The following is a 103,619-nucleotide window of genomic DNA, read 5'->3' as shown; positions in this document are numbered from 1 at the left end:
ACAGGTGGGCATATTGTAAGAGGCGAATAACGGGATCAGGTGGTCAGGCTCGCTGACTTGGTTGATGCATGTCATCGATACCAATTGCGTGGATCGATGCTCTTGATATCAATCACTGGATTGTCTGGTCCAGACTCGATTATTTACAGCCGTCATATAGCTGGAATATTGCTGAGTGTGGCGTAAAACACAAAACCAACAAACCAAGCAACTTGTATCCAGCAGGCATGCCACCATCAAGACATCAGAGGAGAGGAGCTGACGGCGCAGTGTATGTTTGTGTATTAGCTGTGTTACATGAGGACAACACCCGTGAAGATTCCGTGTTCGAATAGGTCTTCAGCAACCCATGCTTACCGTGAAAGGTGACTATGTTTGTCGTAAAAGGCGACTAACGGGATCGGGTGGTCAGGCTCGCTGACTTGGTTGATGCGTGTCATCGATCCCAATTGCGTGGATCGATGCTCATGATATTAATCACTGGATTGTCTGGTCCAGACTCGATTATTTCCAGACCGCCGTCATATAGCTGGAATATTGCTGACTGCGGCGTTAAACTACAAACCAAACCAAAACCAAACATGAGGACAAAAATACAAACACATTTTACAATCTGAAAATGTGGGACTCCCACACCTCCACATTTAATCTAAATAAAGGAATGACTCTATTGTTATATGTTTATCACAGTAGTGCTTGAAACAATACAAAATATTACATCATCCCCTGTCAACTTGTTGGGGCTAGTCTTGACTCAAATAGTTTTTTCACAAACTGAAAGAGTTCACTTTCTTCATCCTTTGATGCATCCTGGGATTCCACGGCAACAGTAATATGCCCTGACCTCATCTCAGCCAATAAGGCGGACTTCACTTCTATTAGTTTTGTAGACAAACTTCTTAAATTTGCTTTTGACAACTGCGCCTCTGTAACAGAAAAACACATGAAAATTTAGTTTGATTTTGAAATATACTTCATGACTTAATGGGGTCGCATCAATCCACTCTTGTGAGTTCCACTGAGATATCATGCCGAAGTTTAACATGGATACCCTTCTCAGACTCCGAGCTGACCAGTCCTTGTTTCATCCCCTCAACGTCGTGTTCAAGAATATTGCACTCATAAAGCATGTGTGCGTGTGTGTGGTGGTGTGTGTGTGTGTGTGTGTGTGTGTGTGTGAGCCAGTGAATATGGTTTTACTCTGCTTTAGCAATATACCAGCAACATACGAATGGGAACACCAAATATGGGCTTCACACTTTGTACCCATGTGGGGAATTGAATGCGGATCCTTGTTGTGATGAGCAAATGCTTTAACCAACAGACTACCCCACTGCCCATGGGCCCAAGAAATTCAAGAACTTTTTAAGGACTTTTCAAGGCAACATTTTCTTTTTCAAGTACTCAAAAAATGCAACAATCCTATTTCTATTCAAACATGTTGACATGACTTGACAGTTTTCTTCAGGGTAGGCAAGAAGCCTCCACCAATTATTTCTCCAAAATGTCCAATTCTGAAGATAATTAAATGTTTGACAAACCCCAAAAGAGAAATGCCAATTTCAAAGCCAAAATTTGACATTTCATGCCTAAATCAAATATACTCATTTTTCACGACCACTGTATTCAAGGCCTGTGGCCTGCAGATGTGGATGACTGAAATACTGGAAAGGCTGGGTTTGGAGCTAGACAAAGATACTGATGTAAAAGTATGACTTTCTATTTGAAGAATTTATTTTGCCAAAATCATGTAATGATATTCAAATAGTCACCGAACTGCCTCAGCAAACTGTAACTGTTAAGGCAAAATGATTACAAATTAGGCTATTGTTGTACGAGATTCCTTTCCCTTACCTTTAGCTGACTTCATACGAATTGCCAGCAGTTTGCGGAGTATTTGATCAGTTTGGTGTATGACGTTTTCCGAGCAACGGCGGCGACTCTCCTCCTTTCCTGCCACATCCTCCACAACAGCCTGGACAGGATCCAACATGGCTGCCTTCATCAGACTCCGCATCCTACAACTGGTTGGAAGGACAGACTTGAGCAATATACAGGACTCAGTTATTGGGAGGGGCCTGCCATTATGTTCAGGAGTAAAATACACGAAAGAGAAAGCATGATTGTATTGTTACATCTTCATACAGTTTATGAACCTCGGAGAGAAAGTGCACAGTTGGATAAAATATGTTTAAACAAAAAAAATACAGTTTAGGTAATGCAGGCAGCCTTCACTACAACACCCCATGATGCAATAAGGTTATTAAATTGCGTATTTTCAAAACTCTGCCAAATATGCAGGTTTTTGGTGTCTGGTGAACACTGGATACATATTCAAGTCATCCCACACTACTGGTGGACACATGATGTGTTGAAGAAGCGCAGAGATGTATTTGTGAAAAGAATGCACCATGCATGTTAGGGACGATCCTAACATCGCTGAGTGTTAGTTTGACTTGGCACACAGGGCACAAACACAATGTACAAACAGCCACATGCACGATAGTGTTATGTTGTCTCATGCTTCATATTCAGAATACTGGTAACCTTATATTTGTTTGTGTTTGAAATCAAGCACGACAGACATGGGGTCCTTGTCATAGCCCAAATGTCAACAGTTCAAATACTATAGGAGGACACCTCAAGGGCCCCTGGAACCACTTTAATTCTAACACTGTTCTACACATCCAGTCTGACTCATACTACATACTAGGATTTCGGACTAGAGTGAGTGAGTGAGTATGGTTTTACGCCGCTTTTAGCAATATTTCAGCAATATCAAGGCTGGGGGGACACCAGAAATGGGCTTCACACATTGTACCCATGTCGGGAATCGAACCCGGGTCTTCGGCGTGACGAGCGAGCGCTTTAACCACTAGGCTACCCGACCGCCCCTTTCGGACTAGAGAATGGATATTTTCCTATTCAGCTGTAACATCTTTGCAGATGAGCATGGTCCATAAAATGGGGGCGTTTTTATGGGGGAAGCCATCAAATTTTAACAAATTTGTGGTCACTAAAATTTGCGGAAATTCATGGAAGATTCTCATCCCTGGGTAATGTGACAAGGATGTCCTGTATGTGCACTTTTGGAGAAAAGTCATCCATTGACAAATCTTTGCATCTGCTACACTTCTTAGTGTCAGGACAACGATGGTTGTCATGGAGACAGCTGGGATGTGTTTGGGTGTGTTGTGTTTTGGAGCTGGAATCTAGTTCTAGGGACCGTTTCCACAGAATTAGTTTTAATCATTAAGTTTCAGACCATTGGCCCATTTGAAGAAAGAGTTCATACATATGGTTGACTGCACCTTTGGAAATCATATATCATATTATGATAAATAAGAATAGGTTTCCACACAAGGATTGAGGAAGAAACAAACAGTGTGAGATAGGATAAGTTTCAAAAACAAAAATTGTTTAGCTGATGATCGCAAGAAAAGTTTTACTGTTGGTTGATGAAACTTGGCACTCTCAAACATCAAAGTCACACAGAGCATGGGTGGCCCACAGAAAAATATGGAAGTTGCTAGAGACTGGCAAATCACTCAATATTTCCTGCCCACTTACCAACCATTCCTTGTGTCGTGTGTGATCGATAAAGAATACTTTTCCCAGTGGAAGGCTGCACTATCAGGAACTTCCATTTTTGTTGCCATGGTTACAATGACATTGTCCTCCACCCTTCCCAGGGTTCTCTGCTTGTTCCTGGCCACAGCCATGTCAGATGGACAATCAACATGCACTTCACAGAATCCAAGACCGTCTGCCATGAAAAATACAAAAGTGTTCCATGAACTTAGAGAAAGGATCAGTCTTTATCAATACTTCATTAGCTTTTGTATCCACTGTCATACATTCAAAGCAGATTAGAATGGTTGGTCTGTCAGCACCAAACCTGTGAATGTGGGTTTAAAAAAAGTGATTAACGTTTACGACCTACTTATCCTGCAAGAAGTTGACATGCTATGACATGACTCATACACTCTCCCAAGCATCTTCCCAAGGCAAGAGAGTTAACGGACTATAAAAGTCCAGTTTCCACCCTTGCCGAACTAGGCAGGTATAATGGAGTCACATTTTGGCTGGACTAACGAGTCAATTCATAGTCCAATCAAAATCGCGCACCGAAATTGAAATCCGGTTCGTAAACGGTCGTGCAGATTTCGGTTGACTGCAGGATTTGCAAAGCATGTGCATCGCCAATTCGTTGTCAGCAGATATTTTCCAAATCCTTTCATGTTTTTAATCAAGGTGCTCACGTGATTTGATGCATTTCGCGATGTAAGACCCGTTTTATCACAATATAGATCTTGATATCGATCAGATCATCCTGACCGGGTGCAACCATTTTGTGTGAAGCTAACGCAAGTGATACGAGAGTTGGAATCTGATTGGTCCATAGGAGAGGCTTAGAAGGGTACATAACTGGTAATAGCCACCGGTGGCGCTACGATCGAGCCCAGTATCCAGTCTAGTTTGGCAAGGGTGGAAACTGGACTTTTAAAGTCAGTTAACTCTCTTGCCTCGGGAAGATGTCTCCCAAGCCGCAGAAAACAACTCTCTTTTTATTGGACATCAGTGATATACAGTTTTGTAACATGAAGAGACTACCGTATTTGACATAATAAGCGGAAATAGTGGGCTCTTTTTAGAATATTATTTTGTTGAAAGATCGTAAATTTCGTGGTTTATGCTGACAGCCTGAGATGTTTATATATGACAAATTTACGTTTGACCACTGAAACAAAAACTCACATTTTCTGGCCAGTTGATAATAGTCATATCTCATACTTCTGTAGTACATATTGTCATCAATAACAACCACCATTCCAGTGTAGAGACCACTTTTGGTGTCTAGTTCTAGTCCAAGACTGGTTATAAACTGGCGCCACAATGTCCCACTTGCTCCTGGCCGATTGGAATCCTGGCTTGTTGGCTCTGTTGAATCATCTAACAGTGTTGATGCCTCAACATGTGACTGAGGAATTACGACATGTTGTGTGTCTGTGTGATGTGTGTCTGTGCCTGTGTGATATGTGTCTGTGCCTGTGTGATGTGCATCTGCTTGATGTGTTTCTGTGCCTGTGTGATATGTGTCTGTGCCTGTGTGATATGTGTCTGTGCCTGTGTGGTGTGTGTCTCTGTGATGTGTGTCTGCCTGCTTGTCCTGTTCACTATCGGGGTGGGGAGCCTTCATTGTGTCCAACAGTCTGTCCACACAACAAATAATTCCTTCTCGGTACTTCTTCCACAGGGAAACATCTTGAACCTGAGCGCTGTGGTCTATCAGCTGTTTCTCTGTGTGTGGCGGCATGAGTTTGTCATAGTCCACCACATGACAGCGGAACTCTTCTGACACGGAGGTTGCAAACTGAGACACCAGAGTTGTCTTCCCACTGGCAGGCAGGCCACACATCACCATGACACACCCGGGCATCCTCGACGCATGGAGACACTGAAACATGAATGAGACCGTAAACACAAATAAAATATTTCAAGAACAGGTCAAGACTGAAAAATATACACCAAAGTCATAAAACTGTGTTATCTTATAATTGAACGGCTGTCCTCATCCTATATCAGCTGTTTAAAATCATTTTGACTTCCCTGTTACCGTTATGTGAATCAGAACACGTATAAAGAAAGACAGTTTTTAGCCATATTTTCACTCATCTGAAATATAGGAGTATTTCAGGTCATATGTGTGGTTAATTTGGCGTATCGAGATACGTCTCTTATCATGATCAGTGTATCAAGATACATATTGTATCGTGATTAGCTTTTTGAGTTATATATCTTAGCAAAATCAGTGTATCTAATGATCAGTGTATCAAGATAGTATCATATCATGTTCAGTGTATCAAGCTACGTATCATATCATGACCAGCATATCAAGATATGTATCATATCATGACCAGCGTATCCAGATATGTATGATTTAATGACCGGTGTATCAAGATATGTATCATATCATGACCAGTGTATCAAGATACGTATCATATCATGACCAGTGTATCAAGATACATATGTCATGACCGGTGTATCAAGATACGTATCATATCATGATCAGTGTTTCAAGCTACGTATCATATCATGACCAGCATATCAAGATACGTATCATATCATGACCAGCATATCAAGATACTTATGATTTAATGACCAGTGTATCAAGATATGTATCATATCATGACTGGTGTATCAAGCTACGTATCATATCATGACTGGTGTATCAAGATATGTATGATTTAATGACCAGTGTATCAAGATACGTATCATATCATGACCAGTGTATCAAGATATGTATCATATTATGATCAGTGTATCAAGATATGCATTGTATCATGACCAGTGTATCAAGATACTTATTCTATCATGACCAGTGTATCAAGATTCTTATAATACCATGGCCAATGTATCAAGATACGTATCATATCATGACTGGTGTATCAATACACTTATTGTATCATGAACAGTGTATCAAGATGCTTATAATACCATGGCCAATGTATCAAGATACGTATCATATCATGACTGGTGTATCAATACACTTATTGTATCATGACCAGTGTATCAAGATGCTTATAATACCATGGCCAATGTATCAAGATACGTATCATATCATGACTGGTGTATCAAGATACGTATCATATCATGACCAGTGTATCAAGATATGTATCATATCATGACCAGTGTATCAAGATATGTATCATATTATGATCAGTGTATCAAGATATGCATTGTATCATGACTGGTGTATCAATATACTTATTGTATCATGACCAGTGTATCAAGATGCTTATAATACCATGGCCAATGTATCAAGATACGTATCATATCATGACTGGTGTATCAAGATACTTATTGTATCATGACCAGTGTATCAAGATGCTTATAATACCATGGCCAATGTATCAAGATACATATCATACCATGGCCAATGTATCAAGATACGTATCATATCATTACCGGTGTATCAAAATCAAGGCCGTAGTTAACTTTTTTTACAGGGGGAGCAAATATTTGTACAAGTATCACTTGTCCCCAACTTGATTCAAATAAAACTGTTTTCTATAAAAAAAAATCCAGGGGGGGCAACTGCCCCCCCTGCCCACCCGGCTGGCTACCGCACTGAAGATACATATCATATCATGATCAGTTCATCAAGATAAGTATCATATCATGGCCTTCCATATCTTTCATCCTGAGTGATTATACACCACTTGGGGACAAAGGTTCATTTTGTGACAGATTCAGATTCGAGATATCAATGACATCAGAATACGTATCTATCTCAAATAGAAATCTTCTTTGAAATAGACAAATACATAGCTTGAGAGTTGGACCAAAGGAAAGGTGCATTTGTGATAAGGAGATAAGGATTTTTATTTGTTGTTTAATGCCACATGCAGCAATATTCCAGCTATATGATGGTGTAAATAATCAAAGGCCAAAGTTGTCTGGAGCCCTGTTGTAGTGATGACAATCTGTTGAGTTTTCATCATCAATCATAACTGTCAAAAAATTATTTATTCAACCAATAAATAAATGATCATAAAGAATTTTTCATATTCCTGACATCACACGTCTAAGTACCTGCTCTTATCATGTATTGAATTTTTCTAAATTTGTTTTGCAAGCAACATATTTTAACCACAATCAATAGTTAATTAATATCTTGGGAATCCTTTGATATAATACTTAATGACAAACATGCCCATTTCTGTGTGTGTGTGTGTGTGTGTGTGTGTGTGTGTGTGTGTGTGTGTTATCATGAACTGAAACTTCCAAATTTGTTTGCAACAACATATTTCAACACAGCAATAGTTATTCAACGTATTGGTTGTCCTGTGACAGACATACACACAGACACGAAAAAAAACATTGTAAAATGCATTTGTCAAAGGACTGGTGCTCATATTGACTACCTGAACAGATATAGTAATTTACACATTGATGTTATTCAACATACAGTGTATCTGTATTATCTATCATGTCGTCTAAGCAGATATAGATCCTAGGAAACACATCCAATATTATCTATTTGCAATTCCACCAGATGTCCCAAAACAAGTATTCAGTCTTACTGGCAGTGAGCCAAGAAAGGTTTCCGACTCTCATTCCACATTAGACATCGTCAGAGCACCGTGACTTTCCACACGTGTCGACTGGGGGTTGAATACTAACTATAAGTATCCAAAATAGATCATACCTGTCTTGATATGTACAATCTGACACAAGTTCTGAAACAATCCACGACAACAGAGAATCATGTTGTCATTGCACAACGGCAAGAAATGCGAAACCAGGTGACCAAGACACATCCATTGATTACTGGCAAGGTTGCACCACACGGTCGCAATCACCTGCTACATGCGACAGACAGAAGTATTATCCCGTTGCCATGGTGACAATATATAATATAGAGGCAACTGATGTTGTGAATTGCAGATACAACTGGACATTATATTCAAAAAAATTAAGAAATAATATATCACCGTCCTGTATCAGGAGAAAGTCAAGTCTGCGAGCCCGAATAGTAATGACAATAAATGTTCACTTCAAAGTGTGTAGTCTACTTGCAATATGATTGCCCAAGAATTCCGAGCATACACGTACAATGATTGTGAGAATACCTATAGTGCAGTTAAACTAAACTAGTGGCACAGTTTAATACATGTCTCACACAGCAGGACATATATGTACAAGGATTGTGTGGTAATGAGAATACCTATAGTGCAGTTAAACTAAACTAGTGGCACAGTTTAATACAGGATTCACACAGCAGTGCATACATGTACAAGGATTGTGTGGTAATGAGAATACCTATAGTGTAGTTAAACTAAACTAGTGGCACAGTCTAATACATGACTCACACAGCAGGACATACATGTACAAGGATTGTGTGGTAATGAGAATATCTTTAGTGTAGTTAAACTAAACTAGTGGCACAGTTTAATACATGATTCACACAGCAGTACATACATGTACAAGGATTGTGTGGTAATGAGAATACCTATAGTGTAGTTAAACTAAACTAGTGGCACAGTTTAATACATGATTCACACAGCAGTACATACATGTACAAGGATTGTGTGGTAATGAGAATACCTATAGTGTAGTTAAACTAAACTAGTGGCACAGTCTAATACATGATTCACACAGCAGTACATACATTTACAAGGATTGTGTGTTAATGAGAATACCTATAGTGCAGTTAAACTAAACTAGTGGCACAGTTTAATACATGACTCACACAGCAGGACATACATGTGTATCACAGTGTCTGATTCACAGTTTAATACATGACTCACACAGCAGTACATTCATGTGTATCACAGTGTCTGATTCACAGTTTAATACATGACTCACACAGCAGTACATTCATGTGTATCACAGTGTCTGATTCACAGTTTAATACATGTCTCACACAGCAGGACATATATGTACAAGGATTGTGTGCTAGTGAGAATACCTATAGTGTAGTTAAACTAAACTAGTGGCACAGTTTAATACATGTATCACACAGCAGGACATATATGTACAAGGATTGTGTGCTAGTGAGAATACCTCTAGTGTAGTTAAACTAAACTAGTGGCACAGTTTAATACATGTCTCACACAGCAGTACATTCATGTACAAGGATTGTGTGTTAATGAGAATACCTATAGTGCAGTTAAACTAAACTAGTGGCACAGTTTAATACATGTCTCACACAGCAGGACATACACGTACAAGGATTGTGTGTTAATGAGAATACCTATAGTGCAGTTAAACTAAACTAGTGGCACAGTTTAGTACATGTCTCACACAGCAGGACATACATGTACAATGATTGTGTGGTAATGAGAATACCTATAGTGTAGTTAAACTAAACTAGTGGCACAGTTTAATACATGTCTCACACAGCAGGACATACACGTACAAGGATTGTGTGTTAATGAGAATACCTATAGTGTAGTTAAACTAAACTAGTGGCACAGTTTAATACATGACTCACACAGCAGGACATACATGTACAATGATTGTGTGGTAATGAGAATACCTATAGTGTAGTTAAACTAAACTAGTGGCACAGTTTAATACATGTCTCACACAGCAGGACATACATGTACAAGGATTGTGTGGTAATGAGAATACCTATAGTGTAGTTAAACTAAACTAGTGGCACAGTTTAATACATGACTCACACAGCAGGACATACATGTACAAGGATTGTGTGGTAATGAGAATACCTATAGTGTAGTTAAACTAAACTAGTGGCACAGTTTAATACATGACTCACACAGCAGGACATACATGTACAATGATTGTGTGGTAATGAGAATACCTATAGTGTAGTTATTCTAAACTAGTGGCACAGTTTAATACATGACTCACACAGCAGGACATATATACGTACAATGATTGTGTGGTAATGAGAATACCTATAGTGTAGTTATTCTAAACTAGTGGCACAGTTTAATACATGACTCACACAGCAGGACATACATGTACAAGGATTGTGTGGTAATGAGAATACCTATAGTGTAGTTAAACTAAACTAGTGGCACAGTTTAATACATGACTCACACAGCAGGACATACATGTACAAGGATTGTGTGCTAGTGAGAATACCTATATTGTAGTTAAACTAAACTAGTGGCACAGTTTAATACATGTCTCACACAGCAGGACATATATGTACAAGGATTGTGTGCTAGTGAGAATACCTATAGTGTAGTTAAACTAAACTAGTGGCACAGTTTAATACATGACTCACACAGCAGGACATACATGTACAATGATTGTGTGCTAGTGAGAATACCTATAGTGAAGTTAAACTAAACTAGTGGCACAGTTTAATACATGTCTCACACAGCAGGACATATATGTACAAGGATTGTGTGCTAGTGAGAATACCTATAGAGCAGTTAAACTAAACTAGTGGCACAGTTTAATACATGTCTCACACAGCAGGACATACATGTACAAGGATTGTGTGATAGTGAGAATACCTTTAGTGCAGTTAAACTAAACTAGAGGAACAGTTTAATACAGTGTCTGATTCACAGTTTAATACATGACTCACACAGCAGTACATTCATGTGTATCACTGTGTCTGATTCACAGTTTAATACATGACTCACACAGCAGTACATTCATGTGTATCACAGTGTCTGATTCACAGTTTAATACATGACTCACACAGCAGTACATTCATCTGTATCACAGTGTCTGATTCACAGTTTAATAAATGACTCACACAGCAGTACATTCATGTGTATCACTGTCTGATTCACAGTTTAATACATGACTCACACAGCAGTACATTCATGTGTATCACAGTGTCTGATTCACAGTTTAATACATGACTCACACAGCAGTACATTCATGTGTATCACAGTGTCTGATTCACATTTCATCTGATTTGTAACCTATCAAACTCGGGAAAAATTGCAATTTTGTTCAAAATTGGGATATTACAAAAGTCCCATTTGCCTAATTTCAGAGGTATTTTGACATATTATTTTGACAGGGCATTTAATGTTAAACTAAGCATTAAAGCCTCTTCCCCTTCATAGGCCATGCTCATGTTATCAGAGAAGACATGTCGACTATAGTCCGTTTGCTGCAATATCGTACCGATGAAATGCAAAACTGATATTAATCCAAAAGCAACAATTCGTCTTACATGGCATGAAAGTTGTTTATTTGTCCATACCAAGTCGTCACTATAATTTCAGATATTTTCATGAATTAGGGAAAAGGTCCTTTAACAAACTCTCACGTAATTGTCGGTGTTTTAATGCATGTTATTTCAAGGGGGTCTGCACTGTAAATTGAACAGCCCTACATTCGCACATGAAATTCTTGTGCGTTAGCCCCTTAGGCCAACCCACTACTGTCTTTTCTGTATTAAAATCCACTCAAATGAAAAGTCTTAATCAGAAGCGTATCTGTCTGTAGTAATTAAACAGAATATAAAATGAGAATCTGTAAAATAGTATCAAAGCAATGTTAGTGGTGTTCTTGGTATTGCTATTCGGCTTATTTCAAATGCAAATAATAAAATAAATAGAACGAGCTCAATGTATCATTACAATTTGGTGCATGATGAAATTCACAGCTGATTTGAAAGAAAACCTTGGTATTTCACGTTCATGATTATTGCTAGTCGGAGAGGGTGCACTGACAAAGTTGGGACCGGAGTTAAAGCTTTATATTGTAAAAGAGATGGTTTAGATCATGCAACTGTCAGTCAAATCATTATTTCAGTTGACAGTAACGGTGACAGTGACAATGAAAATATTTCAGAATAGACGTTTTGAGACTACCCCTATGTTCCGAAGTGGCCTATAGCTCTTATGTTTATTGCGAAGACCCCATTGTAACAACATGCATTGAAACACCACAATTACATGATAGTTTGTTGAACAACTTTTTCTCAACTTCATGACAATGTCTGAGATTATGGTGACAAGTTGGTATGGAAAAACAAATAACTTTCATGTCATTTAAGACCAATTATTGTTTTGGGATTTATATCTATTTTGCATTTCATCGGTACAATTTTGAAGTAAAAGGACTATAAGCCATCACCACAGTTACATATAACAATATTAATATAACAATATGAGGTTGGACTTTTTACTGACATTTTCTGCAGAATTGGGGCTGAATCCCTACCTAGTCAGTTGGGAGTGTTTTCCATATTCTGCAGAAGCATGTGATTGTAGGTCCTAGTCGTCAGTAGTTGGCGAGTGTAATATTTTTGTTCTGGTCAGCAGTAGTTAGTGAGCAAAGGTTTGTGTTCTAGTCAGCTAGTATATATTGTTATGTTCTGGTTAGTTCAGATTTTCATGTCCTAGTCAGCTGTAGTTAGTTAATATAGTTTTTACGTCCAAACCGCCCAATAGTTAAGGTATCGTAAGGACTAGTAAAAATGTGCCCTTTGAATGGGTTTTGCTATATGTTATCATTATAATAGGGACAAATGGACTAAAAGTGTTAGTTTCTATTGCTGGAGTATTGGTTTTGCTATGTCTTAGTCATCAGTAGTGAATGTAAGGTTTTATGTCAAAGTCAGCATTAGTTAGTGAGTATAGATTGTTTATGTCCCTAGTTAGCAGTATTTAGTAAGTGCAGTGTAAAATAATCCCCAAGTCAGCAGTAGTAATTAAGTGAACTGTTTAATAGTCTTCTGTTCAGCAGTAGTTATTAAGTGCAGTGTTAAATAGTCTTCTATTCAGCAGTAGTTAGTAAGTGCAGTGTTAAATAGTCTTCTTTTCAGCAGTAGTTAGTAAGTGCAGTGTGATATTATCTCCTTGTCAGAAATAGCTGGTGTGTCTAGCTTTTCATCTAGTCAACAGTAGTAAGTGATTCTTTCTCTTTGAACAGCAAATTTCACACACAGCAAACATAGTTGACACAAAACACAAATAGGCCTACGTGTATGTATTTAAGGACAAACACCTTAATTGAAAAAAGCAAAGGCAGGTTTTTATCAAATTGTGCTTATTTCTAAACTTTAAGCAAATTGCTAATAAAAATATAGGTGATAAAAGATGTATACATGAGAGTCGTATACAATGAATCTACTGCAGAAAGTGAGAGTGAATGTCATGTGTCATCACTAATCCCAAGGGGAAAAGACAATTAAATACAATACAAATCAAAATATGCAAACTACATTCGGGCAAGGAAATTGTCCTTAATTGGTAAGCAGACATTCAGAATAATGCTAGACTGTACTGGATATCTTGGCTACCATATAACATTCACAAACTTTAAAAAACACTTCGATCTAGCAGATTCTGAGTTGTTTTATAAGCCGTACTCCAACTTGAAGGGATCACGTTTATAGAGTTTTGAATCTCTGAAAATTCATGACAAACATAATCCCTGGTTCGGCAAATCGAAATTAAATTTTTCTGGTGTTGATCTTTTTTATTTAGAGATCACTTATTGCGTACGGTCTCTGCTTCAATTTAATCTAAGAAAATATTTTAAACTTTTATTCATTTGAGTTACATTGAGTACATTTACATAACACCACGATTGTCTGTTTACTAATCGGGCAAACGAAGGGTTCTACAGTACAGACAACCAATCAATGAAGTGTCCATTTGTTTACATAAATATGACAGGTCTCCACTGACAGATCTACGCCAATCAGCACACGTGTGAACACCTGGAAGCCGCCATGTTAGGATCAACTCCGTACTCGCATGTTTTGCGCATTTTAAGTACGAGCGATCTTATTGGTAGAAATTACATTTTATTTAGTCCAACAACTATGTCGATGAATTATATCTTATATGATAGCTAAAATTGTGTCTTATAGAAACAGATAAATATATTTTTAAGTTTAAGTCGGGTATGCACAATTTCGTGTGTTTTCTATGGCGTTTATTTTTAGATCATTGCCAAATGACCAATGAGATGTGTCGTCTTGTCCTGTTTCGGCGTTGTGCCATAACGTGACGTCAAACTTCATTCACATGGCTTGGCGAACTTCATCATTGCACAATTCCATGTAAAAGTTCTTTATTTAAGCCAGTGACATTATTTACAAATTTCTCATGTGAGTATTTTGAAAACAGAGGTCGTAAAGTAGGAATTAAGGAGCCATCTTGGCTTAAAACGCCTTTTCTGGGGCGAAATTAGACTGTAAACCCTTCACCATACGGGAAGGGGACGACACGCGTGACGAAGGTATTTCCGTCGTGTCTACCTGTTGGATTCAGCAATAAAACATGGCCACAAATGGTGTAGATGGAGGCGAATCAAGCGCCGATAGAAATGTAGAAATCTGGAAAATAAAGAAGCTGATCAAGAGTCTTGAAGCGGCGAGAGGGTAAGAAACAAATTTATTTTTTTTATCCCACGTGAATTGTCAGAATTTTCCCATCGGACGGTTCCCAGTTAAAACTTGATTTTTACAAACTTCTTTTTGTTTGGATCGTTCTTCACAGTTCAACAATTGCAGTGATAAAAGAAATCTTACTGGATCTTTATACCATTGTGTCATAAAATTCCTCCATGTTCGTGCCATATTGTTCATAGTTTGTACTTGTTGAACTTTATGTCATGGGATTATTAATTTGTAATTTATATATATATACCAATACATTTCTTTCAGCACCACAATTCTCATGAATAAGGTTTGTTTGTGGCTTTGGCTGTGATCATTAAAATGTGAAGTAAACACTACCACGAGAAAACATGACCTTTCATGAGTGATTGTTTGTATCAGAATTTACATAGAGAATGTAGATAACCTTTCAACGTTTTTTTTCTTCAGAAATGGAACAAGCATGATTTCATTAATCATCCCACCGAAAGATCAGATATCTCGAGTCAACAAGATGTTGGCTGATGAATTTGGGACAGCATCCAACATTAAGAGTCGAGTTAACAGGCTGTCTGTGTTAGGGGCAATTACATCTGTACAGCAGAGACTCAAACTATACAACAAAGGTAAAATATTATTTTAAACAGAGATAGAACTTGTCCCCTGGCCTATAGTCCTTGTCAAACTTCCCAATAGTTAAGGTATCCTATGGACTAGAAGAAATTTGCCATTTTAAAAGAATTTGCTATATGCTATTGGGCGGTCAGACTCAGTGTCTTGGTTGATTAATGTGTCATCGTTTTATGCAATTTTTATCTGTTCTTGATAAGCGAAATAATCAAGTACTTTTTCACTGAAATTGGAACATAGTTTAATTGAAATATTGATGAAGTGACTGCCTGATGACCATCACGTTGAACACATTGGGAACATTCGGGACACTTTATGTATGTTAATAATTGTTATTGTGTTTTCTCTTCAGTTCCTCCCAATGGTCTTGTAATATACTGTGGCACAATCATTACGGAGGAGGGGAAAGAAAAGAAAGTCAACATTGACTTTGAGCCGTTCCGGCCGATCAACACATCCTTGTATTTATGTGACAATAAATTCCACACAGAGGTAATTCCTATTTGTGTTAGTGAGCAATGCAGTATCAGTGTTGGACGCATTTTAGTTACAATGCAAGCTTTGTCTCCATAGGCTTTTGTGACACAATTTACCATTAAGAACTTTATTATACTCTCCCAATTAATTAACTCTGTAGGTCAGGAGACGTGGGGGGTTGGGAACGGTGGGGTATCCTAGTGGTTAAAGCGTTCGCTCGTCATGCTGAAGGCCCAGGTTCGATTCCTCGCATAGGTACAATGTGTAAAGCCCATTTCTGGTGTCCCCAGCTGTGATCATGGTGATATTACTGGAATATTGGTAAAAGCGGCTTATAGCAATACTCACTCACTCACTCCAATACACTGGCAAACGGATCTGTTGGATTAAGGTTTCACTCTGTACTTGTGAAAGAGATTACAGCGTATATTGGCCTCATCTCACCTTTGAAGATCCGGGTCAGAAAAGGCGTAATAGACGACTACGCTAGTCGTAAAAGACGACTACGCTTGTTGTAAGAGACGACTAACGGTATTGGGTGGTTTGGTTGGTGCATGTCATCATATCCCAATTGTGTGGATTGATGCTCATGATATTAATCACTGGATTGTCAGGTTCAGACTTGACTATTTACAGACTGCCATCATATAGCTGGAATATTGCTGAGTGCGTCTGAGTCATCTAAGACTCCTAAATTTGATATACAGATTTGTGTCCCTTGGGTACGCCAGGAAACTGTGATTGTGGGTTTGTATCCCAGTTTCCCCCAATAATGTTTCTAGGTTTGTTAGCATCATACCTGTGCTCTTGGGTTTCACCAATGTGGTAAATGTCTGAGATGTGGGAAGAAAGCCAGAAGTGATGCACATTAAGCTTGGACGCCATGATATGAATGGAATACTGTCCTAAGTGGCATTAAACACAACTCGCTCACTCACTCTTTTTGTTTAAACAGACACATGAGATTGTGGATATGAACTTGATTCAGAAATTATTTCAGAAATTAATTAGATGCATCTCCCTTAAGTGTGTAAGACTTCTCCATCAATTCATTGAATTTACCCAACATTTTTTGACATTATGCAAGGAATGTGAAGGTACTTGTGATTTTATAACAATAGTGGTACAACCCCAACTATTGTCTCCGTTTCAGGCCTTGACAGCACTATTAGCTGATGACAACAAATTCGGGTTTATAGTGATGGATGGTAATGGGGCATTGTTCGGCACACTATCAGGAAACACAAGGGAAGTCCTTCACAAGTTCACAGTCGATCTACCAAAGAAGCATGGTAAGTTGTTAGTAGCAGTGACATGGAATTTCATAACTGATATACATGCATGAAGATTGTAGGCACAGCCTTGTGGTTAAAGCATTTGCTTGTCTCCCCATGACCAGTTTCAATTTCCCATTTGCGAAGCTCTTTGTGACAGCTCTCCACAGGAAAATTGATGAAATATTGCATAAAGCGTGTACAATTCTCACTCGTTCATGTTGGTTCTACATTTGAATGAGATTTGACCTTTTTCTTGTGATGTCAACGTGGGGAAGAGAGAGAGGAATAAGACATGGATTTTGCTTGTCCATGCTTGTCTCACCATGTACTATGGGGAGTGGGAGTCAAATAGGTCCTTGTCGGGGATTTTTTTCAAGGCATTTTAGAGGCCGATAATCAGCCCTATGTCAGCAGCACAATTCGGTAAAACTTCCTAAATTGGAATTAAAGATATCCCAAGTAAAATTAGTATCTGATTATTTAATCAGCTTAATATGATACAGATTTGCATATTGACTAAGGTTGATATTGCATTTAATGTAATTTAGACAACCTGTAGATTGGCATGTATCATAACTGAAACTTTTGGTTTTGAGATTTCCTATTCTGCACTTGATTATTTACAAGCTGCTGCGATATAGCTAGAATATTGCTGACAGTAGCTTTTACAACTTTCATTCAATTTTATGGTATGATTTCACTGAGTCAACATTTCCTTGTTTACTTCACAGGTAGAGGAGGTCAGTCAGCGTTGCGTTTTGCCCGTCTCAGAATGGAAAAACGACACAACTACGTCAGAAAAGTTGCCGAAGTCGCAGTACAACTCTTCATCTCAAATGACAAGCCAAACATTGCAGGTTTGGTCCTTGCCGGTTCAGCTGACTTCAAAACAGAACTTAGCCAGTCCGATATGTTTGACCCTGTAAGTGAATTCATTACAGTGGTTATTTGTCAAATGTTATTTGCATCCATATGTTGCAGTGCACAGTCTCGTGCAGATCCCGGGTAGAATAGGTCTTCAGCAACCCATGCTTACCATAAAAGGCGACTATGCTTGTTACAAGAGGCGACTAACGGGATCGGGTGGTCAGGCTTGTTGACTTGGTTGATGCATGTCGTCGTAGTCCTATTGCGGGGATCAATGTCAATCACTTGATTGTCTGGTCCATATAGCTAGAGTGTGGCGTTAAACAACAAAAAAACAGTGTAGGAAAGAGCAATATGTTTTCAGAATCATGATTTACAGATTAGTCAACTTTATTAAACCTACTGTGGTGATTCTGGGCAGATTTTTAACCATTGCCTTTGGGAAGAGGTGACAAATGGTTCGTTGTCAGACTTTGTTCATTGGTTGTCATTGTACTCCAAAGATATGGGATGTTGCTAATAATGTCAACCACTAGTTTGTCTTATGCATACTTGATTTCCCAGTGGGGTTTTGGGGTTAGGTCTCTAACAACTTATGCTGACCTCCCTGTTGAGATTCTGGGTTAGGATAGACCCAAGTCACAAGAGTGGACCAAATGGATCGGGTGACTTGGTTGATAGCATGTCCTAGTACCCTGACGAGGAGGATCGCTGTACATAATAGGAATCACAGGCTTGTGTGGTCCACACTCAGTTATTTACATCCCGATGTCATACAGCTGGAATATGCTGACAGTGCGATTTCGCACTGACAAGACTGCGCTGGTGCAGGTGTTTATGTAAACTACAGATTGCCAATCTTCCCTGTACGTGTTTAATTTTCCAGTAAAGTTTGAGGTGCAGCCGTTTATCTGTTGTGCTATCAGTTGTGAACATGCAGACTGCACATGGTGAAGTGAAGAAAAAAGAACAACATTGCACCATGGTTGAATGCTGCGTTGAACAACAAAAAACTTGATTAAGAGATTAGAGAGTAGCCAACAGTCATGACCGTACGTCTATAAAAGGAGCATTTACCTCTGCAGGACCCGTGAACATCTGTGTAGAATAGGTCTTCAGCAACCCATACTTGCCGTATAAGGCGACTATGCTTGTCGTAAAAGGCGACGAACGGGATCGGGTGGTCAGGCTCACTGACTTGGTTGATACATGTCATCGATCCCAATTGCGTGGATCGATGCTCATGATGTCAATCGCTGGATTGTCTGGTCCAGGCTCGATTATTTTACAGACTGCGGTCATATAGCTGGAATATTGCTGAGTGCGGTGCTGCATCAGTTAGAATCAGCATTGTGTTCAGTTTGTTTCTCGTATAGTTTCCTCAATCTGACCCAGCTTGCTTTCATTTCAGAGGTTACAAGCAAAAATTATCAAAATAGTTGATGTCTCCTATGGAGGTGAAAATGGCTTCAACCAAGCAATAGAACTGGCATCGGATGCCTTAGCCAACGTCAAGTTTATACAGGAAAAGAAACTCATAGGTAAGCAGCCTGTGTCATTCAGTCCATGCTGTATTCCTCCTTCACAGAATATTTTGCGGAAATGTCCTCTTGATAATCACTTTTTGTGCTAGACTCGTGCAGAAATTTGCATTTATCTGCTACAGAATAAGGCAAATATGCTGCAGAAATGTCATGCAAATCTAACATTAGGGAGGTCAGGCTTATTTTGTACATAAATTATTTTATACAGGTTTATGCATCTACATTTAGTTTATGTGAAAATGAATAAAAAACACTTTTCCTTTTTAATTTATGTCAACAACTTTTTGAGATATGGCTGTTTTAAAGGGGAAGTGTACACGCAAAAATCACTTTCTTTCTTTTTCTGAACAAAACGCAATTTTAGAATTAGTTAGTATCTGTGTTTGAAAATATACGCTCATTTTTTTTCACAGTGAAAGTAGGAAGCTCACAATAGTGTTAAAATGATATGTCGTTATGAGGCCTTCGTTTTACGAGCGAAATAGGCCTGAGTTATCCCCCTTAGATTATGACGTAATTGGTGCCAATTCAACTGGGTCCCTGTCTATTCTCAACGCAAAAGATATCAAGGACCAGTTTGCGGTAAAACAACATGGTCTACGACACACTCCGGCGCAGTGGTGACTCAGCATAACACAATTCTGGCTGGCATCTGAGAGGCTAGAATCACAAAACTGTACCTACACCACGTGAAGCGGCTCTAACAAAGCATCATGACGTCATAATGTTTATCAATTGGCACCAATGACGTCATATTGCAAGGGGAATTCCTTCAATGACATGCACACAATTGAACATAATTATTTTTTTAATGAAGATATCTCAGTGAATTTTGGAAGGCATGCACATCTTTCAATGCTCCATTTGGGGTGCATCATCATGTTACTCTTACTGCAAGTAACAAGGTTTTATCTCCTCTATAATACAAAGAACGACAACCTTGATATGCAGTTTTGATCAATTTTATTTGCATTTGTATCGCTCGGACTGACCGGACCGAGTACACACTTACAAGTCTGGTGAAGATATTACAATACACATTTTAAATTTGTATTAAATGTGACGTGTTCACTGCTGTCTTTCACCTGACGAACCAGCCTTCAGAATTCCAAGGAGCAGAAGACTGGTGGGCTAATCTCATCCAGTGACCAGTCATCTGTAACAAATATTTGGAATCACTTGAACTCATATCCAGTTCAGTATCAAGGGAGATATAAGAAGAAAAGATTCAAGCAATTGTAATGTGTAATTATATTCATGAAAAATTATTTTTACCTGACTTAATCTCATTAATATATAATAGGTCTTTTACAAGCTTGGGTATTTATACCCCACTGTCAAACGGCTGAATAGATGCAAAGTGTGATATGGGATAGGTTATAAATAAAACACAAAGTCATATCACTCACTATCACACACTAGGGCCATTCAATTATTGTTCAGTTTGCTAAATGTAATTTTAAATCTGTATAGATCTATTTTAAAGTGATGATAATCATATAATAAATACACGGATAACAATATTTAAATTGATAAATATTTGGTGAATAAGGATGCAGTCTACATAATGAAATCATGTTAAGTTGATTGGAATTCCAGTGTTAATTTCTATAACATAATTTATTTTTGTTTGGAAATATAGCACTGTAACTATTTTCATGATTCACTCCCCCTGCAGTTGTATTATATTTTGACCATCACCACCCCCTTTCGCAGTCATTTTTTCATTGGTAGATATAAAAACAAAATTTTGGAATGTTCAAATACATTGTCAACATTTCCTTCTAATTGTATAGCGTATACAATTAACTTCATGACTTTTTAGCAACATTTCACTTACGTTGTCAGGATAAAGTACCGGGGTATATTTCAAGTGCCATCAATTTCATTTTGATAAGTCAACGGCATCTTTACGCGAAGCAAACCGGAAGTAAAATTGACAATTGTTTTCATGTTTGTATGACGGCAATTCAGTGGCAGCTAGTTGAATCTTGCTGACATAATCTTTTTTCTAAGTGCTGGGCTTTCGAGTATGTGTGTAGATGGTAACCAGATGTGAAATCGCACAAAATGCCTTCTTTAAAAAATAATGAAGTTGTAAACAGTCGCGCTACGAAACGTGGACTAGTCCATTTTCATACGGGGAAATGGGCTGCCATGAAAATCTCAATGTACATAAAAATAAAGTTTTACATTGTGTAACCCCAACAATAAATGTTTGTTGCCTATCAATACAAATTACAACGTCTACAAAAGACTAAGTCCCCCCAACTAAGACAGGGCGTGTCAGCAATTCCTGTACTTTCTCCCTTGTCACCCCTACTATGGACCAAGCCCACTCGGAGTGCGACTGAGCTGTCGTCACGGCTGTGATGGAAATTGGGCCTAATTAGGATGAAATGTAAACAGAATGTGTTCCAAATATAATATTTCAATGGAAGTGTATTTTGAGGGACATTTCAGGATTGTGAATATACACACGAAGTCTTGAATGTGTTTATTGTCAAGACTTCTACTGAAAGCGACAGCTAGGAAAAACCTTGGACGAGTTTAATTTTATTGATAGGGGAGAGGAAGTAACTCTGTAATCTTTTTCCTATTGTTTCTTTTTCTTTTTCAACAAATAACATCAATTGATATCTGATATAGGAAACATGTTTTTTGATTAACCAACATTCTACTTATGTAATTTTTTTTAACGGGTTTTACCTGTCACATTGTCCGTGGGACACTTCCATCTTTGGCATTGTCCCCTTCCACAATAAGCTCGTCTGATCAGCGGTAATGTCGGCTGCTAGATGAAAACGATGGAACTTTGTTGAGAAAAAAGTAGGTGTGCCTATAATTTTACAGTTTTTCGATTACAATATTTAGAAACTAGATAGTCTTGAAATACATAGTAGCTATTCGTTTTGCCGCCATTTTAAAATTTTCACTGAAAATTTTAGTAAACTTACCTTTGAATGATTGGTGTTTTCAAATTTCGCGCCGCTAGCTCCAGAACGATATCAAAGTCGTAAAATAGAGTCTTCCATCTGTCATGTGATATAAGTATTGTTGTAATGTGAATCCAGGCACACCTCCTAGTTTTTCCCTCAATGTCAAAGGTACCAAGATTTTATGGTGCCATTTTGGCAAATAAGTGCATACCCTTGTAATCTAAAGAAGCTGCATTCTTAAATAAACATTCTATTCATGGTGAAATAAGCAAAGAGAACAAACAAGAATAGACATAATGTTTTATTTAGACATTCTTCATAAGCATGAATCTTCTTGTTCTTTCTGTTAATGAAGCTGAAATGTGATGAATTTTGTTAATCTTCATTTAATAAACAAGATGGCCGCCGGGCTTGACCTCCCTACTAACATTATTCCTCACTGTACGAAAGTTGCATGTATGTTTACACATTGTTACAGAAACGAACAGTCAACATGAATTGTTTTTGTCATTTTATGTTAAAATAATTTCAAACGGGCTGTGAAAAAGCGGATATGATGCCAACTGAGATGTAAAACAAGATTCAGTCTGAGTTGAACCCATGCTTGCAGAGAGATGGAAAGTTGTGTGATGTGACACTTTCACTTATGGTTTATTCTTGTCTTTAAGGCCGGTATTTCGATGAGATTTCCCAGGACACAGGCAAGTTCTGTTTTGGTGTTGAGGACACACTGAGGGCGATGGAGATGGGAGCAGTGGACATCCTCATTGTGTGGGAGAACCTTGACATCCAGAGGTTCACGCTCAAAAACCATCAAACTGATGGTAAGCTTCGTTACGAGGACAGGTTGGGGATAATCTTAAATTATGGCAATCTCTTGGGCGTTCTGGAAACCTATGATTGTGGGTTTGAATCCTATATTCACCTAGGTAACAACGTCAACCTTGTCAGCACTTGCTTAGGGTAAAAGTCTTGTGGTAGAACTTACGTGGATAGTCAAGGTTAGATTAAATAAATCCTCAGCAATGTATGCTTGTCGTCAGAGAAGGATAGTCAAGGTTAGATTAAATAAATCCTCAGCAATGTATGCTTGTCGTCAGAGAAGACTTAGTCATGTTAGTGGAGCTTAGAGATTTGCAGGCCGTCGTCGTATGGTTGGGATATTGCTGAGTGCTTTGTCACACAACAGACACTGTGACAGTATTCACTTAACATGCTTAAGGCCACAACATATTGATATGATTTATGGATCTTACTGTCAATTTAAGGATCAGTAATTTGGCTGTTGAAAGTGATCTTAATTTTTCAAATGTCTATTTAGAAGAAAATGCAACCAAAGAATTGTATTTGTCATGTTGATAATAACACCATGATGTTGATCATCCTTTGTTAGCAGCAGCGTTTCAATTGATCTTGTAACTTGAAAAAAACATACCCCACCCCCAAAATAGACATTGTTTCGTCATAACTTGGCATCAACCTTACTTTAATGGGGATCAAGGTACATCTACAATGACATCTGAGGGGAGATTAGTTCTTAGGTAAGCCTAGTTTGGGAAACTAGTACGAGTGTTTATTGAACAAAATATGCATTTAGTAAAACATTTTTATTTTCAGAGGAGAAAATTATTTTCTTGAAGCCAGAACAGGAGAAGGACAAAACATACTTCACAGATAAGGATGTGAGTATTGTCTTGGGAGGCTTGGGACTTGCGCCATTCATTCACGCCTGGCAGATAATCCATAATTCATTGTAGCTTGATGGTTATTCTCTTCATTGTGTCTAGGGAGTAGGGGATGATGGTCTGTGTGTTGTCATGGTTATGGACAGTTAGCTGGAGGACTGCACGGTATTACTGGTACACTGCAACACCCTTTTCACACATGTTATAATATTTTTGTGTGTTATACCACATTGGATAAAAAATATGTAAGAAGTTTCGTTATTGTTTGTATCGTTCTGTGTAAAATGTACGCAGAAATTCATTCACAAATGATGTTTCCTTTGAAAATTGACTTACAAAATGGCGGAAATGCCGAAGTGATATTTCTCTGGTAGTGACAGACAAGGCTAAGAAATATTTACTTTAGTACACTCAAGTCTCGTTAATCCGACAATCGGCTTTATCTGACACTAATGATGGGAACCAATTAAATCAGTGCTATTTAGACCCATTAATCCGACAGTCTCACACTCCGACTCCGGCACACCTAATTTGCAACGAATTACCGAAATCACTCATAAGTCAGTCTCGTTAACCCGACACAGTGATCAGTGTACTCCGTGGTCATCCACCCGCACGTACACATCCCGTGTTTTGATGCAAGACAAGTCGGCTGGTAGTTGCAAACGGCTGCAGAGATAAACTTGCTTAACAATAAACAATTAATGAACAATTAGTGTGTGTATCGTTATCTATCGTGTAGTTGTCCGATTTTCGATTCAAACGTTGATACTACTGAATTTTGTTTATCCGACATACTCGTTAATCTGACATAATCATATGCAACCGACCATGTCGGATTAACGGGACTTGGCTGTATGTGGAAAATAGGATCTGCATGTACAAGAAGTTGTACCAAGAGTTTGCCATTTTCTATCAGTTTAACTCACTTCCATTTCATAGCGAAAGAGGGGAGGTGTGGTAGCCTCGTGATTAAAGCGCTCGCTTGTCATGCTGAGGGCCCGGGTTTGATTTCCCACATGGGTACAATGTGTGAAGCTCATTTCTCGACGTAAAACCATGCTTACTTGTAGCAAAAGTGAAACATTGAAACTGGTTCAGAATGACAGCTCTCAAATGCTTTGATTTCTACTTGTACTCAGCACATTTTAGTAGTCTTGGACTCGCGATCTAGCGTCAAGTTTGAAGGAAAAGGATGAATAACGTACCACAGTTATCTGAAGAACTCTGGGTCTGAATTGTACATCACCATGGTACAAGAAGCACATGTTATAGTTGGGAGTACGCTTTCTTAGGATAGTGCATATTCTAGCACCTTTTTGTAAAACCTTTTTGGGGATTCGTTCCCACACTGTGATGAGACTAGAACTTGCACTTTACTGAAAAAGTGTAACCCAAAATATAACCTGTCACATTTACCACTTTCTAAAAGAGGGGGCACGGGTGGCCCAGTCATCTAAGGCGTCGCGATTCGCTGTGCAGAGTTGCGTCCCTTGGGCAAGCCAGAAACCTATGATCGTGGGTTCGAATCCCGGTTCGCCCCGATTATGTTTCTAGGTTTGTCAGCACCATACCCGTGCTCGTGGGTTTAACCGAAGTGGTAAACGTCTGAGGCCTGCATCACTTCGGGCTTTCCTCCCACATTAAGCTGACACGCCGCGACTTATAACTGGAATACTGTTAAAAGCGGCGTTAAACCCAACTCACTCACTCACTTTCTAAAAGGCATCATCAATTACGTGTTTGTACAGCTGCAATATTGCTGATTGGGGCATTCATCAACATACCTTCAGTGCCTATGATGACGCTGATTACCCGCACTTATAAAGTATTGATTTATGATCAATGATTGCTTCCAGACGGGAGTGGAGCTCGAGCTAGTGGACCAGATGCCCTTACTAGAGTGGTTTGCCAACAACTACAAAAACTATGGTGAGTTATCTCCCTGCCTGCGCAGCACCTCCATCCTCAATCATGTTTCAGGAGAATGGTTCCGAACTATAAACAAGGAATCTTCATTTGTGCATATTATGATGGCAAATTGGCTTGTTTACGTCCTCTCCCTTTGATTTTGAAAATCTTAGACGCTTTGATGAATCTCACAATAAAGACCTTTGCACTTTCATGAGATGAATGATCCAGGGGAGAATGTCTTCAGCAACCCATGCTTGCTGTAAAAAGCGACTTTGCTTGTTTACGGCGTAAGAGGCAACGACTGGGATCGGGTGGTCAGATTCACTAAGGGTTGATGCATGTCATTGTATCCCAATTGCATGGATCGATACTCATGATGTCAATCACTGGAGTGTCTGGTCCAGACTCGATTATTTAAAGACCGCCGTCATATAGCTGAAATATTGCTGAGTGCGGTGTTAAACCACAAACAAACAAAACAATATCATATGATGAATGTTTGAAATTTGATTCTCGGTTTGATAATGTGTCCGTGTTGTTGCAGGTGCCACCCTTGAAATCATTACAGACAAGTCCCAAGAAGGAGCCCAGTTTGTGAAAGGATTTGGAGGCATTGGAGGTAGGAAATGTGGAATGAGAGGCAGGATCGAAAGTTTAAAATCAAACCACTTTTCAAACAATCGATTTTTAAATCATATTTGTTGAATTAAGAATTTGCTTGCAACCTGGTTGTTACGTGTAATGAAATATATACTACTCAAAAGAAGTTGAACACCTGATACTTTCAGAATACTATAGTTAATATCTCATGCCATGACGGATTCACTATAGTAATGTGAAAGTATCGGATGATACAAACTCCTTGTGACTAATGTGGTGTCCTTTGCATTTGGATACAGTTGGGGGTACCCATGAAGAACTGGGTTAGAAAAGGTCTTTGGCAACCAATGCTTGTCGTAAGAGGCAACTAACTCGATTTAGTGGTCAGGCTTGCTGACTTGGTTGATACATGTCATCGTATCTCAATTGCATGGATTGATGCTAGTGATATCAATCACTGTATTATCTGGTCCAGACTCGAATATTGACAGACTGCTGTCATATAGCTGGAATATTGCTGAGTGCGGCGTTGAACAACAAACCAAACAAACACAGTGGGGATTGGGGTGGTTGTGTAAATATTCGGTACGTAGGAATATTTTTCTGTCATTTTCACTGTTTATGCCCCCTGTCACTCATGTAAGCTTGTTGTTTGCACCATCTTACTAATTTGCCTTCAGACTGCCTCCGTGGTCTAATGGTAGAGCGTCCGCCAAGAGAGCGGAAGGTCCGGGGTTTCGATCCCCGGCCCCCATACCAAAAGACGTTAAAAGATTGTACTTGTTGTTACTCTGTCTGGCGCTCGGCATTAAGGGGCTAAAACAAGGACTGGTCAGCTCGGACAAGATAGACACAATTTTATGGATAACAAGCTCGGAGTCAGTATACTGTGTCTGAGTGGGGTATCCATGTTAAACTGCGGCATGGTATCTCAGTGAGCTAGCACTATAAATCGGCATCAGTCCGGACTAGTACAAGCAGCCACACAAACACACACACGTACATGCACGTCGCTATATGAGTGCAATAATCTTAAACCCCTCACCTCACCTAATTTGCCTTCAGAATGTTTGTGTTGTGATATACGAGCTGAGTTGCTTCTCGCGGACCCAGTGTACATTTGTGTCTTGTTACAGGAATTCTTCGATATCAAGTGGATTTCCAGAGTTTGTCTGCCCAGTTTGAGGACTACGATGACTATGACCTTGATGACTATTAAAGAACTTGTCCCGAAACTGACTGGTGAAGGAAGTTGGCCGCGGGTTCTCAAGAACAGTTGTCTGGAACGTTGTTGAAGAGAAACATCTTCTTTAGAATTGTATCTCAGGATCTGCCACGACATTCTAGTGTTACAAACAAGCCATGGCACACCTATACCCTTAATGGGATGTGCAGGAAACAATTAATGGCCAAGCCCATTTATTATCAGAAGGGAGATCAGGTCACTTTTGACCCTTTTCTTCTGATCTGTTTAATGTTCATATGTTAAACATTTGAACGGGAACTGAGAAATTCTGTGATGACTTTGTGAATTCAGTTCCACATTTGCTAAAGTAATTAATTTAATATGAAGACTTGTTTGCATGTGAGAAACCTAGCTATGTCAATGTAGGATATGAATTTGTAAACGACCATGAAGCTTAAGGCTATAATGAATAAATTACTAGACATATTAATCTTTGACAAGCAATTTGTGTGTGTAAATTGATGTCAGATTCAATGTATTGAAGAATCTGCTTCGTTACGATCGATAACTTATAAACATGAAATAAAAAATGACCTCATTTTGAAGATTTGTCATTGAATTTGTTCTCTAAATTCAGTATGTCATTAAAAGAACCTGATTCAACTTAAGCCAAAAGACATGTAGTTATGTGACCCTACTGTTGTATGTTGCTATGGTGCAGTGCCTGCATCAAAACAAAACTGTCGCCTTCAAACTGGGTTCACAATCCAAACTGTAGATTATGTACATTTTGGTTGTAGCTTGCTGGCCATCGGCTCTTTGTCAATCTGTACGCCAAATAATTTGGAAGGACATAATAAAATGGCAGGCTTTTTCATTTGCATTCCTTATCGGACTGGAAACTATTTAGCTATGTGGGGAAACACAGAAGAAACTAACGTTTTATTCAATTTCAAATTTTCTGGTTATGAATCATTTATTAACAGTGAACATTCTTCTGCAATATTAATGACATTCTCTTACTTTTTCTGGATCGGTTTGAGAAATTATTGGTTGAGGCTGCTGGACTGAAACATTCTGATGGATATATCGGCCCTTTGGAGATGGTTCCAAATATATTAATCTTTTGGTCAAAGTGGCTGTTTTTAGAAGACAGAATATGCTTTGAGATTAAGCACAAAACAATATGCAGATATAAATTATTATATATTGATTTTGCATGAGTTATGCACAGTCTAGTAATTTATTCATGGTCTTGTTGGTAGCTGTTTGTATTGAGATTCTTGCTTTTGACAAAAACTTTGTACATCCTTATTTCTTTTGTCAAAAGTTGTGGAAATTCTTGCGTGTTATGGGAACGGGATAAGTCATGTTGAAATGCACTGAAAATGAATACATGAAAATTAATCAACACATTTCATCACAACTCTAATCATCAAAAAGCATGGGTTCAATTTTGGGTTGATGTCTTATATCCAGTGTTATAGGTTGTCCTGAAGTATTTTAAATCAAGTCAATTTTACACACATTGCCTATACCATGGCATCCATGGCCAATTTAGATTCACATTTCATTCTGAGTGGTAAGTTGGAGTCACTGGTTATACTAGTGAAAGGGGAGGTAATTGGAAAGGGGGAGGTAATCAGAATATGGCCACATACCCAGTAGGTTGATTTCATACAGTTTTCACTTGAATGAAATCAAATTCTGATTGATTTTCAGCTACTGTTCAGCTGCTTTTCATTTGTTGGTTTTAGTTCATGGGAAATGGTCATTTTTGCCAGACTTCTTTAAAGTTGGGGTAAAGAATTCTTGATATTGTTTAATAAGCGCCTTTGGTACTATGTTAGTGTTTTGTTTCTTTTGATAGTATGTCGTGTAATTTTCACAGACGTAGTTTTCCAGCCATTTTTATGAAATACCTCATCTTCAATGCTTTAATAACGATCATTTCTATTAGACAAACTATAACTCAGGAGATTTGTTAATTTGTAGAAATTCCTTGAGAAACACAGAAATGCAACCATTTATCCTTTGTTACTTTTTTTTCTGACGAGGAAAAGTTTATTTGGTCAAGTTACTAAATCCCAGAATACACGTGATGCAAATCTCATGTTGAGAATTGTTTCATTTCTGAATTTGAAGAATAAATCTGAATAATTCATTACCCCTTGTGTATTTATTATTTCCCAATGTTTAGATGAATAGTGCGGATAAATATTTTATGATGGGAAGAAATCGAAGCTCTAGTATATCCAGTCCCATCATTGTGTTTTTTTCTATTGTACTTTCTTAGGTTTGACATGACTCTCGGAAACTTGTTGTGAAAGTCGATTCCTGACGATCATTCCACTGGCGACACATGAATGCTGGCAGGCTTTCATTTGGGACACGAACTTGTATAGACTTGAAAATAAACGGCAATAAATCTTATAGACTTCTTTTTTAATTGAACCTTTTAGGTCCCAAAGTGATAGTTTGCAAATGTAGTCAGTCACACTTGGTACTCTGTCCAGGATTTGGTTGCGTTCTCAGAACGTGACAGATGCTGTAAGGACCACGTTTTGTTGATCACCAGTAATCGGATTGATATTTTCACTTTATTGATAAACAGCTGACGTGTTATCTTCGGTTATGTTATTTATTACGGATGTAGATCACATGTAATGTTGAGGAAAACAGTTATCTCCCTTTACGGTATGCTATGCAATCGGCCAAGATCCATGTTCTATAGTGACAGTATTTGTTCTGTGAATATTTCTTGATATGTAAAGGAATGGCTTGTGGATAATCCATATTTGACCTGTCAAAAATTGACTAGAATGAAATAATGGCATATTTTACTGGATCACGGCTATCCAGTTATCTCATACTTGCTTGTGTTACTGTTGACGGAGCCTGATCTGATGTAGTCTCTGGTTAGACCTGAAATAACGTGTAAGACGATCGTATCTGCGAGATAGGTATCCACTTTGACATCACGTCTAAGGCCGGACTTGGTTCATTCATTGGCTGACAAATGACAAAGGGAAAATAAACAGCATTATTAATTTGTATTGATCAGCAGTATGGGAATGGTTGAACATTCGATATAATGAATGACTTTCTTAAATACAGTGAAACCTTGTTTGTCCGTACCCCTTTAATGTGGACACCCTATATTCCGAACAATTGTTGGGGTGTCTATTGTAAAGGGACATAACTCATAACAATGAGTTATACAGAAATTCGTTAATCTTGACAAAATAACTGGGGACAGTACCCCCGGATTTACAAGGTTTCTCAGTAGAGAAAAATTCCAAACAACTTCTCTAAACAATTGATTTAAGAAATCTAAGCTATGTCTGGAAGCAAAAAACTTGATTTTAGACTGATTCTAAATTGCAGTTCTATGACAATGTTATTGTCGTTCCATAATTTGGTTGTACTTCCAAGTTATATGTTACGTTTATATCGGCAGTTTGAAAGTTGAAATGTAAATAAAACTATTGGAGCAGTGTGATATGGCATAACCAGTTTGAAACTTGGTTTCAGAGTTTGTTTTCACAACCAATATTCTTAGTCCTTTCCAGGCTGAAATTATTGATTAAAAAAATGGAAACTCAAATCAACTGATCATAGATTTGCTTTGAGTTTCTTTAAATTATTTTGAGCTTGTGAAATATGGTTGGTTTTTGTCTGAGCTTTCATGCTTCGGAATGCATGGTGGCCGAAACTGGTGACACCTCACTGGACATATGTGGTTTAGTTTTTAGAATGGGCTTCGAGTTTTGAGGGTGCATGATCAGATTTTCATGTTACTGTTTATTTCATCTGACCTATCTGATATGGGGAAAATTAAAATCTGGCCTGTGTTTGGCATGTCTTGTGTGCATAAGGTCACACATTTTTAATATTATGTTTCACAGACTTCGGTCGAAATAAAAATAAAAATAAATAGCTATGTCAATCATGTATTTATTTATATTAAAGTCATTCAGCGTGGAGTTAAAACTGCAGCTGGCTATTATTTTATATTGTGTAAGAGGGTCAATGTTACTTGCGGGAGACAATGAAAATGAGTATTTGAATGATAAATTTATTCCTTTTCAAGATGCTTTTTAGTAAGGGTGGAGGGCCTGTGAAACGATAATTAATTAAAAATGTGTGGTCACCCCCCCCCCCCCCCCCCCCCCTGAGTCTGAGTGAAAGTATCCATTGCATTTGGTGAAAACAGATGTTAAGTTCTCACTGGGAATACCGGTAAGATATCACTATGCCGAGTTTTGGGGATTAACCTATGTATGCACAAAACAGATATGCCACAATCAGAAGTTAATGTCTATAAATGAGGGTGAAATTATGTTAATTGATGACAAAACAAATCTTTAGATAATTGAGCATGGATGAACTATTTGTATTTAGAATATGACCAAAATTCACATGTTAAAACTGATGTTGCACCTCTCATATTCATATTTACTTTTGTAAAGAACTTCATTTCTTTGTGAATCAATGTGTATTTAAAGGTTGCTCTTGTTGCACTCTTTTTTAAGAGTTGTCTCCCTTTCACTTGGCAGAAAGGGTTGATTTGATTGGTGGAAGGGTGATTGGCATTTCTAAATTGTTTAATATTAACCTTTTGGGATTATTCATGCCATATATTATGGCAGAAACAAAATATTGCACTTTAAAAGAGCTGGATATATATAGCTTTTGGACCGATGTATTGGTAGTCATGCAAGTTATTGTATATATATAGGGTATTATTAAGTCAGATTGGTTTGGGTATAGAACTGTAATTGCTGAAATAATTCCCCCAAAATTGTTCAATTTCACCTGACAAAATTCTATAAATAAAATTAAGTTTTTGTACGCTTTTGTTCTGTTGCCTTTTTTACTTTGTTCACAACACAAGAGGCATTATCAGACTAATCAATGGATGACAATGCAACAAGATCAAAGAGTATCAACTTCAAACATGCAGTGATATAACGAGTACTTTTCGGTGTTAAAACCCAACTCGCTCACTTACTCTGGACCATCTGATGTGCAGGTACTTAAACAGTTTGGGAAACAATGACTGAAGAAATTGGGTTTAACGTCGCATCCAAGATTATTGCACTTATATAGCGACGTGCATGCACATTGTGTGTGTGTGTGTGTGGCTGCTTGTACTAGACCAGACTGATGCCAATCTTATAGTGCTAGCCCACTGAGAAACCATGCCACAGTTTAACATGAATACCCAACTCAGACACAGTATACTGACTCCGAGCCGACCAGTCCTTGCTTTAACCCTTAATACCGAGCGCCAGACAGGGTAACAACAAGTACCATCTTTTAACGTGTTTTGGTATGACGTGGCCGGGGATCGAACCCCGGACCTTCAGCTCTCTGGGCGGACGCTCTACCATTAGACCACGGAGGCGGTCGAAGACAGAATGAAGAGTTCTGAAGCTGTAAAATTTGCTGTCCAGAGTTGCAGCCCATTGGTGTACCAGGATTAGCTGATTATGTGCCTTGGTTTGTCAGTGCTGTACCCATGCTCATGGGTTTCATCAAGGATGGAAACTTATGATATGCGTTACTTTTGGGCTTTCTTCCACATTAAGCAGACGCACCATGACATCACAAATATACTGAACAAAAGAAGTCAGGGGTCATGAAATATTTTTATATAGCATTCACATTTAAATAAACTCTTCACAACAAAAAAATCCCTGAAAATATCCATGATCCCTCACTTTTTTTTTGTTCAGTGAGATTCGGGGTAAATTTGGTCCAACCTATCATACACTGCAAGGTGTTCTGACTTGGCCAGTAGCTTGTCATCTTGGCCTGATGATGTATACGGTAGTTGTTAATGTTTTCAGTTACTGAGATGGTTATTTACAGGCCACAGTAATAAAGATTGAATAATGCATTATGCAGCATTCTCTCACTCTCTCACTCTCACTCCACTACCCATAAAAATCAACTTAGGTAGTTTTAAAAATAAAATAAAAAATACTCTTTAATTATTAATCTTATTGCATATTTTATGAATTATTAATCTTAGAGACCGTTCATTTATTTTAGGGGCGGGTGGGTCAGAAGAAATCAGGAGGCTCATGAAAAATATATGACAGTCTTAGTCTAAGGGAGGGTCATGAAAAGATAATAATTAATATGAACCAGGTGCAGGGCCCCTTTGCACAAAGCTATCTTGCAGTAGAGATTATTTTGCATGTGTGTTATGATTGACAAGGTGCCAAAATAATTATTTAAACAAATACCTGTCTACATATTGAGTGAGTGAAAGGGTATTATGTCACTTTTAGAATGTTCCAGCTGTGTCAGGGCAGGGGTACACTACATCGTACCCTGGGGGCAGCTGTACACTACATTGTACCCTGGGGGCAGCTGTGTTAGGGCAGCTATACACTGCATTGTACCTCTGGGGGCAGCTGTGTTAGGACAGGGGTACACTACATTGTACCCTGGGGGCAGCTGTGTTAGGGCAGCTATACACCACATTGTACCTCTGGGGGCAGCTGTGTTAGGGCAGGGGTACACTACATTGTACCCTGGGGGCAGCTATGTTAGGGCAGGTGTACATTACATTGTACCCCAGGGGGCAGCTATGTTAGGGCAGGGGTACACCACATTGGATCCCTGGGGGCAGCTGTGTTAGGGCAGGGGTACACTACATTGTACCTCTGGGGGCAGCTATGTTAGGGCAGGGGTACACCACATTTGACCCCTGGGGGCAGCTATACACTACATTGTACCCCTGGGGGCAGCTATACACTACATTGTACCCCTGGGGGCAGCTATACACTACATTGTACCCCTGGGGGCAGCTGTACACTACATTGTACCCCTGGGGGCAGCTGTGTTAGGGCAGGGGTACACTACATTGTACCCCTGGGAGCAGCTGTGTTAGGGCAGGGGTACACTACATTGTACCCCTGGGGACAGCTATGTTAGGGCAGGGGTACACTACATTGGACCCCTGGGGGCAGCTGTGTTAGGGCAGGGGTACACTACATTGTGCCCCTGGGGACAGCTATGTTAGGGCAGGGGTACACTACATTGTGCCCCTGGGGACAGCTATGTTAGGGCAGGGGTACACTACATTGGACCCCTGGGGGCAGCTGTGTTAGGGCAGGGGTACTCTACATTGTGCCCCTGGGGACAGCTATGTTAGGGCAGGGGTACACTACATTGGACCCCTGGGGGCAGCTGTGTTAGGGCAGGGGTACACTACATTGTGCCCCTGGGGACAGCTATGTTAGGGCAGGGGTACACTACATTGGACCCCTGGGGGGAGCTGTGTTAGGGCAGGGGTACACTACATTGTACCCCTAGGGGCAGCTGTGTTAGGGCAGGGGTACACTACATTGTACCCCTGGGGACAGCTGTGTTAGGGCAGGGGTACACTACATTGGACCCCTGGGGACAGCTGTGTTAGGGCAGGGGTACACTACATTGTACCTCTGGGGGCAGCTGTGTTAGGGCAGGGGTACACTACATTGGACCCCTGGGGGGAGCTGTGTTAGGGCAGGGGTACACTACATTGGATCCCTGGGGGCAGCTGTGTTAGGGCAGGGGTACACTACATTGTACCCTAGGGGCAGTTGAACTCTGGTCTTAGGCATGAGGTGCCAAAGCTTTAGCCAGGAGGCTATCTCCCCACTGTTGTCTACATACTGAGGGTTTACAGCAGCCTGTGATGGCAGCCTGAACCCCAGATTACCAATGTGTGACTTGGCTGATTGTTTGCATGTCACTACACAATCTCATTGAAATCAGATCTTTGTTCTTTGAGTCTTGAGAGAGAGTATGTTTTCACGCCGCTTTTAGCAGTATTCCAGCAATATCACGGCGGGGGACACCAGAAATGGGCTTCACACATTGTACCCATGTCGGGACTCGAACCCAGGTCTTCGGCGTGACGAGCGAACACTTTAACCACTAGGCTACCCGACCGCCCACTGAGTCTTGAGGACATCCCAATGTAGGCCACGTCAGACCGACCTTTCGCAGGCTTTGACCGACCAATGACATGACTGACAAGAAGTCGACATTAGCCAACCAGAAGACAGCTTTCTCGTGCTTTACAGCACTAGTTTCAAACTGGCGACCACACTTCGAGACAAATTTTCGATTAAAAATTTGAAAACAAAACAAAAGAAAGTTCTGGAGTGATTGAGTATGGTTTTATGCCGCTTTTAGCAATATTCCAGCAATATCACAGCAGGGGACACCAGAAATGGGCTTCACACATTGTACTCATGTCAGGAATCAAACCCCGGTCTTCGGAGCGATGAGCCAACGCTTTAACCACCAGCCTACCCGACCGCCCCAGAACGTTCTGGAATGGGTAATAGATGGCTTAACTTGTATAGATTCAGGTGTAAACCCAATAACTGTCATTCAGAAAACCCAATGTTAAAGTTGTCAAGGTTCCAAGATCAGAGTGAGTGAGTGAGTTTGGTTTTACACCGCTTTTAGTAATATTCCAGCAATATCACGGCGGGGTACACCAGAAATGGGCTTCACACATTGTACCAATGTCGGGAATCGAACCCAGGCCTTCGGCGTGACGAGCGAACGCTTTAACCACTAGGCTACCTGACCGCCCCTCCAAATAAAAAAACACATTCTAACTGTCACTTTCCTGATCCGGAAAGCAAAGCTCTGATTGGTTGGATGAAAGGCCGTTCTGACATGACCTGTAATGGGATGTCCTCAGATCTTTGTTCAGCGGTAGCAAGAACCAAGATCTGATTTTAATGAGAATGGTCATCACGCTCAGACAACATGGATTGTTGCAAATGCTTTTAACCCCTGGTTTGCCTGGTCCAGATTCGAACATTTACAGGCCGCTGTGATGTAGCAGGGATATTGCTAACTGATGATCATCTCACTCAAATGAACAACAGAACAAAGACTTGAGAAATTAAATCCTTTAAATGTTACCATTTGGTTGCAAACAAGTCAAATTATGTACAACGTTAAAGTATAGTCAATTTGTTACATTAGAACATGTATACCAACAATCCACTGTACATATTACTATGTACAAAACCCTAATGCTTCATCAACTGGTGGGAAAAAGGTGCCGTTACACTATGGCAAGAGTGAGTGAGAGAGTGAGTGAGCATCTTCATGAGGCAAGGGCGTTAATAAAAGTCTAGTTTCCACCCTTGCCAAACTAGGCTGGAATTTCTGCGCTCGGTCGTAGCACCACCAGTGGCTTTTACGAGTTATGTCCCTTCTGTGTCTCTCCTATTGACCAATCAGGTTCCATCTCTCATATCACTTGCATTTGCTTAAAACAAAATGGCAGCGCCCAGTCATGATGATCTGATTCATAATCAAGATGTATTTTGTAATAAAGCGGCTCTTACCCTCAGAAGTGCATCAAATCACTTGAGCACCTTGATAAAAAACATGTAAAAATTTGGAAAATAGCTGTCAACGCCCAGGTGGCTGTACACATGCTTTGCAAATGTTTACAAACCGGATTTCTAGTTCATTACGCGATTTTGATTGGACTATGTATAGACTCGATAGTGTAGCCAAAATGAAACACCAGAATTCCAGTCTAGTTTGGCAAGGGTGGAAACTGGACTTTTATGTTGGGAAGATGGTGAGTGAGTGAGTGAGTTGGGTTCAACACCGCCAGAACATTACATCATTGCATGTCAGCTTCGGAGGAAAGCCCGTGTGACACCAGTCATAAATGTTTACCCAATATAGGGATGAGGCTTTGATTTCAACCTCTGGATCAAAGGACCCTATGGGGCACAACTCAGCATGCAAATGTGGTACCTTAGACCATTGAGACATGTGAATACCATGGAGCAATACAACACCAAGTCACAATCTAGGGTGTAATCTCATGCATAAGAACCCCTTGCATCATAACCAAACACTTGTTCAATCAGATCGGGCTCAATGACTTGGTTGATGCATGTCATTGATCCAAATTGCGTAGATCGATGCTAATGATATCAATCACTGGATTGTCTGGTCCAGACTCGATTATTTACAGACTGCCGTCATATAGCTGGAATATTGCTGAGTGCGGCGTTAAACAACAAACCAACCAACCAATCTTTCAGGATCTGCTGGTATTAAGTCATAATCAAATTTACCCATTTTGAATTTTTCCTTCTGACCTGTAAGTAGGGTTGGCTAAAAAGATTGATAATTGGAATAATCGTTGATGGGAAGAATTATTAACAATTATCGATATGAAACTGTTGCCATCAATAATAACTCACATTAACTGTTGTGATTAAATATAGATTAGATTTACTGAAACGGACAATAACATCACTTGTCAAAGATGGAAGGCAACTGTTTTTGTTTTATCTCAAATGTCCACAAAGTAATTTGCAGACTTCTCTCATAAAGCTGGAATATTGCCGAATGCGGCATTAAACAACTGTCAAACAGGTGTACTGACTGGAAAGATTGACTGGAGAATGTATTAATGAGACTGAAGATTATTAACTCAAATCCATATGGTTATGTGGCAGCACAGATGGTTGTAAGTACATTTGTGGTGATTGTTAGTGGCAGTACATGATTGAAGCGCTCATAAAATGCTTAATGCTGCCGTGGCCACATTTTAACAGAAAGTGTGATTAGGGTTAGAGTTGGAGTGTGGTTGTTGTATTGCCTGTTTTGATTGTCAACCTAAAACTGTTGGTTCAATATAATTTATTGATTATCCATTATCTTGCGGTCATTTACTGACTGCACAATCAGTTCTGTATGTCAGGTAGGTGAGTGAGTGAGTGAGTGAGTGAGTGAGTGAGTGAGTGAGTGAGTGTGAGTGAGTGAGTGAGTGAGTGAGTGAGTGAGTGAGTGAGTGAGTGAGTGAGTTGGATTTAACGCCGCTTTTAACATTATTCCTGTTATATCACGGCGTGTCAGCTTAATGTGGGAGGAAAGCCCGAAGTGATGCAGGTCTAAGACTTTTACCACTTCGGTGAAACCCATGAGGACGGGTATGGTGCTGACAAACCTAGAAACATAATCAGGGCGAACCGGGATTCGAACCCACAATCATAGGTTTCTGGTGTGCCCAAGGGATGCAACTCTGCACAGCGAATCGCGGCGCCTTAGAGGACTCTGCCACCCGTGCCCCTGTATGTCAGGTGAGGTGAAATGCATTCAAGATTATTGCACTAATATAGTGACGTGCATGCAAGTGTGTGCGTGTGTGTGTGTGTGTGTGTGTGTGTGTGTGGCTGCTTGTACTATAGTCCAGACTAATGCCGATTTATAGTGATAGCACACTGAGATACCATGCTGCAGTTTAACATGAGACACAGTATACTGACTCTAACCGACCACTCCTTGTTTTAGCCCCTTATTGCCGAGCCCCAGACAGGGTAACAACAAGTATCATCTTTTAACATCTTTTGGTATGATGTGACCGGGGATCAAACCCCGGACCTTTCACTCTCCGGGCAGACGCTCTACCTCTAGACAACAGAGGCAGTCCGAGTTCTGTACGTAGATTTCAGGTTAACCTTTGCATTTCAATTGGAAATCACCTCGTAACAATATATCTTTATTTCCAGAGGTTATGAGAAAATTAGCCCCTTAATACAATTTCCATACATCTCAAGGGGACTAAAATGCTATTTTCTAGGCTCTCAGGCCAACTGCATAAGCAAAACATGTTCACAGGAAAATAGTTAAATTAAATAAAATTCTCATCCTCAGGTACCACATTTTCCCCCAAATAAAAACAGGTTTTCACAAGTTATTGCCCTATCACCATCCAACCTAGGGAATGAAATAAGGGTGTCCTAAGGAGTGTGTGAGTGAGTTGGGTTTAACGCCGCTTTAAACAGTATTCTAGTTATATCACAGCGTGTCACTTAATCACTTAATGTGGGAGGAAAGAAAGCCTGAAGTGATGCAGGTCTCAAACATTTACCACTTGAAACCCACGAGCACGGGTATGGTGCTTACAAACCTAGAAACATAATTGGGGCAAAGCGGGATTCAAACCCACAATCATAGGTTTCTGGCATGCCCAAGGGACGCAACTCTGCACAACAAATCATGGTTCCTTAGACGACTTGGACACCCGTACCCCCAGTGCGTCTTAAGGAGAAATATCCTGAATATTATCATGATAATGTGTGTGTTTGTTGTTTAACGCGACATTCAGCAATATTCCAGCCATACAACAGCAGTCTGTAAATATCGTCTGGACTGTTATACTCTAAAAACTGAAAAGTTATATCACACTATGAAATGCTGAATGAAATATTGGTTACTTGAGTGTTCACCAAATTTCTGAATCATCTGTAGGGATGCATGTGATACGTCAGTCACGTGTACCCACTGATGGTTGATCCGCAACTTGTTTCCATGAAAATATAAAGTCAGGTGGTTACGATTCACTGAGTATCATATTGGCAGCTTGTTATATTATAAGTACAAAATGAAACAAGCATAAACCTACAGTCAAGTCTCGTTAATCCGAAACTTATTAATCCGACAATCGGCTTTAGCTGACACTTATGATGGGAACCTATTAAATCAGTGCTATTTAGACCCATTAAACCGACAGTCTCGCACTCCGACCCTGACACACCTAATTCGCAACAGTCTCGTTTATCCGACACAGTGATCAGCGTACTCTGTGGTCATCTGCCCGCGAGTACACAGCCCAGTGATGCGAGACGAGTTGACGTGTAGCAGCATATTTCAACGGCTGCAGAGATAAACTTGCTTAACAATAAACAATTACTGCTTTAAATAAGTGAGTGAGCGAGTGAATATGGTTTTACGCCGCTTTTAGCAATATTCCAGCAATATCACGGCGGGGGACACCAGAAATGGGCTTCACACATTGTACCCATGTCTGGAATCGAACCCGGGTCTTCGGCGTGACGAGCGAACGCTTTAACCACTAGGCTACCCGACCGCCCCTGCTTTAAATAAACAAAACAGGATTAATCACAAGCCTAGATTACCTCAATCTCATTAAAATCATATATATGGTGTATGAGGGTGACATGTAACACAGTTTGCACATACAGTCGAACCACTCCTCAAGGTCCTCACGTTTGACACAAGTGCAACTGAATATTGGAACATACTGTTTTCTGCTTGTATGTACACTAGTTCATTATTTGACTCAAACCTACTACCGTATTCGACATAATAAGCGCCCCGCTCTAATAAGCGCCCATGGCGATATTTTCTAATATATTTGCTAGTGAACAATCCCAATTAGCACCCCTTCCGATTGATCAATGTACACAAGACTTATTGATTCGTGTATAATACGCACTCGTGTGTTATATGCACCCATAATTGTGGGCAATTAAATTCTAGAAAATATATCTTTCGTGTATGATACGTACATACTTTTCTTTTGAATCATTTCAGGCAGTCAGCATAAACTACTGTACTAAATTTACAATTTATCAACTCTGTTTTTGTTCTCACCAAAATTATATTCTAATAAGAGCACACTATTTCCAATTTTGAGAGCGCCCCGGGCGCTTAATACGTCGAATACGGTAAATATGTTTCAGGTGGTCTTGCTTTAAGTTTCTTTGATGACGAAAAGTGCAATATTTTATGTACTGTATCGTGTATCGTATCGCAACTTGCTATTGAAATATGTCTCGTATTACAACAAAGTGTATCAATGAAGCCAACAGGGACCAACCATTTGATGTTCGGATAATATTTGATTAATGGTCTGAAGCAGTGATCAAAATGATATCCTGTACAAAATTGTGGCATTTTTGTATGTAATTAAATATGAAATATAATAATATTCAAAACAAAAATATTAAATGGTTGGTCCACCACAGATAAGGGTTATGGCTTCACAGGTGGCAGCCATTGTAACTGGCAAATAACCAAAAGTCATTTTCTTAATCATAATTATGCACAGTAATTGTAACATGTGTTGTGATCATACAATGAATTATGTTTAATTACAGAGTTCAGCTATGTGCAGCAAATTAAACATTGTATTATACATCCACACGACCCTGATGCCCATATTACAAACTGAATCAGAAACTATCCTCCTCCTCCTCCTCCTAACAACCATCCAACACCACACACACACATACCTGCCCATTATCAATAAAATATGAGTTTCCCCAAAGATTTCCAGAGTAATCAACTAAGTGAGTGAGTATGATTTTACGCCACTTTTAGCAATATTCCAGCAATACCACGGTGGGGGACACCAGAAATGGGCTTCACACAATGTACCCATGTCGGGAATCGAACCTGGGTCTCCGGCGTGACGAGCGAACGCTTTAACCAGTAGGCTACCCGACCGCCCCTAATCAACTAAGTGCTGAGGACAAAACTATATGCTCACAACCCAGACGTACAATTTCTGCTATTACAGGGGCCTGGTTCCGAAACAAACTATCATCACCTCAGCTCAAGAATAATTCCCTCATCTACATTTTAAGTATTCTTGCATTTTGACTGAGTGAGTTCGGGTTCACACAATCATCCATGACCGGCGGATCCTACCACGTCTAAGGGAGATAACTATACAGTGAATGTAAGTGTTAAAACCCACATGATCTCATGTCCCTCTTGCATGTTGTGGGCTCCGGTGGAGTGACATTTATGTAGAAGCATGATGCAAGTATGGTCCAGCTCTTGACACTCTAAGTTTACAAATCTGACAACCCAAAACTGCTTGTTCAAATTTGTCAAATGCAAAATTTCTTAAATGAACACAACTACATAATAAAATGAATAACGTAAAACCAAAGCAAAAAACTAAAAACTTTAAAGTGATGCATGGTGCTGGTGCAGGATCCCAGCATGACTATGTCTGTGATTCTTTTGTTAAATAAGATCATGGTTCTCTGGCACTATGTCTGCGCTAAAATCATCTATATTTGCTAAGGCAAGAACAGTTATTTTTTTCATTTTACTGACAATGCCAAAGGGGGGCCAAAAACATAATTAAAAAAACAATAAAAACATTATTGCAAGAGAAGATTCAAGATCTAATAGTGTGAATGTTTAGGTAATATTCTTACTAATCTAAGGATTCAGGATGTTTTCTCATCGGTAACATTCAATCCAAAAAAATATTTAAAAGAAATTGTTCAAAATTTGTAGTTTAAAGAAATAAAAATAATGTTAAGGGCAGTATGATCGATAAAACAAGCAAAGAAATTAATCTGGCATGAAACATTGAATCTGACACCCAAGAAGCTCTTTTTTCACACCAAAATAAAAGAGTCTATACCTCTGTACAAATTTTCAACAGTTATTACCTGAGAACATCAATATATTGTTATTTAGAAGACCGACACTCAATGTTCCTAAAAATATAGGTTAGTTTTACAACATGCTCAATGCACTAACAATATCTTCTCAAGAAAGTATTGCATTTGATTGTCTAGGTGAAAACATCATCAAACAACACACCAACTGTTTGGTATCCAAATGTCATGGCATGCCAGAATATGAGAAGTCTGACGGCTCTTCACATTATATGAAGATGATCCACAGTTCAGCATGTTGTGCCAGGCCCTCCCTTTCTGTTGAATGCCAGATGTTGTGCAACTCTCTCCCTCTCAGTTGAATGCCCGATGTTGTGCAACGCTCTCCCTCTCAGTTGAATGCCAGATGTTGTGCAACGCTCTCCCTCTCTGTTGAATGCGAGATGTTGTGCAACGCTCTCCCTCTCTGTTGAATGCCAGATGTTGTGTAACGCTCTCCCTCTCTGTTGAATGCCAGATGTTGTGCAACGCTCTCCCTCTCTGTTGAATGCCAGATGTTGTGCAATGCTCTCCCTCTTTGTTGAATGCCAGATGTTGTGCCACGCCCTCCCTCTGTTAAATGCCACGCCCTCCCTCTCTGTTGAATGCTGCATGTTGTGCCACACCCTCCCTCTGTTAAAAGCCACACCCTCTCTGCTGAATGCCACATATAGTGTCATGCCCTCTGTGTCTGCTGAATGTCACAAGATGTTGTGTACCACCCTCAGTGTCTGCTGAATGTCACAAGATGTTGTATCATGCCCTCTGTGCCTGTTGAATGTCACAAGATTTTCTGTACCACCCTCAGTGTCTGCCGAATGTCACAAGATGTTGTATCACGCCCTCAGTGTCTGCTGAATGTCACAAGATGTTGTGTCACGACCTCAGTGTCTGCTGAATGTCACAAGATGTTGTGTCACGCCCTCAGTGTCTGCTGAATGTCACAAGATGTTGTGTCACGCCCTCAGTGTCTGCCGAATGTCACAAGATGTTGTGTCACGCCCTCAGTGTCTGCTGAATGTCACAAGATGTTGTGTCACGCCCTCAGTGTCTGCTGAATGTCACAAGATGTTGTGTCACGACCTCAGTGTCTGCTGAATGTCACAAGATGTTGTGTCATGCCCTCAGTGTCTGCCGAATGTCACAAGATGTTGTGTCACGCCCTCAGTGTCTGCTGAATGTCACAAGATGTTGTGTCATGCCCTCAGTGTCTGCCGAATGTCACAAGATGTTGTGTCATGCCCTCAGTGTCTGCCGAATGTCACAAGATGTTGTGTCACGACCTCAGTGTCTGCCGAATGTCACAAGATGTTGTGTCACGACCTCAGTGTCTGCCGAATGTCACAAGATGTTGTGTCACGCCCTCAGTGTCTGCCGAATGTCACAAGATGTTGTGTCACGTCCTCAGTGTCTGCTGAATGTCACAAGATGTTGTGTCATGCCCTCAGTGTCTGCCGAATGTCACAAGATGTTGTGTCATGCCCTCAGTGTCTGCCGAATGTCACAAGATGTTGTGTCACGCCCTCAGTGTCTGTTAAATGTCACAAGATGTTGTGTCACGCCCTCAGTGTCTGCCGAATGTCACAAGATGTTGTGTCACGCCCTCAGTGTCTGCCGAATGTCACAAGATGTTGTGTCACGTCCTCAGTGTCTGCTGAATGTCACAAGATGTTGTGTCATGCCCTCAGTGTCTGCCGAATGTCACAAGATGTTGTGTCACGCCCTCAGTGTCTGCCGAATGTCACAAGATGTTGTATCACGCCCTCAGTGTCTGCCGAATGTCACAAGATGTTGTGTCACGCCCTCAGTGTCTGTTAAATGTCACAAGATGTTGTGTTTTTCCTTGTACCTCTTCCGGGCTGCCTCATACATGGCTTTCTTTCTGTCTTCTAAAGATAAATGGCGGTTTCCTGCATTTCGTCCAAAACTGTCCGACTTGAACGTCAACTGTGATGGCTGGAATGAAGAGTGAAGCAATTGTCAATACTGAAAAATTGCTGAGTGTGGTTTAACTTATTGCTGAGTGTGGTGTTAATCACGAAACAAACAACCAAAAACTTTCTCTGGCTTTCAACGGATATGAATGAACAATTACTTAGGGTTGTGTGAGCCCAAACACCAATATATTACAGTTATATAAACCTTCAGATCTATTAACCCACCTCATATGACTAACATGGGTTGTGGGCGATTTATCAACTTTGGTTAGACCCACACACACAGGTGTGGCACAAATGTTAACTTTCGTTAACCCATGAGGTGAGGTGATGTGAAATGGGTTTAACGTCGCATCCAAGATTATTGCACTTATATAGCGACGTGCATGCACGTGTTTGCGTGGCTGCTTGTAATTGTCTGGACTGATACCGATTTATAGTGCTAGCTCACTGAGATACCATGCCGCAGTTTAACATGAACGCTCTACCACAAGACCACGGAGGCGGCCCGTTAACCCCTGAGCACAGGTATGGTGCCATATTAACTTTGGTTTTAACACAGGTAGGGCACTATATCAACTTGAACATGTGCTTACACAAACTGTCTGTTGAGTTGGGGGTGATACTGAGTTACCATCGGGGGCCTGTACTTCCTCGGGGGTGAACTCAACATTCCCCTCCAGGATGTTGGTGATGACAACGTCCACATCTTCACACCTGTCTGAAACACACATCACACCTGTCTGAAACATACATCACACCTGTCTGAAACACTCATCACACCTGTCTGAAACATACATTACACCTGTCTGAAACACACATCACACCTGTCTGAAACATACATCACACCTGTCTGAAACACTCATCACACCTGTCTGAAACATACATTACACCTGTCTGAAACACACAACAAACCTGTCTGAAACATACATCACACCTGTCTGAAACACACAACAAACCTGTCTGAAACACATATCACACCTGTCTGAAACACACAACAAACCTGTCTGAAACATACATCACACCTGTCTGAAACATACATCACACCTGTCTGAAACACACATCACACCTGTCTGAAACATACATTACACCTGTCTGAAACACACATCAAAACTGTCTGAAACACACACCACACCTGTCTGAAACACACATCAAAACTGTCTAAAACACACATCACACCTGTCTGAAACACACAACAAAACTGTCTGAAACACACATCAAAACTGTCTAAAACACACATCACACCTGTCTGAAACACACAACAAACCTGTCTGAAACATACATCAAACCTGTCTGAAACACACATCAAACCTGTCTGAAACACACATCACACCTGTCTGAAACACACATCACACCTGTCTGAAACACACATAACACCTGTCTGAAACACACATAACACCTGTCTGAAACACACATCAAACCTGTCTGAAACATACATCACACCTGTCTGAAACACACATCACACCTGTCTGAAACATACATTACACCTGTCTGAAACATACATCACACCTGTCTGAAACATACATCACACCTGCCTGAAACACACATCAAAACTGTCTGAAACATACATTACACCTGTCTGAAACATACATCACACCTGTCTGAAACACACATCAAAACTGTCTGAAACATACATTACACCTGTCTGAAACATACATCACACCTGTCTGAAACACACATCAAAACTGTCTGAAACATACATTACACCTGTCTGAAACATACATCACACCTGTCTGAAACATACATCAAACCTGTCTGAAACATACATCACACCTGTCTGAAACACACAACAAAACTGTCTGAAACACACACCACACCTGTCTGAAACACACATCAAAACTGTCTAAAACACACATCACACCTGTCTGAAACACACAACAAAACTGTCTGAAACACACATCAAAACTGTCTAAAACACACATCACACCTGTCTGAAACACACAACAAACCTGTCTGAAACATACATCAAACCTGTCTGAAACACACATCAAACCTGTCTGAAACACACATCACACCTGTCTGAAACACACATCACACCTGTCTGAAACACACATAACACCTGTCTGAAACACACATAACACCTGTCTGAAACACACATCAAACCTGTCTGAAACATACATTACACCTGTCTGAAACACACAACAAACCTGTCTGAAACATACATCACACCTGTCTGAAACACACATCACACCTGTCTGAAACATACATTACACCTGTCTGAAACATACATCACACCTGTCTGAAACATACATCACACCTGCCTGAAACACACATCAAAACTGTCTGAAACATACATTACACCTGTCTGAAACACACATCACACCTGTCTGAAACACACATCAAAACTGTCTGAAACATACATTACACCTGTCTGAAACATACATCACACCTGTCTGAAACACACATCAAAACTGTCTGAAACATACATTACACCTGTCTGAAACATACGTCACACCTGTCTGAAACATACATCACACCTGTCTGAAACATACATTACACCTGTCTGAAACACACATCAAACCTGTCTGAAACATACATCACACCTGTCTGAAACACACAACAAACCTGTCTGAAACATACATTACACCTGTCTGAAACATACATTACACCTGTCTGAAACACACATTACACCTGTCTGAAACATACATCACACCTGTCTGAAACATACATTACACCTGTCTGAAACATACATTACACCTGTCTGAAACATACATTACACCTGTCTGAAACATACATCACACCTGTCTGAAACACACATTACACCTGTCTGAAACATACATCACACCTGTCTGAAACACACAACAAACCTGTCTGAAACATACATCACACCTGTCTGAAACACACATTACACCTGTCTGAAACACACATTACACCTGTCTGAAACACACATCAAAACTGTCTGAAACACACATCAAACCTGTCTGAAACATACATTACACCTGTCTGAAACACACAACAAACCTGTCTGAAACATACATCACACCTGTCTGAAACACACATTACACCTGTCTGAAACATACATTACACCTGTCTGAAACACACATCAAACTTGTCTGAAACACACATTACACCTGTCTGAAACACACATTACACCTGTCTGAAACACACATCAAAACTGTCTGAAACACACATCAAACCTGTCTGAAACATACATTACACCTGTCTGAAACATACATTACACCTGTCTGAAACACACATAACACCTGTCTGAACACACATCACACCTGTCTGAAACATACATCAAACCTGTCTGAAACATACATTACACCTGTCTGAAACACACATCACAACTTGTCTGAAACACACAACAAACCTGTCTGAAACATACATTACAACTGTCTGAAACATACATTACACCTGTCTGAAACATACATCACACTTGTCTGAAACACACATTACACCTGTCTGAAACACACATCAAACTTGTCTGAAACACACATTACACCTGTCTGAAACACACAACAAACCTGTCTGAAACACACATCAAACCTGTCTGAAACGTACATTACACCTGTCTGAAACATACATTACACCTGTCTGAAACACACATAACACCTGTCTGAGCACACATCACGCCTGTCTGAAACATACATCAAACCTGTCTGAAACATACATTACACCTGTCTGAAACACACATCAAACCTGTCTGAAACACACTTCTTCACACCTGTCTGAAACACACATCACACCTGTCTGAAACATACATTACACCTGTCTGAAACATACATCACACCTGTCTGAAACATACATCACACCTGTCTGAAACACACATCAAAACTGTCTGAAACATACATTACACCTGTCTGAAACATACATCACACCTGTCTGAAACATACATCACACCTGTCTGAAACACACATCAAAACTGTCTGAAACATACATTACACCTGTCTGAAACATACATCACACCTGTCTGAAACATACATTACACCTGTCTGAAACACACATAACACCTGTCTGAACACACATCACACCTGTCTGAAACATACATCAAACCTGTCTGAAACATACATTACACCTGTCTGAAACACACATCACACCTGTCTGAAACACACATTACACCTGTCTGAAACATACATTACAACTGTCTGAAACATACATTACACCTGTCTGAAACACACATTACACCTGTCTGAAACACACATTACACCTGTCTGAAACACACATCACACCTGTCTGAAACACACATTACACCTGTCTGAAACACACATCAAACTTGTCTGAAACACACATTACACCTGTCTGAAACACACATTACACCTGTCTGAAACACACATCAAACCTGTCTGAAACATACATTACACCTGTCTGAAACATACATTACACCTGTCTGAAACACACATAACACCTGTCTGAACACACATCACGCCTGTCTGAAACATACATCAAACCTGTCTGAAACATACATTACACCTGTCTGAAACACACATCAAACCTGTCTGAAACATACATTACACCTGTCTGAAACACACATCAAACCTGTCTGAAACATACATTACACCTGTCTGAAACCCACATCACACTTGTCTGAAACACACATCACACCTGTCTGAAACACATATCACACCTGTCTTAAACACATATCACACCTGTCTAAAACACACTTCTTCACACCTGTCTGAAACACACATCAAACCTGTCTAAAACACACTTCTTCACACCTGTCTGAAACACACATCAAACCTGTCTAAAACACACTTCTTCACACCTGTCTGAAACACACATCAAACCTGTCTAGAACACACATCAATTCTATCCAATATACACATCATAAATTTCAATTTTCACTACAGTCTGTGAATGTTGTATCCACATCATAAAGTTAACTGTCAGTGATGATAAATTATCAGAGGGAGTGATTTGAGATTAATACGAAAACAGCTTGTCACACCAAGGTGGGAGAAAATTCCAAAGTGATGCATGTTTTTTCTATGTTGATGAAACCATAAACACAGGTAGAGTGCTGATAAACGATCCTCATCAGGGCAAATCTGGGATTCAAACCCATGATCATAGGATCCTTGCAGCCCTAAGGGACACAACTCACAGCAAATTGCAGCTGCTTAGATGGCTAGGTCACCTATGTCCTAATGAAATGTGAGACATGTTGCTTTCATTACCCAGCTCAGCTATGATTGTAGCAATAGGGACATGAGGCAGGACAGTCTTCACTTGATCTACCATGACCTTGACCTCCGGAGCTACTGAGATCTGACTGGTTGTGACTGGTGGTGACGGGACTCCTTGAGATTGTTGCTTAGCTGCCGGAGCTTGTGTTATTTCAGCAGCTGAAGAAAATTGACTCTGTTGTCAATACAATCATGAATTCTTGAATCATTGCATTTGTGTTTCCACCATCCTGTCATCGACCATCGGATGAGTGGGTTCTTTTGAGTGTACAAGGTGAATGTATACACTGTGGACTTTCATCTGTTGGGGTCCATAAATGCATAACCATATTGAAATCAATTCTAATCAGTAAATATGTCAGAAATAAAAACTTCACAAAAATCTGATTTAATCATCAACACGCCAAAAACTGGACACAATAATATAAAATCAGTGTCATCGTTCAGCTCAATAATGCAACACAAGCCCCTCCCATTCTATTGTCACCCAATAAGTAATCAGTAGTGCGTTAGTGGGCGTGACCTGACATTTATTAAATATTTTTTTTAAAACAAGGAAAACAATTGCAAGGTTAGCCAATCAAATGCCAATCACAGGCAATTTACATATTGTGATTTAAAAATTCTTTTTGACCAATCAGAATTGAGTATTTGTTTGGGTTCACAAGATCTACTTATGTTTGACCAGTGGTCGATAGTGTGAACAACAATCCATGCTGAGACTTGTTGCAAATGTCATAGATGGTGGTGCAAAGTCAAATCCTAACAAGCTTGAAATACTCATATCCCCCACCAATATGACATGTGCAAGGCATTAGCCCTCCGGAAACGAGCACTACTGCCATTCTCAGTCGAAGTCTAAGTCGTTGCCATGGAAACTAAAACCTTTTTCAAAAATCCCAAACTATCACTAGGCACCGGTTTACCACTAGGCCTATCTATGTGTAAAGTTTGGTTAAGATATCTCTCATGTTTTTTTAGTTCTGCTCCGGAAACGAAATGGGACAGCTGGAAGGACAGACAGCCCCCATATTCCTATATCCGCCTTCCACTTCGGATGATTATGATAACCATGCTGCCACACTTACTATTATTAGGCACTGGTGTAGCTGGCAAGGGGTAAGACTGCCTCTTGAGGTAGTCGGTTTTATCTGAGTGGGTGTACGAGGTAGCTGCGACACCCAGACTTCGACACATGTTTTGTCGGACTCTTTCCGAAAACTCTTCACATAACTCAGCTTCCTTCTTCTCAGTCACTGGCAAATATCTGGAACACATGGCAAAGCGTTTTTTCATGTTATCAAGGGAGTGAGTATGGTTTTACAGTTTTAGTAATATTCCAGCAATATCAGGGCGGAGGGACACCAGAAATGGGCTTCACACATTGTCCCCATGTGGGGAATAAAACCCGGGCCTTCGATGTGACGAGCGAATGTTTTAACTAGAGGCTTCTCCACCGCCCATCATGTTATCAAGAGATGAGTTTACAGAATAAATACAATACTGTTTCAAATGCTAACCATGGAACATTTAGTGATAGGTTTCTCTAGATACACATAATGACGCTCATCTGAAGTGGCATCCATTCTTCAACCAGAACATGAATTGAAAACATTAAATAACGATGACCTTGAATTCTTGTACATGCAGTAAAAATGTCTCATTTTACATTTTATTTTCTAATACCGGCATATACAATATATAGAAGTGTATTGTTTCATATAATAATACAACCTTACTTAGCTATGATATATTGTGGCAGAAGAAGTTGTTTACCCTTAAGTTTCCACCTCTGTCAAATGTATAGAGGACCTGTGAAGATCAGGGGTAGAAAAGGTCTTCAGCAACCCATGGTTGCCGTAAAAGGTGACTATGCTTGCCGTAAAAGGTGACTAACGGGATCGAGTGGTCAGACTCGCTGACTTGGCTGATGCATGTCATCGATCCAAATTGCGAGTGCCGCATTTAACAACCAACCAACCACCCAAGCAAATGCGTAGAGCACAGAACACTGTCACAGCTTGCACTTTATAAGTCCACTTGCTAGGTATTATGATAATTATAATCATTATTATTATTGCGGTGCACCAATATTTCAGTGAATCTTGCCTTATCCAATGCAAGCTACAGCCTATGCCATAGGGTTAGAACATGTGATGTATAATGCCTGCTGTAATTAAGATGTGTGACCTGACTAACATGTTCGTTTCGTTCAATTGTTGTTTAAAGCCGCACTCAGCAATATTCCAGCTATTCGAAGGCGGTCTGTAAATAACAAGACCATCCAGTGATTGACATTTTGAGCATCAATCTACGCAGTTGGGATATGATGACATGTATCAACCACGTCAGCAAGCCTGACCAGCCAATCCTGTTAATGACCTCTTACAACAAGCATGCGTTGCTGAAGACCAATTCTAACCCAGATCTTCTGGGAGGTATTGTTACTTAATACAGTGTTTCTAAACTGTGTTGTGTTATTGCAACCCATATCTCTACTGGGGGACGAACAGGTTCCCTGACAGCATGATTTGTTGAAATTCAATAAACCAGCATTTGTCCAGATTCTAGTATTGGCAGCCTATAGTGACATTACCACATAACAATAACTCACAAACATACACCAACTGTCAGCCATGTGACACAACATTGTCTGAAGGCCACCAGTTATACTGACCATATTCCAGCTATCCATGAAGCCACGCCATGTTCAATATTGACATGAGGACCTAGCTACTCGTAAACACCACAGAAACAACTCACCGTAATTTAAATATTGTGTATGGAACAAAAAGGCACCAGAAAAGGTCACTCCACCAAGCACTTTTCACTGTGGACTGAAACATAAAGAGTGAGTGAGTGAGTGAGTTGGGTTTAACGCCGCTTTTAACAGTATTCCAGTTATATCGCGGCGTGTCAGCTTAATGTGGGAGGAAAGCCCAAAGTGATGAAGGTTTCAGACCTTTACCACCTCTGTGAAACCCACGAGCACGGGGATGGTGCTGACAAACCTAGAAACATAATCGGGGCGAACCGGGATTCGAACCCATAATCATAGGTTCCTGGCGTGCCCAAGGGACGCAACTCTGCACAGCGAATCGCGGTGCCTTAGACGACTGGGCCACCCAAGCCCCCCGAAACATAAAGAAAACAGGGTACTGATAATACAGCCATCTTGGGAACTCCACTTTATACTAACATCAATTAACATCATGATGTTTTGTTGGTTGTTTAACGCAGCACTCAGCAATATTCCAGCTATATGACGGCGGTCTGTAAATAATCAAGTCTGGACCAGACAATCCTGTGATAGATATCATGAGCATCAATTCACGCAATTGGATCAATGACATGCATCAACCAAGTCAGTGAGCCTGACCACCCATTCCCATTAGTCGCCTCTTCCAACAAGCATAGTCACCTTTTACGGCAAGCATGGGTTGCTGAAGACCTATTCTACCCTGGATCTTCACGGGTCACATCATGATGTACAATTTGTGTGACTGTTGTAGACACTTACAGGTAGGGCTAGCTATCGATATAGATCATGAAGATTGATAATTGCTAACTAAATATCGATCAATTATCGATAAATATTGGAGAAGGAACTTTAAGCAAAAATGCAAGAAAGTCACGAAAAAAATCAACAGATTTCACGCTACTGGTGAGCAGTGACACATGGATTACTTTGTGGACATTTGAGATAAAACAAAAACAGTTGCCTTCCGTCTTTGACTATTGACGTTATTGTTCAGTAAATCTAAACTATATTTAATCACTACAGTTAATGTGAGTTATTATTGATGGCAACAGTTTCATATCGATAATTGTTAATAATTCTTCCCATCAACGATTATTCCAATTATAAATCTTTTTAGCCAGCCAAACTTACAGGTCACCAGAAGGAAAAATTCAAAATGGGTAAATTTGATTATGACTTAATACCAGCAGATCCTGAAAGATTGGTTGGTTGGTTTGTTGTTTAACGCCGCACTCAGCAATATTCCAGCTATATGACGGCGGTCTGTAAATAATCAAGTCTTGACCAGACAATCCAGTGATTGACATCATGAGCATCGATCCACGCAATTGGGATCATTCACATGTATCAACAAAGTCAGGGAGTCTGACCACACGATCCCGCTAGTCGCCTTTTACAACAAGCATAGTCGTCTTTTACGGCAAACATGGGTTGCTGAAAACCTATTCTACCCCGGAATCTTCAAGGGTCAGATCCTGGAAGATAAGGGTGGCAACTCTGTACACCAGATTCCCTGACCTCAGACTACAAGGCTGGACTTCTGCCTATACCTTGTTTGCTGTTTAATGCCACATTCAGCTATATTCCAGCTATATGATTGAGGCTCCTGTTGAAACAAACGCAACAAATGTTAAGATGACATCAGATACTTACAACATTTACTTTGAAAATATCTATTCTGTTTGCTTGAATTGTTATCTGAAACAAAGAGACATAATAACACAAGTAAACATTTTGTACAGTAAGGTTGAAAATAGTGAGTGAGTTGGGTTTAAGGCGCTTTGAACAGTATTCAAGTTATATCACAGTGTGTCAGCTTGATTTTGGAGGAAAGCCTGAGGTGATGCAGGTTTTAGACTTTTAAAACTTTGGTGAAACCCACGAGCACGGGTATGGTGCTGACAAACCTAGAAACATAATCAGGGCTACCCAGGGTTCGAACCCACGATCAGAGGTTTCTGGCATGTCTAAGGGACACAACTCTGCCAAACGAATTGCAGCGCCTTTGATGAATAGATTTTCACCCATTTAATGGTTGGTTGGTTAGATTGTTTGTTGTTTAACACAACACTCAGCAATATTACAGCTATATGACGGCGGTCTGTAAATAATCGAGTCTGGACCAGACAATCCAGTGATTGATATCATGAACATCGATCTATGCAATTGAGAACGATGACATGCATCAACCAAGTCACTAACATTGCTTAACTTCACCTGATTTGTGACTTGTGCACTGTAAACAGGACCATGTGCCACCATTTGAGGAGGAATCAAACCCCGGGTGTTGTGACAAATCGTGCTATGATCGATGCTCATGATGTCAATCACTTGATTGTCTGGTCCAGACTGGATTATTTATAGACTGCCATCATATAGCTTGAAAACTGCTGAGTGTTAAACAACTATGATCACTCAGCAAAACATGGCCCACTTTATGATTTTAATTAAATTGTAATTATTTTCTACATGTTTATCCTTTTCACAGCTTTCTGAACTAGTTCCCCCAGCTGGCTTCCAACCTACTTCAGAGTGGTAATTTCGGATAGTTGTTACCATGGTTACTTGCACATTGTTGCACAAAGTAGGGTTTCATTTCATCATCAGTAGACATACAAGCAAAAACCCCCGGAAAGTTCAACAGGAAGCACTCACAGGTTGTATTAAGTGTCCTAATTCAAATGGCAGTGACCTGCAAAAAACATAATTGCCATGAGATGATATACAGCTCGTTTGTTTGTGGTTTAATGCCGCACTCAGCAATATTCCAGCTGGGTGATGGCGGTCTGTAAATAATCAAGTCTGGACCAGACAATCCAGTGATTGACATCATGAACATCGATCCACGCAATTGGGATACAATGACATGCATCAACCAAGTCAGCAAGCCTGACCACCCGATCCCGTTAGTCGCCACTTACGACAAGCATAGTCGCCTTTTACGGCAAGCATAGGTTGCTGAAGACCTATTCTACCACAGGTTGATAGACAGAGAATTGAGTATCAACATTTATATGTGTGCAACATTTATTTAAGAATGGGAGTGAGTGAGTTAAAGTTTAACGTCACATCGGCAATATTTAAGAATGGACTTTCACATTATGTGAGCTCATTGGAGTTTGAATCTTCATAGAGTGAAGGCCAAACTATTTGGCTCGCACTCCATGAAGGTTCCAACTCCAATGAACTCACATAAATTGAAAGTAAATTCTTCATTACCTTTTAAGAAGAGTTTAACGCAACGGGGAGATTTCTGAAGCTGTCAAAAAACCTGTAGCTATTACAAGCGTCAGACATTATTGATCAATTGGCCGATCATTCAACAGAGTTGAAGTCATAGTGAGTGAGTGAATGAGTATGGTTTTATGCCGCTTTTAGCAATATTCCAGCAATATTCCAGCAGGGGACACCAGAAATGGGCTTCACACAATGTACCCATGTCGGGAATCGAACCCGGGTCTTCGGCGTGACGAGCGAACACTTTAACCACTAGGCTACCTGACCGACCCTTTTGAAGTCATAGATTGCTGTAGAACATTGTCGGGTGTCAGGGTCAGTCTAGGCACAGATTGCGTTGATAGTTTGCATGTGCATGTCTTCAATCCAAGACTTAAGTACCTAAATGATCAGAAGCAATGATCTGTATCAATTCGTGCTTGGGAATTCCCAGGGTTTTCTGGAGGAATGTGGACATAATCCATCAGTGCTGATGTCATTTCAATAATTCAGTCACATGAAAAGCACATGAATGTCAAAACGTGGCGCTAATACACTCAGGGTTCAATTTCTGATCGTAAATGTGTGTCCAGTTTTATGATATTTTCCCACACATTTCAGCAAAATGGAACAGGTTGGCATTTCCAGGTTGCATAGCAACACATTACCGTTACAGCATATATGTATTGTTATCTTGAGTACTAAACTTACCAAAATTTTAAAAGACCTATTTTCCCACTTGTTGTGGTCTTTTCAGGAAAAAATAATAAGGGCAACGTTGTACCTGAAAAAAAGACGATACAGATTCACAATGATTGGATAGAATTATACGACATCACACTCAGAGATCAGAGACCAAACAAATTCACAATGATGGGATATAATCATAGAATGTCATACCCACCAGTGCTACAAATCACCGATCGAACTGCCGATCTGACTTAGGGGATCCCTCATAGTTTGCAGATTTTACAATTCTTCTTGAAACTTTTCTTGCTATCAGAGTTAGTGAATTATCATTATTATTATTATTTTTTCTTAGATATATCATTTGTGGACCCTTAGACTCATAAACACATAATTGAGTGAGTTGGGTTTAACGCGGCTTTTAACAGTATTCCAGTCAAATCGTGGCGTGTCAGCTTAATGTGGGAGGAAAGCCCCAAGTGATGCAGGTCTCAGACGTTTACCACTTCGGTGAAACCCACGAGCACGGGTATGGTGCCGACAAACCTAGAAACATAATCGGGGCGAACCAGGATTCGAACCCACAATCATAGGTTTCTGGCGTGCCAAGGGACGCAACTCTGCACAGCGAATTGCGGCGCCTTAGACGACTGGGCCACCCGTGCCCCCTCATAAACACATAAAACATATTGTATCAGCATATATACTACTCAAAAGAAGCTAAAAAACACCTGATTCTTTCATAGCATGACAGATAAACTATAGTAGCATGGTACACTATATTATCATGGCAGTTAATTTGTAGTGGATCATAATGGTGAATGCTTACTAACATATTAAATATGTCATACGCACAATGTTTCTTGTTCTTTATTCACCTTTTATGACATATCAATTCAGATTGATCGATGCTGATTTTCTTTATCGAGTTCGGTAAACAAAGTACCTAGCATTAGCGATTCAAGGGCGGGCAACTCTATGTTATCGCGGTTTTAATATCTTGTGGTGTGATATGTGTGGATTATGAGGTTTATATCACTTTTGGATTATGCATAATCAGTGTACATAAGACCTATGTTGGGTCAAGGGACATTGTCCAAACAAGTGGATTCTTTTCTAACCAATTTTGAATGTAATAAGGGGTAATTCTACTTCAAAAACATTCCAGAAACTATCATAAAAAAGTTAACATGTATACTTACAAGTAATCGTGACATACCGCAATGAGTCCTGTATTCGTTCATGCGATGAAATATCATGCTTAGATTTTCATAAATAAACAGTCGACAGAGGGTGTGGATTATGGGATTTATCGTTACTGCGATAATATAGAGCCAGCGATAATATAGAGTCATACTATAATATGAAAGAATTGGTGTTCTTTAACTTCTTTTGAATAGTTTATATCAGTTGTGGCTGACCGTGATTTAAATATTTTCATCATGTGTTTAATCCATTCTAACTCATCATGGTAGGCAGTATTCCTTACCACTATATATTGATTTTACATATTTGACCACTTCTTCTTTATTTTTATCAGGGCTGATTTCTTGGCACCCTGTGACCCACTGCAGCAGTGATGAAAAGTGCCAGTCCAGCAGCTGCAACAGAAAGACCAATTGTGGATGATGCTCCACATGCTTGAGGAAGAATGGCAACAAGAACTATTTGTTACAAGGTCATTTTAGTCACATCATGGCCTCTTCGCTCAATGTGGGAGAAAGCCCCAAAGTGATGAAGGTACTAAAGTACTCATCGAAATGAAAAAAAACTGTTTTGCTGGATTGAGTAATCGACACAAAGCATTACATAGATGTAAATACGAAATAACAAAACAACTGGAAAAGTACTTGTCTGGATTTGCTAGTTTTATCTCAGTGCTCAATACAAAATGTACTTTACAGGAGGTAATTTCTAGGCACTTCCAACATTCAAAAATAAAACTAAGTCCAAATTGACATGGCAGAAACAGGCTATAGGCATTATGTAAATTAGCCTGGAAAAAAGATATCAAAACAACAATAAAAATAACAGCTATGTTTATGTACATAATAATAATGACATGTAAGTTGTTGTTTGAGAAGGGAATATGTTACTTTTATGTTCTGATATTTTGACGATGATTCACTATCCCACAATGCCACTCACAAATCACTAACCACTGACAAATCACATGCACGTGGGTTTCAAGCACCTGTTTTCACTTGTCGTCAAGGTGTCATAGGTCATGGATATTCACCTTGATCTACTAACACCTGGTTATGCTCAGTTTCACAATAGTCTGTTTTGTTCATATTTTTACACACTTTTACATGTAAAAAGACATAAAAACCTTTGATACGCTGTATTTGTGCCAAGGCCCAATTAATACTAATTGAGTTGTTTAAATATTTATATATTTTGTATATTAACTACATTTATTTAAACTCTGAGATCGAAAAAACACTTTTTTTTTCATTTCCGTGAGTACTTTAGAAATTTACCCCTTCAGTGAACCCCTGAGTACGAGTGAGTGAGTGAGTTGGGTTTAACGCCGCTTTTAACAGTATTCCAGTTATATCACGGCGTGTCAGCTTAATGTGGGAGGAAAGCCCAAAGTGATGCAGGTCTCAGACCACTTCGGTGAAACCCACGAGCACGGGTATGGTGCTGACAAACCTAGAAATATAAACTGGGCGAACAATGGACGCAACACTGCACAGCAAATGGCGGCGCCTTAGGCAACTGGGCCACCCGTGCGTCCACCCCCCCTGAGTATGAACCAAGGGACATAATCAAAGTGACAACAACAACAACAAGCCATTTATATTGTGCATATTTCCACACCTCACAGGGACATGCTCAAAGCGCTATTATTACCCCAGTTACTTGATCAGTGTGCACTCAACAATCATTCTCAGCTCGCGTGGCATGAAAGGGACATAACTCTGCATTTGGAAGGGTTAAAATGACTGGGACATACATCTCCCTTATTTCTGACAGCATAATATCAATTTGTTGTGGCTTAATGTGAAAATTCAAGGAAGGGAGTGGTCATTTATTATACTTATTATAGGGCAGGGATGGGGTGGGCATTGGTCTTTGGACTGGATTTGTTTACCCCATCCCCGATTTATGAAACATTCTTTCATGACTCTAATAATCAATGTCCCTTGAACATGTTGAAGTCAAAATAGAGACTGTCATTTTTTTTTCAGGTACACCCCCCCCCCCCCCCCCCCCCCAACACACACACACACACTCCAGTCCCTAATGTTATGGTGACTTGCACAGATATAAGCATGATTTGGTATGACTAAGTTTATGACAATTGTAAACTGTATGAAGCCTGAACTTACACAGACATGAGGTACGACTAAGCTTGTGACCAGATGGTCTAGAGGTGAAATGTGGTCACAGACCAGGATTCTGGCCCGTTTGTCCCGATTCTCATCTCCGTCTGTTGATATTATAATGCCAGCGACACCAAACATAAACCTCAGGACAACACTGGAATAAACGAAAACATCAAAACTCAATCTCATTAAAATCAGATCTTACTTCTCGCTATCGCTAAACAAAGATCTGAGGACTTCCGATTACGGGTGACGTCAGAACAACCTTTCATCTGACCAATCAAAGCGTCGCTTACCAGATCGTGAAAGTGACAGTCGGAATGTGTTTTCTAATCATGCAACCAGGCGTTGCACAGTACCTGGGAAGCACTGCCATGCAATCTCAACCATATATTAGACATTCCGGAATGTTCGTTTTATTCAGTTTTCAGAATTTTAATCGAGAATTTTGTCAACATATTTTTCAAGCGTAGTCTGAAAGGGAAGTCGCCAGTTTGAAACGAGTGCCGTAAAGCTCGAGAAAGCTGCTTTCTAATTGGCTGATGTCAACTTCTTGTTTGTCGTTTCAGTGGTGGGTCAAAGTTTGCGAAAGGTCGTTCTGACCCGTAATGGGATGTCCTCAGATCTTTGTTTAGCGGCAGCGAGAACTCAGATCTGATTTTAGTGAGATTGCATCAAAACTTGAAGTAAATACAGATGGTGTCTCATTCTCAGTGTTTGAAAATAAACATGTCAAGAGGGTCCTGGGGCCCTTATCTCTGTTTCAATAGTATCTGGATCTAGGGACCCCTGAACCTACCACTTTTAACAAGTAGTGAGACGATACACCGATGTATCACTATTTTTTACTTCTTGATACAAGTATTGATCACAAGTGCACACGAAGTAAAAAGGATCGATTATTACCTTAAATGCATTCTTTAACAAATGCTACACCAAACACTAATCATGCTAATTACTAGTGAAAATGAGTAGTGAAAACGTAAATAATTTCATCCATTGCGCAATACTTGACACTGCCAACTGTAAAATGTTAGTGTACCAGGTATTTGATCATCCTGTCTATGAAAAAGATGGCTTACGCACCACAGATAAAAGCACATACAAGTATCGTGATACGTATCACATCGTGAGCAAGGTACCGTGAAATGTACCGGATCGCACAGTTGGTGTATCGTCCCAGCCCTACTTTTAACACTAGGAATATGACAAGAAAATCCCTCCAATTCTACCAGGTTGTCAGTTGTTATGAATCAGGAGGATTCCCAGTCGTGGATTACTTGTAATCTGATTGGCCAGTTGCCGTCTTGTAAAAATCAATACATGTCGATCGACCAGCCATTGCGGTTGGTTGGTTGGTTGGTTTGTTGGCATGGTTGGATAACGCCGCACTCAGCAATATTCCAGCTATATAACGGCGGTCTGTAAATAATCAAGTCTGGACCAGACAATCCAGTAATTAATATCATGAGCGTCAATCCACGCAAATGGGATTGCTGACATGCATCAACCAAGTCGGCGAGCCTGACCACCCGATCCTGTTAGTCGCCTTTTACGACAAGCATAGTCACCTTTTACGGTAAGCATGGGTTGCTGAAGACCTATTCTACCCCAGAATCTTCACAGGTCCAGCCAGTACAGACATAGAAGAGTTTCATCATGTTCGTATGACAACATCTCCTTGTCCCTTTATAACTGACCCTGTAGGCTGAACACAATATAATTACATACAAACCCACGGGCGGTTCATGGCAGATGTGAGAATGTCGCAGCAACATTTCACTGAAAACATGTACCTGGACTCGAGAATACATAATGTGAATTTGTCATATGTGTCACTAACTGAACGTTTGTGTACACCTCGGGACCAAAGACCAAAGAAAAATAAATCGTCACTAATATTGAACTTCTTTCTGCTTACCTTCTTATGAACCATGTTTTGGGGAGAAGGAAGGACACGAGGAGAGCATGCAGTGAGATGAAGAACCGCAGGACTGCCAGAACTAGCCCTAGTGGGAAGTATAGTATGATTGGCACCATAGATATCCCATCTGGTAACCTGGAAACAAGAAGACAACGTGTTCAGTTACAATATGTACAAACATGTAGGGATTCTGGGTTAAATGGGAGACAAGACGGATGAATGTCGCTTTCAACATTATTGCACTTACACAGCAATGTGTGTGTGCACGTGTGTGCTTATACTAGTCCGGACTATTGCCGGTCTTACAGTGCCAGCCCACTGAGATAGTGTTGAAGATTGATGACTGATTGATTGAGAACAGCAACATTGTACATTGAAACCATTTCAACCAAATATCAATTTGGGCATGTTATATGGCAGTTCAAGATTTGTTTCAAGTCTGCCTGTCTGTAAGAAGTTGATCAAGGCTATTGGAGTACTGCACTTTACCAGGTGCACTTTTTTTTTTATCCCACTTAATGCGACAGAGGTAGAATCAGGTTCAACTTGCATTGAACTTAAAGCTTGGCTTGACAAAAGGAGTTGATCGTTATTTAGCCAACATTTTACAACAGAACCACAATTGGTATCTCATAAACATGATGTATATAGTCAATGTTTACCTTGTGAATAACACCCGATAAACACGATGTAGTCCCTTTGTTATGTGAAATTTCAAACTTGAAAAAGAAAAAATGGTACGTACTTATCTTTCAAAACATGTGTTAAAAGAGGCAAGATTGACAACTCTAACTTTAAACACATGCTAAGTATAGCATAGTGGGAGGGTGTGTGTGTTGGCATATCCCTAAATAGGGCTGACTATCGATATAGATTATCATGATCTGATTATAGAGATCGATAATTGCTAACTAAATATTGATCAATTATCGATAAATCTTGGAGAAGGAACTTTAAGCAAATATGCAAGAAAGTCCTGAGAGAAATCAACATATTCCACGCCACTGGTGAGCAGTGACACATTTATACATAGATTATTTTGTTGACATTTGAGATATAACAAACACAGTTGCTTTCTGTCTTTGACAATTGACATTATTAACAATAACAATTCTGTTTCGGTAAATCTAAACTTTATTTCATCAAAATAGTTTCTGTAAGTTATTGTCGATAACTACAATTTCATATTGATCGTTAATTCATCAAAATAGTTTCTGTAAGTTATTATTGATCACAATTTCATAATCGTTAATATTTTTTCCCACTGGTGATAATTTGGATTATCCATCTTTTTAGCCAGCCCTTTCCCTAACATAACCACAACCCTATGGAGGCACACAAGGTCTGTGAAGAGACAGCCGCAGACAATTTGTGCAACATGGCTACGCCCGCTAAACTGCATATGTCTTGCCAAGTCTAGTCTATCCTTAGTGACAAGTCACAATCCTTCCAATTATGTCTTTCTCATGCATGTCAAATAACCACGGCGACATACCTTGAATACAGTCACATTCATCCTAGACACTGTAACTTAGTTAAGCTATGTACTGGTAAAATGAATATGTATGTTTTAAGTTTATCAGCTGTTTATCTCTTGTTACTTCATAGGAAATGCACTGAGCTCAAAAGGTAACATGTATGTGCATATAATGATATAGGACAAATGACACATTTCCTAGGTTTAAAGAGTACTTACAGATTGTCAGACTATATACCACGTAAACCGGTACTCTACAACATTACAACCTTGCTTTCTGGTCATGTGGTACATAGGGCCACATGGTTACAGAACTAACTTTCTGAATGATAAAAAAAAATGAATTCATGAATGTTGATGCATATGTGTATTTTTTTCGATCATGGATAGTAATGAAACATGTAATGTAATCACTGCGCTGGAGCGTGCCAGTCATACTAAAGGCTCCACAAATCCTATGACATAATTTGTTAAAAATTGGCTGCATGCACACCTGCAAACAAAAGCTGTGTGATGTCAATCTAGCAACAAGGTTGCTGGGGACATGGAGTGTGTGTAAACTCTTCACACTGATACATCATCTCTATAACCTTAGTGATTGGACTGTAAGAGTGATGTTTAGATTTTTCAATAAATAATTATGACAGATTGCCAAGCGCTACACACTATTTCACCATGTTCACAAGTTCAATACATTAATTTTGTCACACTGATTTTAACTATCTGGATTTTATTTTTGTAGGCTCTTGTTGGCACCATCTGATATGCTCTCACTGCTGATGTTGTTTGAATATGAAAATCATGACTATTGAAAAGGTCCACTGGCCACCACAATTACAGTGGCTTCTATTACCATTATTATGCAAAAACAATTATCATGATTATGTGTCTAGTTTTCTGCACACTGCAACTGCATCTGTTCTCCTCTTTATGAAACTCTAGTAACAGAGAGTGAACAATTGGAAATATCATCACCAGCAATAAAAATGTTTCCACAATTTTGTATGTCTTATTTATTTGTTCCAAAACAGCAAGAATCTGAAAATAGCATAAATAAAAGAAATGAGAATAACTACAAGTTCACCAGATATAATCATCCTTTTCATATCTTGTCCGATCTTCCACATTACCATAAGGGGCGGTCGGGTAGCCTAGTGGTTAAAGCGTTCGCTCGTCACGCCGAAGACCCGGGTTCGATTCCCGACATGGGTACAATGTGTGAAGCCCATTTCTGGTGAAAAGCCATATTTCTGGAATATTGCTAAAAGCGGCGTAAAACCAAACTCACTCACTGACTCCATTACCATTCTGACATTTTTTCTCCAGTTCTTCCACCTATATTCATTTTTGACTTTGCACTTAGATCCCATTATCACTGATTATCATGTTTATTATCATAAAGTTATTTTTTCTGATGCAAATACTCATATTGACAATACAAAAAGAGGCTGAATGAAAACAAACTAGTGATAAAATGCAAATCCCTACATTTAATTATATTTTGATGACCATGGTGTTTAGTGATACTGTGTTGTTTTCTGACATGGTCACTGAATTCCTTTTCTTTCTAGGCTTGGCTGAAACATATCTTGAAACTTAACCTCATATTTGCAAATATTTTGCATTGTCATAAATTGATGGTTGCCCAGTCCTACATAACCTACTCGTGTAGCATTCTCCATTTCCTGTTGCGTTCGCCCTTAGGTTTTTCACCTATGTTACGTACATTAGTGAGAGACCCTGGACTGAGATTGTCCCAAATATCAACACAATATTCTCACCTGTTGAGTTCCAACAAGCTGCGAATTTCCATCTTCCGGGTTACAATAAACACCCACAGGTGTCAATTATTATATTTCTTTCAAACTTCTCTACACGAATGAATTTATAACGTGTTGTAAATGATTTCTTTCTCATGCAACCCAAAACACCATGGGCGCCGCCATGATGGGCGTCGAACTATGGGTAATGTACGAACTTCCGGTGTTAGACGCACATGTCAGTGTTTTGACGTAGCGTCCTAAACATACGTTTGGAAAAGTAAGTTCAGGGATATTTATTGAAGCATTATGTTCTGAGATAGGTGTCCTCTAGTCGTTTTAGAAAATATTTGTTGCTGTGGTGAAATCCTTGTTACTACCAGCGTCCTAACTGGGAGCTGAGGCACCATGTAACTCGCCTAACTACTACAAGGATTCATTCATCATCTCGTTATCCGTCTTTCAACACCATATCATGACGTCATCAGTCAATCAACACCGCTACAATAATAACTTGTCAACTTGACGAACGAACGAAAAAATATCACCGGTACAATAACAACTTGTCAACATTATGAACGAATGAAAAAATATGTAGATCTACAGTACTTTATTTATTATTACACAGTATTTTCATTGAAAACCAGGATGTCGCAAACAATTTTTAAGGTACCAGATTGCCTGGTTTTGACTTGGACGGTCTTGTCACGCCTGGTTTTGACTTGGACGGTCTTGTCACGCCTGGTTTTGACTTGGACGGTCTTGTCACGCCAGGTTTTGACTTGGACGGCCCTGTCACACAAGTCTGTCTTGTTGTGTGCCCCTGTATTAGAAATATCAAACAAATGTAGTCAACTTGTGTCAGGTATAATGCAAGTGTACCAACCTAATAAAGAATATGACAATAATAAAATGAGCACTAGGTTGGAATAGGTCTCCAACAGTCTTGCTATTGCTTGTTAAAGAGGTGATTGGTCATCCTTGATGACTTGGTTAATCACTCAACACTTGTAAACCGACTGCGTGGGACCGTACTCATTATATCAATGACCCGTGAAGATCTGGGTAGAATAGGTCTTCAGCAACCCATGCTTGCCGTAAAAGGCGACTATGCTTGTCGTAAGAGGCGACACACAGGATTGGAGGTCAGGCTCGCTGAATTGGTTGATGCATGTCATAGTATTCCAATTATGTGGATTGATGACTATGATGTCCATCCAGAGCTACTGATAAGCTGTGTATTTGCGTAAAATCCCCAAAATATTCAAAACCCAATTACTTTCAATTATATTGCGTACAAAAATGTATGCAATAAAGGAAAAACTCAATGTATAAAAACAGCACATGTAAATACCCAATAAAGCTTTTTCAGGATGCGTACAATGGAGCTAATTTCCGAAACACAATTATGAGCTAATTAACTTTCTGAGTCAAGCCTATATATTCACAACAGTTATATACATCTAAAACATTATTTCATTTTTTTAATATCTTAAAATGTTAACTAATTTTGGGAAAAACCCAATAGAATGATGAATGGATGAGTGAAATAATATTGGTTACCCAGTGAAAAATGTTATAACCCAATTAAAATAGAAACCCTAGAATAAAAACTCAATTGCTCAAAAAGTTATCTGGAGCTCTGTCCATCACTGGATCGTTTGGCCCAGGCTAGAATATTAACAGACCGCCATCATATAGCTGGAATATATATTTGCTGAGTGCAGTGTTAAACAACAAGCAGACAAACAAATCTGATTGGTCTGAAGTTTGCTGCTCAATGTCTGTAATTCACTTCAGTCTTGCATGTTTCAACATTTATGAACTAGATGATACAATTCACAAGGAGTAGTTCATGTATTTACGATGTTTCCATTCAAAATTACTTAAGATGCTTGGATTTTTTCTTCTATGGGAATTAATCCATGATAGTCATTTATGTAATGATTTCAAAGTTGATAAGATAAAGGCCAAAAAACCCTTGTTTTTCAGGAAACATGGTGAACCTAACTTGAGTGTGGTCCCAATGTACAATGCCTCAGTGTGTGGTGTGTGGGTTGGAGGACTTTGAGGAGAGAGACGGGCTGTTCTACTGCACCACCTGCCAAACTCAGACTCAGGTACATTATTATGGCTGTTACTTAAAGATGAAAGGAAGCTTTATCATTATTTGGTCTCTTATGAATAAAAGTTCTGAAAATCGTAATATTTAAGTTCCATTCCTGAAATTTGAAAAATGTTATAATACTTGAATTTTGTTTTCATGTAATCATGATAATGGAGGCATTTGTGTGCTCAAAATCTAAAGCAAGACACACGAAAAAGGAAAAGATTTGATGACAGTTATTTTATGTGACACCCGTGGGTGAAGAATAAAAATGATACTGACCATGTAGAACACATTGGTATGGTATACATACTATTACTGGCATAGCATTTAGTATTGTATCACTTTTATCAAAGTATTGATATTCAAGAGGCACTTTGATCTTTCATTAGTTTTGATTGAATGTTGTCAACAAATTGAAAAAATGTCATGAACTAATTTTGTTAAATGTGTATTTGACTTGCCACAAAAATTCATCGACTGTTGACTCCCATCAAGCAGGGGTGCCCTTGTGTCTATGGCGCCACACTTTGCTGTGCAGAGTTGGGTCCCTTGGGCATGCCAGAAACCTATGATTGTGGGTTCAAATCCCGATTTGTTTCCCAGTCACTCCATAAAGCATGAACATATCTATTCCCCCACTGTAACTCTGTATTACTGCTGCAGGACTTGATAGTCGAAGAAGATGAGTTTGAAGAGAACGTTGACACGGGACAGCCTATTGTAGACCACAGACGGCGGATCAAGCAGGCCAAGGTGAAGGTCGACAAACCTGAAGGTACAGACAAGGGAATACAAGGATATCACATGAGTACCCATGATATGTTTACAACATGATACCTGGGACAAAACAGGATGGACTAGCTCTAGCACCCGTGAAGATTTAGGTTAAAATTGGTCTTCAGTAACCAATGCTGTCATAAGAAACAAACAAACAAACAAACAAATTCAGGTTACAATTGGTCTTCAGTGACCCATGCTGTTGTACCAAACAAACAAACAAACAAACAAACGAACAACACCATAGTGTCAATACCATGCTGTAATAAGGGCATGATTGAGCAATTCTGTTGATCTCCTTGTATTATATAGTGAAACCCCAGGGATCTCGATAAAATGTTATTATGTACTGAATTCTCCCCATTACTATCTCTGCAATTAAACGTTTGGGGTAAATATATTAATTGGGCATTTAACTGAGGAAATATGGTACATACAGCCATCACAACATTTTTACCATCCTCCTACAACAAGCATGGGGCACTAGGGACCTATTCTGCCCCCGAGCCCCACAGGGTTTATTTACATACAGGGTACTGTAGGAAGATATTTGACATGTCCCGGTTAGAAAAGGTCCCCTCCTGGGATTCCTGCTTAGAAAAGGTCCCTTTCCAGGATTCCGTGTTAGAATAGGTACCCATCTGGGATTCTGCATTAGAATAGGTCCCCATCTGGGATTCCAGGCTAGAAAAAGTCCCCTTCTGGGATTCGGGGTTAGAATAGGTCCCCTTTTGGGATTCTGGTTTAGAATAGGTCCCCTTCAGAGATTCGGGGTTAGAATAGGTCCCCTTCAGAGATACGGGGTTAGAATAGGTCCCCTTCAGAGATTTGGGGTTAGAATAGGTCCCCTTCACAGATTCGGGGTTAGAATCGGTCCCCATCTGGAATAAGGTTTAGAATAGGTCCTTTTTTCAGGAGTTACAGGTTAAAATAGGCCCCCAACAGGTATTCTTGGTTAGATTTTGTTCCTTGCAACCTGTGCTGATTGAATGATGTGATTTAATGGATTGGTCAAGCTCTATGACTTGGTGTGGATTGTTGCCCAGAACATGCCATTATGTCAATCACTGGTTTGTCAGATCCAGACTTGATTATTTACAGGCCACCATTATTATAGAGGAAATATTGCCGCATGACGAGTTGAACAACAGAGAATCATAATTTTGTGTAAGATTAATGTTTATCTTGTCAGAATACAAGGGCAGACCATGGACTATCTACGAAGCCTATCAGATAATCCTCAAACACCAGGTTCAGGCCTTCATCAGAAAAGGGGCACATCCAAAACTGGAGGTATGAGTATATCATTGTATATGCATTGATGGGTTGTTATGGTGCAATTCACTGTGCAGAGTTGCTTCCCTTGGGCACACCAGAAACCTGTGATCATGGGTTTAAATCCCAACCCTATCTTATATATCGTGATGTTTCCCAAGATACCAAATGTAACTTGTACAGCAGTCCACTAGCACCCAACCCGTCAATAACATTTTATTCATGAAGACAACATTATGTACAGACTTACTGTGAAGTTCTGCCATATTGACAACTGCAAAGCATGAATAAATAAATAATTCTGGATAACAGGGTTGGTGTGCGGGTGTAAAGAATGGCAGAGAAGTGACAATATCAAAATGCATGTTGCATCAATGAAAGCTGGAGAGCGAGTGCTGTGCGAGCTGATCATGCTGATGTTAGTAAATACGTCATACCCAGACCGGACATGACAAAAACAGATTTAGGCTGGAGATGATGGAATAATGTTACATTTCAGGAGTTTGTGTTCCGGTTATGGGCTGTTTACCTCTCCAAACTCAAGGTGGCCTTTTCCGAGGATGAACACATCTACCCAGAAGCCCTCAGGAAACATGTCAGACATAGGTGAGTGTGAGTGTGAGTGTGAGTGTGAGTGTGAGTGTGAGTGTGAGTGAAAGTGATCGAGTGAGTGAGTCACTGTTACTGTTGTATTCTTGCCAAATTGACATGCAGCTAGCTTTTGAAGATGTTTGTGTTGTTATAAGGGATTAACCCCTAACAGAATTGTATGCACCTTGTTTTTATCCAGACCCGACAAACCTGTCACTGATCCTGTAGTCAGTCTTTCTTATAATTGGTTCGGACATGCACTGTGGCCATACATTCTGCAGATGTCAGCTCTTGCTACACACATGGGGTGCTGTGGAAGGAATCTCTGAAAAGATAAAGAGTTAAGGAAGATGAAAAAGAAAATCATAAACATTTAATCAGTTTCTGAGCTGTATTCATGCAGTCTGTGACTTCTGTTTAGTGGGAGCCCTTGTTTAGCTTCTTCCAGTCTAGTGAGCTTGTAGCCTGTGTTTAAGGAGAAACACTTCTGGAAACACCCAAAATGATAAGTTTGTGCTAGTCGCTATATAAGTGCACCCACCTCACCTGTTGAGTAAGTGCAGGATTTGTTTTGTCGTAGGGAGAAGTACTATGGTACCCTGGAGAACCCCATTGTTCCAGCTGTGAGGAATATCAGGATGCACAAGAAGAGGAACCCCAACAGGGTAGATACTATGGTCATATGATGTGTACTTCGATTTGATGAAACCGTGAAACCTTGACTGCTTATATGTGTAAAATGTAATACTGACTGAGAGGTGGAAAAGTAGTTTTATGATGAGTTTACAAACTTAAACACATACAGTGTTTGAAATTCAGCATGGAAGTCAAGGTGTCCTTATGATAAATTTAATGTCAAAAGTTAAATATTTATACGGTCCCTAGATTCAAATACAATAGAAGAAGACCCCCATGTCCCCTATTTATTTCAAACACTGAAATATTATGATAACGTGTCTGTCACCTGACTTATTTGATGGGTGTTTTATTGGCATTCTAGAAGTTGGTGAGTAAGTAAGAAACGTACATCCCTATGGATAACAACTTCTGGTTTATTGCATATAGCGACGTGTTGATGTACATTCTTACACCGTTAACAAGCTGAAGTGACAACAACCAAGTGATGAGAGGTATATGTGCATGACATGTTGTGATGATCAATTGGTTGTTGGTGGTGTAAGAATCAATCTAAATGCAATTAACCAGAAGTTGTTAGCCATGAGGTTGTACATTTTCTTACTCTTTGATGGGGATGATGTAGAGACGACTTCAGAACCACATTGCTGACATGTCACAGGTAGTGGATGCCATCAACCCAGCCTCAGTAGAAGGTGAGGAATTCTACGAGGGGGACGACCCCACCCAGGTTCCTGATGAGGTGGACAGGTACCCCAGCTCGGAGTCGGAAGAGGATGTGGAGGAAATGTATCCTAAATCAGCTGACAAAGTCCGAGAGAAGGACCCGGATGACCTGTCTGATGTGTCTATGTTTGATGATAGCTTCATCTTGAAGGTACTCATCCTTTATCATTAGGCCTTATAAGAAGTGGTTGAGTTTCTGGTAACCGACCAATCCATCATTTCATTTGGGATCTTAAATGTTCAGCTAGTTTTCACAAGAAAATTTCTCAGAACAGTTTTTAAATGTAGTTGTAATCACTTTGCCTACGTACATATCTGTTAAGTATTTATTTTCTAAAACTTCATAGCCTTTAAATTCTAGATGGCCTCCTCTCTGTTGAGGCTGGAGTATGCTGTGATATATCTGTAATATTGCTGACTGATATATCTGTAATATTACTGACTGATATATCTGTAATATTGCTGTATTATTGCTGACTGATAAATCTGTTATATTTCTGACTGTGTTATATCTGTTGCTGACTGTGATGTATCTGTAATATTACTAACTGTGATATATCTGTAATATAACTTACTGATATACCTGTAATATAACTGACTGATATATCTGTAATATTGCTGACTGTTATATATCTGTAATATTACAGACTATGATATATCTGTAATATAACTGACTGTTATATAGATCTGTAATATTACTTACTGTGATATATCTGTAATATTACTGTGATGTATCTAATATTGCTGACTGATATATCTGTAATATTGCTGAATGTGATATATCTGTAATATTACAGACTATGATATATCTGTAATATAACTGACTGTTATATAGATCTGTAATATTACTTACTGTGATATATCTGTAATATTACTGTGATGTATCTAATATTGCTGACTGATATATCTGTAATATTGCTGAATGTGATATATCTGTAATAATGCCGACTGATATATATCTGTACTATTGCTGACTGTGATAAATCTGTAATATTACTGACTGATATATCTGTAATATTGCTGACTGTAATATATCTGTAATATTACGGACTGTTATATATCTGTAATATTACTGACTGTGATATATATCTGTAATATTACTGTGATATATCAGTAATGTCACTGACCATGTTATATATGTTGCTGACTGTGATATATGTGTATTATTGCTGATTGTGAGTAATATTGCCGACTGATAACTCCACCAGACCAAGTCGTCGCTGAACCGAATGATGGCCCTACAAATGGAGTGGTTGAATCTCCCCAAGCTGCTGTCGCTGTGTCAGCTAGGCCTTCTTTATACCAACAGCATAACAACAGCAGCCGATATTGTCAGGTGGGAGACTAGGTTACCAAATTGTGTTTGCAGTTTTAGGATGCTTTATTCTGATCTGACAAACTATGACTGTATCTGAACAATTACTTGCATAACTGTTATAAATCTTTAGAATCTCGGATGGGTATCCTCTTTTCTTTGATAGTAGATGCATTTGCTTCCTTTTTAAAGTTGGTTAAGTTAAGATTTTGTTTGATTTAAGTCTGGTATACTGGAGGTGTAACGATATAGTGGGGCACGATATGATACATTTCCCAATACTATGAGTGCAGGGAGATTTGTTTCCCAATACAGCGCTTTTGTTGTTGATATTCTTTCTTTTTGCAGGTGAATAACGACCCTGATTCTTTAGTTTTTAAATTCAGAGATTGAAGATGGGATATTGTAGGGCAGAAACATATGTTATGCTGTTCATGACCAATCAGGAAATACTAGACAGCGTTAGAAATTGGCACTAGTCCTGTATTCCTTGCCAAAATGCCCAATAGTTAAGGTATCATAAGGACTAGTAGAAATTTACCATTTTTAAGGGTTTGCTATGTGTTATCATTATAAGGACTAGTGAGCTAAAATTTTTAGTTTCTACTGCTGCTAGATAATATGCATAAGCTGGTTGTTGGAACAGATTGTGTTATTATGCACTTTGTTTTTGACCCAATGTTACTTGTAATGTGTCATTTGTATGGTAAAACTTAAACGTCTAGTATTGCAATATACCCTTGGAAAACATGATGAATGAGAGTATCCTTGACTGGGCCCACTACTAACATCTACATATATATTTATAATTATGTGGATTTAATATATGCTCAAAATTACGATTCTGTATTATGTAATAAGCGGTAAATCTTTCATCGTAATACGGTACATTTCCATTCAGTGTAACAATGCGGATGTTGCACATGTTAATTAAATGCTCACGGATAGGTATTCTGTAATTACACATGATCGTATAATTAGCAAAACTATGCCTAGCCCTTTTAGCATCAATACTGTTTCGTACCAGGGTCAGAAATTAAGTTTTGTTTGCACTAGCCCCCAAAATGATCTGCTTTAAAGTTGCCATCTGTTTAATAGTTAAAGTGGTAGTCCACAAAGAAATGTCACTAGTCCTTCCTGAAGTTTACTAGTCTCTGACCAGTTTAGAATCACAACTTTGTTCAGCGTCCCCACAATGTGTGCCCCATGGTTTATGTGGCAGGTTGGTGGAGGCAGGGGAGATCCCGTACACTGAGGTGACCACACTCCTTCCTGAAGAGTTCCAGTATGGCAGTTACGACCCGCAGCTCTTTCTTGCTGTAAGTAGTTAGAACTTGCTGAACTCGCATATACTTACTTGATGAAAAAATGAATAGGATAAAGCAGTGAAATATCTTTTCCCAGACAGATAAGCTGAAGTCAGTGGGCTTTTTGCCTTTATTTCTCAAGGTGGGATGAACAAAATGCAGTAATCAGGCGATAAACACACTGTGTTTTCAGTGTTGAGCTATGTTACCTTTAGAATTAACAGCGCTCTCTGCGTTTGGTTTCAAATGTTAAATTTTGCTTGGTTAAATAAATCTACAGATAACCTAGCTCTTCATTGAAAACACAGTATGTTTATCTCCTTTCTACCATGACAAAATCAAATGTTTGCTCTTGGTATTACCTAACATACCGTGTGAACTAGCATGGACCGAGTCCAATGATTTTAGTGGTTGTCTATCGGATTTATGACTGTACATGAATTATTTATAAATGCCTTCCGACAATGACTGAGAAGGAAATACTTTTCTATAAATATCAGCTTTCGCTGTGAAGCCGACGTCAAATCTGATGTTTCTATCAGGTAGTTATTGTGATTTGAAACTTCTGAATGAGCAGTCAGATACCTGTTGAATATGTAGTCGCTGACTAATGTATAGGCATACATCACTGTACGAGTGAACTGTTACATTTTCCATCACCCTTCCCACTTTGGCAGTGAGGTAGCTTGGAGATGTTTGAGTGCTGGTCAAATACTTTCACACTTTGTTGTTAATGCAGTCAACCACTCGTGTGCCTATCCCTGGTTATTTACAGGCTGCCATGGTGTGGTTTGAAAATTGCTGGCTGCAGCTGAAGCTACATTCACTCTGAGGCTACAGGGTGTGTGCCCCTCTTTTTGTAGCATACAATACCGCCTCCGTGTCTAGTGGTAGAGCGTCCGCCTGGAGAGCGGAAGGTCCGGGTTCGATCCCCGGCCGCGTCATACCAAAAGCCGTTAAAAGATGGTACTTGGTGTTACCCTGTCTGGCGTTCGGTATTAAGGGGTTAAAGCAAGGACTGGTCGGCTCAGAGTCAGTATACTGTGTCTGAGTGAGGTATTCATGTTAAACTACAGCATGGTATCTCAGTGGGCTAGCACTATAAATCGGCATCAGTCCGGTCTAGTACAAGCAGCCACACACACGTGCATGCACGTCGCTATATAAGTGCAATAATCTTGGATGCGACGTTAAACCCAATTTCACCTCACCTTTTAGCATACAAACATAAGAAATACGTATACTACTCAAAACAGGTTACAGAACACCCACAACAGGAAGGCTGTGTGTTGCAGTACCCACCAGCCTTGAAAGACTAACTATAGTCATATGAAAAATTTGTGTTCTTTAACTTTTTTGGAGTAGTACTATGTAAATATATCATTTGGTGAGTGTTTGCAACAAATATGACATGAGTACCAAATGCAAATTGTTTCGTGAATTATATGCAGACATCTAGCATGTTGTTTCACACACTCATGTCATTGTGGCTTTCAGGAAATACCTAAGCCTCATGCCTTGAGGTACCTGACAGGTAACATGGCTCACTTCCTTGGTATCGGCAACCTGCCGGAGGTACCAGTCAGTCAGCTGATCAGCAAATACATCCTGATGCTGGATCTCCCCGGTGAGTGTTACCCGGTAACAGTTCCCACATCACCATAGGCAAGGGCGGATCCAGCATTTTTAAAGGGGGGTTACAAAATATGAAAATCCTCTCTCAGATCATTTTACTGCCTACAACATACTGCATTTGGTTTTCGAAAGGGGGATAGGGGGTGTCTGGACTCCCTGGAATCCCCCTCTAGATCGGCCTATGAGCACAGGTCCAGTCATGGTCTTAGAATCTGTCGTACCTGGTAAGCAGGTCATAGCACCAAGCCTGTCGTTGTACCTGTTAAGCAGGTCATAGCACCAAGCCTGTCGTAACAGTAGTACTTACACTTATAAGTAAACAATGATAAAAAAATTGTCTGTAATTCCCATACAGAAGCATCATGACTCCTCTTGGCATGAGTCTGTTCTTATCTTCAACATGCTTGTCATTAGGGGCGACTAACGGGATCAGGTGGTCGGGTCGCTGACTTGGTTGATGCATGTCATCGTATCCCAACTGCGTAGATCGATTCTCATGGTGTCAATCACTTGATTGTCTGGTCCAGACTTGATTATTTACAGACTGCCATTGTATAGCTGGAATATTGCTGAATGCAGCGTTAAACAACAAACAAAAAAGTCTTATGTTCAAATATGATCTAATCGTTGTCTGATCATACCTTACGTATTGCATTCCCTTCTGTGTCACGTCGGAAACATGACTGAGAACGTCATACCTTTAGTGACGGTCTAAACTATTTGCCGAGAAGGAATGCAATACGTAATGCAGGATAACCATTTCATATAAAATATGTTAGATATTAATAATTGGAGAATCAAAACTGTCACCCAAATGATTATTACATATTAGACAACATTCTAAAGGAACTCCTTGCAATAGAACAAAATAAGATTTGCTGCTGTTCTCAATACAATTGTTTCATTTCAACAAACTTAGTCACTGAGTGGAATAAATGTGTAAATGACCACACACTCTGTTAGTGTCAGACAATCTCTTTGGATTAAATAAAAAATATCCTGCTTCCCTCAATGACTGTTCCCTTATTTCTTTCCATCAGTATAGGGGCGGTCGGGTAGCCTAGTGGTTAAAGCGTTCGCTCATCACACTGAAGACCCGGGTTCGATTCCCGACATTGGTACAATGTGTGAAGCCCATTTCTGGTGTCTCCCGCCGTGATATTGGTGGAATATTGCTAACAGCGGCGTAAAACCTTACTCACCATCCGTATAGCAAATTATCAACATTAATCAACAAAACATTTTGCTTTAAAAAACAACAACAACAAACCTTTGAGATGGTTCAGATTAGTTCAGGCTACTAAGTGCAATATCAGGAAAATTGGAAGTGCCCTGTTGGAGATTTTACTCCAACACAGGATGAAGAAGAAGCGTTTTGTGAGCGTACACACTGGTGACCTGACCATCTCTCTGTTTCAGGAGGGGCAGTCGGGGTAGCCTAATGGTTAAAGCGTTCGCTCGTCACGCCAAAGACCCGGGTTCGATTCCTGACATGGGTACAATGTGTGAAGCCCATTTCTGGTGTCCCCCACCGTGATATTGCTGGAATATTGCTAAAAGCGGTGTAAAACCATACTCACTCACTCACTCACTCACTGTTTCAGGAGAGTTCCATGGGCTAGTGATGTCTGTTGTTTCCCAGCACCCCCCACAGTGCCATTTCTCCCCCAAAGCTAAAGGAGCAACTGCAGGTCTCCCCTTCTTCGATGGCCTTGCTATGGCGTACATCATCCTGACTCTCAAACTCTATTTTGGCATTGATGACATCACAGAAGTGTGAGTACTATTGTGTCAGGAGGGTCCTCAGTACCTTATGCATGTTGTAAAAGAGACTTCATTGGATATCCATTAATCATGTGACTGTATTGTGTGTCAAAATCGAATATGCACGTCTGACTTCACCAGTCTCAAACTGAGAATTTCAAGGCTTCGATGCTGATTGGCTGATTAAAAAGTCCACCTTCCAATGGAAGTGTCCTAAGATCTTCATTCAGAGAGTTGAATCCATTAATCATGTGACTGGAGAAAAGAACCACAATCTCTCGGTATGATGACACACAATACAGTCAAATGATACATATCCCTACCTTAATCCAGCCTTACATTAATCAAATCGAACAGCAAATAGCACCGCTTATTAGGGCTCATTAGAGCTCATTGGAGCTCATTAGAGAACTTCCTTTAAAACTATTTACAGTGTTTTCCTAAAAACAACACACAGTTTACATGTTTATTCTGTTGACTGGCATTAAGGCTGTTCAAATGCAATAAAATAAATTGAACCAACAACAGTTCACTGATTGGTATGCGGAGAAGGTGTCAACAAACTTGAAGGCTGATAGCAAGACAAAGGCTGTAGATCTGAAGGGGCGGTCGGGTAGCCTCATGGTTAAAGCGTTCGCTCGTCACGCCGAAGACCCGGGTTCGATTTCCGACATGGGTACAATGTGTGAAGCCCATTTCTGGTGTCCCCCGTCGTGATATTGCTGGAATATCGCTAAAAGCGGCGTAAAGCCATACTCACTCACTCACTCACTCACTGTAGATCTGAGGAGTGTGATGAAGCCTATCAGAACGTGTTGGGTTGTGTGGGCCTTTGACAAAGTGTTGCTTGGGTGGCGTCTGTCTGGACTGCTGGAGTGGTCAATGATGCCTAGTTTTACACAAATGGGTAGAACTCTTGACCCCAGCAGTGATAACTCACTGCTCGCATTAATTTCAAGATTTACAGAATGCTTGTCTGACTGATTCACCACTCGTACTGAGAATTTGGAGGCCTTGATTCTGGTTGGCTGATAAAAAAGTTCACCTGATAAGATTTCCTAAGGCGGTGTCCTCAGATCTTCATTCAAAGGGTTATCGTGTCGGAGTAAAAGATCTGATGATCTTAATGAGAGTGTAATAACATTCACTCAGCAGCATTAGTTTATCCTTGGAAGTGGATGTTAACAATTTATCTGTTCATCGTCTGTGATCATAGACATGTGACCATGGAATGGTTTGATGAGTGAGTTGTTGACTGATTGATTCTCATTATGTCAACCATTGGTTTGCCTAATCAAGACAATCCACGATGCCTAAGCTGGGACCTTGCTGACTGGCTCATAATTTCATGGTGTTTGTTCATTTCAGGAAACTCTCAGACTATTCAAGAGAAGTCAAGCAGCTAATTCAAGACAGTAAGTGACATAGCACTACAGATCAGGACCCTGTTCCACAAAGTGATCGTAGCGCTAAGGTGATCGTAACTCCCATAACATAGGCTTACGACAGTCATGGCGCTGAGCTTTGTGGAATGGGGCCCTGGCAAATTTGTAGTTAAATGCTTCTTTTCTTGTACCCTGAAATTTGGTGTCTGTTCACAATCTTTTGCAGCTTTGTTTCATCAACATGGTTAAAACCACAATCTATATTAAGTTCAGATTAACTCTACTTGAGTGGAGAATGTAGTTGTACCACATTAATTCTTTGGGGAAAGATATTCCATTTTTCTGAGTGTTGATCAAGTTGTCTTTTTTTTCTCAAGATGAATCTCGGTTTGCCCGATTATGTTTCTAAGTTTGTCAGCATCATACCCATGCCCGTGGGTTTCACTGAAGTGGTAAATGTCTGAGACCTGCAGCACTTCAGGCTTTCCTCAAGCTGACATGCCGTGATATAACTGGAATACTGGTAAAAGCTACGTTATACACAACACACTCACTCACTCATCCATTCATTTCCTTGACCTTTGTTGACATACATCAACATGGTCTTATGTAATATTAACTTTGAAATATTACCCATAACAGCGTTTTCTCAAGGCAAGAGTGTCCAATAGCCTATGTCAAAGCCTACTTTCTACCCTTCCCATTTCAAGCCAGTACGAGGATGGGACAGGGAGGAAACCTGGTGGTTTCAGGCGTTCACTCGTCACGCCAAAGGCCTGGGTTTGATAACCAACATGGGTACAATGTGTGAAACCCCATGATAGCGTAGGAATATTGCTACAAGCAGCATAAAACCATTACTCTACCATGAATTTGGAAATTACTCGATTCTGATTGATCAGTCAGAGGTGATTGAATAACAATAAACCCCCTTTGATTGAAACAGCCGATTTAACGGCCACATAAACCCGTAAGATAATATTCATAGAATTGTACTTATTTTAGTATTGTCGGTAGGTGTGTTCAAATAATTATATCTACAATTGTAGTATCATACATCATGTACTTGTATAGAGAAGTTATTGTTATTTCAGAACATGAGCTGTTTGTGTTTGAAGACTGGAAGAACCACCTGACAGAGAAGCGGGCTGAATGTAGGGAACATGTCTCTCTCTTCAGTCATGTGTAAGTGTTACAATTATTTCAATGGAATTTTCAAGAAACATTTGCCTGGATAATAGATTTAACAGATCCGAAACCTTGTTTTCTCTAAAAGCAGGTATTGTGTTTGTCTAAAACTCCTTGTAAGATGCAGATACAGACATGATATTTCCATCTAAAGTTTGAATTTCGTCATTTAGATCTTTTTGATTGTGACGTTCCTGTTTTGCCTTTTTCAGGAAGGAAGACAAATCTTAATGGTATTTCTTCAATCACATGCCTATAGATAAAGCATGAAGCTCAGTTCTACCATGAATTAAATAAATCCTTGATTTTGATATGTTAATCAGTGGTTTCAAATCGACTAACCACATATGAATGGAACAGCTGCATGGATGGCGTTCGATTCCAAATTCAAGTCACTCACTCAGCAGTGAACAAGTAACAACCTGCATGGAGAGTTCCATGTGACCCCACAACTATATCATGATCAGTGGTGCATGCCTGGTACTGGTTTAGTGCAGTTGCACCATAAAATCAACTTAAGAGTTTAAAGTTTTGATACACAAGAAGTCAGGACATGTAAATAAACATTCGCTGTGGAGAAAACTGCTTGTTACTGTGCAACAACAATATTGTACACGCAGTAGTTAATTAAGTTTTTAGCTCACCTGACTGAAAGTCTACAATGGTCTAATGAGCTTATGTTGTGGCCTGGTAGTAGTTTTCTGTTGTCTATTGTGCATCGTTCATCGCGAACAACCTGTGCTGAGAAACTGCTGTACCAATGAGGGCAAACTTTCACATACAAGCCAATTTGTTCGAGAGGTTCGGGGGGGCAAGGGTGGCTCAGTCGTTTAAGGCGCCGCGATTCGCTGTGCAGAGTTGCGTCCCTTGGGCATGCCAGAAACCTATGATTGTGGGTTCGAATCACAGTTCGCCCCGATTATGTTTCTAGGTTTGTCAGCACCATACCCGTGCTCGTGGGTTTCTCTGTAGTGGTAAACGTCTGAGACTTGCATCACTTCGGGCTTTCCTCCCACATTAAGCTGACACGCTGTGATATAACTGGAATAATGTTAAAAGCAGCGTTAAACCCAACTCACTCACTCGAGAGGTTCACATCTGATTTCAATATGGCATGTTGAAAAACCTATTTGTGGCATTGACCAGCCACTGTTTTCAAATTGGAAACGATATTTGGTAGAATATGTGTAGAAAGTAGTTAGGCTCTACACGTATGTTCTGTTTGTCACAGTGTTTAAAATTTTGACCAGGATTTGACCTTTACCTTTTGACCCAATTATATGACCACCTTACCAGCCATATTAAAATAGCTAATTATGGCTGTTACTATCATCAATGGAATGACATTTTGTACACGTGTAGTTAGTAGTGTGGCTCAACATGTATATTATGTTTTTAGAGACATCTTAATTTTTTATCTTGTTTTGACCTTGTTCTTTTTCTCAAGTGTATTGGCTCTGTAAACTTCTCTGAAATTGACATACTGAGGAAGCTGAACTTCACCATATGATGACGTCATAATTTGTTCAAATCATGAGATTTTAGTGTTACTTTTTATTCCTAAGTAAATAATCAGAAAATATTTGAGGTGAGGTGAGGTGAATTGGGGTTAAACGCTGTGTCCAAGATTAATGCCCTTATATAGCTACCTGCATGCACGTGTATGTATGTGTGTGGCTGCTTGTTCTTGTCCGGACTGATGCCGATTTATAGTGCTAGCTCACTGAGATACCATGCTGCAGTTTTACATGAATACCCCACTCAGACACAGTATACTGACTCTGAGCCGACCAGTCCTTGCTTTAGCCCCTTAATGCTGAGTGCCAGACAGGGTCAAAACAAGTACCATCTTTTAACGTCTTTTGGTATGATGCGGCCTGTGATCAAACCCCTGACCTTCCGCTCTCCGGGCGGACGCTCTACCATTAAACCACGGAGTCAGAAAATATTTGAATATCAATGCTGACAGCAATTTATGATAAGCGGGGGCGGTCGGGTAGCCTAGTGGTTAAAGCGTTCGCTCGTCATGCCGAAGACCTGGTTTGATTCTCGACATGGGTACAATGTGTGAAGCCCATTTCTGGTGTCCCCCCACTATGATATTGCTGGAATATTGCTAAAAGCAGCGTAAAACCATACTCACTCACTTATGATCAGCATCTTTCTTTGTTGACATTGTATACTGTTAATTACCTATTCTGGTGAGCTACAGTGCCTGCAGCACTATTCTTCGTGTAGAGTCTATGCTTGTCATAAGAGGCGAATAGGTTATCTCCCAAAACCCCTACATCCCATTTCCCCTACAACCCAGTTCCCCTACAATTAGTTAAAACAACATGTGGCATTTACCTGTCTGGCATTATGAACTGACCTAAAGGAGAGATTAAGGTCTGGAGTAGAGGTAGTAGAAATGAAAGGGGTAGAGCTTTAGGGGATTAGGGGACTTAAAGGAAAGTTTAAAAAAAAAAAGAATTAATGTAAGTGTAATGAAAGATGCCTGTATGATGAGAAGACAATTTTTAGAAATTACAATGGCTAGGTTTAGTATATAGATACTTGAAACTGACTAACATGTGAATAACAAACTACCTAAATGAACACCAAATTAAAAATCTTAAACAAAACTGCAAACAATCAAATATCTTCACCCCTAAACTTAAAATACCCAAAATAGACACCACACTAGTTAGACCAATAAATTAACAAACCGACCCAAACATAGCTAAAACCACCACACTAGCATACATACACGAAAATTGGCCAAATTGGTGTCACATTTACACGGATGGATCTTCAGATCCGACCTCCAAACACACAGGTTTCGGAGTCCATACCACACAACCAACTAAAACCACACAATCCTTCCGACTCCCAAACAACCAATAAATATTCACGGCAGAACTAATGGGCATGGCCTCAGCCCTCCATAATCAAGAATCCAAAAACCACAAAAAAAATCCTAATACTTACCGACTCCCTAAGTGGACTGCAAGCCCTCCATAACAAACATACCAAAAACCGACCTAAATTAATAAATCAAATACTTAAAAGCTCCAACGACCTAACTAACACAGGCAAACAAATAACCTTCTTGTGGATACCCGCCCACGTAGGAATATACGGTAATGAAAACGCCGATAAGGCAGCCAAACTATCCATCAAAATCCCAGGAATAAGCTTAAACTTACCCATCTCAAAATTAGAAATTAAAAGCGTAAACAAGCAAAAAATCACCAAAAATGGCATAACCTATATCTAAACTCAAATAGCCAAATCAAAAAAGTACTCAGCAAACCACTAACCAAACCAAAAATTCTCCATCCATCCCAAAAAATCGACAGAGTAATCACTAAACTCCAAACAGGACACACCAACCTAAATAACCACCTAAAAAAACAAAACAAACACACTACAGGTAACTGCCCACACTGCAAACAACTAGAAACCCCAGAACGCGCACTCATCCACTGCACACACTACCTAACACATCGAACCGCATTACAAACCACCCTCAAACTAAACAAGGCTCTCTCACGCAATACTAAACCCACAAAATAAACTAGAAAACTTCAAGGCCTTAGGCGTATTCTTAATCAAAACGGAACTAATAAAACGCATCTAAAAACACTATAATCTACCAAATCAAAATCACATAAACAAACAAACATCCACCATACCCAGCTCCCTTTGTTCTACTCCCCAACCCCATCGGTATCTATTCCAAATCTCAAAATTCCCAAATTCTATATAAGCAACCCCTAAAGCCCCCTCTTGGGTTGCACACACCACTATCGCCCCTTTCGGAAACACATTAAATGGCCTGGTCGGGCCCGTGTGCGAAATACGCATCAGTCGGAAAGGGCACGTTAAATCTCCAAAGTAAGTAAGTAAGTAAGTAAGTAAGTAACTAACATGTGCGAAATACGCTACAGTCGGAAAGCGCACGTTAAATCTTTTATATCAGTCAGACTAACATGATCCGTGTGCGAAATACGCATCAGTCGGAAAGCGGACGTTAAATCTCCAAAGTAAGTAAGTAAGTAAGTAAGTAAGTAAGTAAGTAAGTAACTAACTAACATGACATCAACATGGCTGGTCTTCGCAATGTTGAGTTTGTTATGTCACAGAGAGGAAAGCCCTAAGTCCTATTTGATGGTTATCTTCACACTAAGAACATCGAGAGACTGACTCCTTTTTCGTCTTTCTTTGATTGTTCCATTGTATGAAATAGGTAACAGACTAGGGATTAGCAGTGCCATGGACCGTGAACTTTGTTGTCTTAAGCTGTAGGGGAAATGGGATGTAGGGGTTTTGGGAGGTTACCGGCGAATAATGGGATAAGGTGGTCAGGCTCGCTAACTTGGTTGATGACATAACGTTTTTGAAGATGAAAAGAATAACCACTTGTAATTTCCTGCAGTGATCTGACAGATGTGAACAATATCGACGTCCTGCTAGAGAGCTACTACAAGTCCAATCAGCATCGTCGACGCACTCCACGCTACTACATGGGCAAAGGCAATTCAAAGGGAGGTAAGTACTTTAAATTGTTTTTATTATGCTACATTTTGAACTAGGGGTGTGCAATATAACTAGTATACCTGTATAATGCAATACGGCCATCAACAACAACACATATCGCAATACAACCTGTGTGTATCACTATTTTCCAATACAGTCACAAAAGAATTGATATATAATCATAATGATTTTTATCTACTATATTGAGATATTTGGATCGACTGGGTTCTTATCTAAAACAGCACACACTTTGTTCTGTTTACATTAACACTCCATATTGATGACGTCATAGGTATCTCATCCATACTGTCAAAACCAAATTCACAATCTGATGTCTGGATTATTAAGTGAAGAAATACCATTTGAACAGTACAAATATAGTCAAACACCATTATGTTCAACTTTGATGTGTCAAACTGATGGTTGTCTCGATGTGAAAGCTTGGTCCATATGTATTCCTTCTTTATTCATCATTTTCGATTGTGTCAAACCTTAGATAACTATTTACGTCGGTCCCTTCAACTGCGACTTCAACTGTTTGACTGTATATGATTTGAGCCCCAAACATATTGCAATGTGATTTATGTGCCAATGCAACAGCCCTTTTTTGAACACATTTATCATGTTTATGAAGGCAAGGTTTAATGGCTGCGTAAATTTTAAGATATGTTTTGATCGAGATTGATTACAATGGAATTGTTGTAACAAATAATGTATCAACATGTCCCATTGAAATTCCATGTCAGAGTAGATAGGTACTCGGTTTCCCATGCTTTCTAACAGCTCACTAAATGGATTAGGTTGTTACGATGTGTGACACGATTGCCATCTTACGCAAGCGTAGGGAAAGTTATTGTAAAAAAAGGTTGTTAGTCTGATCCTCGTTTGATTACTCAGATTCACTAGTGCGATGGGGTAGCCTAGTGGTTGAAGAGTTGGCTTGTCAAGTGAAAAAAAGCAGAGTTTGATTCCCTATGTAGGTTCTATGTATGAAGCCCAAGGTTGTGTCATGCCGTGCCGTGCCGTGCCGTGCCGTGCCGTGCCGTGACATGCCTGGAAGATGACTAAAGTCAACACTACACATTTATTGCCTCAGTGCACCTACCATAACTTTTGTATGAAAACATGAATCTTTTGTGGATACTAACGTTTTTATTGTTTGTAACAACCTTACACATACAATAAAGAACTTGTTATCCTTAAAAGACTTTATGTTCATTTGACTTCTAAATGCCTATCAAAGACTTAAGTAGCTATCGTAGTTACAAGGAAAACCTATTGATTATGCAGTGTGCTTGTGAGGCATTCGTTTCTAAAGATGAGTGATCACAGTTTCAAGTTTGCTGTTATTTGAAATTTTATTAAAGGGGGAATTATGAAAGTTATATGCCACCCTACATACAACAAAAGGATATGACATTTAGTTTCCTGTACTGTGGGAGAATATAAAGTGTTAAACAAAAGGACACTCCCAGGACAGGTATTATCTAAAAATATGTTCATCTGTTTAGATGTTGACTACTTGTTGTAAGACTGGTTGTGTCCCAGGTAGCACTATCCAGTTATATCACAGTGGCCTGTAAATGTGTCTTGGACAGACCAACCAGTGGCTTCAATGAGATGTCATCAGCCATTTCTCATGACAATTTCAATCAGGTCAGCAAGAATGTGCTGGGGACCTATTCTTACCCCTATCATCATGCGATGAACTCTCATGTAAAACACATTACATAAAGCCATTTCCAATTACTAAATTAGTGATTTGTTTTGTAGATGACTACAATCGATACCAGCAGAGAACGAAGGAAGACTTAGCTCATCCTTTCAAATTAGTAGCTGAGAAGATGCAGAAGTCTTCTGATATTCCACAAGCTGAAGTTTGTGATGGAGGGGAAGGTCATGAAGACAAGGAAAGATCTATATCAAGGGAAGGTCGTAAATTCATATGTAGCAGCTTGAAACATATCACAACGCCAGCAACATTTCTCGATGACCTTGACCGTCATGGATTGTCGGACGACACTATCTACAGCTCATGCATGGAATCTGAGGATGAAGAGGATTATGAAGGCGGTGGTGGTGATAGCGATGATAGTTCTTTATACAGTGGCACTGAGCCCATGTCAGTCGACTCATTTGATAACTGTCCGACCCAAAGACCTAAAAAAAAGAAATCGGCTGTGAAACAAGCTGTGAGACATGTCATCACCAAGATGGAGTTACACGAGAAGCTTCACATTCCACATGTCAAGATGGCTGAATGCATGAAAAAACATATCAGTGCTAGTGAGAACTTTGTGATTTTCAAAAAGATTCTTTTAGATGACAGGAAGAAACCTTTGGAGTTGTACCGCCCCAAGTCCTTCTGTTGGCTCCTGAACATTTGTGGTGAGATTGTCCGATGCTCGCCTTATGAAATGGATGTGTTTGTCATTCAGCTGTCCTACGTCTATTTCAGCTTCAAGGCACTGAGACACAACCTCCCAGGGAGGGACATCAAGAGATTCAGAGAGAAATATTTTGCCCATGAGGAGGAAGAAGACAATGATTTTGTTATTTAGGTATTGATGTCTTGAAGAAGATGGGGCGGTCGGGTAGCCTAGTGGTTAAAGCGTTCGCTCGTCACGCTGAAGACCCGGGTTCGATTCCCGACATGGGTACAATGTGTGAAGCCCATTTCTGGTGTCCCCAGCCGTGATATTGCTGGAATATTGCTAAAAGCGGCGTAAAACCATACTCACTCACTCACTCACTTGAAGAAGATGATAATCTTGTTCTGTAACAATATCTGAAAGGAGGACGGGGCACGAGCTTGGTCTAAAGAAAGTTGAATTTGGAAAGAGGATGAAAGCTGATAAATTTTTGTACGTTTCCATTTGCTGAAGAATTTCTACTGTTTTTTCTGTAAGAGAATGGTTCTCTGTGAACTTGGGGAAGTGATAGGCACTGTACACACTTCATGCAATTACAATTTATTCAGTTCTTTGTTATTATTCAAGGAGAATAACATTAAGAAATGTTATCAGTTGTCCTATTTCAGGAAATTGACACAGTTCCAAAGTTATTAACATGATGAACATTTCCACAGTATCTTATTACAAGTTGTGGGAACATTTAACTCTGTTGTTGAAGTGGTGATTTAAAATGCCTTTGTGTTACTGTTCATGTTAAATACTTCATCTGACCTCAGCTGTGACAATAAATTAAAAGTGAATAAGTAAATGTTCAATGGTTTTCTTGATTTTGTGCTTTTCCCCCCACTTCTGATCTCTCATGGTTATTGCCAGGATATGCTTTGTTGTAGCTGTAGGTGTATTGGCTGATGCACTTCTCCTTTTCCTTCATAGTTGAATGTTAAATGTTTGTGTAAATACCAGATATATGTATGATAAAGTTGAAGTGAAGAGAGTGATTAAACTGTCATACCTCTTTTTGAACTCTGGGGGCACGGGTGGCCCAGTCATCTAAGGTGCCACGATTCGCTGTGCAGAGTTGCGTCCCTTGGGCACGCCAGAAACCTATGATTGTGGGTTCGAATCCCGGTTCACCCCAATTATGTTTCTAGGTTTGTCAGCACCATACCCGTGCTTGTGGGTTTCACACATTAAGCTGACACACCGTGATATAACTGGAATACTGTTAAAAGCGGCGTTAAACCCAACTCACTCACTCATTTTTCGAACTCTGAACTCGTCTAAGGTGCTACAAATGTTGTGCAAAGTTGCTTCCTTGGGCACACCAGAAACCTATGACTTTGGATTCAAATCTGCGTTCACTCCAATTATGTTTCTAGGTTTGTCAGCACCATACTGGTGATTGGTGGTTTCACCAAAGTGGCAAACGTCTGAGACTTGCGTCACTTTGGGCTTTCCTCCCACTTTAAGCTGACACAGGATATACTACAGACAACAGATAAGCCTAACTAATGAAAGGATAGTGAAGGTCTGTAAAATTAATTTCGGGTGTGTAGATCAATATCTTGGGCGATACATGCACAACACCTCCATGACATCCTGATGATTACATTGTGTATGGTAGACTGAGTATTGGCTGCCAAAGTATTGACCCGAAAAACTACACCAAGCTCCGCCAAGTTGGCAGGTGCTTGGTCTCTGCCATACACTCTCCGTCAAAGAACATTCCACAGATGTTCTATTGGGGACATGTCAGGGGACTTAGCGGGTCAGTCCAAAGTCTGCATGCCTTCTCATGACCAGGGCACAGTGTGGTCTGGCGTTGTCATCTTGCTGTTCAAAATATCTGCCAAAAGTTCAAGCAAATGGAACAATGTCAGGACAACTTGCCATTCACAATATCCAAATCAGTTCGCCTGCCAAAGATAAGTTTATTTTAGTTACATCAATACTTTCCTCAGTCTGTTCAATATACCATCAGTTTCATTTGTGAAACTTTGATCAAACTGTAGTTGTAATGGCTGATAATACTGGCAATGTATAGTATACTTCCTAGTCTTTCAATGGATGTTTTACTTATACAAATGGACCAGTTTACACTTGTTGCCACAAGGTGCATGCTTGGCCAGAATATCAGTACTTAAGAACTGATGAACAAGGGCAATATGACGTTAAGATGGACAGTGAGATTATTTCACTAAGATATACACTTAGTTCCCAGGCAGAACATTGATGTGGAAGAGGTGCCTTTGTTTGCTAAGTTAATGGATATGGATGTCAGGCTGTGTGACTTGGTTGACAGTGTCATTGTACCCCAACGGTATGAATCATTTGTCACCATATGAATCACTTGCTTGTCTGCTCCGATGTCTTGAATCTGGACTATTGGTCAGTGCAACATACAGCAACAGACATGTCATTAACTGTGAACCTGGACACAATTTTAGCCTGTGTATGGAAATACAAATTAGGAGGTATACACTGGTCTGCAGGATCTTGTTACTATGGCAACCATTACACCACTACACCTCGAGGTAACAGTTATATATATACTCAGCAACAAGGGTTCCTCCGACACCCCTTTCCAATCGGTTGCATACAAGAAAAACCTTTCTGTTTTTCAGATCGGATATAAATGTAGCACAAACGCAAGCTCAGCAGAAATGCATGATCTGGTTGCAAAAAGTGTCTTAAACGCAGCAATCATGCAATTGATGATGTAAGCCAGGGTATAAAAGCACGTGTGTTGTAGGGATTCGGTATGCATTGCCGAATGTCGAATATCGCCACAGACTGAACGTCGCCGTCGTTGACGATTTTATTGCGAGGAGACCAATTCTGACAAACAATCACCGCCAATTGCGTCTGCAGTGGTGTAGACAGCAAGTGCGTTGGACGGCAATTCAGTGGAGACCTCTCCCATGGCGATGGCCGAATACGAGTATACCGACGTCGCGGTGAACATTACGCTCAGAACTGTGTTGTGGGGGAAGACTGTTTTGGAGGAGGCAGTGTTATGGTGTGGGGAGTAATCAACGACAGACAGAGAACTGAGAGAGACTGGTCGAGATATGGGATGCCATTCCAAAATATTATGTTGGACGTTTGTTCTTTTCAATGCGAAGGATGCATTGCATACATCCAAGCGAGAGGGAGACACACGCTACTGACGTGTGAATTGACAAATCTTTCTTGCATCTTTCTCTTGTCATAACGTCTTTTCTGTGGTAGACGTGTCATTAAAGGTGTAAACTTGATTTACTGGTCCATTTTTAAAAATTATGAATTCTTTCAGATGTGTGCGTCTACTTTGATCAGGTTCTTGTTTTATGTGGTATCACACATACTGTTTTTGCTGAGTATGTAATAAGCTGGTAGGAGAAATATGCTAATATATATGAATGAAGACTGAAAAAAGATGATTCAGCACAAAATTCCAGGATAGCAGCAATTAAGGAAGCACTTCAAAACTTTCCTATCAGATAGAAAACTTAAGATTTGAGACGTGCCCCGAAACCCTCAGTAAAACTTTAGTGTATAATGATGACTTTGTCAAAGAGATGTTTATCTGACATTCAACATTTGAACTGCCTCCTTATTCCATATATATCGCAGGTTCCTAAAAGAATAGCATGGCTGTGAAAATTACCAAAATGTAGGTCACGTATCTGCAGGAGGTTTCAAAAGCCGTTGCTCACAAACTAGTTGCTTTAATTTGTTTCAGCTTAAGAAGGTTCCCAGTCTAAGCTTTAATTACAAGTACGGAGTATTACTGATATCGAAAGATAAAAAAACATCCATGAAAATATGTGTACAACACAGGAGTCAAAAGAAAAAAATATGTTTTGATTAATTTTCCATTTTTTTATGAATTTTTCAAACCCTAACGTTTGTCCGAAAACTTTGTCCGCGTGATTTCCCTTAAACTATTCAGTGGATTCATCTCAAACTTAGTACATATAATCTGTGTCATATCGAGGGGTGCAGTCAAGAGAACACAAAATGTTTTTATTATTTTTCCATTTTTTAAATGAATTTTTCAAACCCTAAACCTATCCTAGCTATTTAATTTGAAACTACTTACACACTAGGCGGGTCGGGGGTATTAGTGAGCCACGCTCACTTTTGCTCTTGTTTGGACATATCCCCATGACAGCATGGAATGTCCATGCCAAAAAATTAACTATTGTACAATTCCTTCTATGTAGGCGATTACTTACAGACCTCCGTCATATAGCTGGAATATTGCTGAGTGCGGTATTAAACAACAAACAAGCAATTTACAGACGGCCGCCATATAGCTGGAATATTGCTGAGTGCAGCATTAAACAACAAAAAGCAAATTACAGACCGCCACCATATAGCTGGAATATTGCTGAGTACGGCGTTAAACAACAAACAAGCAAATTAGGGCCTATCAATCAATCTTCGCACGTATTTGGATTTACAGTTTACCGAAGTGGTAAACGTCTGAGACATGCATCACTTCGGGCTTTCCTCCCACATTAAGCTGACACGCCGTGATATAACTGTAATACTGTTAAAAGCGGCGTTAAACCCAACTCACTCACTCAAAGCAATGTTACCAAGATAACAGCCTATAAGCACGACCTGCTACAGATTTTGTTCTGTCCCAAATGAATTAATTTGGCAAGTCGGGAGTCTTGGTGATATGACATGCTGGTATGATATGACAGCAATTAGTCATGCAAAAGATAGGAAGTTGGTCACTTGTTAGTCACCTTATATAGCTGGAAAACACATCATTCCCATTTTGAAAACACGTTCTCTTTCTAGCTCCTGATGTATTGGTTGTTTTGTTATATTTGTATTGGTAACCTCAAGAGGGTGGTAATTTGGGATTGCTCTCCCCTTAATCAACGCGAAACGAAAGTTGACCAAGGGTTAGGCATTTATTAATGGATAAAAAACTGTACAAATTGAAACTGCTTTTGGCAAAGATTTCTTATGAATTGGGCAAGCGTTTAGTCGCTTTTATTCATTTGAAAAATGGAACTTCGCAGATTGAGATGAGAGGTCTCTCCAATAGGAATTTTGGATTGTTCAAAGCTGCAGGGAAGTGAGTGAGTGAGTTGGGTTTAACGCCGCTTTTAGCAGTATTCCAGTTATATCACAGCGTGTCAGCTTAATGTTGGAGGGAAGTCCGAAGTGATGCAGATCTCAGACGTTTACCACTTCGTTGAAATCCACGAACACGGGCATGGTGCTGACAAACCTAGAAACATAGTTGGGGCGAACCGGGATTCGAACCCATAATCATAGGTTTCTGGCGTGCCCAAGGAACGCAAAACTGAACAGCGAATCGCGGCGCCTAAGACGACTGGACCTGCCGTGCCCCCTGCAGGGAAGTAGCATATGGGTTGATGTAAAGATTATGCAAAAAGGAGCCCAGTGTCAAATATTAACATGGATAGCTCTGTCTGTTATTGGCCAAAACGGGAAGTGGGGTAGTTTAGTTGTACGAACATTAGCTCCCGGGTTTTGATATACATGGGGACAATCTGTGAAGCCCGTTTCTGATGGCCTCTGTTGTAATACGAGTAGATAGCACTTGAAATGAAATGCACATTCATAGTTTGTCCCCTGACACATCCTTGTCAAGGTCCTCACGAAGGTGAAAGGTCACAGGGAGATTATCTGAAGGCTTTGTAACTGGAAAGTAGGAAATCTTAGGGTTTTTGTTCTTCAGTTCCCATGTGCATGTCTTGATCAGTTCCACAATGAAGATTTTCAAAAACATCCTGGCAAACTTTTCACCAGGACATGCTCGGGCTCCTGCACCAAAAGGAATGTAGTGGAACCGTTGGCCACTCAGACGGGTCTCCTTGTCCATTTCATTCCAGCGATCCGGTTGGAATTTCTCCTTGTCTTCAAAGAGTTTGGTGGTTTGATGCGTGTCCCGGATACTGTAGATCGCAGACCATCCCTCTGGAATCTGGTAGCCCTGAGGATGGAAATCAAGAGTGTATGAGTGAGTTTGCCTTTGCAACCAACATGAAGAACTGGACAATTCTGACAAGTATTCACAGTTAAGGTTAAGTAAAGCTAACTATTTCAAAGGTGGTCGTTGTATTAATAACGCCTCGTATGAGGCTTGGCCATTGTCTTTACATGTTTAGGCTTAGTTTGTTCTAGATGTTCCAATCCAGGAAGCGTTGGCTAGTAGATCAGTTAATTGTGCTTCAGTGAATTATTCAAAGCCCATCACGATCTCTGGAAGTAGCGACCAATACCCTTTTGACGTGAAAACGGAATTTTGACCTGATGGAATTCATTGGACTAAAATTTCGACCAGGTGTATGCACACAGTAAACTTCAATTTGAACCACAGCTCTCTTCGGATTAGTTTGTGTGTGTAGCAGAACTGGAGTTTACCGAAAACAAATACAAGTATTTTGTTTTTACGAAACTAAGGAACAAGTCATCTCGTTTACAGCTCTTTTTGAATTAGTTTTTGTGTGTAGTGGATCTAGACTTTATCAAAAACAAGTACAAGTATTTCGTTCTCGACACTTTTGCTGGAAAGGGACAAGTGAACGTTTCTTAATATTTTCAATTTACCTCAATCTCCATTGTTTTCTTGACCCTCCTGAAACCACCACCAACAGGTGGATACACTCTGAGCACCTCCTTCACCACGTGATCTACGTAGGTCAGCTTCTTTAAACTGTCAAACGTCAGCTCATCTTCAGAATTCAACAGTCCGTTCTCGGCCAGTTCTTCTTCGATTCGTTTTCGGACACCATCATCTTTACCTAAAGCCAGTAGTGTTGAATTTGACGTGCTGGAACTGGTGTCGTTCCCTGCAAACCATAATTCCAAGATGGCATCTGCCATTTCGTCTACTGTGAGTGCAGCAGCCGTTTCATCAAGATTCTTCAGTTCATCAACAAGGGACCATTGTTGTGTCTCACACTGCAGTCTTTTCTTAATTTCCTTTATGAGCTGTTCTCGTGCTCTTAGACCCTACATCGAAAGAAACAGCTTTCATTTAGGAAAACACCCAATAGAATTTTGAATATTGCACCATCCCTATCTCAGCACATACTCTAGTTAGGATTCTGGACCAGAACGTGTAACCAGAACTACATGCTTAGCGTAAGAGTCGACTTATCACATTGGTCCAGATTAGTCTGGGCAAAACTCGATTACTTACACGCCGCCATGATAATCTGGAATATTGGTGACTGGTGACGGGAGTTCATATTAGACCAGATTAGTCTGGGTAAAACTCGATTACTTACACGCCGCCATGATAATCTGGAATATTGATAACTGGTGACGGGAGTTCATATTAGACCAGATTAGTCTGGGTAAAACTCGATTACTTACACGCCGCCATGATAATCTGGAGTATTGGTGACTGGTGACGGGAGTTCATAGTGGACCATATTAGTCTGGGCAAAACTCGATTACTTACACGCCGCCATGATAATCTGGAATATTGGTGACTGGTGACGGGAGTTCATAGTGGACCATATTAGACTGGGCATAACTCGATTACTTACACGCCGCCATGATAATCTGGAGTATTGGTGACTGGTGACGGGAGTTCATATTAGACCAGATTAGTCTGGGCAAAACTCGATTACTTACACGCCGCCATGATAATCTGGAATATTGGTGACTGGTGACGGGAGTTCATAGTGGACCAGATTAGTCTTGGCAAAACTCGATTACTTACACGCCGCCCCGATAATCTGGAATATTGGTGACTGGTGACAGGAGTTCATAGTGGACCATATTAGTCTGGGCAAAACTCGATTACTTACACGCCGCCATGATAATCTGGAATATTGGTGACTGGCGACGGGAGTTCATAGTGGACCATATTAGTCTGGGCATGCATTTGTTAAATTGATTTATGTACAAATGTATGTCCTACGCCTGCTGAGTAAAAAAATAATACACACCTTTGACAGTCCTGATCCGGGTAGTTTCCATGGCAATGAGAACAAGTTGCCACTGAAAGTCTGGAAAGAGCTGATTATTGACTGGAGGTTCTGATCATCGACATCAAATCCAATAAGGATGTTGGCAGCAACTGACATCGCCAACCTTTTGGAAATATCTGTTCCAAATTCTTCCCCCTTGTTGCACCAGTCCAATATGTGGCTTCTGACAAGTTTTTGTATTCTTGGAACATGCCCTTGTATTGCTGCAGGAGCTAAAGCCTTGAGGAGTGGCTTCTTCCTGATCCTGTGACTGTCAGGACTTGCATTCAGTAGTCCACCAGGCCCCATTAAACGCTTGAGTGATTTTGGCCAGCTGCTCTCAACAGTGATGTGTTCCCCCATCAAAATATGGCGCACATTATCAGCTCCAATGATTCTGATGGTAGGCTGTCCCAGTATGTGAGTCTTGTATACGCGGCCGTACTGTTTCCTCCGAGACAGGTAGTAGTCAGAACCCTGCAGGAGAAACAGTCGTCCTTGTTAGTACAGTTAAACCTCCTTAGTCCTTGGACTACATGTTGTGTCCAGTGAAATGTGAGTTAACAGACCACCAATCGACACACTGATACATTGAAAAACATCGTACAAGCCACCAAAGCTTTTTGACCTGGATTACATCTTTGAACTTGGCAACACTGAATTAGATACAAATATTACATTCTTTACTACGCATTCTTACGAAGACTTACTTTAGTTATCAAGGACAGTGTTTCGCCCACCAAAGGAAAGCCCATGGACCCTGGGGGGAGGGGCAGTTTGCTGCGGGGGTCCCCGGCATGACGGTAGTACTGACGCCACAGCCAGGTTGCCAAGATGATGGCGAGAAAGGACCACAGTACGAACCGTGACACGTCATCGAGGATTCCGTCATCATCGTCAAAGGTTAAGTCCTGGGCCCTCTGCTGAAGCTCACTGAGGATAGAATAATGCAATTCGTGAACAACTAAAATCATGAATTGAAATATATGTCCAAATAGATTACATTGTCTTTACGTTGACTTGCCAAAGGAGCTGTTGATCCAAACACCACTTAATGTCAAAGCGTTTGTTAATGTGCATGCCACGCCAGCAACTATCTATATATGATATCCGAGAAACAGGACATGGCACGCTAATTATTTCTAATATAGTAATTATATGTCATTAGCCACCCCGAGACACTTACCATGTGTTTGGTTTTTTGGGGAGTACACCGAAGACGTTCCAACTTTTCTCGGAAATCAGAGACTTGCAAAGTGCCTTATCGTGCACAAGGTAGCGTGCTGTTACCATCGTGAAAAGAAAGTGGCTTACTAATGACTAGATATATATATGTAATATTTATATATATAACAGCTGGGAGCCAATGAAAGCATCGCGAATTGGTCATTGTGCGTAATTGAAGTCAGTAGTTGAACAAAAGTTCAGCTTCATAATTCGTAAACGGTTGAAATTCAGGTTACAATAACAGAAGGCTCACGGGGTCTTTTTGTGACCGCGATTTCTGTATTATATTGACACAACTGAATGAGTTCAAAAAAGGTTCATGATAATGTTGTTGACAGCTATATTTGATGACATAATATTTCAGTATTTGTGTCATTTATCTCGATTCTGATTGCTCTTGCAAAGTATCTTGATTTTGAAATGAACGTTTCTAACCTTATTTACACTCACAGTGAATGTATATGTTGCATTGACGAGAAAAAATAATTCATCTGATGTAACATTATTTCAAACGTGACCTTGTTTTTAATAAATAACATGATGACATGTAAAGCGCGTTGAAATATTGCACGGGAACAGAAAATACATTCACAAAGATTAAATAGTTTTGACTTACAAAGCAACTATAAATTTCTTTTAAGAAAAAGCTCAAGATGTTTTAATACCATAACGTGTTGTAGCATCGGTTTGTACGCGCAGAAATGTACGAAGATATTAACAAATTTAGAAAGTATTCCTCAGCATATCCTGGCTACGACAGCGTGGACTGCAACGTCACGAGAACCGTCTTTTTTGGGGACTCATTGCCGGGACAGTTTTATTTAGAATTTATTTGAATATTGACTTTCATTTTGACTCTTGTGGCTTCATAGTTCTCAATAGGCACGAATTATAAGAAGTCATGTATAGAAATAAAACGACAAAACCCTTTCCATATCCAATAGAAATCTTTGCATAAAGCAGAGTCGATGGTACGATTCCGATATGTCTGCAATAAAAAAACCGTTTTGAAAACTTTACTGAGGCCTTGCGAGCAAGAGTCGTATGACGCTCTTTTAAATCTTAGTAGAAAGAGCATGCTCGACTGTATCGCAAACGTAAAATGTAAACACCAAAGGCTGGAGCTGCCTAAATATTGCTCGACATGAAGGGAAAGTTGAAGTCATCCCTTGTCATACAGTCTTGTGGCGAGTGATCTAAATGTGAAACAGAGGAGGCGGTCTCATTGGTCTGCTTTACATCTAGTTCAGGTGGGTAAATCAGTCGAAGGGAATTGGCCATTCGATTGTTATTGAACGATATCAGATCATCGGTATACCTGAAGCTTAAGTTAAACTTTTTTTGCCAAATTACCTTGTTTTGACTTTGACAATCTGAGCAGAAATTCCGATTCATAGGCATAAAGAAACAGATCCGCAAGAAGGGGAGCAGAATTGATGGGGATGCCTACTTCTTGCCTAAATGTCTAACCCCACAATTTACATCGAAGTTATCAATGAAGAAGTCCAGTATTTCCCATTCTGTTTTCTCGGGAAACTTCTGGTGGCATTTGGTTTCATTTTTAACAAATTGTCCTGAAACTCTTAATATAAATACGTAACTGCCCCCTGGATCAAAGAATGAAGTGTTTCCTTAACTTTGTCATGTGGGATAGTGGTGTACAATATTGAAAAATCAAATGTTTTGACAGAATGGAACTTGGTTCATTTCTGAGATTGCAAAATATCAAGCAAATCCTTTGAACGTTTGAGAATCCACATGGTATTAATGCTACTTGTCTCAAATACTTTCTGTGAATATAAAGAAAGTCCTTGATTGTATTAAGGATTATGGTTAGTCTTTGAGGCAGGAGTTTCGTGGTACATTTGCTGGACCCAGCAATATATCTCTATTTGTGCCGATTTTTAGAATCAGGTACAAAAGAGCTTTGGAATCCAGTACAAAAGAGGAATGGACATGAGTCAAGTCAAAGTTGATAGAACTGATGCATGGTTTGGGCAGATTTCTTCCCCGGTTAACATACAGGCCTTACATGTGGCATTATTTGATAAGTCCTTTATACCAAGTTCTTTGATCAAACAATTAATGTAGTGATGTTTTTACCTATAATGGTTATGTTATTTGAGGCCTTGTCAGTGCGAACAAACTACAGACTTTTCATGTAGGGTAGGCAGACTTTGGATCTGGCTGGGGCAGAATTGGTTTATTCAATTCCGTTTAGAACTTCTTTTTAAGTTTGTGCATGCTACCAATCACAACATCACGCACGCGCTTAACCAACTCTGAAAGACATGCAACAGGTTCCTCTTCTCTTTTGGCCCATTTTTGGCATATTCTTCTACAGCATCCATAATGATTATAAAGATTCGATCCCAATTGGTAGGAGGTTGCTCACGATATTTTGGTCCATATTTGAATAACTGACGAAGGTTGTTATTGTCAACAATAGAGAAGTCACCTGTGATTTTATGACCTGCAGGTTGATAGCATTGTGATGAGTCTTGGCAGCCACAAGTAGTGGATTTTACATCATGAGCTGCCAAGTCCAATTTCCTATAATTTAACAACCTGGATGAAATTGTGTTCGTTTTGGAAAATGAAATTGTTGGTGGTTCCTGAAATTTTAAATTTTGTGGGACATGTGGATTAGCTCAATGGGATGTAAGACCCTGAATGGGTCTTGGGAGATCTACATGGATGAAAAAGGGCTAGACTCGAAGGCCAGACTGATATACAGCATTTATTGTTTTGTTAGCAGATAACGAACGAGGTGTTCGAGTGTCATGTAGCTAATTTGCTGGTATTGCCAATCTGCCGACCATGGTCCCCTTCAACCTGAATGTGGGGCTGACTGTCTGTAGGCGGGGATGAGGTGTGATGGAGATGGTGTACGTGGCTTTAGACATTTCTGGCTGTTGTGTGGCACGATCGTTTACCCTTTACCACAAGCCATTCTGGACATATCGGGTGCATATATAAAAAGTTACTTAAATGTGCATTTCTAAGATGGCCCCACGCGTAAATAGTAGAACTAGAATAATATTCTTTATTATCTGAAATTATATATTCATTCACAACATACATGAATTTCAAAAGGGCACGTGTAGCAGACCGGAATCATTTAGCCCTCCCCATCTCTCTCCCCATGTTCATCGCTACAGCATTTGTCTTCAGCATCAGCAATTCTAACTACACTGATGCCGACGCCCCGACCCGTTTCCTGTAACTCCACTGGCGCCGAATCCCGACCTCTGTGTCGCACATCTGGTGTTTGTTATTCTGTATTGCTGTGATTCATGTGGTATGCAAGGTTAAACTTGCAAATACGCGATACTCTTTAACTGAACTCAATAGTTGAATAAAAGTTCAGCTTCATAATTCATAAACGGTCGAAATTTAGGTTACAATAACAGAAGGCTCACAGGGTCCTATTTTTGTCCATTGTTTCGTCATCATATTGACACAACGCACTTACGTGCATGCACGTATGTGTGTGTGGTTGCTTGTACTTGTCCGGGCTGATGCCGATTTTACACCATGAGATTTTATACCCACTGAGACACCATGTCGCAGTTTAACATGAATACCCTACTAAGACACAGTAAACTGACTCCTAGGCGACCAGGCCATGTTTATGCCACTTAATTTCGAACGCCAGGCAGGGTAACAACAAGTAACATCTTTAAACGTCTTTTGGTTAGAGGCGGCCGGAGATCGAACGCCCGACCTTCCGCACTCCGGGCGGACACTCTACCAATAGACCACGGATGCGGTCCACAAGGTAATGGATATAGTATATATCTAAACGATTCATGAGACTGTTAGTAGCTATATTTCCTTGCTTTAAATTCAGTATCTGTGTCATTTATGTCGATTCCGAAACAATAAAAGCTACAAAACCGTTTCCATATTCTCGCCAAAAGCAGAGTCGATTATAGGATTCCGACTTTATAATGAGCATGTGTTTATTGTGTTGACTCACGTGGTCCTGTTTTGGTACATTATTCTTTCATTATATCGACACAGCGTAATGGATATAAATATACGAAAGGTTCGTATGAAAGGTTCATGATACTGTTATCAATATTTGAGACCATGAAAATTCAGTACTGGAGTTATTTATCCCGATTATGAAGGCTCTTAAGAATTATGTTCACATTTGAGGGGAAAAATAATTATAAAAATAAAATTAATAATAACAACAATGTTTCCAACTCAAAGCCACATAAGCTTATGTTGTACCAGTCCTTTTTCGTATGATTTTCATTTTGTTGTTAAGACAAAACAAAGAAATTCACACATAGAATCATGTCAGACAAAAGTCCCTCCACCCTCGCTCCTCCCTCATTCGCTTAAATTTACCAATCATAATGGGATGACGTGGTTTGAATAACGTGAAGGCTCTTCGTGATTATTGTGTGCACTTTCGCACATATTTATTTGTCTTATGATCCTCTTGACAGGCAAGGCATTCTACAGTTTTTTTTAACGAGCCAAGAATGTAGGACACAATCTCAATGTCAATGTATTTTATGGTTCTGTACAAATGGACGGTACAGACATAAGGGTCAACAAAATGCAGTGCCATATCAAATCGGCGCAGGCTCGGTTAATCAACGTAACGACCACATCAGTTTTATGTGCAGTGTGTTGAGAAGACTAGAAACCCTGCAGGGTCCTTGGATGTCGCAGGCTGGCCGGACGAGTGAAACAGTCACTTCCTACTCGAAAACGTCAAATTGTCAATTTGCATCACAATGTAAATATTACACATATAGATTGTCCAATGAATTAAATGAGACTGTCCAACACATTGTCAGTAGATGCCCAGCTTTGGCACAAACATAGTATCTTATGAAGAGGGCATCGTGGAAAATGATAATTATATGATTATTTGGAATAGGCCCAAATACAACCTCAGACGTATCCAGGCCAACAAAACTGATCTTGTCCTTTTCGATAAATCAAATGAAATCATTTATATAATTGAATTCTCTGTCCCTCTTAACACTAATGTGGTTCACAGGATTCAGGAACAACATGGCAAATAATCGGATCAAGCCTATGAAATGTCACGCTTGCACCCGAAGTACCAAGTTGTCCGACATCCCATCGTTCTCGGTGTCTTAGGTTTGGTACCTACCAAACTCTTGACTGACATTGGGAGAGTATCAGGTTTGCTTTCAAGAACAAAGCTATTCTGTCAATCTGTCGATTATGTGTGTTTGTTTTTACGATGTCACTTCACTTGGAACTACTATGGGGATTGGTATAGGTCACTTGTATAGTGGTTTGTTAGTTTTTTTATTTAAACATATTTTATTCAGATTGAAATGGATTGGGAACAAATTATCCAACTTAGGACTCCCTCTCCGTGGTATTTACAAAAGCTTGTACAGTAAATCATATACCAGGAAAACAGAAAAGAAGATAAGTGTATAGATAACAAAAGAAATGTACAAAAGAGAGACTAGTATATGTGTATTAAAGTGTTACCCAAATCTCTTTGTATGACTTGTAAACATTTGCACTGCTTTAAAGATATGTTGATTTTCGATAATGGACAAACATTAATTTCCGTTTAACATCAAACTTAAATCTAGTTTACTATTTTTGTTCACTGCGTTCTGTAAAATGTCCCGAATTAATATTAACATAGTTTTTCTTTGGTGGACGTACAATGGACACTTTAGTAAATAATGATATGCGTTTTCACATGGATTATCACATTGACATATTGGATGACATTTTATCTCTATTCTGTATAAATCATAATTTAAATGTCTTTTCATGTATCTTAATCGAGTATGATAAATATTGAACTTTCTAACACCATAGGAAAAATATGGAGGTGCAATGACTTGCTCTTTTTGTATGTAAGTCTTGAATTGGGATGTAGATGTACAATTTCTACCTGCTGCAGGAATAGTGTTCCATAACCTTACAGTTGATGGAATAAAAGACAAGGTTGAGTGTTTTCATCTAGTATATGGAATCTCAATATTGTCTGAATTTCTTAAATTATATGATACATTTTAACCTACAGTGGTTGGTTACAATGTCTTTAAGATAAGTTGGGGCAATATTACTTTGTATTTTGTAGAACAAACATAGCTTACGTTTCCTCCTTCGTTCTATTAACCTTTCCAATCCTGTTTCATAATACAGATGTGTGTGCGAAGTATACTTTGGGAGCCCAGTAACTACTCTGGCAGCTTCTATTTGGAGATTTTCTAACTGAGTTGATAATTCTATATTACACCTATCCCACACTTCACACGCATATTCGAAATGGGGTCTTATGAAAAGTGTATATACTTTATTTAATGTATTTCTGTTCAAAATGAAATTTAATTTTCCCATTGATTTATCATTTTTGATGTCGATTGAATTATGTTATCTACGTGACAGGACCATTTTCCGTTTGATGTAAACGTTATACCCAAATGTTTATGACTTTGAACATTCTTAACTTTACATTCATCAAAGTACAAGGTAATAAGGTCTGATTCATCTTTTAAGGAAAATATAACCGCTTCTGTTTTATCTTGGTTGTATTTAATTAACCAGCGTTTTGCCCAGTTACAGAGCTTGCTCAAATTTAAATTTAGAGTTGATTCAACAAGTTGATTGTCTGGTGAAGAAAAGGCGAGTGCTGTATCGTCAGCAAAGAGTCTTGTTATGCAATCTAATTCACCAGCAATGTCGTTAACAAATACAATGAATAAAAAGGGACCTAACACCGACCCCTGTGGAACGCCAGCCTTCAAAAAGTTTGTTAGTTGTTTAACGCCGCACTCAGCAATATTCCAGCTATATGACAGCGGTCTGTAAATAATCGAATCTGGACAGACAATCCAGTGACCGACATCATGAGCATCGATCAACGCAATTGGGATACGATGACATGCATCAACCAAGTCAGCGAGCCTGACCACCCGATCACATTAGTCGCCCCTTCGACAGACATTATCGTCTCTTACAGCAAGCATGGGTTGCTGAGGGCCGGGTACATTGATAGGGTATAGATGGAGGACAGGGGACATATTTAGATTCTGCATCAATTCAACATTCCAGGATGACTGCAATCTAGGGAGCAGTTCAAAAGTGTGTTGATAGATAAGAAGAACTTAATTCCAAATGTTTTGAGACACTCCCCGAACAACTATACAGATTAGTTGAATTGGGATTTAAAGTTCACAAACCGAATCACCAATAAAATAGCTAAATGTCAATAGTTTCAAGAGTTTATTTCAATCAGGATATTCTGAGTAGATGTAACGTTTACATTTATACACACATTCTGTCAGACATAGTCTGTTACTAATGTAACATGTTAAACATGTTAA

The 103,619-nt window shown here is 39.8% G+C and overlaps 5 protein-coding genes and 1 long non-coding RNA gene across 13 annotated transcripts; 2 read left to right on the top strand and 4 right to left on the bottom strand.

Moving 5' to 3' along the window:
* Positions 1-604: 604 nt before the first annotated feature.
* On the bottom strand, positions 605-14,248 carry LOC124139376 (L-seryl-tRNA(Sec) kinase-like). 4 transcript variants are annotated; one of them, XM_046506403.2, is made up of 5 exons: positions 14,117-14,248; positions 4,759-5,458; positions 3,571-3,766; positions 1,855-2,024; positions 605-926 (listed from the first exon to the last, which is right to left on the bottom strand). In XM_046506403.2, exons 2-5 carry the CDS (start codon positions 5,438-5,440, stop codon positions 730-732), a joined length of 1,245 nt encoding a protein of 414 aa, XP_046362359.2. In that variant the 5' UTR covers positions 5,441-5,458; positions 14,117-14,248; the 3' UTR covers positions 605-729. The 4 variants fall into 4 exon arrangements, with proteins under 4 accessions (XP_046362359.2, XP_046362362.2, XP_046362360.2 ...); XM_046506406.2 differs by having other exon boundaries at positions 14,142-14,204; XM_046506404.2 differs by lacking the exon at positions 14,117-14,248 and adding an exon at positions 8,213-10,305.
* Positions 14,249-14,452: 204 nt separating this feature from the next.
* On the top strand, positions 14,453-30,388 carry LOC124139375 (eukaryotic peptide chain release factor subunit 1). Its single transcript, XM_046506401.2, has 11 exons — positions 14,453-14,839; positions 15,287-15,462; positions 15,819-15,958; positions 17,097-17,235; positions 17,952-18,142; positions 19,499-19,628; positions 23,239-23,394; positions 24,188-24,252; positions 26,115-26,187; positions 26,714-26,788; positions 27,906-30,388. Exons 1-11 carry the CDS (start codon positions 14,739-14,741, stop codon positions 27,986-27,988), a joined length of 1,329 nt encoding a protein of 442 aa, XP_046362357.1. The 5' UTR covers positions 14,453-14,738; the 3' UTR covers positions 27,989-30,388.
* LOC124139378 lies at positions 20,578-22,419 on the bottom strand. Of its 2 annotated transcripts, none has more exons than XR_006861760.2 (2): positions 22,341-22,419; positions 20,578-20,787 (listed from the first exon to the last, which is right to left on the bottom strand). It is a non-coding gene; the product is annotated as an uncharacterized LOC124139378 (long non-coding RNA). The 2 variants fall into 2 exon arrangements; XR_006861761.1 differs by lacking the exon at positions 22,341-22,419 and adding an exon at positions 21,472-21,738.
* Positions 30,389-41,891: 11,503 nt separating the features above from the next.
* Positions 41,892-65,632, bottom strand: LOC124139379 (lipid droplet-regulating VLDL assembly factor AUP1-like). 3 transcript variants are annotated; one of them, XM_048402588.1, is made up of 13 exons: positions 65,466-65,632; positions 62,205-62,342; positions 60,287-60,437; positions 58,438-58,549; positions 56,973-57,045; positions 55,701-55,737; positions 54,699-54,743; positions 53,048-53,121; positions 51,373-51,551; positions 50,276-50,443; positions 45,752-45,876; positions 45,049-45,174; positions 41,892-44,768 (listed from the first exon to the last, which is right to left on the bottom strand). In XM_048402588.1, exons 1-13 carry the CDS (start codon positions 65,495-65,497, stop codon positions 44,760-44,762), a joined length of 1,269 nt encoding a protein of 422 aa, XP_048258545.1. In that variant the 5' UTR covers positions 65,498-65,632; the 3' UTR covers positions 41,892-44,759. The 3 variants fall into 3 exon arrangements, with proteins under 3 accessions (XP_048258545.1, XP_046362364.1, XP_048258546.1); XM_046506408.2 differs by having other exon boundaries at positions 41,892-45,174; XM_048402589.1 differs by lacking the exons at positions 41,892-44,768; positions 45,049-45,174; positions 45,752-45,876 and adding an exon at positions 49,818-49,867.
* A 32-nt stretch (positions 65,633-65,664) lies between these two features.
* Positions 65,665-87,896, top strand: LOC124139380 (TATA box-binding protein-associated factor RNA polymerase I subunit B-like). 2 transcript variants are annotated; one of them, XM_048402587.1, is made up of 15 exons: positions 65,665-65,724; positions 67,437-67,564; positions 68,218-68,329; positions 69,524-69,624; positions 70,106-70,212; positions 70,778-70,862; positions 71,495-71,710; positions 72,768-72,895; positions 74,097-74,193; positions 75,679-75,808; positions 77,421-77,592; positions 78,949-78,995; positions 80,060-80,150; positions 84,574-84,686; positions 86,448-87,896. In XM_048402587.1, exons 2-15 carry the CDS (start codon positions 67,478-67,480, stop codon positions 87,233-87,235), a joined length of 2,274 nt encoding a protein of 757 aa, XP_048258544.1. In that variant the 5' UTR covers positions 65,665-65,724; positions 67,437-67,477; the 3' UTR covers positions 87,236-87,896. The 2 variants fall into 2 exon arrangements, with proteins under 2 accessions (XP_048258544.1, XP_048258543.1); XM_048402586.1 differs by lacking the exon at positions 65,665-65,724 and adding an exon at positions 65,876-65,994.
* Positions 87,897-92,307: 4,411 nt separating this feature from the next.
* On the bottom strand, positions 92,308-96,388 carry LOC124139381 (cytochrome P450 26B1-like). The gene is made up of 5 exons (XM_046506412.2): positions 96,230-96,388; positions 95,754-95,976; positions 95,023-95,520; positions 93,671-94,075; positions 92,308-93,053 (listed from the first exon to the last, which is right to left on the bottom strand). Exons 1-5 carry the CDS (start codon positions 96,334-96,336, stop codon positions 92,679-92,681), a joined length of 1,608 nt encoding a protein of 535 aa, XP_046362368.2. The 5' UTR covers positions 96,337-96,388; the 3' UTR covers positions 92,308-92,678.
* Positions 96,389-103,619: the final 7,231 nt, after the last annotated feature.

Source organism: Haliotis rufescens, unplaced genomic scaffold (genome assembly GCF_023055435.1).
Source record: "Haliotis rufescens isolate VD_foot unplaced genomic scaffold, xgHalRufe1.0.p SCAF_27, whole genome shotgun sequence".
In the NCBI taxonomy this organism is placed as follows: Eukaryota; Metazoa; Mollusca; class Gastropoda; order Lepetellida; family Haliotidae; genus Haliotis; species Haliotis rufescens.
Note: the sequence above shows the minus strand (reverse complement) of the source record. Positions and strands in the feature narration are given on the sequence as shown.

Excerpts from the sequence above, each read along its gene's own strand:
- LOC124139376 (XM_048402590.1), bottom strand. The coding sequence starts at position 5,467 with ATGTTTCAGTGTCTCCATGCGTCGAGGATGCCCGGGTGTGTCATGGTG. Across the intron at positions 2,025-3,570 it reads CACGACACAAGGAATGGTTG|TTGTAGGATGCGGAGTCTGA; the intron begins GTAAGTGGGCAG and ends CCTTCCAACCAG. Across the intron at positions 927-1,854 it reads TCGTATGAAGTCAGCTAAAG|AGGCGCAGTTGTCAAAAGCA; the intron begins GTAAGGGAAAGG and ends TTTCTGTTACAG.
- LOC124139375 (XM_046506401.2), top strand. The coding sequence starts at position 14,739 with ATGGCCACAAATGGTGTAGATGGAGGCGAATCAAGCGCCGATAGAAAT. Across the intron at positions 15,463-15,818 it reads ACTCAAACTATACAACAAAG|TTCCTCCCAATGGTCTTGTA; the intron begins GTAAAATATTAT and ends TTTTCTCTTCAG. Across the intron at positions 26,188-26,713 it reads CAACAACTACAAAAACTATG|GTGCCACCCTTGAAATCATT; the intron begins GTGAGTTATCTC and ends GTGTTGTTGCAG.
- LOC124139379 (XM_046506408.2), bottom strand. The coding sequence starts at position 65,497 with ATGGAAATTCGCAGCTTGTTGGAACTCAACAG. Across the intron at positions 62,343-65,465 it reads AGCTTGTTGGAACTCAACAG|GTTACCAGATGGGATATCTA; the intron begins GTGAGAATATTG and ends TCTTGTTTCCAG. Across the intron at positions 50,444-51,372 it reads TACACCAGTGCCTAATAATA|CTGCTGAAATAACACAAGCT; the intron begins GTAAGTGTGGCA and ends AATTTTCTTCAG.
- LOC124139380 (XM_048402587.1), top strand. The coding sequence starts at position 67,478 with ATGCCTCAGTGTGTGGTGTGTGGGTTGGAGGACTTTGAGGAGAGAGAC. Across the intron at positions 70,213-70,777 it reads AGGAAACATGTCAGACATAG|GGAGAAGTACTATGGTACCC; the intron begins GTGAGTGTGAGT and ends GTTTTGTCGTAG. Across the intron at positions 74,194-75,678 it reads ACCCGCAGCTCTTTCTTGCT|GAAATACCTAAGCCTCATGC; the intron begins GTAAGTAGTTAG and ends TGTGGCTTTCAG.
- LOC124139381 (XM_046506412.2), bottom strand. The coding sequence starts at position 96,336 with ATGGTAACAGCACGCTACCTTGTGCACGATAAGGCACTTTGCAAGTCT. Across the intron at positions 95,521-95,753 it reads CACTGTCCTTGATAACTAAA|GGTTCTGACTACTACCTGTC; the intron begins GTAAGTCTTCGT and ends TTTCTCCTGCAG. Across the intron at positions 94,076-95,022 it reads CCGGATCAGGACTGTCAAAG|GGTCTAAGAGCACGAGAACA; the intron begins GTGTGTATTATT and ends CTTTCGATGTAG.